This window comes from Molossus molossus, unplaced genomic scaffold, assembly GCF_014108415.1.
Source record: "Molossus molossus isolate mMolMol1 unplaced genomic scaffold, mMolMol1.p scaffold_m16_p_14, whole genome shotgun sequence".
NCBI lineage: Eukaryota > Metazoa > Chordata > Mammalia > Chiroptera > Molossidae > Molossus > Molossus molossus.
The window spans coordinates 12,649,570-12,772,211 of record NW_023425349.1 but is presented as its reverse complement, the minus strand read 5'-3'; the positions used below and the strand labels follow the sequence as shown (position 1 = coordinate 12,772,211).

Sequence of the window (122,642 nt, the reverse complement as noted above, 5' to 3'; positions counted from 1 at the left end):
GTCAAATCCCTGTTGACTGCCATGCTATCTTCACATGTTTAATTTGTGGAGGAGTTCTGAAAATTGGGTCCCAGTTGTATTCTGGTGATAACAACTTAGTGGGCTTATTGATAAAAAAATACTTGTTTAGGTGACATTCATATGTGCTGCTAAGTTCATTTTCAGTGTCGTGAATTACTCCTTTTTGATATTCCTCAGTGAGGGTTAAAACCTCATGGGGTGTGCCACCAAAAATTGCACTGTGATAATAGAAATCTCCCTTTCCAAAAGGAATGAAAGCTGCTGATTTAAATCTTCTCTCATAAGGGAAATTTTTAACATTTTCGAAATACCACCATGCATGAAGTTGAGCTACGGATTTGCCCAGGGTTTCCACTCCAAAGCTACTCTTGAAGATCTGGTTTATACTCATACTGAAGAGAAAGTCAACCTCATGCTCGATGTGTTGTATGATGTACATATTTAAGTTCTTCATGTGTAAGATGTTAAAGTCTTCCCACATCTTTCCTTTAAATACATACAAAAGTTTAAATGTTCGAAGGGGACCTAACTCTATGGGAGGTAGCTTGGAGAAGTCATCCATGAAGATGTAAAAGATAACTTTGTAGCCAATCATAAAGTGCTTATTAGCAGATTGGATGAACTGTTTCAGGTTCTGTCCTGTAAACCTGTGAAACATGGAAAAAACAAAAACAGGAAAAACTTAATTTTGCTAAAAATCATCAGGAGAACACGTCAGTTAAACATGCTGTTTAACAGATATGTCCTTGTTACTAAAGAACTACTAGTAGGTAAGTGTAGAGAAGTTGGGTCTAGATATTAACTCTATTGGTTAATAAAAGAGAATATAGTGATTTGGGGGCCTGAGAAGAACCATAAAGTTTGTTGTGAAGAAAAAGAGAGCTAAATGAATATTAATGAAAATATTCTCGAGTAGTGTTAAGGACTCAGCCACAACAAGAGAAAATAACCACAGTAGATAAATAACATATAGGTCAGCCAGAAATGTGTAGGGTTAATTATGAGTAGCTCTTTGAGTGTAGAAAGTGCTTGGGTGCTTATCTACACTTTTCCAAAATAAAAAAGGATAAATATTAGCAGCACCTACTTTCCAGTAGCCCATACAACCAAGCCTATGGTAATGTTCAGCCTTTTATAATATTTTTCCAGAACCTGTCTATTGTAAGTTTCTTCCCATATGACTGGAGCAAGCCAGTCTGTTGTTGTTATTACATCAGGACGTTTTCTGTTGAACAAACAAGAAACAAATTAAGTAGGTACCACTTTATTATGACATTAGAAGTTGTTTTCCAAGTGAATATGCTAATGATTATAAAGTACTTACTATGTGACAGGTATGGTTATTGAGTGCTTTACATTACCCATTTAATCCTTGCAATGTCCTGTAATGTAAGTGCTACTATTATCCCTATTTTTCATATGGGGAAACCTAGGCACAGATTAGTTGAGTAAATTGCTTAGTATCACACAGCTAATAAATGGCAGAGTCAGGATTCAAGATCAGTCAGTTGGGCTTTAGAATCTATGTGTTAGGTACCGTACTGCCCTTTGAGCCCAGGGATTTTTTCTTTGAGTTCTGACTGCAGCTTAAACTTATGTAGCCCATGGTTTGAATATGTCTCTGATTACTGGCTAAAGCAGACAGCACCACTGTCTCTTTATGCCTTCCCCCACCCTTCTGCTTTTTCTTCTCCTCCAGCCTCTTTTCCTAGAAGCTCTAGAGTACTCTCTTTTCACTTTTCCCCTAATGCTTTAGGTCCATTAATGAAACCTGTAAGAAAACAAAATTAGTCCAAAAAAGGGAGAATGGCATTAGATTTGCTTCTAATAATAACAATATGACAGCAGAAGTAGCAGCACTAGTAATAATAGTTTTGCTGGAGGCAGGGCATTAAACTATTAAAGCAAATTAAGGATTTCATTTTGGAAGGAAATGCATACAAAGTGAGAAGCCATTTCACTCTTGGTAATTGCAGGTTTTGTTTTTTTTTTATCCTCACCCGAGGACATTTTTCCATTTTTTGTTTAGGTAGAGTGGGAGGGAGAGAGAGGAACAGAGAGAGAGAGAGAGAGAGAAACATCGATGTGAAAGGGACACATCGAGTGGCTGCCACCCACACCACTGACCAGGGCCGGGGACAAACTGCAACCGACATACGTGTCCTTAGCGGGAACCGAACCCGGGTCTCTCTGGACCGCAGGACGACGCTCTAACCGCTGAGCCAAACCGGCCAGGGCGGTGATTGCAGGTTTTCATTACAAATCCAGACCCAGACAAGAGTAGGATTTGACAACCCTTAATAGTATTAAAAAATTTTTTTCTTTATTGATTTTAGAAGGGGAGGAAGGGAGAGGGAGAGAGAGAGATAAAAACATTGATAAGAGAGAACATTGATTGGCCGCCTTCTGCATGCACCCCCCCCTGGGGATCAGGCCCACAACCTGGGCATGTGTCCTGACTGGGAATCAAACTGATGACCTCTCCGTGCATGGGTTGACATTTAACCACTAAGCCACACCCACCGGGCCCCTTAAAAGTATTTTAATAATAATTATATACAGTAGTCCCCCCTTATCTGCAGGGTGTGCATTCCAAGACCCCCAGTGGATGCCTGAAACTGCAGATAATATTGAGCCCTATATATATCATGTTGTTGTTGTTTTTTAACTGATGGGTGGATAATGTGAACAGAGTAGATGTGCTGGAGAAAGGGAGAGTCACATCCTGATGGAGCAGGACAGCTCAAGATTTCATTGTGCTAGTCAGAATGGCATGCAATTGAAAACTTATTAATTGGTTATTTTTCATTTCATATTTTTTAATTTTCCATTTCATATTTTGGACCACAGTTGACCATTTATAACTAAAACTATGGAAAGGCTGCAGGTAAGGAGAGTACTGTAGTAACAAATTCTTCAAAAGTGCCTCCTATTACTACTGTTTTAGGGATTTCTTTAACTTATTTTTATTATTCTTTAACTTATTTCTTTAACATTTATTTTTAAACTTTTTTTTTAATCCTCACCCGAGTATATTTTTTTTCATTTTTTGTTCAGATAGAGCGGGAGGAAGAGAGAGAGAAACATCGACGTGAAAGGGACACATCGAGTGGCTGCCGCACGACCCAACCAGGGCCAGGGACAAGCTGCAACTGAAGTACATGCCCTTAGCGGGAACCGAACCTGGGTCTCTCTGGATCGCAGGCCAACCCTTTAACTGCTGAGCCAAACTGGCCAGGGCTTATACATTTATTTTTAAACTCTTCCTATACTTAGAATTTATAGTCATATACTTCTATTTGACTCACACAAGTCTTAAACTCTACCTTAAAACTTGCCAAGTATATCCTTGCAACAGTGATGATGCTTAGAAGTTATATACACTGCAGATACAAATCGATATCTATTTGAGAAGATGAAAGGGTTTTAAGATTGTTCCTCTTTCCTCATTAGATCAGATTAAGGATTTGCTTTTAGAGTGAAAGAAAAAGAGTCTCTGAAAGCAGAAGGCAATTAAAAACCTGTGTTTTTTCTGTTTGATAAACAGAAGAGGAAGACATAGAAGAGAATTAGAGTCGTTAGATTTAAATGATGGCCAGAAGACATCCTCTACAAAGGAGGCTCTCAGAAATCAGAAAACCTAACCTTTGGATGCCTTGCCTACCCTCCCGTGGCTGGCTTAGTGTCTGAGTACAAAGTGGCCCCAGCTACCTGGAGTCCAATGGAGATTACGAATGGGCTCAATGACATAGACATCCCCTTACTAAGGTTGAACTATTAGCCATTGCTGAGTGCCCAGCCTGCCGACATCAGGGGCCAACTTAAGCCTACAATATGATACCATTTCCCAGGGGGACCAGCCAGCCAAGTGATGACTGCTTGATTGTATTAGACTCCATAAGGAAAAGGGCAGCATCTTTTCCTCAGGGGAATGTTTTATGTTCTGGGTAGGGATTTGCATTTCCTGACTATAAATCTGCCAGCTCTGTTGACTTGCAGAATAGCTTCTTCATTGCTATTGTATTATACATAACATTGCCTCCACCCAAGGTATGCATTTCATAGTTAAAGTACTGTGGCCGTTGGCTCACTTCCATCAAGTTCTCTGGTCCGACTATGTGCATCACTGTGCAGAGCAGCTGGCATGGTAGAAACTGGAATGGCCAGGAAAAGTCTCAGTTTCACTGTTAGTTCAGAGAGAATTCCCTGAAACGTTGAGGGTACTGTTCTATAGTACACCATTAATGCTTTGAGTCAATGAACAATATGAGACACCATTTTCTTCTAAAGCTAAAATACACAGCCCATAAAGCAAGATGGATGTGGGGATATTCCTGCTCATGATCACACCTAATAACTCACTTACAGAATATTTACTTGCCATTGTTGTGACTTTGGGTTCAGTGGGGTTAGAGTTCCTAATTCCCAATGAAGGAATCCTTCCTCTGGGGAATAAGTAAGTCATGGTTCTTTGAACCTGATAGCAGGTCACTTGGAGTTCCTCATGCAGCTGAGCTAACTGGCAGAACAGGTCATTACTGCACTGGCTGGTGTGGCTGATCTTCATCACCAAGGGATATTAAGATGCAGTTACATAATATTGGCATGGAGGGCTGCATATAGAGAGAGCCCAAGGGATTCTCTTGGGTGCCCCTTGGTACTCCCATTTCCAGTAATAATTGTCAGTGGGAAATTGTGACACTTCAATAAGGGGGACCTTAAGGGACTCAACTCTTCAGGAATGGAGGATTGGATCATCCTGTCAAATAAGAACTATGACCATCAAAGGGGTTATCAGAGGATACGGAAACCATGGAGCAGTGATTATTAACTACTTCCTTTTATTACCAATCTCCTGAACAGCTGCAGGGTGGGATTGTAGCCATAATTTATTATGTTCATTATTTTCTCCCCTTTCCCTGCCACTTTATATGCAGAATACTGGAGATAGCTAATGTTATCATTTAGGTTCTAGTTGGGAATATGGCTGAATTGCCATCACCTTGATGATTCCCTGTAGCTGATAGCACTTTGTGTTTCTCTTATTTGGGGAACATGAACGTGAAGGTTGAGAAATGATGCTGAGTGACAAAAAGTGTGGACTGGGCTAGTTATTCTCCATTCACCTTTCCTCTATTCATCCTCAGCTCTTCTCTATCTGGCCACAAGCCTTGGGAGCAGACGGATCACCCAAGGGCCCCTACTGTGTGGCTTTCAGTGGGTTCTGCTAATGGCAGGCACCAACATAAGATCAGAGGGAAGGAAGAGAAGTTAAGTATTTTTCTCTTCTCTCTCCCAGCTTTGTTGAGATCTTGACAGTGACTGTGTCCATATGCAATTGCAACTTCTGTTGGGCACTAATTCATGGTTCCAGAAATCCCTGGTGTCCAGGAACACCATTCCTTCACTTGCCCCTTTAGGCCTAGGGTGGTTGGTCACAGCTTCCTGCTGTTACAAGCCCCTTAGTTTGTCCATATCTATTGTTGAGTCTCTTAAAGTTACTTCATCTCACCTGAGGTGTTTCTCTCATACTCATAAAATATCTGAGAAGCTTAGAAAACATTTCATGAGGCCTGAGAAGATGGTGTCCAGCAGGACAAAAAATGACCTTATCATGAAGTATATTGTTTACAATGGAAATTTCTAGAAAGAAGGTAGATAGTTAAAGTGCTAAAGTGTAATAATCCTATAGACTATCATAGGTGTGACATAGAATAAAGCACAATGCTAACAGAGGAAAATAATATATATGGCCTAAGATATTCACATTCTTAGTAAAGGGAGAATAGGTATTAAATGAACTTGAAATGATTTCAATGCTACAAGGTATTACTAAGATTTGATGAGATGTGATTCATGATAGTAACATGTGAGGGCATAATGTGTTCAAAAAATGTATCTGGAGAGAGAGGGTGGAGTCTCTTCCTGTAAGTCAAGGCTATATTGACCTCTTTCTAGGTCTAGCAAGTTGAGCATGAATCTAAAAGGAGTAGGAAGCAGAAATGATATGTTGGAAATTAATAACTATAAGTGAAAACAGATACCTTAGAAATTTTCTAGTATTATTCTATCATCTGTATTATGAATAATTTTTTACCAGATGGTTTTCTCATCTATTAAATTTTGGTTCTTCTTAAACCAAATAAAAATTTTTAAATTTTTATATAGTGAAATGTATCTATTTATTTATTTATTTCAAATCTTTATTGTTGGATGTAAAATGTATTACAGATGTTCCACATTTTTCCCCCATTGACCCTCTCCTCCCCACTCCCGCCCCCCTCCCACCTTTTCCCACACTATTGTCTGTGTCCATTGGTTATGCATATAAGTTCTTTGGTTTATTTCTTCCCACCCCCCCAACCCCTTTCCCTTTGAGGTTTGTCAGTCTAGCAATGAATTTGTGCTTCTTAATCCCTTCACCTTTTTCACCCATTCACTCAACCCCCCTCCCAACTGGCAACCAACAAAATGTTCTCTGTATCTATGAGAATGTTTCTGTTCTACCTGTTCATTTTGTTTGTAGATTCCATTATTGATAGATATGTATTCATTGCCATTTTGTTTGTTCATACATTTTATCTTTTTCTTCAAAAAGACCCTTCATCATTTCATATAATAACGGTTTGGTAGTGATGAACTCCTTTAACTTTGTCTTATCTGGGAAAGTTTTTTTATATGTCCATCGATTCTAAATGACAGCTTTGCAAGACAGAGTAATTTTGGTTGTAGGTTCTTGCTTTTCATCACTCTGAATATTTCTTGCCACTCCCTTCTGGCCTGCAGTTTCTTTTGAGAAATCAGCTGACAGCCTAATGGGAACTCCCTTGTAGGTAACTAGCTGCCTTTCTCTTGCTGCTTGTAAGATTCTCTCTTTGTCTTGAACCTTTTGCATTTTGATGATGATGTGTCTTGGTGTGGGCCTCTTGGGGTTCATCTTGTTTGGGACTCTGGACTTGTATGTCTGTTTCCTTCACCAAGTTAGGAAAGTTTTCTGCCATTATTGTTTCAAACAGGTTTTTGATTTCTTGTTCTTGCTCTTCTCCTTCTGGCACCCCCAAGATGCGAATGTTGGCACGCTTGAAGTTGTCCCAGAGTCTCCTTACACTATCCTCATTTTTTTGGATTCTTTTTTCTTTTTGCTGTTCTGATTGGGCATTTTTTGCCTTATAAGCAGTATTTTGAACTCAGTGTCTGTTAGGTTGCTTATCTCCATTTCGCTTAGTTCTTTTCTTGGGGTTTTGTTCTGTTCTTTCATTTGGGACCTGTTTCTTTGTCTCCTCATTTTCGCTGCCTCCCTGTGTTTGTTTCAGTGTATTACTTAATGAGAGGTATGGGGCTCGCTGAGACCAGATGCTGCTCGTTTGAAAGAATTAAGCCAAGACCGGCCAATCCTATGGTTAAGCAAGTGGCAACAGCTTGGGTGGGCTTGAAAGTTGGGTGGGGTGGGGCGGGGCCTCGGAGTCAGCAGGGCGGGGCTACCAGTGTGAGCCAGGTTGCTGGAGACCCAGATATGGCGACTGTCTGCTGCCCCAGGGAAGGGCTCACCAAAGGAACAAAGGCCTCTGACAGCACGTTTGTCCCCGAGAAAGCCCCCTCTCCAGCCCTCGCTCCAGTGCCAAACAGCTCAGTTCTTCCCTGTGTGTCTCTGGCGCCCCTCGAGCTGCCTCCCCTCCAAGCTCAGAGGGAGAGAGTCCGATAAGTCCGTGTGTGGGCCCTTTAGGGAGCTGCCTGGGGCTCCAGCCGCTTCAGCCTCCCTGAGCCTCAGTTCCCGCTGGTTTTTCCAGCCAGAAGTTATGGGGATTTCTCTTCCTGGCACTGGAACCCTGAGCGGGGCACCTGGTGTGGGACGGGGACCCCTCAGTCCTCAGGAAGGACCTTCCCAGCCCTGAGAGCCTCCTGATTTTTATCCGCCACACGTGGGTGTGGGCCCAGCCCTTCGCGCCGCCGCCCCTCCTACCAGTCTGGATGTGGCTGATGCTTTAATTCCGTAGTTGTAGGACTTCCATTCAGCTCGATTTCAGGTGGTTTTGAATGATGGTTGTTCTGTAGTTTAGTTGTAACTTTGATGTGGTTGTGGGAGGACGCGATACCGCGTTTACCTACCCGCCATCTTGACCAGAAGTTGAAATGTATCTTTTTAAATTGCTACTATGTTTCCAGCATTAATTAAGATTTCCTTCTTACCTAGATTTTACATGTTGTCTCTTATTGACTTTCTCTAATAAGATTTGTTATTGCTTTATTTTTTACATTTAATCTTTTAGGAATTTATTTTTATATATGGCATAGGATAGAGGCTCTTAGATCACTAGTAGTACCAGCATCATTTATGAAATAATGCATCCTTTTCTCAGATTTTTTTCAGCCATAAATATTTACTTAAATCAAAAATGTGAATTGAATTTTCCCCCAAATGAAGTAAATCAGTAATGCGTTTTATTTTGAACAATGAATTTTGTCATAAATTCTAGGAGCTGATACTGGGAAGGGAAGCTTCATATAAGAGCTCTTCCAAGTGTCTGGAGGACTAGGGTCAGGACTTTGCCTTTGGGAATTCTCTTTGTACCTAGTTTATAACTGTCCTTACTGATTTTTAAAATACCATCTTTATTATATATCAAATTTCATTTAGTATTCTGTGCTTTAATTCTGGATTTACTATTCTTCTGATCTATTCCATGCTGAGTTTTTTTTTTAATCCTTACCCAAGGATATGTTTCCATTTTTCTTCAGATAGAGTGGGAGGGAGGGAGAGCAAGAGAGACAAACATCGATGTGAGAGAGACACATTGACTGGCAGCCTCCTCTACGACCCCGACCAGGGCCCGGGACGAACCGCAACCGAGGTACGTGCCCTTGACCAGAATCGAATCCATGACTCATTGGTCTGTAGGCTGATGCTCTAACTGTTGTACCAAACCGGCCAGGGCTATTCCATGTTGATTTGATCACAATGGTGTTAGAATATGTTTTGATATTTTTTAAGGCAAAATTCTCTTATTTTTCACACTTTCCTTGGCTGTTCTGTGATATTTATTGATTTTTTACTTTAAGCTTACAAGTTTTTTCCACTTTATAAGAACAAAAAAATGAACTTCTTCCCTGATATCTCAATATTGAAGCGGTCGTTTTATTTTAAACTAACAGCCAACATGATATTTAATAATAAAGCACAGCCTTCCAATTAAAGTAAAGAATGTCTTCTACCACTATTACATTGTTACGAAAGAGCTATCATTTCCATGAGGCCAAGGGCTTCATCTATTTATTTATTCTATAAATATTGAGCCTCTACTATGTCTAGGTTCTTTTTTAGGCACATTCTAGTGGGGAGAGTTAGATAATAAATGAATAAACTACCAAATAAAGTGTGTCAGATGTTTATGAGTGCTATGGAGAAAAATAAAACTGGATAGGGAATGGGGGGTCATTTTATGTGAGGTGGTTGGAGAAGGCTTTACTGATAAAATAACATTTGAGTGGAGTCTTGAAGGAAGTGAGAGAATGAGTCATTTGGCTATTTGAAAGATGAATGATCCATGCAGAGAGAACAGAAGGTGCAAAGGCCCTGAGGTAAGAGCATGATTGGTGTATCTGAGGAACATTAAGGAGGCCAGTGTGTTTAGAGTGGAGTGAGACAGTAGTTAAAGATGAGGTCAGAGATAGATATTAGGCAGATATTTTATCTATAAATATTTTTACATTTTAAATTCTTTGAACTCTTTGGAGAGCATCTTATAAGAATAGAGGGTCTAAATGTTCATAATAGCAACAACCTAGAAATAGTTTAAGTGCCCATTAACAAGGCAGTGGGTGAACAAACTGTGGTATAATTCACAGTCCAATTATTATGTGGCCATCAGAGTGAATGACAGCGATATGCAATTTTTGGATGAATCTTAGCAACTTAATTTTTTTTTTTTTTGTGGTATGTGCCCCTAGTGGGAACTGAACCAGGGACTCTCTGGTCCACAGGCTGACGCTCAACCGCTGAGCCAAACTGGCTAGGGCAGCAACTTAATATTAAGGGAAAAAAATAAGTCCCTGAAGATTAAATACAACATGATATCCACTTTATAAAGTTATAAACATCTAGAATTTTAAAATAGACATTTCCAAGAATATATATGGAGGATATACATTTATATTTTAAAAAGAAAGCAAGATGATTGTTGTAGGGCATAGCGACAGAGTGAGCATATTGAAAAAGACACAAATCTAGATGTTGAAGTTACTGAAGGTTGATGTTTTAATTTCATTAAAAATAAATAAGCAAGAAAGCACACAAATAAATAATATAAATAGGATTTACATGAACTAATGATAAAATGAGTCATGAAGCAAGGATTATGATTAATCTAATTCTGTGCAACTAAGTTTCATTTTAAAAATATAAATATGAAAAAGGAATTCATAGATGATAAAATACAAATAAATAATAAAAATATAAAAAGATGCTGAAATTTAATTATAATTACAGAAATACATATCAAATTGAGATATATTTTTAAATATGTTTTTATTGATTTTTAGAGAGAGAGGAAGGGAATGACAGAATCATCGATGTCAGAGCAATACATCGATCAGCTGCCTCCTGCCCTCCCCCCACTCTGGGGATCCAGGCCAAAACCTGGGCATGTGCTCTGACCGGGAATCTAACCAGGACCTCTCAGTCCATGGGACGATGCTCAATCAGTCCATTGAGCCACACCAGCCGGGCTGAATTGAGATATTTTAACTAACAGTTATTACCAGTAACAAAATGCTTGATACTACTAGAATAAAATATAAATATATAAACAAATAAAATTTTACTAACTTTATCCATTGCTGATTGAAAAATAAATGGTATAATCACTAAAGGGCATTTTAGCAACCTGAATCAAAATTTTAGATGTTTATATCCTCTTAAATTAATGATGAAAATTTATCCCACAGATAAATTCACACAACAGTGTACAAAAATATATGAATAAGAATATTCATTGAAATATTGCTTACAATAGCCCCCAAATTGCAAACAATACAAAAACAATAGGGAGTTGGCTGAAATAATTACGTTCTACATCCATGACAGAGGGTACTAGATAGCCGTTATAAAGAATGTGCTTCTCCCTTGAGTGCTAACATCAAAATCAAAAGAAATCATTCATGGTATTTTTGGGCTTTTTATAAAGAGATGTTTTTCTTTCCCCTAATAAAACCAAGAATGTTAAACCAGATAATAGCTTTCTCATTATGACCCTTAATTGACTGACTCTTTATAAATAGACCCTAGTTTTGTACATAAAGGTCTTAAAAGTAAGAACTCTAAGTCCTGGAAGCTTCTCAGGATAGCTAAAATTTGATGATGAAAAAAAATTCCCCCATTCAAATTGAATTATACTATTATTATTGTATTGTGAGCAGAATTTTTTGTTCTTACTTAGGATTAAACCAGTCTGAGAGCCGAGGTTCTTTTGCTTCGTGATCCCTAGGTACAAAGAGAAAATCGAGTTAAGAGTAACCCACTCATGGCCTTGGCCAGTTTGGCTTAGAGGTTAGAGTGTCAGTCTGTGGACCAAAGAGTTCCGAGTTCGATTCTGGCCAAGGGCACATACCTCGTTCGGTTTGTCCCTGGCCCCAGTTGGGGTCATGTGGGTGGCAACCACTTGATGTGTTTCTCTCACATCGATGTTTCTCTCTCTCTCTCCCTCCCACTGTCTGAAGATAAATGTAAAAATATCCTCGTGTGAGGATTAAAAATAAATGAATACATACATACATGCATAAAAATAAAAGAAATATGACAGGCACTATTTGGTACTGGTTCAGTAACTATGAACATTTAGGTCAGCTTCTGCCTTTAGGAAGATGATAAAGTCACAGGAAAGACAAGATTAAATAGATATAATACAGAGTAATAAGGGCTAATAGGGAAAAACAGATCACCATGTGAACATATAAATGGGGCATCTAACCTAAATTTGGGCTTAAGAGAAACCACCTGGAAAAGAAATATGAAGAGGTAATGATCAAAGGCAAGAAGGCAAGGAGCAGTATGGTTCATAAAGGGGGTACATATTTTAAAAATTAATAGAGCAGGAAAAATAATGTCTATTCAGACAAAATGCAGATTTAATTAATTCATAGTAGCTTACTATGTAACAGATACTCGATGTGTTGAAATAAAGGGGTTGAAGTAGGGGCTCAGGTGTTCATCTTTGATTTTTATTTAAAGAGGACCCACCTAAGGTTTTATTGTACTTGTAAGTTAATTATTTAATTAACAAGGTTATGGGGGAAATTTCCCTTTTATAAACCAGGGATATTTTGTAAAATAAGAATAACTAAGCAACTTCTGCTTCCACAAAGATGGAGTAGTACTAGTTTTTCCTATTTCTATCACTAACTATAGCTAAAACCCTTGGATATTATGTATGAAGACTCTGAAAGGGAGAGAAGGCAAATCAGATAGGCACCTTGGGACTCAAATCCCAAGGCAGTTCATCCCCTGGGTTTTCTGCCAGATATATCCCAGATTGGGTGCTAGAGAAGTCAGCAGCCCAGAAATGCCAGTGGGCACAGACACAAGAAAAGCCTGCTCTTTACAGCTAAAGGACCAGGAAAAGGATGACCTAGCAAGGTAGAAAACTTTTAAATACTATTCACTGTCCTCCAGCTTAATACCACAGAAAAACTGTGGCCCATGTCAATCTCTCTAGCAAAGACCAAGTGGAGAGTTTAGATTTTCATCTTCTATAGACTGTAATGATACTCCCTCCCCTCCTCACTGGTGTGGAGTTAGAGGAGGTTAGTGGGGGTTAGAACTTCCACCATTGCTCAGCAACTGCGGTCAGGTGTCAGTGGAGACCATGTAGGGAGCCTGAACATCTGTCTCGTCTATTAGTAACACAGAGCCCCATCCCTCACCCAGGTTTCAATGGAGGCAGAGGAGAGAACTTGAAATTTCACCCCTCAACTGACAGTAATGAGCAAGTGCTACCCATGTCCCAGCTTGAGCAATGTAAAAGGATGCCTATGAAAATGCAAGATTTACATGAGATACAGAGTCTCATAATACCCCAAATGTCCAGGTTTCAATAAAAAAATCATTCATTATATCAAGAATCAAGAAGGTCTTATACCAAGAAACAAGAAGGTCTCTGAATGAAAAAGGACAATCTGCAGATGCCATGATAACACAGATCTTAGAATTATCTGACATGGATTTTAAATCAGCCATTGTAAAAATGCTTTAATGAGTAATTATAAACACTTGAAACAAATGAAAAAAAAAATAGAAAGTGACAGCAAAGATATAGAAAGTCTCATCAAAGATATAGAAGATGAAAGAATGAAATAGAAATTTTAGAACTTAAAAATACAATAGCTGAAATGAAACTCAATGCATAGCTGAACAGCATAATGGAGAAGATGGAGGAAAGAATCAGCAAACTTAAAGATAGAATAACAGAAATCACTCAGTCTGAACAACAGAAAAAAAAATGGGGGAAAATGAACAGAACATCAGGGAAATGTGGGACTATAACAAAAGATCATGTAATTGGAGTGTCAGAAAGAGAAAAAGAGGGTGGGACTGAAAAAGTGTTTTGAATAAATGGCTGAACAGTCCTGGCCAGATTAGCTCAGTGGCTAGAATGTCGGCTCTTTGGTCCTCGGGTTTGATTCTGGTCAAAGGCATGTACCTGGGTTGCAGGTTCAATCCCCGGCCCTGCTCAGGGTCGTAGGGAGGCAACAAATTAATGCGTCTCTCTCACATCAATGTTTCTCTCTCTCTTTTCCTCCCTCCCTTCCACTCTATCTAAAAATTAATGAAAAAATATCCTCCAGTGAGGATTAACAACAACAAATGGCTGAACATTCCCAAAAATTTGACTAAAGACATAAACATACAGACTCAAAAAACTGAGTGAAACCCAAACAGGATAAACCTAAAGAAATCTATGATAAAGTACATGATAGTCAAATTTCTGAGACCTAAAGAAAAAAATCTGAAAGCAGTCAGAGATATATAGTTCACCTATGGGGGAAAATAATCTGAATGAAAGTGGGTTTCTCATCAGAAATCATGGACCCAAAAGGAAGTAGAATAATATTTTCCAGGTGCTATAAGAAAAGAACTGTCAACCAAAATGTCCCTCAGCAGGTGAATAGTTAACAAACTTCGGTACATCTCTTTGTGGAATATTATACAGCAATAAAAAGGAAAACCTATTGATATATACAATTACGTGGCTGGATCTCAAGGGCATTATGCTGAGTGAAAAAAAAAGCTTATTTCAATAGATCGTATACTGTATGATTCCTTTTATAAACATTTTCAATGTGACAAAATTATAGAGATAAAAATAGATTAGTGATATTAAGGGTTAGGAAGGTGAGGGAAAAGAGGTTGGGTGTGAGTATAAATGATAGCTCAGAGGTCTTTGTGGTGAGGGAATAGTTTTGTATCTTGGTTGCTGTGGTGGGTACACAAACCTATTCATGTGATAAAATGCCATATCATACACAGTGTTCCAACATCAATTTCCTGTTTTGATATTGTACAACAATTAAACAATTACGTAAGATATAACACTAGGGAAAATTGGGTGAAAGGTACATGTGACTTCTTTGTACTATCTTTGCAACTTGTGAATCTATAATTATTTCAAAATCAAATATTTATAAAAACCTTTAAAAGTGCATCCCTTTTTTACATTTCAGAGGTGTTTTTAGCCAAAGATATTTCATTACAGAATTGCCCAAGTCTCATGGTTATTCAAAATCTAATCGTCCATGAGGGCTATTAATCTGAAAAAATATATATCATCCTGGACAGAGATATTTAAACTATAGCAAATGTCAAAAACTTGTCTGGTGTAAGCAGGTGAGTGTGTCAAGTGAGCAAAATTAGGGATGTACACATACACACTCATATACATGTGTAGAATAGTTCTGAACTGATACCCAAGAAATTTGTCAGTGCTTGCTTCTAGAGAATTTAGTCTAGTTTTCTGTTCTTTCTGATTGCCATTACCATTAGAACCCACCTGATTCCAGCCAGTTTGTAAAATATTCATGAAACACAGATTCTTACCAGCAGAGACTTATCTTCTGTAGGTGCTTCTTTATTCTTTATAAATGAAAAAAATTGGTTTAGTGTTAAATTTGAACAAATCCCTATTGCAATTAAAATGACAGAAAATCTAGAATTCAGATTTATTTATTTACTTACTCGATAGCCAGATAATTATTGAATACCTACTATGTGCCAGCCATAATGCTATAGTTCTGGAATATGTGGCATCCCAGTTTTGACATGGCATGCTCCTTTCTATTAAGGCACAATACACCAGAGGACAAATAACATGTAGAACATAATACCAAAGTAATAGGGTTAATTTTAAAAGACATTTGCCCCCACAATATAGCTAGTTTTCAAATAGCATTCAGTAACAATGCATTGCTTATTTAAAAAAAAGAAAAAAAGACCATAAGGAAGACGGTATGGCTGAGGTGAGAATTTGAATTTATTTATGTTAAGAGAATTTTAGCAGGTTAACACATTTGTTCCCCAGTACAGCTGTGTTTCTACAGCAGGTCACTTTGAGTCTTGTTCCTATTAGATGGAACTTTGATATAGTTTAAAATATATTCAAAATAGCCCCCAACACTGTCTATCCTGTTATCTTGCCTTACTTCTTTCTTCATAGCATTATTATATAAAATACAATGCTCCTGACATTATTTATTTCTTTGCTTATTGTCCATCTTCTCCACCTAGAATGTAAAGTTTCATAAGAGCAGTCACTTTGTTTGGGTTTTTACGGTTTTCCCAGCGCTAGAACAGGGCCTGGTACCAAGAAGATGCTCAGTAAATATTTGTCGAATGTTGAAAACTGAAAGAATTTGCATATTTATGATTTGATTTATTCCCCAAAGAGAAAATAATTATTGATTAATTTAGGGAGTGCTTATTAATACTTTTTAGACAAAATGCAGTATTTTAGATCAACTCTGCCAATCACTAAAGATAATGATTTATTAATTTTTTAAATTTACCGGAAATGATGCTTAATCAATGTCAGTGCTAAAACAAATGAAATAAACAACAGTAGTTTCCGTTTAGAATTCATTCTGTGCTAGAAAAAAAAGAGAAGAAAAAGAAGTTTGTTTTTGGAACGTAAAAAACAATTTCCTTGCCATCTTCTAATAACAAATTAATTTATGGAAATTAGGTCACCAACCCAAGTGTCTGATTCTAGGATACTCAGCCTTAGAAAGAAGGCAGACCTGAGTTAAGGAAACCCCTATATTGTTTGAAGTCTCTTAGGATATCAACTGATCCTTTTTTTAGATGAGGTTTGAAGTGTTGGTGACATTCCTTCTATGTTCCTTTATCCCACCATGACTGCATAAAGGAAATTCAATAACACTCTTATTTTATTTCACTTGTGCTTCTGTGAAAATAAAAGGAGATATTCATGAAGATATCCTTATGGACTGAGATGTATTCTTTCCCCAAAGTTGATGTTTATATGTTTGTTCCTAATATATTTATTCAAAGACTAATAATTTATTCAAAGACTATATAACTAGTAAACTAAAAATATATGAGCTGTCTTAAAGATATATCCTTTTAAGCAGTAATTAAAAGTCTGAATTAAAGGCATTAAGCTCTAAAATGGAATATTTGGCTCCAGCCAATGCACCAAACTATGTTGAAGGCATTAAGATTTCTATTTACAAGCATAAACTAGTATTTAGTAGACATCATCCAAGAACAGGTCCTGCTTTTGGATTATGCATTGGAGTAAAATGGAGGTCTCTGATATTCACTTTTTGAACACTTATAATTAATTAGCAAGATATTTTAGATCTATGCCTTCCAATATCATGGCCACTAGCAACAAGTGATCAGTGAAATGTTGCTAGCACAAATAGTGGAATTTCTCCCTGGCCAGTTTGGCTCAGCGGTTGGAGTGTCGACCTGTGGACCAGAGTGTCCCGGGTTTGCTAAGGGCACGTACCTTGGTTGCAGTTTGTCCCCAGCCCTGGTTGGGCTTCTGTGGGTGGCATCCACTCGATGTGTCTCTCTCACATTGATGTTTCTCTCTCTCTTCCTTCCTCTCTCCCTCCTGCTCTATCTGAAGATAAATGCAAAAATGTCCTCGGGTGAGGATTAAAAAAAAAATTATACAAATAGTGGAATTTGAAGACTCAGTATGAAAAAAATAATATATCTCATTAATATTGTTTATATTTACTACATGTTGAAATAAAATTTTAGATATAGTGGGTTAAATTAAATACATTATTAAAATGAATGTTATCTGTCCCAGACAAGAAAAAGTTAAAGGAGTTTATCACCACCAAACCAGTATTACAAGAACTGTCAAAAGGACTTCTTTAAGAAAAAGGGGGAGAAAAAAGATTAAAAATATGAATAATAAAATTGCTGTAATGCCCTAGCTGGTTTTGCTCAGTGGTTAGAGCGTGAGCTTGTGGTTCAGAGAGACCTGGGGTTCAGTTCCCGCTAAGGGCATGTACCTCGGTTGCAGTTTGTCCCTGGCCCTGGTTGTTTGTGCGGGTGGCAGCCACTCAGTGTGTCCCTTTTACATCAATGTTTCTCTCTCTCTCTCTTCCTCTCTCTTCCTCCCACTCTACCTGAACTAAAAGTGGAAAAATGTCCTTGGGTGAGGATTAAAAAAAAAAAAAAATTGCTCTAACTTCATATCTATCAATAATTGCTTTAAATGTAAATGGATTAAATGATCCAATCAAAATACACAGGGTGGCTGAATGGAGAAGAAAACAAGACCCATATATATATATTGCCTATGAAAGGTCAATTCAGATGGAAAGACACAGTCTGAAAGTAAAAGGTTGGAAAAAAATATTTCATATAAATGGAAATGAAAAAAAAAAAGCTATGTTAAAACAAAAAAGCTGTGTTGTTTCCATATCTTGGCTATTGTAAATAATTTTGAGGGTTGCCAAATGGGAGGGGGGTTGGGGGATGGGTGAAAAGGTGAAGGGATTAAGAAGTACAAATCAGTAGTTACAGAATAGTCATGGGGATATAAAGTACAGCATAGGGAATATAGTCAATAATGTTGTAATAACTGTGGTGTCAAATGGGCACTAGATTTATTGGGATGATCAATTCATAAGTTATATAAATATCTAATCACTGGGTTGTACTCCTGAAACTAAATAATATTGTATGACAAGTGTAATGAAAAAAAATTTACTAAAATAAAAAAAGAAAGAAAAAAAAAACAACTGGGGTGATAATACTTATGTCAGACAAAATAGACTTTAAAACAAAGACTATAACCAGAAACAAGGAAGGATATTTCACATACAATAGCCAAGATATGGACGGTCCAACCTAAGTGTCCAGTGATAGACAGTTGGATAAAGAAGATGTGGTACATATATAAAATGGAATATTACTCAGCCATTTGCAACAACACGGATGGACCTAGAGAGTATTATGCTAAGTGAAATAAGTCAGACAGAGAAAACAAATAATATATGATTGCACTTATAGGTGGAATCTAAAAAAGAAAACAAAATAAACAAAACAGAAACAAACTCATAGATACAGAGAGCAAACTGATGGTGGCCAGATGGGAGGGAGGTTGGAGGGCTGGGTGAAAAAAGGTGGACAGATTAAGAAATACAAAGTGGCAGTTACAAAATAATCATGGGGATATAAAGTACTATATTCCATAGGCAATAATGTTGTAATAAATATGTATGGGGCCAGGTGCTTTCTAAATTTATTGGGGAGATCACTTAGTAAGTTATATAAATGTCTGTCTAACCATTATACTGTACATGTAAAACTACTATAATGTTGAATGTGAACTGTAACCAAAAAATTTTAAAAGAATTAAAAAAAAAATAGTTTTAAGCTGGAATAAAATTAGGTAATTTGAAATTCAAAAAAAAATAAAATAAAAGTCACTTGTTTCTTTTTACATTTTTGCGATGTAGTTACTAGAATACTTAAAGTTACAAATGTGACTTGTATTATATTTCTTTGGACAGATAAGACCACATTGGGAAGCTTTAACTGGGCATAATTTTAGTGTCCATCAATGTAAAATTACCAACTTTTATTTATTTTATTATTTTTTAAATTCTCACCTGGGGATATTTTTCTATTTATCTTCAGGTGGAGTGGGAAGGAGAGAGAGAGAGAGAGAGAGAGAGAGAGAGAGAGAGAGAGAGAGAGAAAGGAATATAGAGAGAAATATCACTGTGAGAGGGACATATCGACTGGTTGCCTCCTGCATAGCTGGGGATGAACCGCAACTGATGTACGTGCCCTTGGCCAGAATTGAACCCTAGACTCATTGGTCTGCAGGCTGATGCTATACCACAGAGCCAAACCGGCCAGGGCAATTTTTTTATTTTTAAAAATATTTTCATTCATTCTATTTTACTTTATTGTTACAATTTAAACAAAGTTAGAAATTTGAGGTGTTTCTGGCTACTCAAGTAAAACACACTGCAAAGCCAAAGGGAATAAATGTAAATGGAAGAAATGCCTGATTTTTGAACTCCGCTGCCCTTATGAGCACGATCCTTTTCATCTCACATATTGATTCTGAATGCATTTAGCATCTGCTCCAAGAAGATCCCTGACAGTAGAGCAAGCCAGAACACCTTCATTTCAAAGTCTACTTAACAGCAGGCAGGCAACTTCAACACAGACTTGAGGTTTAGGTAGATCTCACATTATCTAGAATCCAGGCTTACATTTTGTAAACAGTTTCCAAATAGCAGAAGAAATTAAAATAGAGATAGATACCAGAACTAAAAATAACATGTGAGACAACAAAAAATATTTCCAGTCCTAACCAAACTGCAACCTTTTCAGTATAGCTTGAGGTATTTTTAAATATTTGTAGATTCTCATAATATTTGACTTTCAGACATGTTTTCAGAGTGTCTGCCCTCAGACTCATGGAAATATCAGACAGCTATTCAGTGGCAGAAAATGGTTCTTGTAGTAATAAGTGTTCTATTTCCCATTATTATGCTATTCTTAGGATGTGATTTTTATAAAAATTAGAAATTTCCAATTCATATAAAAGAAAAACTTGCTTAAACTTCTGAAAGCAAGTCCATCCTGGTGAAGGTATATAAGACATTAAATAACAGAGAAATGACCAACTTTTAAATTCAAGACCATTAGAAATACCCTGTGTGAGGTAAGACTCCATTTAACCAGATTATTTTCTGACAATGTTCTTAAAGGCCAGAAATCTATTTGTATCACCTGCCTTGTATCATACACTTTAAGGCCAAGGTTTGAGGATGATCTCTATGATTTTGCTAGGTCATCTAAACTTTTATACAGTCCCTTCATAAGAGCCTTACCTTTAGTTTTTGTGATGTAAAGAGGTCTTAGGATATTTTCTGAGCATTATATTTTTGGGTCTTTGTCACACACAAAAAAAGTATTATCTAATATTCTCCTTGTGTTTGAATCTTCTACTAATGGTGATGTCACCAGACTCTTGATGATGAAAGCATTAGAAAGTCATAATGATACATTTGGTAGCAAGTTCTTCTCATTGTTACCAGACGGTAGAACTTTGTCCCATTTGAAAAAGTAAAGGATTTTAAATGTTTTGCTTTTAGGGTTTTGTTGTTGTACTTCCTTTTCTCAGTGATTGATTTTTACCAACAGAAATATGTTTTGAAGGGTGTGCTGTGTGTGTATATGAATGACACAAAAGTGCAACATTTTTTTCTTCATCCTCTATTAGGCATTGTGCAGTTATCTAAGGTAAAGCTAATCCCTTCTTATGCTTTCTTAGAATTTTCTAAATTACTTAGTTTCTGATTATAGAAGTAACACATTTTCATGTTATTAAATTTGTCAAGTGCATAAAAGTACAAAGAAGAAAATTATACTCAAATGTAATCACACTGTCCTGAGATAATCACTTTTATTAAAAAAAAATTTTTTTTCTTTATTGATTTTTTGGAGAGAGAGAGAGGAAGGGAGAGAGAGAGAGGGAGAGAGAGAGAGAGAGAGAGAGAGAGAGAGACATTGATGAGAGAGAACATCAATTGGCCGCCTCCTGCATGTCCCCTACTGGGGATCGGGCCCACAACCTGGGCATGTGCCCTGACCTGGAATCGAACCAGTGACCTCTTGGTGCATGGGTCATGCTCAACCACTGAGCCACACCAGCCAGGCAAGAGATAATCACTCTTAATTAGAGATAGCATGCACCTTTATCTTGCCCTGCTTTAAAATTAAATTACCTTTTCATATTGAAAAAGACATATAGAGAGTAAAAAATTCTAACAAAAAAGGTTATATAATACACACTAAATCATCTTCTCCCTTCTGCACCTGACTTCCCATTTCCCATCTCCAGTGGCAGCCACTGTTGACAGTTTGTTGGATTTTATTATATTATATATATAGTATGAATATATCCCCCCTTTTTTGCACAAATGGCAGCATACTAAAAACACTTCAGGATTTTGAACTTCTCACTCATCAGTATATATTTCGAAGATCATTCCATTACAGCTCATACATCTAACACTCTTTTTCTAGTGAATTGTATTTTATTATATGAATGTATCATAATTTAACCAGTTTTCTAGTGTCAGACATTTTGGTTGTTTATTGTCTTTGCTATCATAAGAAATGCCACAGTGGAAATGCTTGAATGTGCTCTAGGAACACATGTTGAACTATACTGTAGGATGCATTCCTAGAAATGGAATTGCTGGATCAAGGTTATACCCATTTAAAACTTAAGTAAATGTTGCCAAATTGTTTTTCACAGTGGTGGTTCCAGTTTCACTCATACCATCAGTAGGTGAAATATCCATTTCCTCATACCCTTATCAATATAGTGCATTGTTAAAATTTGTGGTGTTTGACAATCTGAAAGGTGTGAACTGCATCTCAGTGTAGTTTTAATTTCCGTTTATTTTATTGTGGTTGATGTTGAGTATCCTTTTGCATGTTTAATAGCCATAGTAACGCCTTCTCTGTAAACTGTTCATAGCTTTTGTTTATTTTCTATTAGGTCTCTGTGTTTTTATATTTTTAAATAAACTTTTTATTTTGGCATAATGTTATTTTATTTTTTATTTATTTGCTTATTTTTCTTTCTTTTTTTTCTTTAAACATTTTTTTCTTTACTGATTTTAGAGAGAGAGGCAGGGAGAGGGAGAAAGAGATAGAAACATCAGTGAGAGAGAACATTGATTGGCTGCCTCTTGCATGCCCCCCACTAGGGATCAGGCCCACAACCTGGGCATGTGCCCTTACTGGGGAGTCGAACCAGCAACCTCTTGGTGCATGGTCGACGCTCAACCACTGAGCCACACTGGTCAGGCTTTTTGGCATAATTTTAGATTTAAAGATACAGTAATTAAGACTGTATGGTTTTAAGATAGACAAAAAGATCATCTGGACAGAATTGAGAGTCCAGAAGTAGACCTATACGTATATGGACAACTTTTTTTTTTGACATATAAGAAAAAGCAACTCACTGGAGAAAGAATAGTCTTTCTAAAAATTAGCTGTAGGATAATTGGCTATCCATATGCAAAAAGATAACTTTGAGTAGTACTTTATACCATATATAAAAATTAACTCAAAATGGATTGCTGACCCAAATGTAAAATCGAAAACAAAAACATAGGGGAAAGAAACACAGGAGAAGAAAACATAGGAGAAAAAACAGTTAAGACAATGAAAAGGAAACTGAAGATTGGGAAAAATACAGTAAAAAATGGGCAAAATATTTGAATAGACATTTTAACCAAAAAACCAAACACATACAGAGAAGGCAAATAAATATATGAAAAAAATTATTTTAGTCTTCATCTTCATTAGTCTTCAGGCAAATGCAAATTAAAACCACAATAATATATTACCACACACTTACTGGAATGGCTAAAATTAAGAAAACTGACCATACCAAGTGTTGATGAGGGTGGGAGAACTGGAGCTCTCATACTGACACTGGTGGGAATGTAAAATGAAACAGCTACTTTGAAAAAGTGGTTGGCAGTTTCTTAACAATTTAAGCACACACTTACCATACAGTTTGGCAATTCCACGTTTATATATTTACCCAAGAGAGTTGGAAGCGTATGTTTATAAAAAAGATCTGTTTATGATTGTTTGTAGTAGTTTTCTTGGCAGTGGCCAAAAGGTGGAAACAAACCCAAATGTTTCTCAACAGGTGAATGGATAAACAACTTGTGGGTTAGTACTCAGAAATCAAAAAGAACAGAGTATTGATACATGCATGAACCTCAAAATAATTATACTGTAAAAGAAGCCAGGCCACACACACACAAAAAAAAAAAGAGAGAGAGAGAGAGCACATACTGTATATTTTATTTATATAAAATTCTTAAATACGCACATTTTTATGTTTTGGCTGCCTGGAACCTGAACACCCTTTATTTAGCATGAATTCTAAATTGAAGAAGCACTAGTATCCTCTCTCCAGTATGAAAGCTGAAATAGGCAGAAATTTCCTGTCTCTACCCCTTATAGCTAAAGCATGGGCCAGCACTTGACCTAAGCTACCTGGCATGCTTATCAGATCTCTACCTGGGACTTGGAACCTTAAGGGAGGTTAGTTTGAGATTATTTGTAATATAGTCAAGGACTAATATTATGGCAGATATTTCCAGGAGTCTGGAGGTCAGCAGGGAGATAATGAGTGATGGGATCAGGGTTGATATTCAAACATTATACCTATGGTCATATTTTATCCATGCATTTCCTCCCTTAGTCCCTTTATATTTCTCTTTAACAGCTATTTGCTAAGTACTGCAAATAGTTTCCGACCCTTCTGTAGTAAACATTACTATTATTCACCACTTTCTGGATCTCCCTTCCTTCCCAGGCAGATAGCAGACTCCACTTGGTAGGCCTTTGGCACAGGCAGGGGCATGCGATAAGTCCAGGCTGAGGCACTGATAAGCCTCTGTGTGCTTCCCTAGTGTCTCTCTTCCCCTGACATTGTAACTAGCAATACCACAGATGATAGACCCTCCATCGTTCTGGGTCCCCAAGTGACAATATGGAGTAGATTGCCTGGCTCCAACCCTCACTGGATATGTAGGGTGAAGGAGAAGTTTTGGGTGTTAGACCACTAAAATTTGAGGGTTCAATTTTCCTATCTAACATGCCATTCCATACATTCATTCTCTGTTTAGATGAATCAGCATCAGTTTCAGTGCTCTGAACAAACTGGGTATTGGTACCAGTTAGAGGGGGTTATAGGCAACATACATTCGGGGAAATAGGGGGAACCTAGAATTAATTATCAGGCTTTGTTTGGGTTGAAGGCAATCGAAAACTCACATTAGTATTCAGAGATAGATTTCTGGCAACCGGTGAAATATAGTAGTAAACAGTTAATTAAATTATCCCAGGGCTCCCATGAATGAGGTGTTTATCAAAGGCAAAGGCTTTGGGGCAATAATAGTTCCTGCCATAAAAATATACGATGATGATGATGATCATGACAATGATGACAGAGACTGATATAACACTTCTACACCAGAGACAGTACTATACATATGTATTCACTTATTTAATGAAATGAGGAACATAAAGATATTAAGGACTAACTGGCACATGAAATGGCTGAATCTAATGGCACTAGAGAGCTTAAAGGAAAAGCACAGAGTTGAAGTCAAAATCTCCTTAGTTATTCCAGCTTCCATCAGAGAGCTTTATTCTTCATGGTTGCAGGAGATTTCATCTCCCACTGATGACCCTCGCTTTGGCCTTTGGTAATTCCACTTCCTTCTTGTGCTGCTCTCAGATGGTTGCAGCTTCTTGGTTTCCTCACTGGCCCATCTTGCTCCTTAGCAATTCCATTACCTATGTAACCAGTTCTTGAATTAAAATTCCTCATTTGAAACACCTAGATTTTTCTGACTGGACCCTGATTGATATAGTTTCTAGGACTAGGAGTGCTCTGATATTAATTAGGTTTATAAAACCTCCTTACAAGTAGAACCTCATTCTACTTATGGGCTACTAGAAATCGGTGGCGTGTAGTGGCATCACAGTTATTTAAATCACCTTATTACCTATTATTGCTTGGTAGGAAGTGTCAATTGAAGGGAAGACTTTAGGACACTACATAGCTGCTGTAGTCACCATCGTGGCTATAATGTGTACAAAGGCTGTGGAATGGGATTGCTGTTTTGACTGTTCTGGTGAGCTTATAGAAATAAAATAATGAGTCTAAAAATTTAAACTCTCAGCTTAAGGCATGGACACAGAACAAAGATGGTAGTTATGGTACCATTATGTGTGTGTGTGTGTGTGTATATGGTCATGAGACACATGGCTGAGGATAAGGCCCAAAATCTAATTGGGTAATATACATGATTAGAATGTAAGTTGAATATACAACTTCTAAAAGTCTTCTTGGGTTAAAATTAAAGAATTGGACAACACTTATATGTGGAATAAGAATATTTAGGTGAATTCAGACAAATCTGAAAACTTGTAATTCTAATCTTTCTGAGCTTCACTTATCAGTGGAAGCAACTTCTCAGCATCTCTCTGAGGAAACAAGTCTTTTTCTGCTTAAAGATGCTGTGATGATTCCACCCACAATAGTTGATTTATGAGGTGACACCTATTCTCATTGTTTAAAGACATGCCCCAGGGAGATGTTTCAAGGTCTGCTTCAGTAGGAGATAGCTACATTAGAAGAATTTTAAGCTCTTGCTAATTTATGTTAGTAGGGAAACACATGTGAGGATGGATTCTAATGATGTTAGATCAAGATGAATAGACTATTGGATTGAGCTGAAGTTATTGAAACTGGCACACTTACCTTAGACTCTGGATTTAATATGTTGTCTTAGTCAAACTGTAAGTGGTTTTAAGAGTTTTCTTGGTTGTTATACTAAAATTTGAATTCAGTAATCTACACTCAGTGATGTTAAGATGTCATAGCTTCCCTGCCATGAAGCAGAAGAAGAAATCCAAAGGTTTAGGGAGACAAGAATGTTGTAGTGAATTTATCATGTTCAAACCATTCCCCTTCCCTCTATGTTCAAGACAGGAAGGAAAGGGGGGCCTTGGAAGACACTTTCTTTCACTAAGTCATTGAGAAATCAATCAATGTCGGGAGATACCGACACTGACATAGACTCTCAGATTTCAGTGGCGATTACAGGGTTTACATGACTGGAAAAACTCTAGGCCTGGGGAGCAGAAACCCAACTTGGGTTATCATAACAAGTTATGGTGTCTCACCGTGTTTCCACACCTAAGCCAGTTTATGGATCTGACATTTCTTGATTGCAGGGGTGTCTATGTCACCTCAAGGAAGGTCCTGTGGTCATTAATTAGGATGACTATGTCCTTGGGGGAAAATGTAGGATGGACACTAGCTCTGAACCGACTAATTTCTAGGGGCTAGAAATTGCACTGTGGTCTACTGAACAAAGTGAGGGCTTAAGGAGATTAGGGGATAAATTAAATTCTGCCCTGAGTTCATCTCACAGTGGGCCCAGCATATAAAAGAGCCAGTCTGCAGCTTTTTGAATTCATGGTTGAAATATTTATATTTAGCAACTGGTAGGATATTTACATGAGTCTCTGACCCTTGGCATAAGGGCTAATGTGGTAAGAAGGGTCAAATGGAAAAGACTCTCCTAAAATAGTAAAATAAAAAGTAATAACCCCTCTCTGTAAAGATGGTAAAGCACAGTGCTACCATTAAGAACTTGAACATTTTAGGCTGTTGATTCCTATCACTTCATTGTTTAACTTGCTTGTTTGGCTAATATAAATGCCAGATGAATCTGGAAAATTCCTGTGAGTTATTGTAAAATTAATTAAGTGGAAATTCCAATTATAGCTACTTTTCCAGGTGTTGTATTTTTGCTGGAGCAAATAAAGTCCCTGGTATTTGATCTGCAGCTGACAGATGTTTTACCTTATATCAATTAGTATAGATTATCAAAAGCCATTTGCTCTCACCTGGCAGAGACATCAGTAAAGCTCAGAGCTATGTGAACTCTCCTGCATTCTCATAATAAAATCCACGGGGTCCTTCAACATCTGAACATTTTACAGGATATCACTATTAGCGTTATCCTGAACATTTTGAATAGAAAAGAGCAAGAATCTCAGATGTCATTCTAATACAAATGTATGCCAGGAGGTGGAAGAAAACCTCCATAAAAATTCAGGGGCCTGACACATCAGTGACATTTCTGAGGAGCATGTAGGGTTATCTGCTCTAGACAAGTTCCTATACCTTGTACCACTTGCCACCAAATCAGATGTATAAATCTCAGTGGGACTCTGGATATTGGAGACAACATATGTATTGTGTTTAAGTGAGCCACACTGGCATATTTATGAGAAACTGCTAACCCTGCCAATTTTGAGTGAGGTGCAGGGCAAGAGAAGGCTCTATATGAGGTACAGACTGCAGAACAAGTTTCTGTGCAGATTTAAGTGGCAAAAATAGCTACTAGATGGAGCATTTTGTGTAGCTCAGGTGGAGAATGAATGCTGGACATGGGATTCTAAATGTTATTAGAGTTTCAACTTCTCCTACCTACCAATAACAGTGTTACCTAATCCAACAAACTACAAGCTTGGATATATGCCACTGCAATCTATGATCAAATGGAAGTCATTTCTATGAGCTTGAACTTGGGAAGATTGGAATATTGGTGAAAAGAATGTCTGAGATCCTTTGTGGGCTTCTGAAATACGCACCGAGTGTAAGGATTATGTGTATCCCATGAAAATGCTTACCAAAGAGCGATCTCAATAGGAGTCTCTCAGTAATCAAGTAGACACAATCGTCTGTTCTGTGACGTTGGTCTGCCTCTTTCTGTCGCCCCCACAGTGCTTGCTCCATGGGCCCACGTACAAAGTGGCCTTAGTGGCAGGAGTGGAGGCTATTCACGAGCTCAGTAACATAGGCTTCCTCTCATCAGTGATGATCTGGCTTTCTCCACTGCTAAATGCCAACCACCCAACAGCAGAGGCCACCCTGAGTACCTCAGATCGCACCTTTCTTCTAAGGGACCATCTGGCAGCTGGTGGCACATTGGTTACCGTGGATCTTTTCCACCAGGGAAAGGGAAGAAATTTGTCCCCAAACAAATATATTCTGGGTATAGACTTACTGATTTTCCCCACAGTGACTCTGCCAGCACCGCCACTTGTGGATTTGTAGAATGCTTTATGCATCGCCTGTGACAAGGAGATCAATTTTATTGTCAAGTAAGTTCTTCTATAGGCTCATGTCCATGGAGTTCACTGGTCTTACCAAGTAACTCATGACCCAGAAGCAGCTAACTTTATGAAATGGCCTACTGAAGACTTACACTATCAGCTGTAAGACAACATTCTGTGAAGTTTAGGGTGTGGGGGTATTCTGTCCTAAAGGTGTAGGATATGCCTTGAAATAGTGGCCACTATATCATACTGTCTTCCTCAAAGCCAGAACACATGGGTCCTGGAACCTACGAGGTAGAGATTGAGGCCCTCTTTTACAATTACACCAAAAACCCACTGGAGTAATTTTTTATTTCATCCTGGCAACATTGGACTTAGTGAGTCTGGAGGTCCTAGCGCACAAGGAAGGAATGTTCCCACCAGGAAACACAGTGATGGTTCTGTTGAATTGGAATCTGAGACTTCCCCTGACTGCTTTGCATTCTCAGGCTGAATCAATAGCCAGAGAAGGGGTTTCTACACTAGAATACGGTACTGATCACAAATATCAGGATGAAAATAGGTTGCTACTACACAATAGTATAATGAGTACTGCCTTTAGAGCTCAGGGTGTTCTCTGGCAGCCTCTGAACAGTACCTTCTCCAGCAGTCCTTGTTAAGGGAAAACCTTGGTGATCCTATAAATAAAGGTCCACTAAAGACAGATCCCACAGGAAAAGGTTTATGTCACTCCACTAGGTAAAGAACCCTATTCATCTGAGCTCTTATCAGAGGATAAGCAACATGGAAATGGGTGGTGGAAGAAAAGTGATCAATACCAACTTGACTTTAGAACCAGCTACAGAAATAAGGACTACAGCAGGCATGCATATTTTTCTTATATTACAAATATAAACATAATCATCATACATATACATTGTTACACATAAGTGTATATCTTTATATGTAAACCAGTGATTTTTCTTCTTCCTTCCCCTACTTTTTTATTATTTTTAATGAGGAGTGTTAGTTCTGTTCTTTTCAATTTAGATCAGTGTTCACCAAACTGCAGAGCCACGAACGGTGCTGAGGCGGAGGGCTGCATATCATCTGGGGCTCCTGGACATGGTGAGGGAAACTGCTTTGTATTTCACTTTTGGGGGACTAAAGTGAGTCTTTTTGTTTGTTTGTTTTAAATCCTCACCTGAGGATATTTTTACATTTATCTTCAGACAGAGTGGGAAGGGGAGAGAGAGAGAGAAAGAGAAAAACATCTATGTGAGAGAGACACTTCGACTGGTTGCCACCCGCACAACCCCAACTGGGGCCGGGGACGAACCACAACCAAGGTACATGCCCTTGGCTCGAATCAAACCCAGACTCTTTGGTTGCAGGCTGACGGTCTAATCGCTGAGCCAAACAGGCCAGGGCTAAAGTGATTCTTTATTTGTACAAAAGTTAGTTGAATTCTGCAAGGGGGGAACGTGTTTTATGAGAGTTAGATATGAATAGAAGGGTGAGAATGGGAGCTTTTGGCAAAATGGGTGGACTGTGGCAACCATTTGTTTGTTGACTCCGGGTTTTTCCCATTTTCCACACATTCTGTTCAATGTGGCAGAGACCTACATTTCCCAGACTCCCTTGCAGCAGACAATGAAAAACACGGGCAGAAAAGATCAAAATAGAAGAAGAAAAGCCTCTCTCTCCCAACTTATCTCTCTCTCATCTCCTTTGAGTAGCATCTTTAGCAGTGACTAAACCTCTCTCTGTTGTCCCAGCCCATGCCAGGTGACTCATGCTAGGTGGTAGCTCTTTTAGGACATCTTACAATTTCTCCTCCAGCCCTAGGAGTGCTATCGCCTTCATTAAAAAAAAAGTACGGGCCTGGCCAGTGTGGCTCAGTGGCTGCGCATCGACCTGTGCACCAAGAGGTTGCTGGTTTGATTTCCGGTCAGGGTACATGCCCAGGTTGTGGGCCAAATCCTCAGTGGGGGGCATGCAGGAGGTGGCCAATCGATGTTCTCTCATCGATGTTTCTATCTCTCTCTACCTCTCCCTTCCTCTCTCTCTAATCAATAAAGAAAAAAATTAAAAAAAAAAAAGTATGGGTTGCCTCACTCTCCCTTGTATGCTCCTCAGCTCTTTTATCATCTCTCTGTCCAGCTCATCGTCTGAATTTCCACTGTTTGGAATACCTACAATAGTACTGTTTTCCTAAATGGATCTCAACTACTAATAAATGTGTGTGCCTGCATGTATGTGTGCATGTGTGTGATTAGTCAATATGTATAAAATATATAAGCACGCAGCACATGTGTGTGTATACTCATGTGGTAGGTATGTAAATGCATCTGAAAGGAATATTGAGGGCCAGGTTTTCACAGGGAGAGTAAAGGGAGGCTTTCAATTATCTCTCCATTTCATTTTTGTTTTTTATCCTCACCTGAGAACACTTTTGCATTTATCTTCAGATAGAGTGGGAGGGAGAGATGGGAGAAGAGAGAGAGAAACGTCGATGTGAGAGAGACATATAGAGTGGTTGCCACCCACACAGCCCCAGCTGGGGCCGGGGACAAATTGCAACTGAGGTATGTGCCCTTAGTGGGAACTGAACCTGAGACTCTCTGGTCCATGGGCTAACAACGCTCTAACAGCTGAGCCAAACCAACCAGCACTCCATATCATTTTTATTAGTTTTTTTTTTTTTTTTTATAACAAACTTGTAGTTTTAAAACACAGTTCTGCCCTGGCCAGTTTGGCTCAGCAGTTAGAGTGACAGACAGCCCGTGGACCAGAGTCCTGGGTTCGGTTCCCTCTAAGGGCACGTACCTCGGTTGGGGTCGTGTGGGTGGTGACCACTCAACGTGTCTCTCTCACATCCGTGTGTCATGTGTCTCTATCTCTCTTCTCCTGTCTCTTCCTCCCTCTCTATCTGAAGATAAATGCAAAAAAAAGTCCTTGGGTGAGGATTAAAAACAAAAACAAAAACAAACACAAACAAACAAAAACAAACAAAAAACACATAGTTCTGTCCTGGCCGATTTGGCTCAACAGTTAGAGCTTTGGCCTGTGGACTAATGAGTCATGGGTTCGATTCCGGTCAGAGGCACATGCCTCGGTTGTGGATCATCCCTGGCCCTGGTCAGGATTGTGTGGGAGGCAACCAGTCAATGTGTCTCTCTCACATCAATGTTTGTCTCTTTCTCTCCCTCCCTCCCACTCTGTCTGAAGATAAATAGAAAAATATTCTTGGGTGAGTATAAAAACAAAAACAACAACAAAAAACCCCCACGTAGTTTTTTTTTAAATGACTCAAAGTTTCCTAAGTAACTGCCTGCCCATCTGGTAGCAGCTTTAATGTCCTCAAAGTTTTACATAGAGTATATGGTACAATTATAGTGACTTTCCCTTATCCACACCTCTACACAATCCCTTTCCTTACACGATATGAGAAATGTGTATCTACCTGGGTCAATGAAAATATTTCAGGTTTCACTTTCTTGTGACAGATTCTATTTTGTTCAATGTGATCCAGCAAATAACACACCTTCAACATTCACAGAGGATATGAAATTGCTATACCATCATCTGATGTCAATACATTCTTTCTGCAACTGCTACATCCCATGTTATACAATTCAAAATGAAAGTATGAATTTGCTGTGTTGGTGGACTTGCCATTTTGTTGGTGATTTTTTTAGTATTAAATTTGTCAAGTGCTAATTATCTAAGATATAAGATAAATTGATGCTCTTAAATTCAGAACTGTTAAGAAAGGCCTTAAATATTCTGTGTTGCTCTAAGAATGTTATAATACTTAGGAGCCCAAAGGATTTTTTTAGCTCTAATTTCACCAGTATGTTTTGCATGAGCATCCCAGTTATATTCTGGAGATAAGAGTTTAGTGGGTTTATGGAGAAAGAAATACTTGTTTAAATGACTTTCTTCATGCCATACTGCTTCGATGTTATTTTTCTTATCAATCATGACTCCTTTGAAGCACTCCTTGGTAATGTTGAGAACGTGAATGGGAGTGCCACCAAATACAGCAGCATGGTAGTAAAAGTCTCCCTTACCAATAGGTATATATGCTTCTGATGACTGATTTCTCTCATAAGGTACCTCTATAGAATGTGCGTTATACCAATAACAATGCAACTGAGCTACTGACTCCCCCAGGGTCTCCAACCCATATTTCTGTGTGAAGACTTGATCCACATCCATGCAGAAGAGGAAGTCAACTTCATACTGAATGTGATCTACAATATGTTCACTAATGGTCTTCATGCGCATCATACTAACATCTTGCCATCTCTTCTCTCGCTTGATTTCAAAAACTTTGATTGTCCAGAGGGGACTCAGCTGTATCCAAGGCACCTTTGAGAAGTCATCTGTCAGGACATAAAGTATGACTTTCTGGCCAACCATAAAATACTTATTAGCAGATACTATAAAGTTGAACAAATAGAAATCAATATATCTGTGAAGTAAAAGAGAAACAATTATGTTCATTTTCTTATATTTTAGTGGAACACACTATTTACATTCCACTGACTGCAATTTATCCAAAAATGTTATCTACGCGGTATAAAAGAAAGTGAAATTTCCTCTCTCTCCCTGATGGGGTTCTGTGGATCACAGGAGAGAAGAGAAGTTCCTCGCAAGAGTGAATAGAACTTGGCGAGATCAGAAACAGCACAGCCCTCGGTGCACAGAGAGAGCCAGAGTTCTCAGGGCTCTAAGGGAATTTGCTCTGGACGTTGTAGGCGACAAAGGTCTTGGGTCACTGTGAGAGCAGTTACTGATGTCTGTGGCTCGCTTTAGGAGTAGTCTCACTTTATGTACAAATGGTCAGAGGTAGGAAGGTTAATACCCCACTGTCTGCATTGACTTTCTTATTTTGCTTTGTGGCTTTTAGTATTACTGGATTGGAAAATAAACTTTATTTCCGGTCTCTCAAGATTCAAGTCAAAGAATCTCAGTAACAAATAGCCTCAGGTAAATTTTAAAAAGGAAAGGTAATCATATGCGGCTCAGCTTCAAATAATGTTTATATAATCATTAAAATTAAGTTTTGGGAAATTCTGATCAAGATGGTGGCGTAGCAGTATCGAGTCCTCCCACAACCACATCAAAGTTACAACTAAACTACAGAACAACCATCAGTCAAAACCACCTGAAATCAAGCTGAATGGAAGTCCTACAACTACGGAATTAAAGAAGTAGCCACATGGAGACTGGTAGGAGGGGCGGAGGCGGACAGGCTGGCCCCACGCCCACGTGTGGCGGATAAAATCAGGAGGACACCTCAGCTGGGACGGTCCTCCCTGTCCCACAGCAGGCCCCCAGCTCAGGGTTCCAGTGCCAGGAAGAGAAGTCCCCAAAACTTCTGGCTGTAAAAGCCAGCAGGAACTGAGGCTGAGGGAAGCTGAGGCTTCTGGAGCCCCAGGAAGCTCCTCTTAAAGGGCCCCCGCAGGGACTTACTTGGACTTGCTCCCTCTGAACTCCAGCATTGGAGAGGCAGCTCAAAAGGCACCAGAGATACACAAGGAAGAACTGAGTTGTTTGGCATTGGGGCGAGGGCTGGAGAGGCAGCTTTCTCCTGGACAGACGTGCTGTTGGAGGCCTTTGTTCCTTTGATGAGCCCTTCCCCCACAAGGCTGGCAGATGGACACCATATCTGGGACTCCAGCAACCTGGCTCACACTATTTGTCCCACCCTGGAGATTCCCTGAGGCCCAGCCCCACCCAACTTTCGGGCCCACCCAAGCTGTTTCCAATGGCTTTACCATAGGAATGCCCTATCTTGGATCCTGCTTCAGATTTTCCTAAATTCTCTCAAACAAGCAGCTTCTGATCTCAGCCCCATACCTCTCCTTAAGTGGCCCCAGGCCTAGCACTAGAAGCAGCCAGCTGTGGTTCACAACTTGGCTTTGCCTGGGCACCTCCAAGTCCAGCACAAGAAGCAGCCATCTACAGATCACTTTGTAGCTTATGCCTGGTGGCCCCAGGTAGAACACAGGCAGTGGCTGACCTTGCCCCAGAGCCAGCACACCCAGTGGACAGCTTCAGAACACTGTGAAGCATTACCACCCAATCACCTCCACAAGTGACACACTCAAGAAATGGACTCAGTGGGTACCAGAGCCCTGCTGAAGTAAGTCTTGCTCTGTATGGTGGGCCCCTGCACAACTGATCATTCAAGGTAGTCAGAGGTTGGTGGTCAGTGGGCACAGTCAGTTCTTGCAGCTGATCAGCCTGAGTAAAACCCTCTCATTGATGTGCCAAGAGCAATCAAAGTCTCAATTACAACAGAAGGGTATAAAGTCCACACAAGGGGTGCACCTCGAGGGCCCAGCTGGGAGACCAGGAAGGCTGTGCCACTGGACCCTAGAGGACACCTACTATAATAGGCCATCCTAGTAAACCCATGAGACATAGCAACTCTACCTTATACATAGAAACAAACACAGGGAAGCAGCCAAAATGAGGAGACAAAGAAACATGTCCCAAATGAAAGAACAGAACAAAACTTCAGGAAAAGAGCGAACTGAAATAGAGATAAGCAATCTAACAAGATGCTGAGTTCAAAACACTGCTTATAAGGATGCTCGAACGTCAATGAACTTAGTGAGGGCCTCAAGAGCATAAAAAAGGATCAGTCAGAAATGAAGGAGACACTAACTGAAATAAAGAATAATTGACAGAGATTCAATATTAGAGTAGGTAAAACCAAGAAGCAAACCATCGATTTGGAATATAAACAAGCAAAAAACATCCAATCAGAACAACAAAAAGAAAAAAGAATCCAAAAAAATGAGGATAGTGTAAGGAGCCTCTGGGACAAATTCAAGCGTGCCAACATTCACATCATGGAGGTGTCAGAAGGAGAAGAGCGAGAACAAAAAATTGAAAACCTATTCGAAATAATAATGACAGAAAAATTCCCTAACTTGGTGAAGGAAACAGACATACAAGTCCAGGGAGCAGAGAGAGCCCCAAACAAGATGAACCCCAAGAGGCCCACACCAAGACACATCATCATCAAAATGCAAAAGGTTCAAGACAAAGAGAGAATCTTAAACGCAACAAGAAAAAAGCAGTTAGTTACTTACAAGGGAGCTCCCATAGACTGTCAGCTGATTTCTCAAAAGAAACTTTGCAGGCCAGAAGGGAGTGGCAAGAAATATTCAGAGTGATGAAAAGCAAGAACCTACAACCAAGATTACTCCATCCTGCAAAGCTATCATTTAGAATTGATGGACATATAGTTTCCCAGACAAGAAAAAGCTAAAGGAGTTCATCACCACCAAACTAGTATTACATGAAATGTTGAAGGGTCTTCTTGAAGAAAAAGAAGATAAAAAATTTGAACAGCCCTGGTCGGTTTGGCTCAGCGGTTAGAGCATCAGCCTGCGGTCCAGAGAGACCCGGGTTCAGTTCCCACTAAGAGCTCGTACCTCGGTTGCAGTTTGTCCCTGGCCCTGGTTGGTCATGCGGGTGGCAGCCACTCTATGTGTCCCTTTCACGTCGATGTTTCTCTCTCTCTCTCTCTTCCTCTCTCTCCCTCCCACTCTATCTGAACAAAAAATGGAAAAATGTCCTCAGGTGAGGATAAAAAAAAAAATTTTGAACAAACAAAATGGCAATAAATACATATCTATCAACAATTAAATCTACAAACAAAATGAACAGGCAGAACAGAGACATTCTCATAGATACAGAGAACATTTTGTTGGTTTCCAGATGGGAAGGGGGTTAGGAGGATGGGTGGAAAAGGTGAAGGGATTAAGAAGTACAACTTGGTTGTTAGACTGACAAACCTCAAAGAGAAGGGGGATGGGGGTGGGAAGAAATAAACCAAAGAACTTATATGCACATATGCATAACCAATGGACACAGACAACAGTGTGGGGAAAGGCAGGAGGGGGGCGAGAATGGGGAGGTGGGGGTCAAATAGGGGCAAAAGGAGGAACATCTGTAATACATTCAACATTAAAGATAAGTTATTTAAAAAACTAAGTTTTGGGCACTTATCCAAAGAAAACAAAGACACTAATTGGAAGAGATATATGCACCCATGTTCACTGTAGCATTATTTACAATAGCCAAGCCTAAGTGTCCATCAATAGATGAATGCATAAAGAAGATGTGGTATATATATGTATACGATGGACCATTATACAGTAATGAAAAGAATGACATATTGGAAGCTAGCAACTCAAATCCAAAGAAGTCTAATTTATTCACATTTCTTTTATGGTTAGTGCTTTTGTATCATGTTTCTGAAATCTTTGCCTCCTCAAGGTAGTGAAAATCTCCTACATTTTCTTTGAGTAGTTTTATCATTCATATTTAAGCCTCTTATCCATTGAATTAATTTTAAGTGTGGTATGACATAGGGTTGTTTTATTTCAGTCTCAGCCTATTGATTGTGATGGTATAGGCTAGGAATGCCTGGAGCCACTCACTGGGGCCCCTACTACTTGTGGTGAGACACCCACAGACATTTCCCTAGCAACAGTGTGGCTGGCCCAGCGCTTGTGGTTATTATGATTGCAAGATGCACCTAGGGTTTCACAAATTTACTCTTTACTCATGAATTTAAAACATAAGAGCAGGAATTAAAGTGTGGGAAGGAAAAAGCCAGGTTACTCAAGCAGTCTGTTACCACGATTCCCTAGTGCTTTCTAAAAGGGAAATCTCATGGATGGGGAAGCTGGCTCTTTATACCTAGGTGTTTAACTAGTAACCAAGTGACAGCTGGCAATGTGTTTGTTTAAGATGGGTTTCTGAAATGGATTTCTAGGCAACAAAACGCTTAATGTCAGGCATTTACAATAAAACAACAACAACAAGAAAAACTGATGGTCAGGCACTTACACTACAATGAAAAACTTTTTCAATTTTAAAAAACTTTCTGTTTTGGAGTGTTATTAGATTTACTAAAAAGTTGCAAATATATTACAGAAAGCTCCCATATACACGTACCTACTACCTTCCCCTAAAGTTAATGTTTTATAAAACCATGGTACATTTGTCACAAACCACAGATCTATTGGATTTCATCAGTTTTCCTCTAATGGCCTTTTTAGTTTCCAGGATCCAATCCAGGACACACATTGCATTTAGTACTTAGGCCTCCCAGGTCTCCTGTAATCTGTCAGTTTCTCTCCTAGTTCCTGACAATGGCCATTTTGAAGAGTCCTGATGAGGTATTTTGTAGACTGGCCCTCAACTTGGGTTTTTCCGATGATTTCTTAAAGTTAATTTTAAAACAGTCACACTTATCAGCCTTTTTCTTTATGATTAATATTTTCTGTGTCTTGTTTAAGAAATCTTTTTTTTTTTTTTTATCCTCACCGGAGGACATTTTTCCATTTTTTGTTCAGATAGAGTGAGGGAGGGGGGGGGGGCTGGAGAGAGAGAGAGAGAAAGAAACATCGATGTGAAGGGGACACATCAAGTGGCTGCCACCTGCACAACCCAACCAGGGCGGGGGACAAACTGCAACCGTGGTACATGCCCTTAGTGGGAACTGAACCCGGGTCTCTCTGCACCACAGGCCAACGCTCTAACTGCTGAGCCAAATTGGCCAGGGCAAGAAATCTTTTTCTATCCTGAGTTCATGAAGATAAAAGTATAGTTTTTTTTTTTTAACTTTTGGTCTTTAAGCTACGTGCAATTTGATGTTTGTATATGCTTGTATATGGCATGCTATAGACATGAGTTACAATTTCAATTTTACCATGGTAACATCAGCTTTCTGCAGCATCATGTAAAGAAGTCTTTCCCTACAGATCTTCCTTCCCTCTTTCCTTCCTTCCTTTCTTTCTCCCTTCCTCCTTCTCTCCCTCTCTCCTTCCCTCCCTCCCTTCCTCTTTCTGTCTGTATTTTTTCTTTATAAAGAACAAATTTCTATCAATATTTAATAACAAGTTACTATAAACTTTATCATTTTAATGGGTAATAGATACATTGTTCAACTTTACTTAATACTTTTTCTTTTTTTTTTTTTTTGGTATGATTTTGCTATCAGGGCAGCACTTGCTTCACAAAATGAATTGGGAAGTGTTTACTCCTCTTCTACTTTTTGGAAGAGATTGTATAGAATTGATGTTAATTCTTTTTTTTTTTTTTTGGTGCGTGCCCCTAGCGGGAACCGAACCCGGGACTCTCTGGTCCGCAGGCTGATGCTCCAACTGCTGAGCCAAACCGGCCAGGGCTGAGGTTAATTCTTTAAATATTTGGTAGAATTCTCCAATGAAACCATCTGGGCCTGGAGACATTGGGAGTTTTAAAAATTATAAATTCTAGCCTGGCTGGTGTGGTTCAGTGAGGTGAGCATTGTCCCATGGACTGAGAGGTCCTGGTTTGATTCCTAGTCAGGGCACATGCCCAGGTTGCAGGCTTGATCCCCTATGGGGGTGTGCAGGAGGCGGCTTATTCTCTCTCATATGGATGTTTTATCTCTCTCTCCCTTCCTCTTTCTCTAAAAAATCAATAAAGCATATTAAAATTATAAATTCTATTTCCTCAGTAGCTGTAGGGGGATTCAAATGGTCTATTTCATGTTGGGTGAGTTATGTTAGTTTGTAGTTTTCAGGGTCCATTTTATCTAAGTTATCAAATGTATGTATGTAGAGAGTTTTGTAGTATTCCCTGATGATCCTTTTGATATCTGAAGGTCGGGGGTAATATACTCTGTTTCTTTCCTGATATTTGTAATTTGTGGCATTTTTTTTTTTTTTTTGCCAAACTTCCTGGATGATTGTGAATTTTATTGTTTTTCAAAGAACCAGCTTTTTGTTTCATTTATTTGTTTTTCTCTATTGCTTTTCTGTTTTCAATGTCATGGATTTCTAATCTTTATTATTTCCTGGCTTCTATTTGCTTTGGCTTTATTTGGCTCTACTTTTTCTAGATTCTTGAGGTGTTGTTATTGATAATTTCTCATTTTCTACAATGAAAAGCCTGAACACAAAGGACATTTAGTGTTACCTACCTTCCCACAGCAAACACAGTCAGCCCCACAGTAATTTTATGATTTGCATAATACTTTTCCAACACGTTTTCTTTGTAAGTGCCATGCCACACAACTGGAGCTAGCCAGTTGTTAGTTACATTTGTGGGTGCTCTGTAAGAAAGACATAAGAATTATGAACAAAATAGCTTAAAGTTGCAGTGAATATCACGTACTTAGGCATAAATCTGTGTCTGCAGCAATCCTAACCCTTGATGGTTATGATAAACTGGGGAAACAGCTTGTCAGAAATGACCAGATCATTGCAAAAGTACACTTACAGATTAGTTATACTGTGATTCCAAGATCTTTGAGGACACAAGTTGAAACGTCGCCCAAAGTCTAAAGTAACAGGTTCTCTTATATTTGGACAAAATCTCTTGGTCCTATGTTTTTTGACATTGATTATTTTCAGAAACCGTATTTTGAAAACCAAAACTGCCCAGTTTTCATAATCTCACATTTTTTCAGTGCTAATGTTACTGTGTACTGCCAGAATCCACTTTGTCAGAACTCTGAAAGATAGCCAAAGGTTTAGAGCAACCAAGCAGAAGTTAAATCAAGAGAAAGATGACTCGCCCTGGCTGGTTTGGCTCAGAGGATAGTGTGTGGGCCCGTGGACCAAAGAGTCTTGGATCTGATTCTGGTCAAGGGCACGTACCTCGGTTTGGGTTCGGTCCTCAGCCCTGGTTGGGGTCTTGTGGGAGGCAACAAGTCAATGTGTCTCTCTCACGTTGATGATCCACCCCCATCTGAAGATAAATGGAAAAATATCCTTGGGTGAGAATTAAAAAGAAAAAAAAGATGACTCAATATGGTAGGAGTAGGAAAGCTTTGTGGTGTTAAAAAAAAAAATTTTTTTTTTAAACATAGCCTTGCACCAAATCCCTCTAGGAGAAGAGTGGATCTAATTCCCAAGGAATTGTGTTTGTCTGTTTTGAGAGTTTTCTGAAGGACTGACTGTTTCACTTAATTCAGAACTCTCTCAGAATGGAAAAATGGCTGAGTGGAGGGTGTTCCTTGAAAACATTTTACTTTATTTTATTTACTTATTTATTTATTTCTATCCTCACCCGAGGATATTTTTCCATTTATCTTCAGATAGAGTAGAAGGGAGGGAGAGAGGGAGGAAGAGAGAGAATGATCAGTGTGAGAGAGACACATCGACTGGTTGCCTCCCATCCGACCCTGCCCAGGGCTGGGATGAACCACAACTGGTACATGCCCTTGAGCAGAACTGAACCCACAACTCATTGGTCCGTGGGCTAATGCTCTAATTGCTGAGCCAAACTAGCCAGGGCCCTTGAAAACATTTATTTTTTAATTTATTTTTTATTTTTATTTTTTATCCTCACCTGAGGACACTTTTGCATTTATCTTTAGATAGAGCTGAAGAGAGAGGGGGAGGAAGAGAGAGAGAGAAACATCGGCGTGAGAGAGACACATCGACTGGTTGCCACCCACATGACCCCAACCGGAGCCAGGGACAAACTGTAACCAAGGTACGTGCCCTTAGCGGAACCAAACCCAGGACTCTCTGGTCTGCGGGCTGATGCTCTAACCACTGAGCAACACCAGCCAGGGCCCTTGAAAACATTTGAAAAAGGAACAAACCCCTGCCCTGGCTGGTGTGGCTCAGTTGGTTGAGGTCATCCGTGCACCGAAAGGTAATGGGTTCGATTCACAATCAGGGCATGTTTCTCTCTCCCCCTCTGGTCCTTGCTTTCAAATAATCAAGAAGAACTTTTTTTCTTAAGTGAAACCTCTGCTACCTGGGGCAAAAGAGTTTGGTTTGTAATTAAAACTAGGTATGCTTAAAGCTTAGGAGGGAAAGTTTGCAAAGGAGTTCTATGGAAAGTAAGGACTTTGACAAGATCCTGTGTATGACATGGAATTGAGAAATCCATGCATATGTTAAGGGCATGATGCATGCTCAGAAAAGATCTGTCGAAGACCCAGTCATTTCATCTCTTGCTGATATTCATGCTCAGTGCAAGCAGGAAGTGAAGACTAAGGTAGAGTTGTAAGTAGCTCTGCTGTGCTGAAGGAGGGTCCAAATAGAGAGCCAGTCTTCAAAGACTGTGAGCATTTTTTCTTCTTTCCTTAGCTTTCTTTTCTGTACTTTTCTCCTCCTTCTTCTTTTTCTCCTCCTCCTCCTTTTTCTTCTCTTTCTTCTTCTGTCCTCCAATATCCCTCCCGCCCCAGCTCTAGGCACTTATGGAAATATCTGTGAAACCATTATATGACCACAAGCTAAAGGAACAGAGACCTCTGAGACTGAACAAGACAAAGAAAAAAGTCTTTAAAATTTTTGTTTAGAAAAGTCACTACACAGACAAACACAACCCACAGCAAGCAAGAACAAACTCTGAGAAGCAAAAAAAATCTGGTTTCCAGAGTGAGCACATCATAATATTCAAAATGTTTAGTTTTCAACCAAAAATTATGAGGCATGCAAAGAAACAAGAATGTATGGCCCACTCAAAGGAAAAAATACCAAAAAACTGTCCCTGGGGAAGTCTCGACATTGGGCTTACTAGACAAAGACTCTAAATCAACTGTTTTAAATATGCTAAAAGAACCAAAGGAAACTATGAACAAAGAACTAAAGGAAACCAAAAGAATACTGTTTCAACAAATACAGAGTATCAATAAAGAGACAGAAATTATAGAAAGGAACCAAATAGAATTTCTGGAGCTGAGAAGTATAATAGCTGAAATGAAAAAAACCTCATTATAGGATTTCAACAGCAGATTTGATCAAGCAGAAGAAAGAATCAGACATACACAGGACACTTTAATTAACAACAGAATATGTAGTCTTCTCAAATACACACGCAACATTCTCCAGGATCATATGTTAGGCCATAAAACAAATATTAATGAACTTAAAAAGATTGGAAATATACAAACTCTCTTTCCCCTGACAATGGATTGGAATTAGAGCTCAATAGCAGAAGTAAATCTGAAAAATCCTCAAATTAAACAATACTCTTAAACAACCAATAGGTCAAAAAAGAAATATATCACAAAGGAAATTAGAAAATACATTGAGATGAATAAAAATAAAAATACAACCTACTAAAAGTTATGAGATGCAGTGAAAAGCAGTACTCAGAAGGAAATGTATAGCTGTAAACTCTTATATTAAAAAGAATGAAATATTTCATGTCAGTAACCTAACTTTCCACCTTAAGGAACTAGAAAGAAAAGGAACAAATCAAACCCAAAATAAGCAGAAGGAAGAAAAAAAAGACTGGAGCAGAGACAACTGACATAGAGAAAGGAAAATGATAGAATGAGTGAAACCAGAAGATGGTTCTTTGAGAGGATCAACAAAATTGACAAACCTTCAACTAGATGGGCTAAGACAAAACAAAGATGACTTAAATTATTTAAATCAGGAATAGAAGTGAGGACATTACTATAAACCTTACAGGTACAAAAAGGATTATAAGAAAATATAATAAACAACCAATATACTATACACCAACATATAAGATAACCTAGATGAAATGGACAAATTCCTAAAAATACACAAATTACAGAAACTGGTTCAAGAAGAAATAAAAAGTCTTAATAGATTATAACAAGTAAAGAGATTGAATTGGTAATCAAAAATCACCCAACAAAGAAAAGCCAGGACCAGATGGCTTCACTGACAAATTCAACCAATCATTTAAAGAATTAACAGCTGCCCTGGCCAGTTTGGTTTAGTTGGAGCATCAACCTGTGGTCCAGGGAGACCCAGATTCGGTTCCCGCTAGGGGCACGTACCTCCGTTGCGGTTTGTCCCCGGCCCTGGTTGGTCGTGCGGGTGGTGGCCACTAGATGTGTCCCTTTCATGTTTCTCTCTCTCTCTCTCTCTCTCTGTTCCTCTCTCCCCCTCCCACTCTACCTGAACAGAAAAAATGGAAAAATGTCCTCGGGTGAGGATGAAAAAAAAAAAAAAAAAAAGAATTAACAGCAATTATTCTGTAAGTTTTCTAAATAACTAGAAGAGGGAACACTTTCTAAGACAGTCTATGAGGCCAGCATTAGACATTCAAGAAAAGAAAACTATAGACCAATCTCCATTATGAATGTATATGCAAAAGTCCTCAACATAATGTTAGCAAACTGAATTGAGCAACATATTAAAATCCTGCCATGACCAAGTGGGATTTATTTCAGGAATGCAAGACTAGTTTAACATACAAATATTAATCGGTGTAAAATACCATATTAAGAAAATGAAAGAAAAAAAACACATGATTATCTTAACACAGAAAGGGCATTTGACAAAAACCCACACTTTTTCATGATAAAAATTCCCCCAGAATTAGGAATGAAAGGGAACTTCCTCAACGTGATAAAAGGCATCTATGTAAAATCCACAGCTGACATCATACTTATTGTTAGAGACTCGCCCTGGCCGGTTTGGCTCAGCGGTTAGAGCGTCGGCCTGTGGTCCGGAGGAGAGACTGAAAGCTTTCCCTCTAAAATCAGGAAAAAGAACAAGAATATCTGTTTTATCTACTTCCACTTAACATTGTACTGGAAGGTTAGCCAGAGAAATTAGGCAAGAAAGTGATAATAGGCATTCAAATTGGAAAGGAAGAAGTAAAACTATCTCTACTAGCAGAGAAAATTCTAAGAAATCTACCAAAAAAAAAAAAAAAATCTTTAAGAACTAATCAAATTTCATGATACAAGATCAACATGAAAAAATCATGTATGTTTCCATATATTAGAAGGAGGATAATGACAAGGTTGAGGGAAGAAGGAGCTTGCTGGTTCCTGTTACCTGTGGGCTTCTTGTCTGTGTCTTGTTCCTGCAAGTCCCACTCCAGCAATACGTCTTCACCACAGCAGTAGCAGTTCCCTTTCAAAGCAGCAGTTTAGTCCAGCTTTCAGTTTTTCTAACACTTGCAAAATCAGTCTCACCGTGCTTCGTTGCGGTCTGGTTCCCTGCCCCAAGAGGCTTCCCTAGAGCTCAGAGACACCAGACGCGAGGCTTTGGTGTTTAAGCACCTGGAGCTTCTCTACATTGTGAAGGTTTAATAATCCCAGCCTCTTCCTTTTGCTTCTTCAGCCCTAGGAGAAATAGTTACTTCCTCTTGTTGCTCCCTCCATAACACCTCAGAATTCTCTTTTCAGTCTTCCCAGTTTCCTAGTTAACAACTTTATACTAGGTAACAATTCTTTATGTCAGATTCTCTGTTTAAATAATTGGTGTGCTTTCTGTGTCCTGATTAGATCTGACAAATGTTATGATATTATGGGAAGATATTGTGAACCATGGTCCAATAATCTTACATGGATGTGTCCTTTTGAATTTTATTTAGGTGAAGTCCTTAAATCCTGTAGCAGCAGAGAGAAAGATGGATGGGTAGAATGAGAAGAAGGAGGCGGAGAGCCCGAAGGAAAGCTGTTGTACTAAACTGAAGCACATTTGGGCTTTGGTCTCTCATTGGTGAAACAAGGAGAATCGACCAAATGGTCTCAAATACACCCTTACACTTTTGACCTACTATCATTCTAGGTCCTTTAAATTTTTGTTTTCTACACACTTATTCATGGAGGATGTGGCTCCTAATGTCCCAGGGGGTCTTGGCCACTGCTTACTTTTAAAAATGGAATCAAAGATCCACCTGCTCGCCTACATTCGGAATGCCAGCCGTGGTATTGTTGCCATCTGTTAACTTCTATTGAGCAATCTGTGGATTAATCGCACATGGCAGATTTGGCCCTCTTACCTGGGAGAAAACCAGTCTGAGAGCTTTAATTCTGGTTGATTATTCCCAGACCTATCAAGAAAAATAATGCAAAGAAGTCACAGTGGATCTTATTAGAGTTTGAGATAACTGAGTGTCTATCAAATCATAGGCTGTATTACAGTAAGGTGTAGAATGCAAAATGAGCGTGAAGCAGTAAGAAAAAGAGTGATAAGCTTTGATGGTAGTGGCATGGAAAAATCATGATTGTCAACCTCAACTTAACTCTGTGTGCTGCGCAGAAATCTTTGTTTCTATAGTTCTCATTCTTCTTCTAATTCACAGAGAAAATAGCCATCAAATGAAAACTTCCTCAACTTTATGCCACTCGCATTCAAATGTACCTATAGTACTGAATATTTTCTCCTATCACAGTGGAAATATATTCCTACTTTCTGTCTAAATATCCTCTCTGCTCAGAAGCCTTGATTTGATGATTATTCTCAGAAGGGTTTCTCCTGGGCATTTTCCTGTGGCTTCAGATTTTTATGTATAACTAACTAGACTTCTCCCAGGAATGTAAGACTCGTATATCCAACTGTGTTCTGAAGTCTTCTACTTAAAGTTTACACAAACACCACAAAATGAAGATGTTACGGTCATCATCTCTTCCCCAAAGTAGGTCCTCTTCATATGTTGCCTTACCTTCCTGGATCCACTTGGAATGCAAGGCAGAAATATGAGTCATTCTGTGCTCAGAGCACTCCCTAAGTCCCAACATCAAATCCATTCTTAAATGCTGCTGGTTTTACCTCCAAAACACCTCTCAAATCCACCCTTATCTCCATTTCCTGCCACCACATGACTTCAAGTCACCATCATCTTTTGCCTGGGCTACTGCAGTAGCCTCCTAATTGTTCTCACTGTTCAATTTTTTAAAAGCCTTTTTAGTATGAAAATTTCAAAGGTACACAAATGTGAAGAAACTAATATAATGAACTTCCATATTCCCTTCCCCCACAATGAGCAATGTGTTACCCTCTTAGCCTATCCTTGCAATGCCCTTTTCAACGTGTTCTCCATATTCCCATTCTGCTTCCAGCGCCATGATCCAGTGTTGCCATATCACTATTCTGTTTAACAGAGTTCAATGGCTTCCCGTTGTCCAAGGATCATGTCCTCATCCTTATATAGCCATAATATTCTACATGATCTCACCCTTCACACTGTTTCAGTTATATCTCCTGCCTAGCTCTGCACAAATTCAACCCACTGATTCCCATATGGCCTTCAAGTCTCATTTTAAATATCCCTTCTTAAAGGAAATGTTTCCTTATATGCTAGATGAGGTTATATGCCTCTCATTAATAGCTAATATACCAACTGTAATAGAAAAATTAAAAATATTAAAGAAACTACTGAGCCATAAAAAGAAAGCTAATACCTATTGAATAAATTTATAAGTATTATCTAATTTAATCCATGCCTATGAGATAGGTACTTTTATTATTATCATCCCCATTTTACTAGATAACAAAACAAGGCACAAAGAGTTTTTATTTTCTTGTCCATAATCACAGAGTAGGTGGAAAGACAAGCAGTTGTGCCTGAGTCCTTACTTGTCCTACTAATGAAGTCTTTCTGCTTCTCTCTACTGAAACACTGGCTAGGATACCTTTGGAGAGCTGACCCTGGGCTAAGTCAATGAGGGGATTGGGCAGCTATGGAGCTGAATCATTGTCATGACATGATCTTTGTGCCTGTGTTCACAGATAAGAGTAACCACAACATCAGGGGTGTGTGAATGAGATGTGACTTCTACCCAGCATCCACTTCCATTGACAATGATACCTTTGAATGATAAGTATTAGTATGATGAAGCTATAGAATTCTGATTAGATAATAGAATAATCGTTAGATTGTATTGCATTTAATACAGTTTTCCAGAAAGCATTTTAATCCATTCCTTCTCTCTGCTATTTTCAGGTGGTTGAAAGTTGCTGCCCTTTGCTAGTTATGGCTATATATAGGGGAAATATACTCTGCCTGGTACATGAAAACCTTACTATATTATTTCATGCATAGCACACCCAAGTATGGAGTGATGGTCTTAGTGGGGGTAATGTACCATCAGAGAGACAAGGCCCCTGGACACAACAAGTATCAGAAAGGAAAGTTGCTTTCACTTCACTATGTGGGTTCCCATGACTGTAGAAGAAACTGAAGAACACATAATGATATTGGATCTTTCGTGATCTTTGGGGAAGTTTTCCTCTTTGCACACGTTCTAATGGCATGATTTTGTAGGTGGCATATGATTAATACAATCTGCTGAGAATCTTTTAGCCAAGACTTTGTTCCTGTGTGTTTGCACATAGCTTTAAAAGGCACAAGGTTCTTACAGGCTGAGTTCTGACTCCTGTAACTCATTCCCCTAACCAGTTCCCACTCCTCTATCAGAAACAGCACTCTGCCAGTCTGCTGTGTCTTTGACTCCTAGTATTCTGACCTTAAACTAATGTCTACAACATGTGTTTGAATAACTGCTTTGGTTTACCCTGTCTGCAGGAACCAAGGACTTGCAGGTTCTCCATTGCCCCCAACCAGTTTAGTCCTCAGAGAAGAGGTCATGGCGTATAAATACTTACCAACACTGATATATCCTCTGTAGTTTCTTTGTGCTTAGGATAAATAAAAAGCATTATATTATTTTTAAACTTACATGAAGGGTTTTCACATTTAAGAGGACTACAGTTATACTCAGTCAGTCCATTTATTTTATTACCTAATTGTACCTATTATTACCAAATATTTAATGAACATATAATGTTATGGACAGAATGTTTGTGTCCCCCTCAAATCCATATGTTAAAATCCTAACTCCCAATGTGATCTTATTAGGAGGTGGGGCTTTTGGGGGGGGTGATTAGGTCAGGAGGGTGGAGCCCTCCTGAATAGGGTTAGTGCCTTTTTAAAGGAAATCCCAGAGAGCTCCCTCCCCCCGTCCAGCATGTGAACACACAGCGAGAGGATGGCTGTCTGTGAAGCAGGGACAGGTCTTCGCCAGACACCAGATCTGCTGGCTCCTTTGTCTTGGACTTGCCAGCCTCCAGAACTGTGAGAAATACATTTCTGTTGTTCATAAGCCATCCAGGCCATGGTATTTTGTTATAGCAGTCTGAATGGACGGCCCAAGACACACACTATGTGCCAAGTACATTGTTGGTTGTACTATATAGTAATGGACATGATAAAAGTTACTGAGGTGATTTGACTGAAAATACTGCTCATATGCTATATCATTTCAAATGATTGATAAAAATTACTCATGCTATATCTTAAAAAATAACTAATTATTTGAGATAAAAATGAGAAAAACTTACTTAATATCATTAGAACAATGAAATTTGCTCATTGGAAATGAAGTTTTTCTGCTTGTCTCAAACATGTGGAGGGCAAATACCATGCATAGTTCCTGAAGTACCAATATTAAGAATGTTTCTTAAAGAAGATGCTACTTGTTTAAAAATGGTGGCATTGCGATAATATTTAAATACTAACACTACATTGCCATAATTACACAGTAACTGTATTATCAACTTTATATTGCTTCTCCTCACACATATTGGCCAACAAAAATTACATTTTGCTTTGATCTCATTAGAAACAAAGAACTTTTATGCTGAAGGCTATATTTATGCTGATATATTTGGGTATTTTTAGATTGATACAGTTGGATGCTAATTTATTCAGGGGATGAGCTAGAACCTTTCTGATATAACCAGATCCTTACCAAACACCAGATTAAAATATTCATTAATTTTTTTAAGTTACCTGAATTTATACTCTCTTTGCAAGGCCCATAGAGACAATAAAAGCAATAACAACATAAGTTTTTTTCTTTTGTGTTTCATCCTTTACTGGAAGAAAAAAGAAACAGATAGAAGTAGATTAAATAAAGCATAATATATACAGAGTATGCTGTGTTGAATCCTGCCTCTCTATGACTTCAACTAGATGACTTAATAGATTTTATCTAGGATTTCAGGCACTTGTGGTCATTGGATGTTGCTTTATATGAAAATAGAGTCAAGTCAGTGAAGAGACACCATTTATTTGAGCTCTCTGCCCACAGTCTTAGGATGTTTGCTAGTCTGGTCTTGATACAAGATATCTTATAAACTTCATTCATCTTTTCTAAAGTACAAAGGGCCTTTCCTACAGAAAAGTTATGCCACTTCCTCTCTTAACTCCTTCAGGGTGGGGTGTCAGAGAAAAGAGATAATTATGAAAATACCTATTTGGACTCTAAAGAGTTGTATAATTATGAAGGAACTTATTATTTGTAATTAAATAATTTTATGAAGTTGATCATTTCTAGATAGTTGATAGAACTGATAACTATAAAATATGTGCTCCTTCTCAGAAGTATTTGAGTACTCACTGGAGGCTAAACTATAATTTTTAGATCATTTGTGTATTGACCTTGAAATTTTAGCCATCAAGTTTATAAAACTCCTTTGTAATATTTAATCTATGGAATATAAAATTGTCTGTGTGCAGAAAAAATTGGATATGGCTGACTTGATTGAAATTAGGGATAAACTCTTACCTTTTGTTTCCCTAAGATCACATTGGAATTTTATACAGTTTCTTCCTTGAAGACTTAACATTTATGGTGCATTGATTTGGAAGGACATGTGGAGATCTTAAGAGGGCAGACAGTTTTCAAGCAGGAACTTTTGAGACCTTTCAAAAATCATAACTCAGATGATCTATTGTTGGTTCTATGGTGCTCTCCAGTTTTTGTGTTTATTATTTCAGTCTTCTGTGAATGATGATGTCATCAGATTCTCTTTTGATGATGAAAGAACTAGATAGTTGCAATCATAACAATTCACATGCCTGTATCTTCTCTTTGTCATGACCAGGGGATTGGAATTTGTCCCATTAAAAACAAAACAAAACAGGATCATTTAAGTCTTTTGTAGGTTTTTTAAAGCTTTATAATACATTTTTAAATGAAGTATAATTTACATAAAATAAAACATAGTTTAATTGTATACTTTATTGGGTTTGTTACACAAGCACAAGTATATGTAAAAACCACTTTAAGATATAGAACATCACCACCACCCCACTAACTTTTCTTGTGCCCCTTTGAGTCACTTAATGGTATCCAATAGGTTTCTTAGGCACTGTTCATTTTTTTTTTTTTTCCAATGTTTTTTTCTGTTCCTCAGACTTGATAATTTCTATTGTTGGTCTTCAAATTCACTGATTCTTTCTTCTGCCTGCTCAAAATTGTTTTTAAGCCCCTCTAGTGAATTTTTCATTGCAGTCATTGTCATTTTCAGCTCTAGAATGCTTTTGGTTTCTTTTTAGGTCTTCTCACTATTGATAGTTCCATTTTCTTTATACAGTATTTTCTTGACTTTTTTCTCAAATCATCCTATAGTTTTGAGCATCTTTGACTGTTGTTTTAAAGTCTTTGTCTAGTATATCTGCCATCAGGTCATTTCCAAGAACAGTTTCTGTTTATTTTTTTCTTTTAATCAGTCATACTTTACTGTTTTTTATTTGTATGCCTTGTGGGTTTTTTTGTTGTTGTTGAAACTCTGCATTTGAATCTAATACTGTGATAACTCTGGAAATAAGATTACCTTCCTTCCCCAGGTTAGCTGCTTTTTGTTTGTTTTCATTATTTTGTTTGTTTGTCTTTTTGGTTATTGTAAGCTGTCTCTGTGCCTAAGATGTAATCTAAGGTCTCTTCAGAGCTTTTCCCTGGTCATGCATAGTCACATTCTAATTTTCCCCATGTATGTAGTTGTTTTTTTAATGTGCTGTTCTTTAATATATGGCTCCAAAGGAGGGAAAAGATAAAAATGAAGGGAGAAAGAAAGTGCACTGGCCCTTTAAATTCCCTGGGAGTCACCTTAACTGGAGGGGAAGGGGATTGTGACAATGGGAGGAGGTGCAACAACAATGGCTGCCTGCCTCTTTGTCCGCACCTCAGTGATCAGAAGCAGCAATCAGCACAGATTCCTGATATTTGGAGGACAAGGTCCTTTATACCCAGCCTAGTGTGCACAAGCTGCATGCAAGCTGTCCAGGAACATATGCACAGCTGCCTGCCAGATGGCTGGAAGTGGGAAATGGGTAGCTGCTACTGTGGGAAGTTGAATTTTACTGAAATTAACCTTAATTTACCATCCAAGTTTCTTTTTCTTTTCTTCTTTTTTTTTTTTTTATCCTCACTTGAGGACATTTTTGCATTTATCTTCAGATAGAGCGGGAGGGAGAGAGGGAAGAAGAGAGAGAAACATCGATGTGAGAGAGACACATTGAGTGGCTGCCACCCACACAACCCCAATTGGGGTCAGAGACAAACTGCAACTGAGGTACATGCCCTTAGCGGGAACCGAACTTGGGACTCTCTGGTCTGTGGGCCGACACTCTAACTGCTGAGCCACACCAGCCAGGGCTACCATCCAAGTTTCAATAGACTCCAGAGTGTCAAAGTAGTTACATGAGACAGATTTTGCCAGTGCAATTATTGTCTAGGTGGGGAGACAGATTCCTGGTGCTTCCTACTCCACCATATTCGCAGAATCCTCTTTACTTGGGGAGGTCCCCCCCCCCCAAAAAAAACCCATCTTTTTAAATTTATTGATTTTGAGAGAGAGGAAGGGAGAGAGAGAAAGAGAGAGAAACAATGACCCACAGCCTCACCCATTCATGTATTCATTGGTTGATTATTGTATGTGCCCTGACCGGGGATCATATCCACAACATTGGTGTATTGGGATGATGCTCTAACTAACTGAGCTACCAGGCTAGGGCCTACCTAGGAAGGTTTTTAAAGTCCCAGGGCCCATCCCATACCAAATGAGTCAGAATCTCTGGGGCCAGAACCAGATATCAATATTAGCTCTCCAGGTAATTCCAGAATGCAGCCAAATTTGAGAACTAGCGCTTTATGCCTCCTACAACTAAGCAAGAGGCATAACTCCTATGGGCTACTTTGGATTTTAGAGGCAGTGTCCCACCCATGAGGGTATCCAGCTGTCTCCCATTTGACTGATAACTGTAAAAACAATGAGCTTCCAGTGGGACCCTGGACAAGAGAAAGCTCCCCAGCTGGTTTGGGTTGCAGGCAAGTTGCCCTGCCAGTGGATGTCTCATGCCCAGTTATATCTTACATAGTTCAAAGGGTCTGAAGTAGCCTGTGACAATGGATGAAGACCTTGGCTAGCCCTGACAGAAAACTCAAGTAGAGGCCCACTGAATTCCAGAGCAAGGACATGCCTATTGAGCAGATAACCATCATTTTCTTTTAAATAGGAGTTACTAAAATATTTTCTTCTCTTCCTTCCTTGTCTCTCACTATTGACTTTATAGTGTTTGGGTGTGAGCTGAATTTAATATTTATTTTACGGATTTCAGAATAGTCAGATGGGCTGTCTAAGGAACCAAAGGAGAAATAGTTACTATCTGGAGATAGTAGACTCTGAGAAGCCTGGTTCTGTGGCATTACTCACGAATTCTATGGTCTGCTATCAGGAGAGAGGGCTGTGCTAGAGTACTGCGTACTGTTTTTGGATTATGGTAGCAGGGCGTATTTTACATATGTGGGAAGAAACCATTGATAGACAGCTCTAAGTGGAATGTGGTAGACCGTTTTAGAGGCATCTACCCAGATCATGACAATAGGTTCTTGTCTGAGAAACTGCCCCATAGTATACTCCACCTTCCAGTAAACCTACCCCATGGCACAGCTGCTGGAAACATGAGTGGATGCTGTGCCATTTGGGTTTTCTTTGCCAGGAGTTTTGAAGAAAGAAGTCCTGAGTCTGGAGCTAGTGGAGCTGGGTTGTATTGGCAGACCTCCAAGGGAAGTTCATAATTTTCTGCTCTTGAAGCCCTGGAACTTCCCTGCCAGCTGCTCATGGGCTGGTTGTAGTGATGTGCACAACTAAAATTTCACACAACTAATGCCTAAAAAGCAAGATGAGAAGGAAAGGAAAAGGAGACCCAATTTTTAACGGTTGCTGATTCCCATGGTGTAAATGCTCCCGCCATGGCTGATACCAAGCTACCACAGTGAAGTCACTGAACAGGGAGCTGGGAAGTATTACGTACAACATGTCCCTATAGCAGGACATGAACCACTTCAGCACACCACTGCCTGATTGTCAACTGCCTTGTATTCAGTGGAACTCTCCAGTAGCCTCTCGATAATCTCTTTCAGGTTTAGACAGCTCAAGGGGATGTCTGTTCCTTGCAACCAAAATATCCTCGACTAAAATACCAAGCTAGCATAACCACCTTGTATTCTTAACAGTTACAATCACTTAAAGTGTGTTGCAACTTTGGCTGATTTTTCACCCTCATACTTTTTTTTTTTTCTTTACTGATTTGAGAGAGAGAGGAAGGGAGAGGGAGAGGGAGAGATAGAAACATCAATGAGAGAGAATATTGGTTGGCCACCTCCTGCATGTCCCCCACTGGGGATTTGGCCCACAACCTGGGCATGTGCCCTGACTGGGAATCTAACTGGTGACCTCTTGGTTTATGGGTCAATGCTCAACCACTGAACCACACCGGCCAGGCTCACCCCCATACTTTAAATATTTATAGCTATTTTCATTTATATGTAAAAGTTATATCTATTTCTACAAATGGGCAGTCTCCACTAGATCAAGAAAATAATAAATCTTTTAAATCACTGTAGTTGCTTAGAACAATGTTATCTTTGGAAATTCCTGCCCTCCAGTGTCTAGTACAGGAAACTGCTCTATTCTTTTGTCTTAGCTATGAATTTTACAGGACTGAGTTCCAAGCTTTTGATGTTCATCAAGGACTAGTCTCAGGGTACAGACAGGTGGGTATTATGCATATTAGCGCTCCCTTGTTTCTTTCTTAATGAAGTTCAAGGGAATTTTACACCAGGGTTCCTCAACCTCATGACATTTTGAGCCAGACTTTTCTCATTGAGGGGGCTTTCCTGTGCATTTTAGGATGTTTAGCAGCATCCCTGGCCTTTACCCACTAGATGTGAGTAGCCCCATCCCCAAGTTGTGACAACCAACAGTATCTTCAGGCATTGCCAAGTATCCCTGGGGTCACAGCAAGGCTGGGGAGAAGAGGTAGTGATGGTGGTGCAAAATCATCCTGGTTGAGAACCACTACTCTACACTGATGGAGCAAATGTGTCTCATGCGTCGCTAACCTTCAGCAGCCCTGAACCTTCAGCAGCCCTGAACCCAGTAGATTATGCTCCAAGTTAGATCCTGAAGCTCGGGATGCCCCTCCTGGGTCCTGTACTGTATATGATGTTTCACACGTGTACGCTACTGTGTCTGTTATTAACTCACGTAAGCTACATTTAATAAATACTTGTAACTATAAGTGTTGTCATAGCTGTGGTTCCCTCATTAATAAATCACATGGTGACTTTGGCTGGGAGAGGTCAAAGATGAGTCATTCCAAGAAGGAAGAGAAGTCAGATCCTTCTAGCCTTAGGAAGCTTCTCTTCCACTGCATGCAACCCCCAGATTAGAGGTGGAGTGGGAGGAGGCAGGGCTGTCCCTTCCACCTGCCCCTCTGCCCAACTGCACCCTCCAAGGCATTACCTCATGTGCCCAAAGAGCTTATCAGCCCTGCATGCACCATGTAACGAGAAGAATGATCTCACAGTCTTTTATTTTTGTTACGTGATCCATTTTAACTAATTTAATGCATTTGCGGCAGGTTTAGCACATAAAAAGGTGGAAAACAGTACAGGCAGGAAACATATTCTTATGGCAAAGATTCCCCTGTATAAAATTCCTCTACAAAGTTGCATTTTCCTCGATATGAAACATGGTCCTCCATGTATGTATGGTGTCAATACATTTATCCTTGTCAGGTTCTCTGGTTTCAGCTTCAGCTCAGCACTTCCCAGCTGGACGGCTTAACCTTCTTGAACCTCACCTGCTCATCTGTAAAAGAATACTTTTCTGCTATGAGGGCATCATGCCCTGTTGTATATCCGGTGTGCCATACTCCCTCAGCCTGATCACTTTTAATCTTACAAATACATGTGCCCAGACTGCTGGAAATCCTTCCTTTTTCCAGGCTTCCTTGATCAGATATGTTCCCCAGAGGTCAGGACTAATAAACCCAGACAGAGTTGAGGCATTGTTCCCTCCCTTTGCCCTGAAGCCCCACCTCAGGCTTCAGGGACAAGCTGTTTCCTACTGGGTTTTCCACTGACAGTTAATCATTTCCTGTCACTTTAGAAAGCTCTATGTGCGTTTGTTTTTCAAGTCTGCAAACCTCAACCATGTTCTTTCTATCTTTGTAATAGCAGACATATTTTTAGAAGTACATGAGGACTTTTTGAAGTCTAAGAATTTAAAATTCTACAATGGACAATTCTGAGCATCTTTGGGAGGAAATGCACAATCCATGACCAGACCAGAATATACTAAGAAAATAATTTATTTAATTGTAAATCAGGAATTTCTTTTTAAAAAATATTTAAGAATATTCATGAGATCTTGAGTTTGTCCATTTACCTGGGATTGAAATGTAAATAAATTTTTTTAAAAATCAAGATTTCCTCAAACACAAACATTAACCCTTTAATCTTTAAGTACAAATCATTTCTTTGGTTCAGGATTTATATCATTAACTTTGCCAACTCCAGAAAACTTGAGTTACAGAGAAGCAAGAGTCCTAAAGGATGTGTGATCTTTTTTTTTACAAAGTCCACTCCTTCAGGATTTTTGTTAGTTTTCTTGTTTTGCTGGGTACTGATATGTTTTTGGGTAGAAGTGAAGAGTAGGAGGCACAGTGCAATGGTAGAGAAGATGCAGGTTTCATTTCACCAGAGAAGACCACTGTGCTGATCATGAAGCCAGTGCAATGGTTCTCCAGATAAATCACTTCTAAATGGAAGCAAATTACTTTAACTGGGGCGTAAGCAAAACATAAATATGTAAATGTTGCCTCCTAACTTCCTTTACATTGAATTGCTTAACTTTAAATAATATGTAGGATTTCATAACTTCTCTTAGAGAAGGAAACTGAATGTAAAGCTGTTCAGTCATGAGGACTGGGTCTCCCATTGCTATACCCTCTGCTTCTGATATAAAATCAATTAACCATTTCATTAAATGCATCTAGTTGTTACACCTCAGGAGTGCAGATGGGGCAGGGGAAAATGAGGTTGTTTGATGAGAGGGCTCCTCTTCCAACCCACTCCTGATGTTAGTCCTCCAAGCAGGGCACAGTAGGCTGAGGGCCCCTGCGGTCTGTTAGAGCAGGTGGCAGCGGGGCTTGCTGAGGACTGACTGACGGGAAGCCCAGGTCTGGAAAGTGTAACTCCTTGCAAGCCTCTTCAATCCACTGTGGGCCTTTGTCTTCTCTGACATCATCCACTTCTGGCCAAGGATCTGAAGACACAAGTTGCAGAATCTGGCGCACGGAATGTGACTTGGGAAAAACAAGAATCACCTTCCACTCAAGTTCCCTGTGCTATGGGGATCAAGGAGGCTGGAGACTATGCATACCGTCTCCCTCCCATTCAGCCCCTGGATCCATGCTGTATTTAGTACCAACCCAGGTCCTGTGGCCTGTGACCACGGTCAGCCCCTTCTCTTTGCTATTTCACGGCAAATTCACTTTGAGGATTTGTTTTCACTTCTTCAGATTCTCTGTGACTGCAAACATTCACCATCGTGATATCCACCGGGAATCTCGACCAGTCTTGTGCACAGATGCCCAACACCGTCCTGAGAAAAGGACGGGCACTCCAAGGCCTGAAACAGTCGCTACTGAAACCACGAGGACCACCAAGCAGATGGCGTGCTCACGACGAGGTCTCCTGCCGCTCAGCACCGTGTGGCCTCAGGCGGCGCCCGTTCCTCCGGCACGGTATTTGGCCCGTGCAGTGTTTCTGGCTTTGTTTTTGTGTTTGGCCTGTGACTTTTTAAAAATTAATTTTAATTTTTTTTTTTTTAGTTCAGATAGTATCTCCCCCAAACCCAGAATAGAGAGGAAATCATTGGGAATTTATATCTGATTATACCAGAGGTTCATTCTCCCATAATACAAGGCTCAAAGTTATAAGGAGGAATAGAATGTAGTTGCTGGGTTGGTGTTTTGTTAGTATTTTTTTAAAGTTAAAATTAAGTGTTACTTTTCTGAGAAAGTAGCCAGAATACTCTCTCAAATTCAGAAACCTACTGGCACAATTGAGCGTCAGATATTATTTCTGACCAAATTATATTCTTTTGTCTGCCAGGACACCTTGACAGTCTTAATATCTGAAGGCAGGCCTATGTGATAATCCCAGCAGTATTCTGGGGATAAGATTTTAGTGGGTTTGTTGAGAAGGAAATACTTGTTTAGGTGGCTTTCATCATGCCACTCAGCTTCTATGTCATTTTTCTTGTCCTGGAGGATTCCCTTGAAGCACTCCTGGGTAATGTTTAGGACCTGGATGGGTGTTCCTCCAAAAATAGCTGCATGATAATAAAAATCCCCCAGGCCATACGGAATGAATGCTGCAGATTCCTTCCGCCTCTCGTAGGTAAAGTCAAGAGGATCTGCCTTGTACCACCAGGCCTGTAGCTGAGCCACTGACTGGCCGAGGGTCTCCACCCCAAAGGTGTCTTGGAAGACTTGGTCCACATCCATGCAGAAGAGGAAGTCGACCTCGTACTGGATGTGGGCCACAATGTGCTCCCCAATGGTCTTCATGCGCATCATGCTGATGTCCTGCCACCTCTTCTCAGGCTTGACCTCAAACACTTTGAAGGAACGCAGAGGACCCAGCTCTATCAAAGGCAGCCTGGAGACATCATCCATCATGATGTAAAATATGACTTTGTGGCCAACCATGAAGTGCCTATTAGCAGATGTTAAGAACTCCTCCAAGTAATGCTCAATGTATCTGAAACAAAGAAGAACGGGATAAATGTAACCTCTGGGACTCTGCAGGAGACCAAGTACTATTCTAATCTTTTTTTTTTTTTTTTTGTATTTTGAAGTTTAAGAGAGAAATGTTTTTCCTCATCCCAGACGTATGTTTTCACGTAAGTCTGTTACTGTAATGTCCCTGACTGTTCTCCACTGTTCAGTCACTCAGCCTTGGGGAGGTGGGGTGACGTACCTGGCTGTCAGTTTTGGAAAGGCCATGGGCCATGAACAGCCCTGCCCCTTCCTCTCCTCTCGCTCTTGGAAGCTGACCAGTTAGTATGTGTGCTTTGGCCCTTACAGGACATTTAGTGGTACAGGCCCCACTCCCATGTCCAGAGGCCTGAAGTCTCTAGTGCTATAGTTGTCTGGGAGCCTCTTTCTACTTCTGTGGTTCAATGTTGGGAGGCCTAGGGCCTGAAGGTATAAGCCACATTCTCTAACACCAGCTTCAACTGTAATGAAGATCATAGTCACTGTCATCTGCCTTATTGAGCTCTTTGTCTTGGTTCAGACTCTGGGCAAAGGGGGTGCATGTTCTTTTTTTCTCCCCAGCTTTATTGGAATATAAATGACATATAACACTGTGTAAGTTTAAGGTGAACAAAGTGTTGATTTGATACACTCATATATTGCAAAGTGATTACCACCTTAGTATTAGCCAACACCTCCATCACGTCACATAATTACCATTTTTTTGTGGTGAGAATATTTAACACCTACTTTCTTAGCAACTTTCAAGTATATATAATACTGTATTGTTAACTATAGTCACTGTGCTGTACATTAAATCCCCAGGACTTACTCCTCTTATAACTGGAAGTTTATACTCTTTAACTAATATCAGGAGGCATTAACTAACATTTTGAGCCTCCCTCAAAAACCCCAGTATATATACCCCAATATTGCTACTACCCTACAGATGTAACTGTGATGTGACCCTTGGGTCCTATGGGGATGCATTAAGTCTAACCATTGCCACTCTGGGACCCAGAGTGGGTTAACAGCTATGGACATCCTTCCATATTACATACCCACCCTGTGAGCCTACCACTGGTCATCCAAAACCCCAATCCACTGTCCAGACACCGCCACTGTAAGATCCATCCAAATACCAAAGCAAACAACCTCTGATCTGGCCTTATCTTAACTATCTTTTTTTTTTTTTTTTTTAAGAGTCTTTATTTTTTACAACATTTTTAGGTTCACAGAAAAATTAAGCCAAAAGCACAGAGAGTTCCCTTATAATCCCCTGATCCCCATTCCCTCCCACATTCTTCTCCACTCAAAACATCCAGCACCAGGATGGTACACATGGCATAACTGATGTATCTGCTTTGACATATCATTATTACCCCAGGTCCATTCTTGGGTTTGAACACATGTATCTATCATTATATATGATATTATAATACAGAATATTTTCATCACCCCCCAAATCCTGTGTTCCACCTATTCATCCATTCCCCCACCCCAACTCCTGGCCACTACTGACTTTTTTACTGTCACCAGTTTTGCCTTTTCCAGAATGTCATACAGTATGGAATCATACAGGATGCAGCCTTTTCAGATTGGTTTCTCACTTAATATATGCATTTAAGGTTCCTCTGTGTCTGTTCATGGCTTGGGAGCTCATTTCTGTTTAGAATATTGATAATACTGATAACATTCCCCTGCCGGGATGTACCAGTTTATTTATCCATTCACCTGCTGAAGGACATCTTGGCTGCTCCCAGCTGTTGGCAGTTATGAATAAAGCTGCCGTAAACCTTTGTGTGCAGGTTTTTATGTGGACATAAATTTTCAGCTCCTTTGGGTAAATACCGAGGGACACAGTTGTTGGGCTGCATGGTAAAGGTATGCTTAATTTTGTTAGGAATCTGCCAAACTGTCTTCCATCGTAGCTGTACCATTTTGCAGTCCCACAAGCAATGGATGAGAGTTCCTGTTAATTCCCAGCATTTGGTGGTGTGTTTTGGATTTTGGCCATTCCACTAGGTGTGTAGTGGTATTTTAGATATTGTCTATTCATTCAAAATACATCATGTTGTCTTTTGTAACCCAAGCTACACACTCTCTTGTGAAGCCATGGTGATCAGAGAAAAGAGGAAGGAGAAAGATGGCTTAATCCAACTCTTGCAAACCCTGGACGCACGCTCAGGGAACGTGGACTGAATTTAATGGGCTGATCACAGTACCCACCAGCCATTCATGATGTCTTGTGAGTAATAATAACTGGCATTTTTCACGTTGGTTGCTGCTTGGATCCTTTCTTTACTACCAAATTAAAGTGTGTTTTTAATGGTGGCCTCTGGAAAGCTAGGGGTTTACGGTATTGAGTCTTTAAATGGAGAACATATATCCGAGCAGTATAAAGAAGGACTTCGACATGGCTCTGTGGCTGCTAGCCAGGACATTCTTTGGTGTTTTGCACCTTTAAGAAAAATTTATAGTACCCTGAAGCTGGGAGATGATCCTGCGGGGAGGAAGTGAGTGATTGGGTGGTTTAACGCTGTTTAGAGATTGAAGCACTGAGGTTGCACTGTTATTTGAAAATAAACCAAACATCACAACTCCTGAAAGTTCAAGTCCACTCTTGTGGGGATTTACTGATGAACACAGTCCTCTCCTGCCTCAGAGTGAGAGCACAGGGCTTTCACCCGGATAGGCCTCTGACCCTTGAGTTCTGCAGGGTTGCAACTGTGAACAAAAAAAGGGGCTCTGCAGAATGTAAACAGGTGATCTGGTCATGAATTCCTAATTGGATAGATCATGGTGGGTAGCCACGCCCCGGGCATATAACTTCTTTAATAAAAAGTTTATTTTATTTACTTTTTGTGTGTGATTTTTAAAAATTTTTATTGATTTGTTTTTGTTAAAAGGTTTATTTTTGACGTAAGCAAGCCCTATCAATCGTTTCCGTGCACCTAGGTTAACACACCTTTGAAATAAGAGGACCACCCTCCAGAGAGCACATAATCTTGTTAGCCATCCTGTACCTTGCTTTCTCCACCATCATGTAATCTTCCTGATGCTCCCTCCTTAACTTCCAGTGCATTAAAGAAACTGCGAACTGTCCTTCTCCAGAGCACGTGAAGGTCTTGCTTCTTGGCAACTGTCATCAGTTTGGATCAAATAAAACCCTATAAAAATGTGCCCGGCCGGTGTGGCTCAGTGGTTGAGCGTCGACCCACGCACCAAGAGGTTGCCAGTTCGATTCCTGGTCAAGGCACATGCCCAGGTTGTGGGCCCGATCCCCAGTGGGGGGCAGGCAGGAGGCGGCCAATCGATGTTCTCTCTCATCGATGTTTCTCTCTCTCTCTCTCTTCCCCCCTTCCTATCTCTAAAAAAAAATCAATAAAGAAAAAAAAATTTTTTTTAAATGCTATAAAAATTCTTCATAGGTTTGGATGTTTCTTTTGTTGACACACTGTTGACTGAAGTCCCTGTGGGATCGTGGACAACGTTCTGTTCCTTTTGGAAACACAGTATCAAGCCAACCTTCACCGTGGCTGGCTTGTCCCCTCTCATGCCAAAGGGTTAGGTGAGCTGAGAGGCCTGGCTCCCGACTCATCGCAATACAGATTCTTCTAGTAAAGATGTCAGAACTCCAGAATTGCCCTTTTCTGTTAGCGATGCTACCTAGGTCCCTGGGATCAGCACAGTCAGTGACATTAGGACTTAATCGGTATGATGCTGGCAATGGCTCCAGAGCCGCGGTTGGAGGACTTAGGAGAACTCTCAGGTCTGCACAGAGCTCTCCTTTAAGCTCCATGGTGGGCAGAGCTCAAGCCTAATCAACCTGGCCTTCAACCCTCTTCGTACAAGGCAGAGGGGTCAACTTTCCACATGGCTTTCAGAAAAGATAAAAAGGCCACGGGGCGGGGGCAGGGCATTGGGGAGGGCAGGGGAAGGATGGGAAAGTTGAACTTCTGCTTTTGTTTTGGGGAAAAAAATTCTCCAAAAGAGTGAAATGGGTTATATTTTAAAACAGGTATTACAAGCTACCGATTTCAAGTAAGAATGATTGCATTTTGGGGAGAAACATTCTAAACAAAGAAATGGAATCTGAAAGAGGAACCTATCCAACCTCTGGAAGAGGAAGCTCTGGCCAGCCAAGTCGCGGGGCCTAAGTCTCCCAGGAGGGCTGGGGTCGGGGGAGCCGAGGAACCCATGGAAGAGTGGTCAGCCAGGCTCTGGTGAGGAAAACCACCACGCTCAGGTCACTCTGGACCCAGATCTTGCCGTCAGTCCTCTGTCCTTGGCCCTGGGTCTTGAGAGCAGAGGAGGAAGAAGGATGTGATAACCGCTGGCGTTTTTGGAATTTCCGGAGAAAGCCACGAAGACCAGGGCCCCGTGGGTGTAGGAGACATTTTGACCTGCCACCTGGGACTCTCACTTTGAGGTGGGAAGGAGTCCACTCGCCGGCTGTTGCTTCGTCCTCATTTTTCGGGGGCCTCAGCAGAAATGGGACTGAGACAGTCCCGTTATAACATTCTCCTCTCTGATCATTCAGACAAGTCACAACAGCCTCGGCAGGCCCAGGGGGATTCACCACAACCATTTTGACAGTCGGAACAAGAAGTAGTCAAGGTCACTTTTAATAATGACACCTACCTTCCAATAGCAAAAACCGTCAAACCCACGGTAATTTTCTGTTTGCCATAGTAATTTTCTAGGATGGCTCTGTTGAAAGTGCCTTCCCACACCACCGGCGCCTTCCATTCCGTCACTGTCACCACCTCTGGCCGTTTCCTAGTGACAAAACACAGAGCCCTGTGAGCGGGCATGGCTTGGCTAAGGTGAGGCAGAGACGGCAGAAGACCTGGGGTCAGCTAGGGTCTGTGGTCACTGTCCCCGAATCCTGATGGTGGCTCAATGCCAAACACTTGGCTGGGTCATTTCAGGGGCAGCGTCCTCCAGGTGTGGGACAGGAGGCCCAGGTGCTTCTGAGGGCTGCCCGGGGGGCCTCGATGGGGATTCTACTCGCGTATCTCATACCCTCTTCCCTTGTTCTCTTCTTCCTCCTAATTCCCTTTCCTGTCTCCCCTGCCCTTTCGTAAGCCGCCAGTGGCATCTCTGGGTACCATCTGGACCTAAGAAGGTCTGATCCTTGACACAAGGGGATGAGGGAGGGACACTGAGCTGAAAGAGAGAAAACAGTTTCAATGTGCCTTTTACCCGAAAAGGATTTGAGTAGGAACCTGATGATAGGCCAAACAGGGCCCCAGGCCGGGGATTCTGGTGTTATCACTTATTTACAAACAAGGAGACCGAGTGCCCCCAGAGAAGAAGGGGCTCAGCAGAGGCCCCCACAGCCGAGGCTGGAACACCCTGGCACAGACCCTCCCCTCTGGACTAGGAGCAGAGCGTGGGGGAAGCACGTCCTGTGCGCTCGGAACCCTGGACTTGGGGAAGCCAGCGCAAGCACAGGAAGCCACACTGCCGAGCAGAGGCAGAGAGGCGGAGGAAGTGCCGGCTGGGGCCCAGTGCGCGGGCGGACGCAGCCCTGGGTGGGTGGTGGGGACTCGGCTCTGACCCCCTTTTGCCAGGAAGTGGCAGCATTTCCCACTGGGAAGTGGAGACTGAAGCACAGTCATTTCGATGTAAACCCAAGTGTGCACAGGCCTGGCGCCTGCTAGACACTGCTTGTACTTCATTTCGGGGAGAAGGCCAGTGTTGGGGCAAAGTCCTGGTGGTCCCCACAGTCAGGTCCCTGCTGGCACACAACACGAAGACCAGGCCCATGAGCACTCTCCCTCCCATCACATGCGGGTGGAAGGCAGATTTTCACAGAACTGCCCTTACCCCATCAGCGCAGCCCAATTTCTCCTGAGGCTGGGCCAGGCTGGGCCAACCCCACCTCATCCCAGCCTGAGTGAGAGACGCGCAGACTGGTCCTCACACCTCCTGTCCCTGTCACCTTGCTCCGCATTCTAACTCTGGGGCCAACCCTGCTGTCCCACCCACCCCTGTGCCCTGCCTCCTTCTCCCCCGGCCCCCCTGCACAGCTGGAATCGCCTCCAGAGATGGGGGGACCTCTCAGGCTTCTCTCCTGAGCCTCCCCATCTTGTCTGGACTCTCAAACTGAGACTCAGCTCTGCCCTCACACCCGGATGTGCCGGCCACACGGCGGCCAGCTCCTGCGGTCGTGAAAGAAGCTATATTGGATTCTGCACCAACCGGTGCCAGGAACCTTCACGTGCCCTTTCTCTCCTGGCCCCTGCAACAGGCCTGCTGTTTTATGTTCACTGGATAGGTAAGAACATCGAGGCTCAGAAAGGCTTGGTAACCTGTCCAAGGCCACACAGCTGGCTGCTGATGACAGTAACTGACACACGGAGCACTTCTGTGGAGCCAGGCACCTGCAAGGGCTTCAGCCTTCCGAGGTGGATGCTATTTTGAGTCTCATTTGATCAATGAGGAAACTAGCAGAGAGGCTCAATAGCTAGTCACACAGCTAGTAAGGGGCAAAGCTGGGATTTGAACCCAGACAGGCTAGTTCTGGAGTCTGTGCTCTGAGCCACCACCCTTATCACTTTTTTTTTTTTTTAATCCTCACCCGAGGATATTTTTTTGCATTTACTTCAGATAGAGTGGGAGGGAGAGAGGAAGGAAGAGAGAGAGAGAAACATGGATGTGAGAGAGGCACATCGAGTGGTTGCCACCCACACAACCCCAACCGGGGCCGGGGACAAACCGCAACCGAGGTGCTGCCCTTAGCGGGAACCGAACCCGGGTCTCTCTGGTCTGCGGGCTGACGCTCTAACTGCTGAGCCAAACCAGCCAGGGCATCACTTCTTATATGGACATTTGCTTACTGAGCTGATGAAGCTGGGGTTAAAGCCCAGGTCTGTCATTTCCACTCAACTCAGCTACTGCAGGAGTTGTATCACTGCAGAATGAGAAGTGAGCTTTCCCCCCTTTGTTTCTAGAGCAGTGGTTCTCAACCTTCCTAATGCGCGACCCTTTAACACAGGTCCTCGTGTGGTGCGGGCGTCCCTGCATGTGGGCGGACCCGCCTGGAGACGGACAGAGGAGCCGCGTCTCGGATCCTAAGCCCATCGGAAGTATGTGTTTTCCGATGGTCTTAGCGACCCCTGTGACAGGGTCATTTGACCCCCAAAGGGGTCACGACCCACAGGTTGAGAACCGCTGTTTTAGAAGTTTATGTGATGCTTTTAGTCACATAAAACCCCCAGCTTTGTTGAATGACTGGATTTCAAAACACACACACGCATGCACATGCACACGCACACATGCACACATGCACAGGGCTTCGAGCTGCATAACTGACAGTTCTGAACTTAAACTCTCCCATGTATTGTCATCTCGCTCGTTGCAGTCCTCAGTTTCAGCCTGTCAAGGCCCTTTGGATGGTTCTGACCCAGGCTGCTAAGTCATGCTGCTTTGTAGGAGCGGGATATCTGGTGAGCAGGTAATGCTATTTCTTAGAAAGGAAAGGAAAGAGGAGGGGAGCGGGAATACCGAACACTTAGGGTGCACGGGGGCTAAGTACTTGACTTTCTTTGTCTCATTGAATCCTCACAAACACCTTATAATCATAGTGATGCTACTGTCACCCTCATTTGCAAATAATGTGGGAGTAGGACAGGAGAAAGGAACTTTTTGTCTTTAGCCATTTAGTTTATAGGAAGGGCCAGAGCAGGGCACTCAATTTCTTGACGTACACTTTGGAAGTCCCCTGCTCCTTGCCGGGCCCAGAGCTGAGCAGGGCGATCAGAGAAGTGAGGAAAGCACCCCCCCCCCCCCGCCTCCTCCTCCTCGCGAACCTCCCAGTGCCGACAGGTGGTCAGCCTGCTGCACACCCCTCCGCCGCGGGACCCTCAGTCTACAATTTCCGGAAAGACTGAGTCAGAAAAACAAAGTTAGGTTTGATTATTTGGCTGGGAAAATTCCTTTGAGCAGAAACAAAATATCACTATTAAAAAGTAATGTTTGGCCCCGGCCGGTTTGGCTCAGCGGTTAGAGCGTCAGCCCGCGGACCAGAGAGACCCGGGTTCGGTTCCCGCTAAGGGCACGTACCTCGGTTGCAGTTTGTCCCCAGCCCCGGTTGGGGTCTTATGGGTGGCGACTAGTCGATGTGTCTCTCTCACATTCATGTTTATCTATCTCTCCCTCTCGCTCTATCTGAAGATGAATGAATGCAAAAGTGTCCTTGGGTGAGGATAAAAAAAAAGTAATGTTTAGCCCGGCCAGTGTGGCTCAGTGGTTGAGTGTCGACCCATGCACCAAGAGGTCACCAGTTCATTTTCTGGTCAGGGCACCTGCTCAGGTTGTGGGCTCCATCCCCAGTGGGGGGCATGCAGGAGGCGGCCAATCGATGTTCTCTCTCATCGATGTTTCTGTCTCTCTCTCCCTCTTGCCCTTACTCTTTCAAGTCAATAAAGAAAAAAAAAAGAATGTTTAATTAAACATTAAAATGTTCTATTTTCCGGCTGTTAACTATTAAATTCCACTGGCAACTTCAACACGTCAGCAACCCTGAAGCCAGGCAGTGTGTGTGTGTGTGTGTGTGTGTGTGTGTGTGTGTGTGTCGGGGGGGGGAGGGGAGGGGACAGAGGATGAGATCAGCTTCCTGGATAAACCTCTGTATTAAGGTATCTTAGTCATCAAAACCTATAAACCTCCCCCCTCTCCAGCCAAAATAAGAAGTGACAGAGGGCAGGCCACACATGTGCAAGAGCTAGCCTTTGCCACGATCAACTGCCAGAGATGTTCAAGGTCAGAGACGGGGCTCTGAAGGGGAGCTGCCCCCAGTCCTTCCAAGCAGGGCACCTGTGCAGCGTTGGCTCGTGCGGTTCCACCAGGACAGGCCAAAGGCTTCCCACAAATAAACGGTCCTCCAGAGCCAAGACCCACGCCTGCTTAGGGTATTAGTAGCTTTTTCATTTTATGTACTTATTTATGGGAACACTGTGTTATCTGCCCAAGGGTTAGGTGGAGGAAGTGTTAAAATTCCATGAGTTGTGCAGGTCAACAAAGATGTGGCCTGCATACAACACACTGTTTACTGAGCTCTCTCTGAGCAGCCGCCGGAGAGTGGTCCGGCAGGGCCTGTGGCGACAGGGACAAGGGGAGTGGCCGTGAAGATGATGTGGGAAGCATTTTGGAGGAAGAATTAGCAGAACACGTTAATGAATTAGACTGAGGAGAAGGTTGAATCAGAGAGGTGTCCCAGACGGGCTTGAGATGGGAAATAAGAACAAGGGTGGCTGGGAGCACGTGAGACCAGCAGAGACATCCAGCAGGTGCATAGACCCATGTCAGGGCTCAGAAAACCTTGGGACCAAAGGTGTAAATGTGAGAGTCGTTCTTACACAGACGGCATCTGATGCCCTGGAAACGATGACAGCACATTGGAAGACGGTGTCTAAAGAAGAAAGATGAGGATACTGGACTTCACCTCCAGGAGCTCTGATCTCTGACGGCTGGGAAGAGGGAGAAGCCCCTGTCAAGGAGACTGAGAACGGAGAGGAGAACTAGGAGGAAAATTACAGGGCTCTAGTGTCAAAGAAGCTGAGAGAGCTTGATGTGGAAATGTGTACACAATATACTGTGATGTGTTTTAGGTAGTTTACAGAATAGGATACATTTATATATATACTTATGTGTTTCTTCAGTTGTTTGTCTAATCATTCATTCGCCCGAGAAATACACTCTGGTGTCCTGTGAAGGCTTCAATTTGGCGTCACTTCAAACCAATATTCTTTAGATGTCGGCTGGACATTCCTTTAGAGAGAAGCTAAGCCATGCATGGGGGAGAGTGCGGATAGTGACAGCTGGTGGCTGTCATCTGTCCCTGCTCTCTGCCCTCAGTAATTCAGCCTCGACCCACCACCAAGTCCCGCTCAGCAAAGCGCGAGTGTCACAGTCAGATGTGTCACCCTCCTTAGCAGGGAGCCTGGTGACCATCTCTGGCTCACTTAGCTTGCTCCTTGGGAGGTTTTAACCCCTCCACCCACCACACACACACCTAAGGGCAGTGGTTCTCAACCTTCCCCACCCGACAACCCTTCAATACAGGTCCTCATGTTGTGGTGACCCCCAACCATAATATTATTTTCGTTGCTACTTCCTAACTGTAATTTTGCTACTGTTATGTCTTAGGCGACCCCTATGAAAGGGTTGTTCGACCCCCAAAGGGGTCGCGACCCACAGGTTGAGAACCGCTGCAGTAACCCAACACAATAAAAGAACTTGCCAGAACAGAGTCAGTCTCTCCAGAGACCAAGACCCCTCGCACTGAATACAGATGCTATGGTCTCCCACCCTCCTGCCACCTCTCTAGCTGGTCCTCAGACTTCCCTTCCTCCACCAGCCCTTTAAATGCCGACGTCAGGCAGAACTCGGCTCTATCCCTCTGCCCGAGTAGCCTCCTCCAGGCTTACAGATCCCACTGCCACTGTATTCCGACGGCTCCTCATCCTCCGTCTCCACCATGTATCTTCTGCCAAGCTCGGGCACACTGCTTACAGATGGGACACACTGCTTGTGCCCCCCAATCTATGTTAAAACCTAATCTCCATTGTCGGGGTATTTGGTGGTAGGGCCTTTGGGAGTGACTAGGTCATGAGGGTGGAGCCCTAATGCATGGGGTTAGTGTTCTTATCAGAAAGACCCCAGAGAGCTCCCTCACCCCTTCCACAGTGAGAAGACGGCTGTGTGTACACTAGGAAGGGGGTCCTCACCAGACACCGAATTTGCTTGTGCCTCGGTCTTGGCCTTGCCAATCTCCAGAACTACGAGAAACAAATTTCTTGCTGTTTACAAGCCATCCAGCCTATGGTGTTTTGTTGTAGCAGCCCAGATTAAGACAGGCACCCTGCGAATCTCTGTCCAGATGTCCCCCAAGTACCTGAATCCACATACATCTCTAATTGAGCTCATCACCTCCCCCTACTCCTAGACCCGTGTCTCCTCCTTCAGGCCCTGTCCGGGTCAGTGGCCCCCACCCCCGCCCCGGCAGTCTCTCAGGCCTCGTGGTCATCCTGGAGAGCACCCGCCTCCTTCCTCCCCAAACCACATCCTCCTAAGTCAGATTCTTACACCTCCTTACCAACCTTGACAAACACTGGTTGCACGTCTAGTGCCACTGTAAGACTGTGGACGTCTTGTATGTACCCGTACTGACTGAATTCTTCTGTCTCCTGTGCCTCACACAATGTCTAGTATGGAAATTTTGACCATGATTCATCGTGAGAAATACATTTATGTCACACCCAAACACACACACACACAAACAAAAGTTCTGCTAAACGACACTTATCCTCACTTCACATGATACCCTCTGATTGTCTATTTAATGTCAATATTTTTAAAAAGCTGGTGTTGACCCATTAAGCTAGTATCTGAACACATTAATGGATAGTGACCAGTAGTTTGAAAATCACCAGCTAGCCAATCGCAGGTGTTTGCTAAACATTTGTCGTATGTTTGCTGAATGTGTGGCCCTGAGATTTGGTATCATTGTTGCCATTTTACAGATGAGTTAACTGAGTCTCAGAATTTTCTTGCTCTGACTTATCATCCTGTGGTTTCTAACAGGAGGTGGCCTCTAAGACCCTTTCCAGCTGAGAATTTTGTGATTCACCAGCTGCCACTGACCGACTACTATCAGAGTCACCAAGTTATCTATCGCTCCAGCATTTGAGTCAAAACACCCAGACTCTCAGTCTCTCATCTAACCTGCCGCTAAAGGTCTAACAGGGCCAAGGCTCTGTGTCCCGCTTAGGGACGCTCTCGGTGGCACCGCTGCCTACACAGCCCGCCCCTCCTGCCGAACCACCGATCCGCTGCACGTGGGCAACGCGCTCTCTTACTCGGGGGTAAACCAGTCCGACAGCAGGAGCTCTTCTTCGCTGTCCTCCTTGTCTCTGTCTACGTCTTCTTCCTCTTGGTAACTGTGGGTCCTGCGGACAGAGGGACAGCAAGCTGAGTGAGGCAAGGAGGTGCTCCGTGGTGTCCGGGCAGTGAAAACGCATTTGGCGGCGGGAACATCTGCGGGCGGGAACACCTGTGGCCGGGAACACCTGTGGCCCGGAACACCTGCGGCCGCGACTGGCTGGACCAGGTTCAGGGCACTGAACGGTCTTTCGTAGAGACACGCTTTGGGGGTAAAAGCGCAGTACTAGTCTTTGCAATTTAATGACCCCCCCAGGCCTCAGGTTACTTTGGGGGGTGGGGGTGGGGTCTTGATAAAACAGTTATCATAAGAACATTTTATCTTATTTATGTATTTATTTTTTATCCTCACTTGAGGACATTTTTGCATTTATCTTCAGATAGAGCAGGAAGGAGAGAGGGAGAAAGAGAGAGAGAGAAACATCGATGTGAGAGAGATACATCAAGTGGCTGCCACCCACATGACCCCAACCAGGGCCGGGGACAAACTGCAACCGAGGTACGTGCCCTTAGCGGGAACCAAACCCGGAACTCTCTGGTCCACGGGCCGACGCCCTAACCGCTGAGCCAAACCAGCCAGGGCAAAAACATTTTATCTTATGACAATCTTTCTTGCAATCTCCACTTCAGCCCAAGCCCCACTCATTTTTTGTTTAAATGAAAACAAAAAAACCTTTCACGTTTTGGTTCGAACCATGAAATAGATTCCTTGTGTGATTCCAGTGAGCCGGAGAAATGAGCGCACAGGAAGGCCATGAACATGGACCCATCTGGACTCTCACGTGTCCAGCGGGTGGGGACACAGACCTCAGGCTCACAGCCTTACCCATTGTTAAACCAGCTCGGAAACCACCAGCCCTTCTGACTGCCGCTGTCACCGAGTTCTGGGTTTCTAAGAAATGAAAGAGATGAAAAACATTTTTAGAAAATGAGGCAATCCCAAACTGGGGGTTTTCCAAACTCGTTTTATGACAGAAAATCATTAAACAAAATTTTTTTAAACTGCCGGTTGGTAAAACAGACAGATGTAAAGGTGTTCTGGCTGAATGAGAGGGGACAGACCTGGGTGCCAGGACCTCTGCCCCTGGGACTGCCCCCGTATCGGCTCCTCATCCAGGGAGCCCAGCGGGACAGGAGGGAAAGAGGATGACGGGGGGAGGGGGCCTCGACACATGACACCTGAGTCTTGGATCTGCCACTTGCTAATGGTATATGATTTATGATTAAGAAAGCATGGTTACAATAAGTAGGGAAACAAGACAAGAATAAAACAAACAAGAGGGAACAGAAAGAGAAACATTTACTTAGTCATTCAGGTAGATACATCCACATGACCTTGGTCATCTCAGCAACTGGTGACAATAAGGGATATACCTTTATTTTCATTTTAGCTAAAATGTTGGCTGAGTGGGTTGGGGAAAACGGCCGAGATCCCGTGGCATTTTGTAAGACGAAAACTCGGATTTAATGCCACGAGATCAACAGTATCAGAAATGAAGGCTGAGGAAAGTACAAGGGCCTTTTGCTCTGAGTTTCCTGGCAACCGAGCAGAAGACAGGGAACTGAAGACTCACGTAGCCCTTACTGGCAGTGACAATAATAATAATACATCCACCAGTTCATCAGAGTCCCAGACTTTCATCATGATCCTTTGTCTCAAAGAAGTGCCTTGCAAGACTCTTTTTTTTTTTTTTTTTTTTAAATCCTCACCCAAGGACATTTTTACATTTATCTTCAGATAGAGCAGGACGGAGAGAGGGAGGAAGAGAGAAACATTGATGTGAGAGAGACACATCGAGTGGTTGCCACCCACACGACTCCAATGGGGCCGGGGACAAACTGCAACCCAGGTACGTGCCCTTAGCGGGAACTGAACCCGGGACTCTCTGGTCCACGGGCCAACGCTCTAACTGCTGAGCCAAACCGGCCAGAGCTTGCAAGACTCTTTATACAACATATGCCAGGTAGCAGAAGGGACAATATCTACCCTGACTCTTATTAGGAAGGCAGGAATGTTCTCCAAATGACCCCACTTAAAGAGACCCTTCATGAGACATGAAGCCTGTCTGGGAGGCCGGAGGCATGCTGCCCAGATCCCTGGACCCATCTCTGCCTCCCCCTCTGCCCAGAGCTCCCCCACCAGCTGCCATGGTAACAGCGGGCGGTAGGAGGCGCAGGAGTGAGCATGGGAGACATCCCAGAGACACTGAGAGTTCAAAGCACTTACTTCGAGTGATATATCCACAAGAAAGAGCCTTCTGGGCTAAAAGCAAACAGGAAAGAAAAACAGATCACGTTACTTTTAATTCAGAAAAAAGCTATTTTGCAACCATTGTCATGGAAGGCCCGGGCTGAGTTGAGAGCCTGGTTTTGGCTACTCCTCGGTCTCCACCTCCCTTTGAGATATAACCAGTGATCTCAGGAGCCTGGGAAGACTGCAGTCACCTCAGTATTACCCAGAACAAGGAAGTCTCCGGAGACTCAGATCTTAGTGAAAAAAAAACAACAGCTTTTCATTGTGGCTTCAACAAGGGGGAGAGGCTCATAGATGGGTTCCCTCCTGTCACCTCCTCAGGAACACAACGGCCCAGCCATCCTTCTCCCAGGATTTACCTTCCTGCAGAGAATAAAATGACTACAGAGCCTAATGTGCGTCCAGCTCAGAGCTTCGGGGACACGCTGTTCCTCCCTTGTCCAGAACTTTGGGCGACTACCTCCCTCGCAGGGCCATTGTAAGAGCTGGAGGAAATGCACAGCACAGTTCCAGGGACACAAACACTCAATGACTAGCTGCTGTCCTCGTAATCGTCACCACCACCATCATTCTTTTTTTTAAATCCTCACCGGAGGACATTTTTGCACTCATCTTCAGATAGAGTGGGAGGTGGGAGGGAGAGAGGAAGAGAGTGAGTGAAACATTGATGTGAGAGAGACACATCAAGTAGTTGCCACCCACACAACCCCAACCAGGGCTGGGGCCAAACGGCAACCGAGGTACGTGCCCTTAGCAGGAACCGAACCCTGGACTCTCTGGTCCGCGGGCCGTCACCCTAACCGCTGAGCCAAACCGGCCAGGGCACCATCATCATTCTTTTACCATAACTTTTCGTTTCCTCCAGCTCTCCAGTTCTAAGCTTTGTTCTCCAGCCAGTCTCACACTGAACGCTGTCCTCGATGGCATTCTTTCCGATGCTCTGCTGACCAGTTCTATTTACTCACCGGCTGCTGTGTTTGGTGGAGTTATTTTAAAATCCCTTTTAGCATCTTAGCCCTGTCTAGGACGAATGCCCTCGGCTCACCCCAGATCCTCACACAGCCAGTTCACAGGGTGGCCAAGGCGCTGCTGCCTTTGAAGCCCCTCGCCAGGCACTCGAGTGGATTCCTCACACTGAGGAATGATGTGGCCACGGTCTGGGTGCCACGCGGCCCTGAGGGGCAGCCCCAGCTCCTGAGGAAGGGCAGTGCCCAGCACAGCAAAATGCCCCTCTTTATGGAAGGCCAGTGCCAACATGCACATTTGTGCCTTTGGCTCCCAGATGTTAATTCTGTGAACCACCCAAAATCTGGAAGCACAACTCTGGCTGCAATTCGAAACCCCAAGATTATCCAATCAAGCACTCTCAGCTTGAAGGTCATCCACACAAGCACCTCACCCCGGGCAGGACCCTCACAGGGCACTTGTTCTATCAGATTCTTCCGAATGCTGGAGCTCTCCCTTCTATCTGCCCAAATGCCCTGTCCTAGTCTGTCCTCTGAGCAGAGGGCGACGGTGACGGTGACGACGAGGGAGATGATGAACATGGCAGCTAGCATCGCTTGAGTGCTTGTTAAGTGCCAGACATTGCCCTAAATGGTTTATACACATCTTATTTAAGGCTCCCAACAATCCTAGGCGGCAGGTACTATTACCATCCCCACGTTTACAGACAGTTGCCCAAGGTCACAGAGGAAGTAAGTGGGGGCACAGGTGCAGCCCCAGGCAGCCCAGCTCCAGACTCAGCCCTGGAGTATTCAAGGGAGGCGTGGGGTCCCTTCACCCAACTCGCACCCTTTTTCTTTTTTGGACTAAGTACCCCCAGTTTCCTCAATTTGAAAGACCTAGTCTGTAGACCTCTCTAACCTGGTCACGCTCATCTTGTTTTTCTTACAAGGCATTGCTCAGGATGAAACAGAATGACGCTCCAGAAGCGGTCAGATCTCTGCAGCACCCCGGGGGGAACACGGCTCCCAAATTCCAGAGCCACTGTTCTATCGATGGACCTCAAGGAGCAGTTCCTTTTTTAGTAGCCAAGCTCATCAAATCTTAACATTTAAGGATCAGTAGACAGTCGAACGTTCGTCCGGGCCGCCACTGTGAACGGGGCGCTCCTGAAACCTTCACCATGAGGATAGCGGCGGCGCCCAGCTCTCCCGCCGCGGCTGCAGAGCCCACTCTTTGGACCAGTCGCACCGGTGCCTCTGAGGGCAACGGCACCGTGCGTTTCTGCAGCTGCTAGCGGAGCCTTCTTTCCGTCAGAAGCCTCTCCAGCTGGAACCTCCGAGGCATTGCAGTTTCCAAAAGCACAGAAGCAGCTCTTGGGTGAATGCACTCAGGAATGTTTAATTCACTGTGCTTTCCAGAGTTAAAAAAAAAAAAAAAGAGAGAAAGAAAAAAGAAAAGCTGCAGCCAGGCACAGATGAATCACCCGCGGCTCAAGCGTGTTTTGCAGCAAAAGTCAACAACTCGAGTTGCTCCTTTAAGCTCCGCAGCTATCTCAGGATTGCAAAAACCAGGGGTGGGTTTCTCACGCAATTTGTGCTTGGAATTCCTTAAGGTGATTTCTATATCTAGCCACACGAAAAATTTAAAATTACATTTTGGGCTTAATAAGACCTTATTGTTTCTGAAGCTAGCCTGCCCAGAACGGCAGAAGGACAAGAATCTTGGCATTCGGACAAGGCAGAAAAGAAGACAGTGAATTAGCCAGAAGGTCCTTGGAGCGCTAATGCTTTTAAAGACAGTTCAGGGCTCAAGGATACGGGAAGGGTGGAGTCTCTTCTTTATGGTTTCAGTTACGTCTGCCTTCAATTCAACCCGGTGACTTGGCCAATACTAACTAGGAGACGGGAGTCAGTCTCATCAACATCCTGTCATCGGGTTTCATAATTACCTGTTGATATATTCCCAAAACACAACGATTACAGTTGAGACGACCAACATTGACAGAATCACTTTTCCTTTGACATTCATTATTTTGTCCTGGGAAAATAAAAAAAGAGGAGAAAAATTAGCTCAATATATCCAGAGCAAGATATGGTTTTCCAGAAATGCGTCCACGTATATCGTCTCTACAATGAAATGTTCATGAATATTTAACGACCGCTAAGGAGTGCACTCTACCTTAAATTGCACAGGCCTGCAGATGAGGCCAGTTCGATGAACTGACAGGGCTCCTGTGTTGGGAAGGATGCTAAGGCCACTCTGGGATTCAGAGGGGAAAGTACCTGCATGGTCATGAGGTCCGCCGTGGATGGGGACGCGGGAGGGAGTAACTATAAGTGGTTTCCATGGCCGCCAGCTGCCCGCACTCAGAACCACCTGCAGGAACCACTCATTTCCTAGCTTTGCTTCCCTTGATACGCGGACTACAGGCCCGCTGCTCGGAGAAGGAAACCACACAGTCCTCGACAGTCTAGGCTCGCCCACTTCCCACCCCACCCGCTTGGCCTCCACACCCACAGCCTGCCAGCAGTTGGTGCCCAGCAGCACACCAAGGTGTCTTGACTGCGGTCGAGGGGGGAGGGGTGCCGGGCGGGGAGAGCAGGCTGGGAAGTACTTGAACTCGGGTGGTCGGGGAAGGCCTCGCGGGGAAGTAACGGAAGCTTCCCCAGGAATGAGGACAGGCTGGGAAGGGTGAAAAGCGTGCCGTGAGGAGGGATGAGGCTGTTTGGGAGCAGCATCTCTGACAGGCCGACAGGAGAAAAAGCTTCCTGTGTTTGAAAAAAAAAAGACAAAAGCAAACAACCTGAACAAGAAAACATAGAGCTCTCTGACTTGAGCAGCTGGAACAAGGCCGGGGCGGGCAGGGCAGAGTCTGGGAAGGTGTAGAAAGGGGTGGGGGGACCCACATCTAAAGCTGGGCCATCACCTGATCCGACTTCATTCAGAGACCCCCCCCTGGGGCCGGGAGTGCTGGGGGGGGGGGGTGAATGTGGAGACAAGGGCAGACATGAGGAAGTGAGGTGGCAGGTTACCCCAGTGGCTGAACAGAAGAGGTGGCCTGGGCTGAAAAGCTGGCAGAGGAGGTGGCGAGAAGTCGATTAATTCCTGTACTTCGGAGAGAGAACTAGGATTTGGCTGGTGATGCAGGCGTCAGGGCTGGGGGAGGGGAGAAGCAAGGTGTCTGCTGAAGCAGGTAGGCTGTGCCATCTCCTCAGGGGGCTGGAGGGGGCCGGAGGAGGCCCCGGTCTGGGGATGAGAGTCATGATTCCCTTTCGGACGTGCTGCTTCTGAGGAGTGTATGAACACCTAAATGGAGAGGACGGGTAGGCAAGAAGAAATTCAGGTCTGAAGTGCAACAGAGAGATGTGTGCAGGACACGCAACTGGAGATGTCATCCACACGGACAGTGTTTTAAGGTGAAGGAATTGAATTCCACGACCTAGGGAGAGGATGCAGAGAGAGAAAAAGTAAGGAAAAGGGCCCTGGGCTGAGGTGGCATTTGGAGGTAGGACAGAGGAGGAGATGAGACGGACAGGCCTGGAGGTAGGAGGAGAACCAGGAGGGTGGACGCCGGAAGCCCAGAGGAGCGTGGCCAGCTGTGCCCTCCATCAGTCGCTACCTTTGTGAAGCCACTCCCCAGCCCTGCCCTGACCACCAGCGGAGACCCTTCCTCTGCTCTGGCGCCCCCATCACCCCATTCACACTCTGCACAGGGCCTGGGCAGGTGGCCCACGTGGGAACATCCTCCCGTGGGTCTGTCTCCTCCACAGGTGGGTCTGAGCTTCCTGAGGGCAGGAGGGACATGCCCGTCAACCCCGAATGGCCAGTGCCCCGCACAGGTAGATGAGGCCCTCTATCAGGGTTTGGTGAGTGAATGAAATAAAATGAAAATGACATGAAATTTGTCCTTTCAGGGAATAAGATATCGTGCAATTCTTTTCAAAGAAGGTCTCAGAGAATTCCAGTCTTGGATCTCATGTGCTACGTCGCCTTTATGAGAAATTCAGTTAAAGAACAGAGAGAACAGGATCGGCCACGACACTCTAGTCCCCCTTGCTTAGAAAGAGCACTGTTTGGAAACAGAAAAGCCAGGGCTGGACCCAAGGTCCCAGCTCAACAGCTTTCAGATGGACCGAGGGTCGGTGGTATTCCACAGGTGCAGGAAGATGGGCCTGAGGGGCCCGGTGTCAACCTCAGTCTGAGTGTCTTCCCTTTGAGTACCTTATGGCTGGCTGGCACACACGGTCTAGGGCCATGGCAAAGTCACAAAATGCAACCGCTTGGAACTGAGCCTCTCTGCTGGAAAAGCCACCTAAGTGCACATCAGTAGCACCAGCATGGAGTGCTAGAAGGGTCCTGGGTCTGGGAGCAAACACTTCCGGATTGAGACTATGGCTACTGCTCCATGCTGCAGTCTTCACTCCCAGAGAAGTGTGGGTGGTGCTCACACACGTGGGCTCTGGAATGAGGCGGAGCCTGGGGTCCCGGCGGACACACACTAAGCCGGGTAACCCTGAACACGTGGCAGGCCCTCATCCACGTCTCCAAAAAGCACCGAAAACCATAAAACCTTTTTTTGTCATTCAATTGGCATCACGGCCCTAACTGACAGGAGACTATAATCCTTATCCCACTTATCGAGACTGTCTAAATGTTTATATGAATATTGATGCATTTTTTTTGTTTGGTGCTGCTACACTGAGTGTGTTACATAATACATGATATGTAATCCACATGGGAAAAATTCCTCATTCCAGGCCCGAGGGCTTCAGAAAAGGGATTATGGACCTGTAACGGATCCTATTAAATTGATTTCCTTGTCTCTAAAATGGGGATGAAAATGGCCATGATTGCAAAAGATAAGGTTCATAAAATATTTAGCATTGCGCCCGGAACCATATGAATGTGCAAAAAAAAGAGAAAAAAAAGGTTGGTTCTTATTACTGGTATCCATAAAACAGACTGTTGGGGGGACCCAGGGAGATAGCACAGTGCCCGGCATTTAGCAAGAGCTCCAAGCAGCTTTGATGCAGAGGAATAAGGGTTTCGGGATAAGAACATGCGAGGCAACAAAGTGCAGGGAGATGCAGATTCGGACTCCAAGGTGCATCACCTGTTCTACAACAGCCCCTTGAGGAGCTCCTGCTACAACCCCCTGCCGGTGCTGAGGCCACCACACTGCCCGATGTGCGTCCCGGGCTTGATCATCCCCACCTGCTGAGAATCCATGCGATTTGTCTCCCAGTGTAAGACACGTGAAACGGAGAAACACGCCAACTCTTGCGGTGGAGAGCACGGGGCTCACATCAGGCGAGCCGGATCAGACATATCTCCTGATCTCCTCTCCACGCACTGTGTTGATGATTTTCGTTTCAGAAACTGGCATCAGAAACAATTCCTGGAGACCCTTTCTTTCTGGACTTCACAGATCGCTTGCATCGGCCAGTCGTCACTCTGGTGGGAGACTTCCGATTGGCAGCTGCCAAGTGAGCCAGTGTCACATCCTTCAGGAGAAACGGGTGGAGACACGCTTCCTGCGATCTGGAATGCACGTCTCCGGAGAAGGAAGGGTTGGCAGGGCGGCCAACGAGTCTTTTAAAACACTTTTATGTTTCTCTCTGGACAAAAAAAAATGAGGCATTTGGCAGCCAGCGTGGTCTAAAAGTCTTTCTGTTATGTGTTTGTCTCTTCGAATTTTCAGAACTGTGTAATTCTGAAGATGGGTGGTTGACTCACTGAGCCGCCAACTAGGAAACCTGGGGTTGCTTCTAAATCCCCCATTTAAGGGGTAGAACACGGAATGAGGACTGCCAATCAACACCCTGCCTCACGGCGGAGCCTGTCACTGGGTCACCTGGCCCCCACCCCTCAGAGGACAGGTGTACTCAGCCACACCCAGTCCCACCACAGCGTCCCCACATCGCCCAGGCCCTCTTGCCCCGTGCTCCTGGGTTCTCTCTGAATCCACCCTCCCTCCCAGCAGGCTGCTCCTGGGCCACTCCCAGAGCTCAGCCCCGGCACAGCATCCCAGATGAAACCACAGCCCCCGCCCCTCCGGGAACACAAGCACATTGTACTTAGACCCTGTCTAAGGGCAGGGTCACCTAGTAAAGCCTGTTATTTCTCCACCTTCCCCACGTCACCCTCCTCCTCTTCCTTTTCCGCCTCTATTTCCCTGGAGTATCAGACTTTTCCACGTGGTTCATAAATTAATTCTTCCTTACCCACCCCCAGCCAGCCCCACACAGAACGACACACACACACACACACACACACACACACACACACACTCTGGTCTAGGCTGAGTGAAGGCGTTCCTCCCAAACAGAAATCCTCTCCGAAAGGAATTCGAGTGGACCGCGGACCTTGTTTTCTCCGTCTCATGTCGGGGAAGGTGAACGCCTCGGCTCAGAAGCCCTGGAAAAGCCATTATGTCTGGCAGCCGGAATCTGCAGGGGACAGCAGTGGCAGAGGAAGCCAAACCTTCCTGCAGCTGAGGAAGCCTCCCCTGGGCCGTGGTCCCTCCCCCGCACCGGTCCCCGTCCCCTGCTCCCAGGAGCCGCCCCTGCCAGCTCCAGCCTCAGTCACTCCTGGACGAGTGAGATGGGGTCAAGGACTCTGAGTGACAAGTGTGTAAATAGGTGAGGGGCAGGGAGGGCGCAGACCTGGGTATTAAAGACCTTGGACAAAGGTCCTGTCCTCTGTCCCCATGCCCTCCACTGCAGGGAGAAATGAGGCTGGGGGCTCTTACATCAGCCATCCAGGCAGTGGGTCCTGGGCAAATTCTCCGGCTCTGAGCCTGTACTGACATATACAAAACGCAGCACCAAGCACCCTCCTCTGGGGGACCTGAAAGTTCAAAAGGAGACCACGTGCCCGGCCAGGGTGGCTCCGTGGTTGAGTGTCGACCCATACACCAAGAGGTCGCAGGTTCGATTCCCGGTCAAGGCACATGCCCAGGTTGTGAGCCTGATCCCCAGTGGGGGGCATGCAGCAGGCAGCCAATCAATGTTCTCTCTCATCGATGTTTCTATCTCTTTCTCTCCCTCTCCCTTCCTCTCTCTAAAATCAATAAAGAAAAAGAAAAAGAAAAACAAAAGGAGACCGAGTATGAAGCACTATGCCAGCGGTCAGTATATGCTCCACGGGAGGGGGCCACAGTGATGGCCACCCCTGAATGTGTGGCTCTGAAGGCAGGGATGAGGCTTCATCTGAGAGAGGCATGTGGGTGCCCAGGGCAGCACCTCACAGAAGCTCAAGGACAAGCCCACCCCACGCCCACGGTGACTTTGTGATGGTCAGCCCCCCGCCCCACGACTCGGGGCCCAGCCACTCATCCTGTTTGCCCCACGGCCCGGAACTTGAGTTGGGAGGGAAGGAAGCTGAGGCTCACTGCCACGGTTTCTCTGGCCTTAGACTCTCCGTCCTGAAACGAGTCATTCAGACTTAACCTTCCATGACAGGCTAACCCAGGACGTGGGTGAGAGATCAGCCTAACGTTACATAGATGCTGTTCTGCTCCCTGCTCAGGGTCACGATGACCAGGACACTGCCACCTCCCACCCCACCCGGGACCAAGAGCTGGACTCTCTGGTGCTCTGGCCAGAGCCACCTGAGCAAGAAACTGCCACAAGATGTACAGATGGAGCACCGCCAATAACAAGTTGTGAAGCCGAAGGGAACTTCTCTAAGCTCTCAGTAATAAAAGCAGCCACCGATGATGAACCGCCGCTAGAGGCAGGACTGATTTGTCTTTCTTTTGTCTCCATTCAAACTGACACTACAAAAGTGTGTGCAGCCAGAATATGACAGGTACATTAGACACACAAGCGATGCTAATCATCTTTACATTATTTTCACATCATTTTATTATGATGCTGTTTTCTGGGTTTTGTCCTATTTGGAGGATCTGTCAAGTTTTTGTTATTTGTTGTGATGTCTGCTCATATTCTAAATACAGTTGACCCTTGAACAATGCAGGGATGAGGGGTGCTGACCCCCCTGCAGTTGAAAATCTGCATATAACTTTTGACTTCCCCAAAATGTAGCTACTCATAGCCTACAGTGGACAGAAGCCTTACCGATAACATAAACAGCAGTGAACACATATTTGTATGTTACTGCCTTCTTTCAATAAAATAAGCTAGAGAAAAGAAAATAAGCAAATCATAAGGAAAATATATTTACAGTATTTATTGGAAAAAAATCCATGTATAAGTGGACCTACGCAGTTCAAACCCATGCTGTTCAAGAGTTAACTGTATCCATTTCCATGCCTAACACTATATTTGCAACTTTGCATTTCTTTTCTAAAGAGGGCCCTGAAAATTGAGGAAGCTTCAGGCCCTAACAGCACTTGGATGCCCCCAACTGAACCAGCCAGGCCCTGGGCTAAACGCGTCACCAGCAGTCTCTCAAGTGAAGCTTCACACCAAACCTGTGAAGTCCCTCTGGAATCATCCTCATTTTAATGCCATGAAAGCAGCGGCTCAGAGAGGTTAAGTAACTTGCCCAGGGTCACACACCATGGGCCTCCGGTGCCCACCACTTCCACCGCTCTGTTCTCAGAACACAAGGGCTTACCCACGGACCGATCATTTGAATCTCTTAGGGACATCTCGGATTTTGCCTCTCAAAGCTGGCCACTCACAGGCCTCGCTGAGGGGCTGGCTTCCTCGCCGACCAGCTGGTGAGCTGGCTCTGGCCATTCTGGTACCTCCTGTGCCTGGTGCGGCTCTTCCTCGCTCGCCCCCCGTTCATCCCTCATCACGGTCAGTGCAGCAGCTTCTTCCCCGAGGAACCCTAGCTTCGGCGCAGGCTGAGACGGCAGGGCTCACCCAGAAGGGGATGCCCCTTTGAAAAGCAGACCCTCAGACCCCCAGGCCCAGCTCCTGGCAGGGGGCTGATGCTGGAGGCGAAGAGGGAGAGTGCTGTTTTACCCAAAAACTCTGCATTGGTGGGTGTAATCCCCGGCTGGGTAGTTCATTTGGTTAGCGTGTCGTCCTGATATGCCAAGGTTTTGGGTTCGATCCTTGCTCAGGGCACATACAGGAATCAACCAATAAATGTGTAAATATGTGGAAAAACAAATAGATATTTTTCTCACTCTCTAAACTCAATCCATCAATTTTTAAATCAATCAGTCAATCAATCAATCGGTGGGTGTTACAGGGAGATGCTCCCCACTGAAAGAAACATGGTCCAATTCCTGAGGGGGAAGAGCACGCGGAAGGCTGTTTCCAGCGGTGTTCTTCATTAGGAGGGTCAGGGTAACGCAGACGGAGGAAACCTACAGACACGTCTCAGACTAAACGCACGGCCAGGGTCGCTCCAGCCGTCACAGGACGACGAATGACCTGTCCTCCGGGTACCTCTGGTCGTGCCAGAAGTGGCCTTCAGGAGAGTGAGGCCTGGATCCAGCCAGCTCTGCCTTGCCGCCTGGCCCAGACCCTGCGCAAGGGTTTTCCAAGATAAATAAGGTAAGGTAAACAAAGGAGATACTGCCCGGAGAGGGCTCCGCATCCACCCACAACGTGGCCCCTGCGCTGTCACTCTGAATGCTGCAGAGAAAGCCCCCGTCGCGGCCACAGCCCCGAGAGGTCCAGCCAGGGGAAGCAAATGCAGCGGAATTTACAGTGACGTCCCTGAGCCAACATCCTGCCAGCTCCCACTTCCAGATCCCATGCGGGGGGGGGGACTTCGGCTTCTTCCAGAACTCCCGAGGGGGGCCAGCAAGAGGCTAGGGGAGCGTGACGTCCTCCCCCAGGTAGATCCGCACCGCAGCCCGCTCACAGTCCCCCCAGTGACCCCGACAAGGCAGAAGTAAATCATTTCAACATTTCACATACCTCATCGTCTGCTTCTCTCCCCCCAGAGTAAAAGGCAAAACAACAAAGTTCTGTTGAGCTCTGTTCTGCAGACGGAGGCAGGGCTGGGAGGAAGGGAAGGTGCTGTGGTCCAATTCCTGTCAAAAGAATAAACAGCTGTTTCAGGAGTCGGGGAGACAAACCCCAGAGCAGCCAGGGGCTTTGTTCCTTGCCTGCCCCGGGAAGTGGGCTGCTTATCAGGCCTGTTGGCTCAGACCTACACGCCAGGGCCGCGCCACTCTCTCCGGGCGCACGAACGGCCCGGCCTCCTCCATCAAGTGAAACCACGGGTCCAAACTCGGCCTGCTGTCCGAGGAGGGAAGGCCACAGCCCCACAGAGGGACGCACAGGCTGCCCGAGTCACCCACTCCTTGGCGAAAATAGGACCTGTCCCGAACCCAAACAACCCCAAGAGACTACTGCTAGGCACAGCCAGCAGAGAAGTAAAAATAGGTGATCTCACTACACGCAGAGGGGTGGGGGAAGTAGTGTCCTCGAGCCTGTCGCAGCAATGCCACCTAGATGTCCCCCAGAGCAAAGCCTGTCCCTGCATCCTAGGCTTTGGAAGTTCTGTTTGAGCACTATTTTTATAGAACGTTACGAGATCTCCCGCACTGCAAACCAAGCTGCAAGAGCTTTAAAAGGCCCAACCCGGCTCTTGGGCTGAATAACGTTTAACCCTTCCCACACCCACCTCCTGCTCCCAAACAGAATTTCTCAGCTGCAGGGGACCTTAGAGCAGTGCACTTGCAAACAGTGAATGAAAAACCTCGCCCTGGCTGGTTTGGCTCAGGGGTAAGAGTCTCGACCCGTGGACTAGAGAGGCCCAGATTCGGTTCTCGTTAAGGGCACATATCTCGGTTGCAGTTCGTCCCTGGCCCTGGTTGGGGTCATGTGGGTGGCAACCACTCGATGTGTCTCTCTCACATCGATGTTTCTCTCTCTTCCTCTCTCCCTCCCTCGCGCTCTATCGGAAGATAAATGCAAAAAATGTCCTCAGGTGAAGATAAAAAAGAAAACTCTCTCAGAAACACATGAAGGCACGGAATGCCTGGGGGGAGAAGAGAAGCAGGCTCGAAGCCCCCCTCCTTCCCTCCCAAGTGGCCCCAACACCTCTCCGGAGGGAGTACAGCCTGGAAGCCCCAGGCTGAGGAGAGGGACCAAAACCCACCAGAAAGGAGCCGAGGATGGCCCCGCCCCACCCACCCCAAGGGCAGCTAACCCAGCATCTTCCTTCGTTCTTCAGAGCAAGTTTCACAGCCCTCCCCTCTGGGGCACGGGCTGGCTGGCCATGAACTTTGGGGTCTGGGAATTCTCCCTAACAACCTGCTCAACAACCTGCTGGCATCTACCAGAGCTGAACAAATGCACACCTGCGAGCCAGTGATTTCATTCCAGGTCTACACCCCAAATAAAATGCACATGAGCCCACCCAGAGACACGGACTGGAACTTGGATAACACACCCAAAGCTGGAAACTGACCCCATGCCCTGGTCAGAAGACATCTGGCTTTCCAGCCCCGGCCCGCAGGCCCTGTCTCCTCTGCTTCTCACTCCCCGCCTTGGCTCCGGGTCCTCCCCTCCCCCCTCCGCCCCTGGACGCGCAGCACGTGGGCAGGTTGCTCCAGGACCCTGTTGCCTGACTGTGAGCGCCTGGGGCATCTCGGCCTCTCCGCCCACAGGCCTGCTGCTTCCCGAGGAAGGCGCTTGACAACTGCACTGCGGTCGGTCTGCTGCCGGTCCCGCCAGGGTCCTCGTGCCCCGTGCCCATTGACACCCAGCATGATGTCAACGCCGAGTTCAAGCAACTAAGCCGGGGTGACTTTAAGGGGAAATGTTTGGCGCTCTTCTGCTATCCTTCGGATTTCACCTTGGTGTGTCCTACAGAGGTTATTGCTGTTTTTTCCCTTCTTTATTGATTTTAGGGAGAAGAGAGAAAGAAAAACATCGATGAGAGAGAACGTCGCGCCTACTGCATGCCCCCCACTGGGGATCAGGCCCACAACCTGGGCATGTGCCCTGACCAGGAATCGAAACAATGACCTCTTGGGTCGATGCTCAACCACTGAGCCACACCGGCCAGGCCAGAGGTTATTGCTTTTCGTGACAAAGCCACCGAGCTTCCCGGTGAGAACTGCGAAGTCCTTGCAGTGTTGGTGGATCCCCACCGCAGCCGTCTTACCTGGATCAACACACCAGGAAGCATGGCGGTTTGGGCCACACGAACATCGACTACTGTCAGAATCACAGTGGGAACTCAACTTCTAGCATTTCACAGATGATTATGTATAGAAGGCCAAAAAATCAATTATGCTTGCATTCATAAATAGTACTCTAAATGTTTTGTGTTTGTAACATGGGCTAAGGCTTTTTAAACATGGCTAGTTACCAAAAACAACAGCAACAAAACAAACCCCAAAAGTACAGCTGTTGCGATCTTGTTGGGATTCTACGCCCAGCACTGAGAATGAACCAGCTACAGCTACGAACATCCACAAGATGAATCGCACACACACGGCACCGAGTGAAAGAAGCCCGATTCCAGTTATTTCAAGTTCAAAACTAGGCACAGCCTATACATGGTGCTAGAAGTCAGGAGAGGGGTGGTGGAGGCTGGGAGGGGGCTAAGACCTGTTGTCTTTAGAGCGGGATAGTGGTGACACGGGTATGTCCACCTTGTGAAAACTCATCACACACTGGCCTTTTCCATGTATACGTAGGTTAAGAACAAAAAGGAACAGGGACCTTCCTGCGAAAGCTGCCTTCTCTCAGGCCGGCTGTCTTCCCCTGACACTGGCTCAAGGGCCACAGGACCATGGACAGCCCTACCTTTTTCTTCACTTGGGTTCCCCGCCCCAACACCAAGCGCCACCAAGCGCCACCAAGCACCTCCCTGGTGGTTCAGGGAAGATCGGTTGCATTAAATGGCCCATGAATCTGGACCCAAGGTCAAAGGGATGGGAAAGATGACAGAGCCTGGAGGCAAAGGAGCTGGGCTAAGATAAACCGGTCCTTTTGACAGCAGCACCGGTCACAGGTCAGAGGGGCCTCCCACTTCACAGTTTATCTCAGTGAGCCTCAGATCACCCACAGGTGGTCAGGGAACGAAGGAGGCTCCGGGAGCCTCGGTGACGCGCTCACTGTCCCCAGCTGTGGGCCTGGTACTGCTCTTCCCCTCAGCGCTTCCTGGGGACATTCTGCAGGTCAGTGGACTCCAGCCAGGCTGTGTAACCACAGCTCAGCAAAGCCTGCACACTGGAAGGCAGAACATTAAACTCCTCGAGTATCCAACAGGACCTTCCTCCTTCCCTGACACTCTCTTGCTCAGACTCTCCAAAGAGCGCACTGGGCTATTCCTCGACTGAGCGGCAGAAAACCGTAGCAAACGGGCCTCGGGCTGTGCAGCTCTGCCGAACAAAGGAGGCCAGAGGCTGTACCAGTAAAGCTTAGCATGGTGCCTGGCAGAGCTGACTAATCTCGTCATTCTAATCCAATCATCCCATGGGTCACTAGACCCCTTCCAGTCCTAAAAGCCATGATTTGTCAGATAGCAGCCAGCATTTGATACCTGTCCATCTGCCACACCCTGAGTCAAATATCTGCAGGATCTGGGAGTTGTGGCCAAAGGCTGAAGCCTGGGTGTGGGGAGCCCTGGTTTTGTGTCCCAGGCCACCTCCTGCTGGGAGAAATGAAGGTCAAAAGCCCTATGCTGCTTACCTCTGTGAGGATATGAGGATTAACTGTTCTTGGCAAAGAACACTACAGACCAACAGGTTGTAGGCTGTCCCTGTTTGTGTATTCCTAAATATGTTTAGGGCAGTCACAAAGGAGGTGCTTGTTGATACTTGCATGTGACAGAGCAATTTGGTTGGTTTCCTCCTCTGTGTCGGGGAAAACCATCATCCCCACCTCTCAAGGTGGAGGAGGGGTTGGAGGGTGTGTTGGTTACAAGCATACACCCTGGGGCCAGGCTGGCTGGATTTGAGTCCCGGCCCTGCCGCCTCTTATGCTATGCAATCCTGGGCAGCTTAACTTTTCTGTGCCTGTTTCTACATCTGTAGCCAGGCACCGGATTGCAGTGGGTCAGGGAATGAACCTCAGGTGAGGAAGTGATGTAAGTGTAAGGGCCTTTTTCTTCCCAGCACGGGAAGGGTAGCCAGCCAGAGGCCCCGGAGAAAAACGCAGATGACATTGCCGACAGGGAATGCCTTGCTGAGACAGAGCTGAGGAGAGAAAGGCGGTGGACATCCAGAGGTGGGAGAGGACAGGTGCTGAAGAGCAGCCCTGCAGGGGGCGGTGGATGGCTCCCCCTACGGCAGGCAAAAGATGCCCCGCCTTGTGCAAAAGGGAAGGATACAGGACAGGGGTGTTGGTGATATGTTTGGGAGACAAAGTAGGTAGTTGACAAGTTCTAATCCAAAACAGCTGAAGCATGGAGACAAAGTGGGTGGGGTGTGTGGGTGGCAGAGGTTCTGCGGGGCTGGAAAACCGTTAACAGGAGCCTCGAATTCCCACTGTGCCAAGGAATCTGCATTTCATCCTGATGGTACTGGGCGTTGTTCGGTGACATGAGGCCAAGGGAGATACGTGGCTGTAGGCCAATGCCCATGTGAAGGCGGGGGCCAAAGCGGCTCTGAGGGACACAAAGGAAGGGGCATCGTGAGACCTTGGGTTACCTGAAATCAATTCTCTCTCAAACTCGGCTTAAATGTCACCTTGGTGAGAACTTCCTGGATTTAAAGTGAACTTTCCTTTTGTAGTTTACTTATTTACCTTTTAAATTTCCTTCTTGACCAGAAGGTCAATGCTAGGGGTGAGGAGCTTTGCATGTTTTGTACCACGTGAAAGTACCTATTATAGCCCCTGGCACTCATACACTTTTGTAGGCTAAACACACGCCCAGTACAGTGCTTGGCAACTAAGCGTGCAATAAATGTGCTACTTTTAAATGGATGGCAATGATATCAGTGATGACGGCGAAACAGGATAAAGGGAGTGAGACAGACACGCCAGTCCAGGGCCACTCAACTGCGCCCCTGGACGCCTCACCTGGGAGCTGTTAGAAACAGACACCACGCCCGCCCAGCCTCAGCCAATGGGCCCAGGACTCTGTCTGCGGGTCTCCAGGTGATCCGACTCTCACTCAACTTCGCCAAACTGCCCCGGGCTGGTTCCCGGGTTTCTGGTTGAGTGGGGGAGTGGCTGTTGACTGGAAGACGAGTGGAAGGGCCTGGGAGTGGGTGAGTGATGACTTCCTTTCTGGATGTGTTGAGTTTGAAGAACCTGCTGGGGCCAGCTCGGCAGAGGCGTCCTCGAGAGTCGACCTGGGTGAAGCCGGGTTTGGCAGCTGCCAGCGAAATACAAGAGCGGGCAGGTCTGATGTGTACTGACTGAGGGCAAAGCGGGGCACCTTAACAGACACCTCCCTGAAACCCGGTGTGGGGCGCAGCCCAGGAGCAGAACCAGGACAGAGGGGAAAGACTAGCCGTGCTGCCAGGGCCCAGCACCAGGCTTCCGGGCAGAGCCGGGGAAGCTGAGCATACGTCCAACTAGATGCTGAGCTGGCCTCCCGCCCCCGCAGCACCTTATCAGACCACCTCTGGCCTCATTTGCCCAGGAAGAGAGAGAGAGGCCTGGGTGTGTGTGGCAAGGGTGTAGCTGTCTGAGAACACCAACGACGGCCGGAAAAACAGATGTGGCACACACAGAGGTTCTGTCCCCGGCTCTGCCACCAGCTCCAGGCAGCTCCCTGCCGCCCCAGGTTGATTCCCACCCCGCTCCCCTCTGTTGGATGGAAAGGTTGGGCCAGCGTGTCTTACTCTGCATTGTATCCTACTTCTGGGGTTCGTGTCACCTTTCACACCCAGCCACGGACTCCAGGCGGAGGTCCCCTGCATAGGAGCCGAGCCCTAGGTGCTTTCTGAGCCACAGGCTGTGAGGAGGCTGTGGATACAGGTCAGGAGAGGAGATCATGGCCTCTGGGTGGAGCCCAAAAGGACCGCCTAATCCAAGGCTTCTCCGGCTACCGTCAGCACTGCTGAGAGTCACTTTCTAAAGAAGCCTTCTCCTTCCTCCGTCAGAACGAGAGGCCCTGGAGCCAGCCAGGGGCGTTTCACATGGGGAGAAGTGAAGGTTTTCAGGCTGTTCCCTTTCCTGTCCTCCCTTCCCAAGGCAGACGCAGGCTCTCCAGGGCCAGCTCCAGTCCTTGCACCCCTGGCTGGCCAATGGCATCTTCTAAGAGGAATTGGCAAATCCCTCTCACCGCAGGCGTCCCAGCCCCTCAGTTTTACAGCAGCGGAAATCTGCCAGCCCTCCCAGTGTCCCGCTGGCCCAGCCTCTGTCCCAAAGGTGGCCACCCCCTTTACAGCATCCATGCCAGACAGCCTCTGCTTGAAGCCTCCTGGTGATGAGGACCTCACCACCTCCCTGGGCACCCTGTTTTGTCTCTGAATGCTTCTGACTGTCAAACACCTCGTAAGCTCTGCTTCCCAGGACGTTATTAATAACAATAAAGGCTACTGTTTATTTACACATACCATCTCGTTCAACCCTTACTGCAATCGGTCAAAATCATCTCCATTTCCCAGACAGGGAGACCGAGGTTCAGAGGTTAAGTAACACAGACAAGAGCACAGAGCCAATAAGCTCTACCTGTCTGTGTGACCTTGACTTTCCCATTGAACCTAGCAGCTCCTCAGAGACAGAGCTCCCTGACTCGATCCCCTCCAACCGAACCCCATCTTTCCTAGCACCCTTCAGAAAAGCCATGCCCACCAGCATTTATTTATCAATAAACATTTGAGGGGCGTTTACTCAGTCCCTGGAACGGTGTTGGGACAGGAACAGGCACAGAAATGAACCAGACCCACTCCCAGCACTTTCCAAATCCACATCGGGTAAGAGAAACACACTTGCCCACAAATCCCAAATGCTGCCTGCCAACCTCAGCTGTGGCCACCGCGCTGCCAGGCTGGGCTGGGCAGAGCCAGGCTGCACGGGGGTCCACTAGCGGAGGCCACTGCCCTCTCTACCTCGGGCGCCACCTCCTGTTCTTCTGTCTCACGAGTCTCCTGCTTTTGCTATTTGTGCGGTGCCCTTTTGTAGCAACCCCACCTGGTGTAAAAATCAGGGTGACCATACAAACTGCTTTCCCTAGGACAGCTCTGGTTTACACCTGTTGCAGATCAGTTCACAGGTTACTGTCTCACTGATCCCTTTCACTCCCAACGGTGTGCTCATCTGGAGGATGAATCATAAGGCCATTTTGTGTAAAAATGGTTCAATAGTCCTGGTCAGTGTGGCTCAATGGTTTGAGTGTTGGCCTGTGGACAAAGGGTTACAGGTTTGATTCCCGGCCGAGGTTGGGGTGTGTGCAGGAGGCAACCAATCGACGTGTCTCTCTCACATCGATGTTTCTCTCTCTCTCCCCCATCCCCTTCCACTCTCTCTAAAAAAAAAAAAAAAAAAGTCAATGGAAAAAAATATCCTCAGGTGAGGATTAAAAAAAAAAAAAACCCACAAAACGGTTCAATAAAATAAAGATGGTTCAGTGAAGGCCTCTTCAGGATCCCTTCCAGATTCTAGGATTCAGGGCTTGGATTCTAGGATTTATTGCCTGGTCCCCTAGGGACCCCTCTGCAGCACCCAGTCTTTCCTGCGACTGCTCAGAGGGGTGCAAGCCCAGTCCCTCCTGATGCATTTCTGTCCCCCACCCCCATGCCTGTGACCGGAGTGTCTCTGCCTCCCCTGTGCAGGCCAGGAGGTCATCAAATTGACTGGAAAATCCTGAGGTTGTTTTGTCTTGGTTTTTGTTTTTTCCTCTACTAGATTTTCCTGGATCTCTTATAATAAGCTGGCTTGAACATACAAGGCCTTTCAAGAAATAATCTCTAATGATAAGGTTCCAGGAACTCTAGCATTAAGCTAGCTACAGAACAACTTTTTAAAAAAAATTATTCATTCTTTTTTTTTTTAAGAACAACTCTTAATTGAGTCCACCATGGAGATGGCTTCCCCCTCACCTTGAAATAGGACAGGCCCGGGTTCAAATCCTAGTCCCCCTACTTTCTTGCTGTGTGACCCTGGATAAATCATTTCATACTTCCCGAGCCTCCGTTTACTCATCTGTGAACTAGGGATGATTCCTTACTCCTTGAGTTGTTGAAAGGATGACCAATAACACCTGGGAAGCTCCTGGCACCTAGTAGCTACTTGGAAAAAGGCAACTTGTATCATCCTCACTGGTGCCTAAGAGCCGGGACTGTCTCCACCTCATCATGGGGCAGGGTCACACAGAGGTCAGAGCCTGCGTCTGAGAGAGACAGGCCTGGTGTTGATGAAATGCATGACCTTGGGCAATCGCTTGAGTCTTCTGGGCTCTGTAAAATGAGAATAACAATGCCTCACTTAGACCAACATAAATGAGATGGTCACACAAAGTGCTTGGCATCGGGCCTGGTACTGGAGCAAGTGGCCTATAAATTGTAGCTACTCAATTCCCATTAATGATTTTTCCAGAACTCTCCACCTCACAAGCTCTGGCACCACCTGCTCTGTGTCCCCAAAGAGTCCACTATGGTTCCCGTGCCCTAAAAACAACAGCTCGTTCTTTCTGCGGGGTGATTTCAGACCCTCCGGCCAGCCGGGGCCCTGCCTCAGCCTGTGAGGCAGGGTGGGTGCGGCTCTCACCAGGTGCACAGGAGTCTGGTGACTTACCCAAGGTGACTGAGCTGGGGACTGTAGCCACGAACTTCTCCAGCCTTCTCCTGCCTCACAGAAAGTCTAAGTCACTGATCCAAAGTTGAAGGGAGTGATGAATCCATTTGTTTACTCATCCATTCAAAAAATATTTGAGTGCCAATATTGGCACCTACTGGGTGCCAGGCACCATTCAGACTGCTAGGTCTACAAGGATCAGACAGTACGGCCTCTAGTGGGAAGCTGAGCCCTGAACACCACTTTCCTGCCCCCAAACACATGCTGCAATGGGGGTGAATGTCCTGTGACCCCTGAACCTTCAGGCACCCCCTAACTCTGAGCTCCAGGGACTTCTGGAGGACTCAGAGGGCAACCGCACATGCCACCCCGCCCCTGCGGCTGGAGGAGCACCCTCACTACCAGGCCACTCTCCTCTCAAGCATCTTCCGAGCCGCTTCATGTTACAGTTGAGAAAACCGAGCCACCGAGGAAGGGAAGTGACCTATCCAGGCCGCTCGGCAAAGACAGGAGCCCGGGGCTGGTGCCCAGGTGTATAACGTCTCTCGAGGACACGGCACCTCTTAACCACAGCACAGGAAGCTGATGAGCTCAGGGGAGGGGCTGGGGGTTGCAGTCAACGGCCTTTCCCCCCAAGATTCCTCATCTGGGCCCACCTGAAAAACCCCCAGAAACATCTGCCAGGAGTGGCCGCATGGCTTCCCCTCCCCACCCCCACTGCTCTGAGTGAGCTGGGGACGCCACGGTGGGCTTTCTGATGTGGGCACAGAACTAAGGTGACTGCTGTGTGCGGAATGAAGACATGTGAAGCGTTTAATTCAGAACACCCCTCGCTCAAACATAAACATCAAACAGCTCAGAAACGGAGTAAAAACACCAACTACACGCTCCCACTTAGGAAACATCACATGGGTCCGTTATGAAGAGTGTCATTTGGGGACCCTGATTGGACCCCGTAGCCTCTGTCTTCCCCGTGGGCCCAGCACCTGGAGTCTCAGCAGCGTGACCTGCTCTCTCCGGGGCTACTGCTCCTTCAGTGAGCCGCCGGCAGCGGTAGGTGCCTTATCGCTCCCCTGCCGGGCACCTGGCGCTGAGCAGTGGCTTTGAGCGGCTCCTCTCCGGGTGAGCAGTGGCTTTGAGCGGCTCCTCTCCGGGTGAGCAGTGGCTTTGAGCGGCTCCTCTCCGGGTGAGCAGTGGCTTTGAGCGGCTCCTCTCCGGGTGAGCAGTGGCTTTGAGCGGCTCCTCTCCGGGTGCGGCTTCTCGGCACTCGGGGTGGAAGGCCTTGCTCTGTCTGTGCGGCCCAGGCTGGGTACGCAGGGGCTTGCTGAGTGGAGGTCAGCAAGCCAGGCACAGAAGGGACACTCCCACTCCTTAATGTCCCACCACACATTTCCGGCTCTCCAGCCTCCCGGGTGGGGGTCATTTCCTGGTCCCCTTGCAGCGGGGTAGGCCGTGTGACTCATCTGACCTATACGAGTGAGCCCACGCATTTCATTGCCAGGGCAAGACCTTCCAGGGGTCTCTTTCTCTGTGCCATGGAGGCACTCAAGGCGACTGCTCCATCAGCCTGGCTCCTGGAATGGGGAGCACAGCCCCAGCTTCCCCAAGATGCTCATGTTCATTAAAGTAAGAAATACACTTTTGTGGGTTTGGCTTCTAAGGCTGAGGGGTTGTTTGTTACTGCAGCGTAACCTACTCCATCCTCACTGACGCACTGCCCATCCCACAGACTAGGACATTTGTCTACCTGCTTCCCTATAAAACCTTAGCCCTCTCATGACGGCCCTGCAGGACTAAAGGACAGTGAAGCAGACGCAAGAACGCTTCTCCAATGTCTTGCAGACACTTTTTCCCCGTAAGTCCCAAAGATGGGTGAACATTCAGCCACATTTGAAAGGAGTGAGGAAGAAATGCAGAGTTGTTCTCTACGGCCTCCCTTTCCTATGAAACAGGAGGCGAGGTCATGGTGACAGCCAGTGAGGCTAGTAGCCCGAGAGCCACCCACATTAGGAACAGATACCAGGAGCACTGAGAGAGGACACTGACCAGGGATGAGGGCACATGGTGCCAAGCAGCCCTGCAACCCTGCTGAGGTTGTGACAGATGGTCCCATTCAGTAGCCCAGGGGCCATGGCAAAGATGGCAACTGGCTGGATTCATTGGCACTTAAGGACTGAGGGTGAGGGGTGAGGGGGGTGGAGGCCAGAAAGTCAAGGAGGGAGGTGTGGCTAACGAGGGATATGCAATTACCTGGCTGATGGGAGGGAAGGAGGCGTAGCTCCCAGCATCCCTGTCAAATAGATTCTACCACTATCTCCATTTCACAGGGAAGAAAAACCAAGGCTCAAAGAGGTGGTATCTCTCGCCCATGCTCAGGCAGCTAAGGCCAGAGCTGGAATGAACCCAAGTCTGGCTGGCACAAAACTCAGCCGCTGCATGGCACACGTTCAGCAGCAATCATTTCGCTTTCTCTAGACCTTCTTCAGGCTGCGGTTCTGCACCTTTAACTCACCTTTATTCCTTGAACAATAATAAGAAGAAGAATAACAGCAGCAAATGCTACTAATTATTAAATGCTTACTACATGCCACGCCATGTTCTAAGCGCTTCACATTCGTTATTCAAGTCTCACTGAACTCTGTGAGGTACTTACTGGAATCACCCCCATTTTACAGGTGAAGAAGCAACTTTGTTTGAGCTGAAATTATAATGAATATATTCGTTAATACTGCTACGTAGTTCAATATGACTCATTTTTCCTCTATAATCCTATTTCCTCTAGAATTCTATTTTATTTTTCTGTGTTGAAACATTCTCAGAAGGGAGGCTTCTGAGGCTGCATCAGACACCAAAGGTGAGGAACTGCTGTGGAGACAGGTGCTAGGGTTCCAGAGGCAGGATTCTGTCCCCTATCTGTGCCCCAGAGCCGAGTTCCCGGCTGGTACTGGGTGAGGGACCCTGTCCTGTCTTCATGCAGGATGGGAGCGAAGAAGAGCTACTTGAACCCAACCACACATCATAAATACACAGGCGTCATGAACACGTTGATTTCAGCAGTGAGAGCCCATGTGTGACATTCATCACAATGCACAAGTCTCTTGTTTCCCCAATTAAAAAACAATTTGCAGCCCCCAGAGTGCTTAGTCGAAAAGCATCAGTTGTTGATATCAAGTTGGGATACCAGGAGGGTTTGCAGCCGCAGCCTCTGGCTATGATGCTGGCTGGCCCCGCCCCAGACCCTGCATCCTTGAGAGCTGACTGGCTGACCACCCCTACTAGCCGTGCTTTCTTAGCATCTGCACTCAGTCCAGGTAGTGCTCACACAGTATGCCCCACTGCATATGCTAAAGTGTTACAAAGTAGATTCCAGGCATCCAAACAGGTACACCAATCACAAACCAGGCCGAGCCCTCTGGATTTCAGACAACCTGGGCTATTGTGGGACTCAGGGACAAGGTAGTGTGGCCAGTGCTTCCTGCTCAGGCCAGACAGCTGTTCTCCTGGCCAGCTGGCCAGGGCCAAGGCTGAGCCTCAGGACACCCAGGTGCCAGTCTGGGCACTGCCCCATTGGGCTGTATGACCTTCAGTAAGTGGCTGACTCTCTGAGCCTTGGCTATTTACCCTCCAAATATGGGGATGTCCCTGATCCAAGTCCAGTCAAGACACAACCACAAAGCACCCACCGCGTGCCTGGCACCGTGAGGAATCAGAGGAGCTCCCGCTCTCGTGGGGGAGCCCGGCCTGGAAGCACTCAGCCGTTACATGCGTGACAGAGGGAGTAAGCGTGAGTGGAGACGGCAGGCCCGTGCTGTGCTCCGGCCACAGCGGAAGGAGTCAGCAGTCCTGCGTGGGGCTGTGCAGCCAGGCTTCGAAGAGGAAGAGGCTATTTTTGAACTGAGCCTCAAAGGGTGAGTAGGAGTTCCACGGGTGGGGTCAAAGGACAAACTCCTGTAAATGCGGGGAGCTGGAAAGGTGAGCACCCCACAGAGCCCAGAGTGGACTGCGGAGCTGGTCTCTCCCCACATCCCCGACTTTGGAGTCCAAAGGAAGAGTCCTGAGAACCTGTATATATACATATATATACATACATATACATATATATACACACACACACACACACATATTTTTTAATCCTCACCTGAGGATATTTTTCCATTTATCTTCAGATAGAGTGGGAGAGAGGGCGAGAAAGAGAAACACATCGATTAGTTGCCTCCCACTCGACCACAACCAGAGCCAGGGACTGAGCCACAACCAAGGTACGTGCCCTTGACCAGAATCGAACCTGCAACTCTTTGTTGTGAGGACCGACTCTCTAACTGCTGAGCCAAACTCTCTAACTGCTCACGACCGGGGTGAGAACCTGTATTTTTAACAAGGTCCCTAAATGCCTGCAACATGCAGGCAGTAACTGCTTTGTGTCGAGGTAAAAAACGAATGAGTGTACAAAAATGAACTTGACCTCGGGTAAGTCCCTTTCTCTCTCAAGATGTCTACCCATCTTTAAAGTGCTGCATCAGATGAGTGGTCTTCAAACTGTGTTCCAGAGAACCCCGGAACCTCCCTGGATCTCCCCGATTCTCTCTACAGTCCCTCTGAGGAGGGGAGCCAATCTGAGCCCCCATCCACCACCTTTCTCAGATCTTCTCTCCTTTTATCTGCTTGCTATTATCTACTGTGCTTTCATCTGATGTTTGTTTGTAGTTTCCCTGGCTACAAAGAACTTTTAAAACCACTGATTTGGATGACCCCCAAGAATCCCTAAGGAAAAAATTTTAAATTCCTTGAAGGTAGGCACCTATCTTTTTTAGGTATTTCTCAAACAAGTATGAGCAGGGTGAGGCTGCTTACCAGATGCAAGTTGTTCTATCATCATCATTTAAAATAATTTGCTGTGGTTCAGAAATCAATGAATGGAGGGGAAAACACGGCAAAGTGATGCAGTGGAATATTATGCAACCTTTAAAAATAGTGTTTTTGAAGAATAGTTAATAAAATGGAAAATTAAGCGAGAAAGTCGGACACAAAATTATATATAGACTATGAGCTCAACTATGGATGTTATATATCAACAATTCTGGACACGATGGTGGGTCCTTGAAAAATTAAACATAAAATTACCATATGATCCAGCAGTCCTACTTCTGGGTATACACCCAGAAGAATTAATACCCAAAAGAATTCCAAGGAGTCTTTGTACAGCAATGTCCAACCATCATTATTCACAATTGCCAAAATGGTGGAAAACAACTCAAATGCCCACCAATGAATGAATGGATAAACACAGTGTGGCGCACACATGCAATGAAATATTATTCAGCCTTAAAAAGGGAATTCTGAAACATGTTTTAACATGGATGAATCTTGAAGGCATCATGCCAAGTGTAAGACGCCATCACGCAAAAGGACAAATATCGTATAATTCTACTTAGATGAGTCACCTAGAGTAGTCAAATTCACAGACATGAGTGTTAAAATGGTAAATTTCATGTTATATGTATTTCACCACAATAAACCAGGAGAACGTGGTCATAGAGGTGAATTCTGTGTAGTGAGACTGCGGCGGAGTGATCACCCAATCCTTTCTACCTCTCTGATTTTTCCGAATGCTTTACAATGAGAATATATTCCTTTTAGAGTAAAACAAAAAGCTCTTTAGTTAAATAAATCTGGTGGTTCTCCGACACTTTCCAAAAATGCATTGCTGTCATCATGCAAATGTAAGCAATGCTTTCTGTGCTTAATTAATAAAAGGAGCCAAACTCAAGGATGCCAACCGAAGTATGGCCCCAACTGCTCAGTCAAAATAAATGACAGGCCGAGCGGTCCTCCTTTCTAAGATTAGTTGTCCTCGTCTATATTTAAATTGCAAATAAAAACGGAACCAAAATAAATCCTCTAATACACCTCCCAAGAAGCTGTCTGGCTTGGAAATTCTCAAACACAAACTGAGGAGAGACAGAAAATTACCAAAGAGTGGGGAACGGCCACTTTTTTTAGGCTATTACCTCGCTGCAGCTGGGAAAGTGGTCGGGGAATGTCTATCCCCGCGTTTCCGGAAAACGTTCTTGTGTAGAATGAATTCTGGAGACCCGAAGGGGCCCACCATTTGTAAATACTGCAAATCCATTTCCAACACATCCCCACCCAGGGAAACGTGGAACAAATATTTAAAGAAGACTGGTTTGCAGGGCAGCCAGTGTGTCGCCACCAGGGTGCCACATCGGTCCACCTTCCCTGGCCCCTGGCCCTCTGCTCAGGGCTGGCTCGAGGGCAGATAGACCTGAAGGTACCCTCCAGGATGAGGATGCTGTGGCGACGCCCAAATGTGGCCCTTCGCTGACTCTGTGACCTCAGGCAGTGTCCTTCGGTGTTTCAGTGTCCCCACCAAACCGATGGGGAGAAGGGTCTGATTCCACCCTACCAAAGGCAGGGTTGTCCTTGTGGGATGGCCACCCGAGCACACTGCTAAGATGTTGGATGCACAGTGGGTGCTCACAAACTTTGTTTCCTAGAAGTTCACGGTCCAAGAGTCACATGTGTCCTGGGGGGGCGCTGGAGGGCGTCGGCAGGTACCCAGCGTAGTTAATGCTGAGTGGTGCACTGCAGGATGAACTGCAGGATGACGGTGAAACAATAGGGTAGAGAGAGGATTCTTCAGACCTGGGTTAGGGAATGGCCTGGAGGAGGCCCGGGAGGGGAGCCCCACAGCCCCACCGCGCCGGCTCCCACACTGATCGGCAGGCACAGGGCCTTTTCACAGGAAGGAGGGCTCCACTTCACCGGCGAAGAAACAGAGTCTCAGAGGTTAACTGTCGCATTCAAGGTCACACAGTGAGGAAACAGCCCGTTTTACCTTGGCAGGGGCTGGGGAGAGGTCCCAGTAATACCAGCGCTGCCTTTGTTTAGTTGGTTGTTTACCTCCTGCCTCCTTCCTTTAAAACAATAGCTTTCCCATCTCATGCACAAAATGAGGCTTTTCCTGCCTCCAGTCCTTTGCACACGCTCTGTCCTCTTCCTGGGGCACCTTTTCCCAACCCCTCCCAGCCACTCACCCTCCCCTGGTCCTTGGGTTTCAGCCACACTGTCACTTCCTAAGGCAGTGTCCCCACGTTCTCCCGTCTCCGGGGCAGCACCCAGTGCTCGTCCTCTGGGGCACTGACCGCGGTCTGGACACACGTTGTGTGGTTATTTGGGTCACAGAATCCATGGTATGTGTCGTATGTTGATGCCATACACGTCGATTCGCAGCCCAGCTCTGCAGTCTCAAGCAAGGAGCTCCCTCCCCAGCCACCTCCACCTGGTTCTCAGGCTCTCGCGGCTGAAACCTAGGAGGCAGGCTGGGGCCCTGCTAGATTTCTGCCAGCTCACAGTCTGTGATTCTAGCATCCCCCACCGCCCCAAAATCAACAACGAAGAAAACAAACCAAAAGCATTGTGATTCCGGCAGGCTCTGTGAGCTGGGACAGGTCCTTACAGCCTCCCTGTCGACAACACAAAACACCGGGCTCCATCTCTAGGCTCTTTCCACCTGGAACCGCTGTGATTCCCACTGGGAGGGCTCCACCCTCCCTGTGCCCTTCCCCTTGAGCTCCGCCTCGGTCCAGCCACACACAGGAAGCGACATCAGTCTGCAGCATGGGCGGCTGAGGCGGGCACAGAATTTCTGAACTTTGCAGCTAAAGCCAGGACTCTATGCCTAAAACTTTTCTCAAACAGTGTGGGGGGAGGACACTGTTGGTGTCTGCTGGGCCTCCCAGGCCACTGCCACCCCGGTGTCCTCACAGATGGCCCCACAGCACAGGCTCAGCAGAGCAGCGGTCTCGGGGATGTTAACGCTGTGACTGTTACTCTGATGACTGACGGGAGAGGGTAAAACCCGGAGATAGAAGAGAAGGTGGGGGCAGGACTCCTGGGCCTGGGTTCCCAGGGGGCTAACGTTAGGGTTGTGCCAGCTCCTGGCTCTCTGAGTTTTCTGTGTGCAGGCAGTACAGTGCCATAATGAAGGGCACCAGGTTCCTTGCCTGTGTCTGAGTCCCAAACCTTTCTCTTACCATGTGACCTGGGAAGTTTCTTTCTTTAAATATGTTTTCATTGACTTTTAGAGAGAGAGAAAGGGAGAGGGAGAGAGAGACAGAAACGTGGATGGGAGAGAACCATCGATTGGCCGCCTCCTGTACGCCCCTCACTGGGGATCGGGCCCACAACACGGGCATGTGCCCTGACCCGGAATCGAACGGGCGACTTCTTGGTGCATGGGTCGATGCTCAACCACTGAGCCATACCAGCCAAGCCTGGGAAATGTCTTAATCTTTCTGTGCCTCAGTACCCTCAATTGTAACTCTAGGTTTCTGGATGATCAAAAGGCAGAGCCCCCGTATATCTCCAGAACACTGCCTGGAGTGAATGCCCGGGAAGCATGAGCTTTCTCGTTTTATATTTATAATTCCTCTCGGCTCTGCATCACATCCCTTTCCCGGTTTGCACACCTGCAGAAGGGAGCCCAGAGAGCCCTGCAGACCATGCACAGGCTCCATCACACAGAGAAAGCAGACCTGAACCTCACTTTGAGCCAAGCACGGCAGGAAACGGAAACTGTAGGGGGAGGCAGAAAACCTGTGCTGCTCCAAAGCACATGGGTTCAAGGCCAGCTGCTGCTCCAGGTTCCCCAGCCGTGAAGCCTCTGGCCACACCCAGGCTCAGTACCAGAGGGAGGGTCCCAGCCCATCCCCTGCTGGCTCTGGAGAGGATGACCTTTCGGAGAGAACAGTAAGACACAGAAGATGCCAGGCCCGGTTTTTCTCTCTGTGGCTATCTCTGCCCCGAACCTCTTGGATAAAGTGGCTGGACTCTGCCTGGCTGGTGTGGCTCAGTGGACTGAGCATCGCCCTATGGCCTGAGAGGTCCCACCTTGATTCCTGGTCAGGGCACACGCCCGAGTTTTGGGCTGGATCCCTGGTAAGGGGTGTGCAGGAGGCAGCCGATAGATGTTTCTCTTTCACATCGATGTTTCTATCTCTCTCCTTTCCTTTCTCTCTAAGAAATCAATTAAAAAAATATATATATATATATATATATATATATATATATATATAAAAAGAGGCTGGACTTAGTCATGTCAGACCCAACAGATGATTCTGGCTGACAGGACTGTTGGTCTCTCGCCTCTGGGACACCGAGGTGTGGGTGGCACAGTCTCGCTTGGGTCCTCGACAGCAGGGTCTGGCTGCCAGCCCAGCTAGCAAAGAGAAGGGACTCCAGTGCCTGCCTCCGCTGGGCCAGTGGCTGTGAAAGTGAAAGGAGCCCCGACAGCATCCCCAAGGGACATACCGGGGCAGGGTGTGCCTCTCAGCAGGTGCTGCAGACAGATACTGCTCGCTCCTCCCCGAGGAGGCACAGCAGTGGGCAGCAGTTCATTTTTACTGTATTTTACCAAAGTCCATGAGGATCAGAAATAAAGGGAGGGGGAAAGGACTGGTCTTCTACCTCAGTGTCTGAGGACACACTGTTCTGCCCTCTGGGGTCTCTCCATTTGGCTCCAGTGGGCTCTGTGTTCAAGGTGGAGCTGTGGGCCCTTGTCTTGCTGGAATGACCCCCCCCCCCCCAGCAGTCAGACCGCCCTGCAAATGCCTCGGGCAATATCTGCTGCCACTGAGCAGGCAGGGAGGGCCTGGCTTTCTCGTGGGACAGCCCAGAAGGCTGGGCAGGAACCAGGCGTGGACATTCAGGGAAGCCATCTGCGCTCAGTGTTGAAGTGTCTGCAGAGGAAAACCTATGGACCAGTGCACTACGCCGGCCCTCGAAGACGCTCAGGCGAGGGTCTGTTTGGCCGAGCTGTGTGGAAGGGTCTTGATCAGGTACAGAGGCTTTTTATAGCCGAGGGGAACATTGTGGGCGGGTCTCTGTGCAAAACCTTTTGCACAGAGGTTAGAGTGTCAACCTGCGGACCAAAGAGCTCCCGGTTTGATTCCAGCCAAGGGCCGTACCTCGGTTGCGGTTTGTCCCCGGCCTCGCGGCAACCAGTCGATGTGTCTCTCTCATATTGATGTTTCTCTCTCCCTCCAAAAAAAAACAAAAAAACTTTTTCTTTTACAGATGAAGAAAGGCTCAAAGCAAGCGCTCCCTAGAGCAGAGGCGAGATTGGACACTTGAAGGTTCCTTGCCCTACCTCGGTCAACCATTCATTCGTGGTTCCTGTGGGCCTACTGTGCGCAGGAGTGCTCCGTGGTGAACAGGCAGGGGACTACCTTGCTCTCGAAGAGCTTGCATTCTAACTGGCAAATAAATAAAATCAGAATTTAACAAAGCGCTAAGTAAGGAAATAATTGTAGGTGGTAGAAGGGATTATAAAGCAAATAAAAGACCCTGAGAAGGTAGAGTGACAGGGTGAGGTGGCGGTGCTGCTGTTTGGGGGTGGCCTATTTGTGCCAGTGTCTCTCTCGGGTCCCCAGGGACCTCCCAAGCCAGTAGCTTGCTGGAGTCGGCTCACGCTGGCTTGCAAGAGCCAATTGGTAAATTTTCAAGAATTTGGCAAGCAAGTTAAACACAGCCATTATTAAAAATTAACTTACATAAACTTACACAGCCATTATTAGAAATGCAGCTCCATAAACTTACGGCGAAATGAATCCTGTCACAAACCAAGGTAAAGCATCAAAACTCATCGCTTCCTATTGGTTTTTACGACACGGTCAACCCTTGAGGTCACTGAACCCTCTCGCCTCTAGACGGAGTGGAAAACAGTATGCTCCCAGTTCAAGTGGTGGCTCGAGACTGGTTATGGTGGAAATACGTATATTACGAAATGTGGCAACTACCACCTATCGGGGCTTTCACTTTCGAAGAGCTGACTGTGAGGCACAGCTGCGCCCTCCAGTGACAGGGTGGTCGGGGCCTGCCTCTCCCGGGGCCGTGGGGCCGTGGGGGCCGGTGCCCCCCGCCTAGCAGGCGTGGACTTTCCCCTTCCTTTTTAAGGCTTCCACTGTGAGGAAGCAAGTCTGAGATCTCTAAACAGATCCGTCTCTTCCTGCCAAAGAACTCTCTTCAACACTATTTATCAACATGGTGATTCATTCATGTATTTATTTTTGACAAATTAAGTCCTATTGTGAGTATCCGGAGGAGGTGAAAATTGAAAGAGACTCTAAAGAGAATTTCCTTATAAATCACTTCTGAATTCCTCAAAATTGCCGCTTGTTGGGCTTCCTTCCTTTGAGGACAAGACTGTTCTGCTGGCAGCCAAGTGAAGTTACTATTTCCACGACTACGAACCGTAACAGGGCACCACGTGATGGTACCACGCGTCAGGCACTGGACAGCTCTATCTGAAATCCACGCCAACCCATTTCACTCGTGAGAATACTGAGGTTCGCGGTTCAACAACTTAGTCGACTGAGACCAGGCTGCCCCTCCGAGGTCCCCAGAAGACTTTCCCTTCTGCACTGCAGCCTTGGGACTCTCCATACACCAGGAGCGTTCTGGGATACTCTGGGCTCCCCACCTCTGGTGGCTTTGGTGGACTTCGTGACTGCTGAGCTTAGTGCTGGGAGCCCCTCCCCCCACAGAGCAGAGCCCCTGGAATGCAGGAGAGGGACCTGGGCCCGGCCAGTGAGCAGCTCTGCACCCTGGACAAGTGGCACGGAGGTTTGAATGCTGATGAAATGTCCCAGGAGCTCCACAGCGGCAAGATCTAGAACCGGCTCCTTTTCAAGGCCCTAACTGTGCTGTCTGCGGCCCCACCTCTGGTGGTCCTGGCCAGTTTGGTTTTTCAGATATCCCAAGGAGACCGAGCGACACAAAATCCTTCCAATGCTCGCCTTCTCTGCCGCAGTGCTGGAGTCTCACTCTGTTGCTTGCAACCATGGTTTCTGACCGGGACAGCTTCTCCTGTGCTGCTCAATATACCAACCCCAAATGTTCACTAAGATTTTCATGCTAGGGAATGACTTCTTAAGCCCTCAGTTAAATTTTTTTTAAGAAAGTTATTATTATTATTATTATTATTCCTTTATTGATTTGAGAGAGAGAGAAAATGAGAAGGCGAGAGCGAGAGAAACATCAACTAGAGAGAACATCGATTGGCCGCCTCCTGTATGTCCCCCACTGGGGACTGGGCCCACAACGTGGGCATGTTTCCTGCCCGGGAATCGAACCAGCGACTTCTTGGTGCATGGGTCGACGCTCAACCACGAAGCCACACCAGCCGAACTAAATTTGCACATAGCAATATTAATTCTCCCTTCCTTTGCACAGCTCTGGTTAACATGTAAAAATAGAATGTGCTATACAAAAACACCGATCTACAGACAACCACAGATTTAGTCAACTCAGACCCAGTCCCTGCTCTCCGGGAGCATAACCCCCTTTAAAAAAATCCTGCGCCTGATTTTGAGAAGTGTCTTGGATTTTCCTACAGATGCCAGCAAGCTCCTCTCAGGGAAAGCTTGCCAGCCACTTGAGGACTTGTCGTTTCCCTGAGAACGGAAAGAGGAGGGCAGCTGTACCCCAAAGTCGCCCCTCTGGACAGCTGGCCCCTTCCCCGGACTTACTCCCTGCTCTGTGCTCCTCTGTACCCTCCAGCCAACAGGGTCATCTGGGTTCTAGAATAGCCAGGAGATGTCAGAAGGATACGTTTTCAGTCTCTTCTTTCTGCCAGAAAATTCCCTCTTCACTCTCTAACTCCTGCAGGGCTCAGTTGAAAGGTCACTTCCTCAGGGAGGCCCTCCCTGACCACCTCCCCCTGACACCCACTCTGCACTTGGCCTTCAGGACTTGTGCTGTGCAGTTGGTTGTTTAATGACAGTCTCCCAAGCCAAACCCGAGCCTCCGCGCGGGCAGGGGCTGTGTCAGTTCACTGCTACGTCTCAGGTATCTACCTAGCACGGCACACAGCAGGTGCTCAGTAAATCCTGTTAATAAGTGTCTCAAGGAAGGTCGAATAAACATCGGACTCAGACATGCGTCTGTGGAACAGGTGCATCTTCTAGAACCACTGTCCCTGGTGCCCAAACTGGCAAGCAGGGGCCAAAAATGTGGGATCCCTCCGGACACAACAGCTGCTGCTCCCTTGCAGGTTTTTAGTTTCAATGTTCATTTCCTACAGGACTGGACTTGTCTAATAGCAGGTGTTGCTCAGAGAGACATTTGCTAGATCACGGCCTCGTGCCATTTTGTTGGCAGGGAAACTGAGGCTCCAAGGGCTCCCACCACCGGCAGCATCCGCCCTGCGCTCTTTTCAGTGCCCCGCCCCTACGAGGGGCCAAGACCAGGGCACCCAGACCGGGAAGAAATTAAAAACGTTTATTAACTATATTCAACTGATCACGAGACAGTGGCCTCTCTCCGCAGCCTCTTCCAGCTGCTGCTCTGCGCTCTGGCTGGCTGCTGACAGAGCAGCGCCATGCAGGGGCCCCTCCGGGGCTGGGCACGGATCTGTGCCCCAGCAACTTCTCCCAAACCACCTTCCCTCCCCCGACACCTGCCCCGAGGCTCCAAGCCACACTGGAGCCAGGCAGGGGCTCTCCTGTCTCAGTTCTGCCATTTCATTCTTGAAAGACTTTGGCCAAAACATTAAAACGCGAAGCCTCAGTTTCCCCAGATGTCAAACGATTCCCAATTTGCAGACCTCACTTTTCAAACTGTCCACTAGTGTAGAGAAATCTAATAACACTTTTATCACTATGTTTCTTTCCTCTAGGGTCTTGCTGTCGACCCAGAGCCACCAACAGATGTCTCCCAGGGCCCATTCTCTCCACCACACTCATGACACCATTCAACACCCCTGACCACATCCACCCACAAACCCTCTCTTCTTCCGCCTTCCCAGACGTGCCCTCCCTGGGCCCACCTCTTCTGTGTCAAATCTCCCCCTCTCCCAGTTAGGACCTGGCTCAAATGGCAACTCCATGCTTTTTCCTGCCATTCACATCTGCCGATGTCACGTGCTTCAAAGAAGAACCACAGGAAGCCCACGCCCAACACCCAGCTCCCTTGTGAACGCCTGCAACGCGGTTTCCTGGGTGCTCAGAAATGTGAGCACTGAGCCCGCACCCTGCTGCCATTGGTACCTCTCCTTTCCAGCACGCTATCTGGCAACAGAAATAGCACAATGACCCCAGGAGCTTAAGTCTGGGCAAGTCCTGCCGCCGGGTCTGGATGGCACGTGGGCAAGTCTGTGGCCTCCACCCTGAGCTTAGACAAGCCAAACACATCAGCTCTTTGGCTGGAGATGTAGATGATATATTTTCACTTCCTTTTTTTTGGGTTTTTTTTTTAGAACTGAAGGACTTTTTACAAAATTATTTTTATTATTGTTTTGTGGGCTTTATTGAATTGATTGGTTAATAAAATTATATAGGTTTCAGCTGTACAATTCTATAATACATCATCTGTATAATGTAGTGTGTGTTCACCACCCCAAGTCAAGTCTTTTTTTTTAATCCTCACCTGAGGACATTTTTGCATTTATCTTCAGATGGAGCGGGAGGGAGAGAGGGAGAAAGAGAGAGAAACATCAATGTGAGAGAGACACATCTTGTGGTCACCACCTACACAACCCCAACCGAGGTGGGACAAACCGCAACCGAGGTATGTGCTCTTAGCAGGAACCGAACCCGGGACTCTCTGGTCTGCAGGCCAATGCTGTGATCACTGAGCAAAACCAGCCAGGGCCCAAGTCAAGTCCTCATCCATCATCATTTATCCCCCATACCCTCTTCTCTCCCCTCCCCATCCCTCCTCCCCTCCGGTAATTACCATGCTGTTGTCTGCGTCTGTGTCTGTGAGGGTTCTTTGTTTTGTTTTGCTTAGTCCTTCACCTTTTTCGCCCAGCCCTGCAACCCCAAACTGAAGGACTTCTAGAAACAATTCTGGATTGAGTATACTGAATGCTGACCCTTTGCTTTCAGTCCATGGACAAATCACATCACTCTCTGGCTTCCCAAACTAACCCGCCTGGACTCCCTCTCTCGGGAGCAAAAGGAAAGCTCCGGTCAGCAGCCCCTTCAGCCTGGGCTAGAGCTGAGGTGACTTGCCCACATCTGAGTCACTAGGGATGCCAACTCAGGCAGTACCCCTCAGGGCGGCTCAAGTAAAGAGGGCTGTGGTCCCGAGCAGGGTGCCCTCTGGCTCCAGCAGCTCAGCGACACCCAACAGAACATACCTGGGGCCGTGTCGGAGGATGCCAGGGAGCTGGCGGGAATGGGGAGTACCGACATCATGGGAGGCAGGGTGAAGGGCTGGCTTCACAGAGAGGGTGATGACGAAGCTGGGTCTTGAAGGATGGATTGGAATCTGCAGGTGGGCTTGGGAGGAGGTGGGGAGGGAATTCCAAGCAGAGGGAAGGGCAAAGGGGAAAAGCCCAGAGGCACCGAACCTGGAGAGGGTTTCAGGAATTACAGTAGCTCCCTGAGGCTGGAGCAGAAATTCAAAGGAGTGAGGTTAATAGGGTGATGAGAAGTAAAGAGAACAGCTCAATCAGGACCTTGAATGTCACCTAGCAGAATATGTGCTGGTGTGGCTCAGTGGTTGAGTGTCGACCCATGCACCAAGAGGCCACTGGTTCGATTCCCAGTCAGGGCACATGCCCAGGTTGTAGGCCTGATTGATGTTCTCTCTCATTGATGTATCTCTCTCTCTCCCTCTCCCTTCCTCCCTCTCCAAAATCAATAAAAAGAAAAAAAAAATTTTAAAAAACAACACCGAATCAGATTGATGTCTGGAAAGAAGACATCGGTGACAGGATGTACTAGAAGACAGAAGACCAGAGTGGAGAAAGGGGGGGCCATTGAGTGGGGGTCCAGGCTAGAGAGGGGTACACCTCAACTGAGCAGGAGCAGGGAGATGGAAGGGAAAGAACTGTCTGAAGAGTTGGTAAAGAGGTAAGATTAACTGAACTAGGTCAGAGATTTGATGACTTCGATGCAGGAGGGCAAGGTAGGGGTATGACTGCCAGACAGAGGGACCGTGTGTGCAAGGATAGAGAGACTTGAAAGGGCATTGCCGCACTGAGGACAGAGGAACAATTGTACCAAAGCCTAGGCTGTGTGATGGGGATTCGATTAGAGATAAGATAAGTGGGGACCTGCATGAGGGAGTTATTAACAAATCTATGTGCTCAACTGGATTACTGTTCCCAAGTATCCGTCCCTGACCACAGCCAGAGTGTAGACTTCTGCCCCATTGATTCTGGACTTGGTCAAGTGCCTGGCTTTGACCAGTGGAATGTGGGTAAATGTGATAGTGTGCCAGTTCCGAATGGAGGCTTTAAGAGGCATCATATCACCTCCTTCTTCCTCCAGCTCTCGCCACAAAAATACCGTGTACCAGACATAAGTAGCTCCTGCAGCCTAGGTCCTGGGATGAGAAGACAAATGGAGCAGATCTTTCGGCTGGCTGGCTCCTGGAGCAGAGCCACAGAAACCATGCAGCTGCAACTGCCCTACAGCTGTCATGCAATGTGAACAATGAATGAGCCTTTGTGGTCATAAGTTAAGACTTGGGGGATGTTTGTTATGCAACATAGCTGCACCAAGAGCTAACTGATACACACTATATATGTGAGATAAGGGAGTGGATGGCGAAGAACCTTACACATCATGATTGGCCGTGCATAGAGTCAACAGAGAATTTTCTAATTGATGAACTTTCTCATCTTCATTTATTCACATCTAGTCTCGGAGGTGGAGACATCCATCCTTCTTGCAGAGCCAGCCCTCCCCATTCCCTCCTGCTCCCCTAGCACCTTGCTCTATTGGCCATCCCTTCCCTCTCCTGCACTGACTCCTTCCCCTGAGCCATGTCTCACTTGTCCTTTCTATCCTGAAATTATTTCCTTCATCCTGTCTTCCTACAGCCAGAGCTCAATATTTTCTCCTGATCTTATCCAATGTCTGGAAAGAGTTTAATATACTCAGCATCTCCACTTTTCTATCTCTCACAGATCAGCAGTCTAGGCTGCCTGCCCCACATTCCACCGCAACTGATCTCAGTATATACTTCAGTAATCTCCAAATTGCCCAATGCATTTTCTAGTCCTTATCTTCCTAGCCTGCTCTGCTCAATCTAGCATGGAACTAAATTCATTATCTCCCTGCCCCAAACAGTCCTCTTTACATAGTCTCTCAGCTAGTGGTACCATTATTTATCCAGTGATCCATGGCAGAAAGCCAACACAAGATAATGAATTCTGTTCCAGAGTTGCCAAGTTTGTAGTGCCTTTGGGACATCCAAGTAGGGATATGCCCAAATGGCAGTTAAACATGTGGGTTCGGGGCCCCAAAACAGAGATCTGAACTGGAGATAAAGATGATTGTTAGAGAGGTAGCATTTAAAGCCATGAGTTTGGATGAACTTGCCTAATTTACAGAGTACAAATACCAGGTCTTTAAATCTCAGGTATTACACAGAGCTCTCCTGAGCCAGAAATTCCTATCCCTAAGGTCAGAGTTCCAACCATCATTTGATTCCTTCCCTCGTGGGTCATGGCTCCTAGCAACTTCCACACCGTCATCTTATTTCATAATCTGTTCCCTCCTCATGTTGTCTTCTCCCACAACTCTTAAAATTCCACCATAAAACAAAAGGTATAGATACCACTGCCCAGTCAAAATAAAAAAGACTGACAACACCAGTTCTTGTTAAGGACGTGGAATAATCACAAGTCTAATACATTGCTATGGAATGTAAAATGGTATACCCTGTGACCCAACAATTTTACTCTTAGAGAAAACAAATGTCCACAAAAGAATTCTATAAGAAATGACAGCTTGCTCTGGCAGGTTTGGCTCAGCAGTTAGAGTGACAGCCTAAAGACCAAAGGGTCTCGGGTTTGATTCCTGATCAAGGGCATGCACCTGGGTTGCAGGTTCTATCTCCAGCCCCGGTTGGGGTTGTGCGGCAGGCAACCAATCGATGTGTCTCTCACATTAATGCTTCTCTCTCTCTCTCTCTCTCTCTCTCTCTCCCTTCCTTCCACTCTAAAAAAAAAAATCAATGGAAAAATATTCCCGGGTGACGCCCTGGCCGGTTTGGCTCAGCGGTTAGAGCGTGGGCCTGCGGTCCGGAGAGACCCGGGTTTGGTTCCCACTAAGGGCACGTACTTCGGTTGCAGTTTGTCCCCGGCCCTGGTTGGTCGTGTGGGTGGCAGCCACTCGATGTGTCCCTTCACGTCGATGTTTCTCTCTCTCTCTCCCTTCCTCTCTCTCCCTCCCACTCTATCTGTACAAAAAATGGAAAAATATCCTCGGGTGAGGATAAAAAAAAAAAAAAAAAAATATTCCCGGGTGAGGATTTAAAAAAGAAGAAGAAAAGAAATAACAACCCAAACTGAGAATAACCCAATGTCCATTAACAGGAGAGTAAGTTAGCAAATGATGGCATATCCATATAATGGAATACTGCTCAGCAATAAAGTGTAACCAATTACTTATATATGCAACACCACAGATGAATTTGAAAAACACTGTATGTGAAATGAACCAGATGTGAAAGAGACATACAGTATGATTCCATTTATGTGAAGTCCAAGAACAGGCAAAATTAGTCAATGGTGAGAAAATCAGAAAGTGGTTACCTGGACAGGCAGGCAGAAGAAAAATTATTAAAAATGGGAACTTTCTAGGACGATTAATATTTTATATCTTATTTTGGGCAGTAGTTACACAGGTGTAAACAACTGTCAAAACTTGTTAAACAAAACACTTAAGATTTGTGCATTTCATTGTATATAAATTACACTTTAAAAATTAGAAAAATAAAATACTTTTTAAAGTGGGAGGAAAAGCAGGGACATCTGTAATACTTTCAACAATAAAGATAAATTTAAAAAAAAGAGTTTGAAGAAAGTTGTTTCATGATCTAAGATGGAGGAAAAAAGAAAATTCTCTATTACAAGTTTTGTTATATGTGAATTTAAATATCCCGGGGCAGCCCTGGCCGGTTTGGATCAGTGGTTGAAGTGTCGGCCTGTGGATGAGAGAGTCCTGGGTTCGGCTCCCGCTAGGAGCACATACCAAAAAAAAAAAAAATTATATTCCTAGGCAAGTCTATCGCAAACTAATTTTTATTATTAGAATGTGCACTATGTTTTCAAGTTAGCCTTACTTTCTTAATCTTTTCACTGAGAAAATGTAGGACTGGTTTATATTTAGATTACTGATTTTCTTCTAACTGGGCATATTTTGTTCTATGAAAATAAATGTAATTTTTTTAATTAGAAAATTTTTAAAACATTTTAAAAACTTTGTATTGATTGGTTGATTTTAGAGTGAGAGAAAAAAAACAAACCAACAGCCCTGGCTGGTTTGGCTCAGCAGTTGGAGCGTTGGCCTGCGGTCCAGAGAGACCCGGGTTCGGTTCCCGCTAAGGGCATGAGCCTCGGTTGCAGTTTGTCCTCGGCCCTGGTTGGGTCATGTGGGCGGCAACCACACAATGTGACCCTTTCACGTCGATGTCTCTCTCTCTCTCTCTTCCTCTCTCTCCCTCCCACTCTATCTGAACAAAAAATAGAAAAATGTCCTCGGGTGAGGACAAAAAAAAAAAAACCAAAAAAAAACCAACAAACATCAATTTGTTGTTCCACTTATTTATTCATTCATTGGTTGATTCTTTTATGTGTTCTGACTAGAGATCCAACCCAAAACCTTGGCATATGGGACATTTGCGCTAACCAACTGAGCAACCCAGCCAGGGCAAAATACTTTTAAAGTATCTGTAAAATAAACACCAAAATGAAAATAAAAAGAAAACATTCATTTCTAATACTATTATACTTATACCATGAATGCACCCAGATGAGTGCCCATCACCCCACTTAATGCTGTCCCCCTTCACCCACTCTCCCTGCACCCTTGCCCCCATCTTGATAACATCTCTCCATTAGTCATTTTCTTGCCATCAAGAGAGATGATATAATGGCAAGTGCACACGCCTTATAACCAGACAGAGCTGCCTCCAAACCCAGCAGCGATTTAAGAGCTGAATGCCCGCGAGTGAACCTTCACTTTGCCAGCTGTGAAATGGTTTCATGATATCTGCCCTACCCTGCGGGGCTGGGCTGAGACCCGGCAGAGTGCTGACTAGCTCCTGGGGAACTGAACTTTTTTTGACCTGTGGAACCAACTCACATGGGAAGGTGCCCCTGAGTCCTGGAAAGGTTCAGAGGATGAGACTCACTGGCTTCTTCTCCCAGAAGGGTCAGGAGGCCGCCAAGGGCGCCCTGGATTTGAGGCTAAGAGCTGGAGAAATGACTGCTTAGAGCTACAGCAGCCAGGGAAAGGTCCCCCTGGCCCACGTGTTAGCACAGAAGGTCCAGCTACTGGAGGATCTTGCCCAAACCACACCTCTCGACTCAGTTTCTCCTGGCTGGATCTGAAGAATTTGATATCAAAAACAGCCTCTGGGGTTTCCCAGTATATAGAAGAGATAAAGGCGGGACTGAACTGGTTCAGTCTGAAAGAAGGAAAGTCAGAACCCTGCCCCCTAGTCTCCCCTCCCCCACCACGTTGGTCCTTGAGCCAGGGTCCTAGGAACCCAATTTGAAATCTCCTGGACCGGGTACTCTCCAGGGACTATTTCCCTGTTTCCACCTTGTCTTATTCTAGCATTGAGCACCTGTTACTTGTAACAATAACTGGGATCTGCACCTGCCCCCCATCTGGTAGGGGCGGCAAGGTACACCCAGAGATAATTCCAAACAAGGGCTTAGTATAACCAAAGAAGCAAAGAAGTGCAAAAGAAGAACCACCTCCTGTCCCCCCCCCCCCCCCAACACACGAGCCCCTCCACTCCGGGCATTTCCGTACTCAGAGCAGCATTCCTTTTTCGGAGCTGTGGAAACAGGCTGTGTCTGGAAAGGCATCTCTCAGCTCGGAGGAGGCTAGGCGAGGGCTCCTCCCTGCATCTCCTGCCTTGAGACACACCCTTTTCCAGGTGAACGAAGAAGGCACAGAGGCCTGCTCGGGATCCCGGAGGGCTAAAGGCCAGCGAAGCCACAAACGCAGCCGCGGGGCTCTGGGTTCCCTCCTGCGGGGAACAGGGGCTTCCACACCCTCCGCCCGGCCCGCCTTCCTCCCCGCCGGAAGATTGGGGAGTCTCAAGTCGCTCTTCTTTCCTCGCGCCTGACATTTTTTTTCCACTTTACTGTTTCTTGGACGCCTTTCAAGAGTTTGTGCAATCTTTCTGTTGAGCTGTTTTTCTGCCATTTTAAGGACAACGTGGGGTAGTGTCCCTTTCGGGTGAGAATGGGGTTGTTGGAAGAGTTGAAGGGACCCTTTTACCTCCCGCCACGCCAATGCAGCAGGCCCTTTGCTGCCGAAGTTACAAAGTCTGAAACTTCCCGCTTGCCCGCGTCTGGGCTGGTGCTGGGCCCTGCGAGCTCGCACCTCTGCCCTGCGCCCGGAGTTCACGTGCCCCTCACTGCACCGCCCAGGCTCCCCTTCCCAGAGGCGTCCTCTTCCCATCCTGTCCTGGGCAGGAGCCATGCCTCCTCCCTGCCCAGAGACGGGGACAGACCCTCGCCGCTTCGAGACTTCCCCCGTGGTCCTACTCATGCCCCCGAGCCTCCCCTCTCGGCGCGGCCCCGGCGCGGAGTCCTCGGCCCGCAGCCCCTCGGGCCCCAGTCTGGACGGCTGGGGCAGAGGCAGCGACAGGGACCGGATGAGGACAGTGATGGGGTCCGGTTTGGAAGGCAGCGACGAGAACAAAAGCGGAGACACAGGGCAGAAACCAAGCAGAGCCGGAGCGGTGGCGCGTCTCCTCTCCCCACTCCGCCCGCGCCCCAGCCCGCAGCTCCCCGGCCTGGCCCCGCTCGCGGCCTCGGGGTTGGGGGAGCTCGGGCGGCGCCCCGCGGGACCCACCTGATCCGCAGAAGCTGGGCGCGCTTGGGGATGGACCACGCCTCGGCTCCTGGCCTCGGCGGCGCGCTCGGCTGTCGGAACGGCAGCCGCGCCGCCTCCGCCCGAGCCCGGCGGGGTGTGCAGCCTGCGCTCCCGCCGGCCGCCCGGCGCTCTCCTCGGGGGCCAGCAGGCAGAGCGCGGCGGGCACGGGCCGAAGGAGCGGGTAGCGCTCGGCGGCCAGGGGCGCACTCCGGGCTCGGCGCCGCCCGCGGCTATTTATGCAAAGCGGGTCCCGCCCCGGACACAGGCAGCACAGTGGCAGACAGCGCCAGGGCCCGAGTGCCGGTGCGTGCGTGTCTGGTGGCCGGGAGGCCGAGCGGGTGTTTGTTTCATTTCACTCAGGCAGAAAAAAGCCTGAAACCGGCACAAAAAAAAAAAGAACAAGAAAATCCCTGGTGACGGTGGCTGGGTCGCTGCCACCTCGGGCCTGCACGTGGTGGGGTTGGGGTGGGGTTGGGGGACGGGAGTCAGGGTGGAGTGGAGTCTGTTGTCAACTCTGCTCTGCAGAGTGGCCCGGGCGCCCTGGCGCACACTGGGCAAGCGGAGAGCCTGGGATGTTGGGGCCACCATTGTTTCCTGGGGAAGGAAGAGAGCAGATGTAGACAGCGACAGACCCGCAGGCACGAGCTGCTCTCTCCCCAGGCCCCCTAATCCGAGCTCCGGAAATGAGCAGCTTTTTATTGGGCACCTAGAGTAGGTCCTGCCTGTGCTTGTTCACAGACTTGTGATCTTTGAGGCCGTCGTTTCTCAAACGGGTCTCTCCACAGCCCCTGGGGTTCACCACTAGAACTATTTAGAAGGGAACCAAAAAAAAAAAAAAAAAAAAAACTATTTCAGAGTGTATGCTTCTGTGCCCAGTAGACAGGGAGTCACTTCTGGTGAGTAGAAGTAGGCACATCGGCTGCCCTCACTTAGCTTGTAAGGACAACAGCCATCTCAGTCCCAGCCTCGGGCTCAGGACCCTCTAGCTTACTGGTGGAAATTCAAAACTTCCTTTTGCCAGGAACATTTCCAACAAACATCAATTTCAGAGACTAGGAGCATAGTTTCTTAAAGATTTGAGTGCATTGGAAATGTAATTTGACACCGTGGAGAGTGACACTGTGCATGGGCCTGACGTATAAGGTAAGAAACGTCCAAACCTGTAAGAATTTTTATGAGTTTATTTGAGCCAAAGACAATTGCCTGCAAGCAAACTCTCAACAGAATGAGAAAATGCTCTGGAAAATGGCAGTTTTGCACCTTATTTTATACATATCAATCAAAGGAGGAGGCATAAGAGGTTACAAGAAATTCACTGGCGGTAGATTAGGGAGGCTGGAGAAAGCACAGCGGGAGGTCTCTTGGACTGGATAAAACAAATAGACACACACTCCTTTTACCCAGGTGGGTACAGTATAGTTCATAGTTAACAATTAACATGATAATAACAACGAGGGAATTTGTGGTCTGCTCTTTTTCTGGGTGGTTGTGCTTTGAGGGTTGGGGTGGGGGTTGGGAAGACAAGAAAATTTCTTTGTTATTTCAACGCTACTGTCATTGTAGATGCAAAAAAAAGAAAAAGAAAAAAGAAAAAGACAACAGACAGGCTCAGTTAAGGTAAAAAGTGACCTTTGTTAGAGAAAAATACAGGCCTAGGACATGACTACCCACCATGAACTGCTTTTAGTTAAAAGTTTTAGTTTCAGACCATCCTATGTGTTTATCTTAGGTCTCTGAGTGTGTAAGGCCACCATGCAGGCTTCCCCTGAGGTTGTCAGGTTTAGCATGTGGCCCCATTTTCATCCCCACTAATTTTTGTTTTTTCTCTATTGATTTTAGAGACAGAGAAAGGGAGAGGGACAGAGAGATAGAAACATCGATGAGAGAGAACATGGATTGGCTTCCTCCTGCACGCCCCCCACTGGGGATCGGGCCCACATACTGGGCATGTGCACTGACCGGGAATCGAACTAGCGATCTCTTGGTGCCTGGGTCAATGCTCAACCACTGAGACACACCAGCTGGGCCATCCACACTAATTTTAATTGATTCATGCTAATGAGAAAAGAAAAGACTTGATCAAATACTTGAAGGATGCTCAGAGCTGGAGGCAGGCCAGGTGCCATCTTGGGGCTTGGGAGAATGAAGTTTCCTGATAGGTCCAGTGGAGTCAAGTGGTGGGAGGATTGAATCATCAGGCCCACATTGCACCTCAGGAATGAAGAACTACATAACAAGAAGCACAATGGGTCCTTTGCTGGAGCATAAGTGGTGCCTTTATTGAATGGTGTCTTTGGTGAACACAATTGTAATAGTTCATTAGTAGTATCACAGTAAATATACACAGCGATATTATACTCAGTGCATTATTTCCATTTTTCATTATTGCATTTAAGAATGCATTTGAACCCTGGCCAGTTTGGCTCAGTGGTTAAAGCGTCGACCCGCAGACCAGAGAGTCCTGGGTTCGGTTCCTGCTAAGGGCACGTACCTCCGTTGCAGTTTGTCCCCGGCCTTGGTTGGGGTCATGTGGGTGGCAGCCACTCAATGTGTCTCTCTCACATTGATGTTTCTCTCTCTCTCTCTTCCTCAGTCTCTCCCTCCCGCTCTATCTGAACATAAATGCAAAAATGTCCTCGGGTGAGGATAAAAAAAAAATTCATTTGAGAATGAATTGTTTGAATTGCTTGGCACACCAAACTGAATTATAAATGAGTTGTTGGTTTTTTTTTTAAGAAAACAATGACTGCCCTGAATGGTTTGGTTGATCTCACAGATCAAAGTTTCCAGTTCAGTTCTGGTCAAGAGCATGTACCTTGGTTGCGGTTGCATCCCTGGCCCTGGTCAGGGTCATGCGGGAAGCAATCAGTCTATGTGTCTCTCTCACATTGATTTTTTTTTTCCTCTCTCTCTCTCTCTCCCCCTCTTCCTCCCTCCGACTCTATCTGAAAATCAATGGAAAATGTCCTCTGGTGAGGATTCAAAACAAAACAAAACAAAACAAAAAACAGTCTGGCCGGTGTGGCTCAGAGGTTGAGTGTCAACCCATGCAACAAGAGACTGACCGTTCGATTCCCGGTCAGGACACATGCCCAGGTTGTGAGTCCCATATTGGAGGGCATGCAGGGATAGCCAATCGATGTTCTCTCTCATTGATGTTTCTATCTCTCTCTCCCTCTCCCTTCCTCTCTCTCTAAAATCAGTAAAGGAAAAAAAATTAAAAACAAAAACAAAAAACAATGATTGCCTGGCTCAGTTGGTTGGAACATTGTCCCATGCACCAGCACCTAAAGGTTGCCAGTTCAATTCCTGCTTGGGGCCTCAAGTGAGAGGAAGGAAGGAAAGAAGGAAAGAAGGAAGGAAGGAAGGAAGGAAGGAAGGAAGGAAGGAAGGAAGGAAGGAAGGAAGGAAGGAAGGAAGGAAAGGAGGGAGGGAGGGAGGGAGGGAGGGAGGGAGGGAGGGAGGGAGAAAACTGACTGACAGTGGCTCAAGTGATGCCACTCATCATGATCAAAATCAAATAGTCCTGGCCAGTTTGGCTCAGAGATTAGAGCGTCGGCCTGCGGACCAGAGAGTCCCGGATTCGGTTCCCACTTAAGGGCACGTACCTTGGTTGCCATTTGTCCCCGGCCCCAGTTGGGGTTGTGTGGGTGGCAACCAGTTGATGTGTCTCTCTCACATCAATGTTTCTCTCTCTCTCTCTCTCGCCCCCTCTCTCCCTCCCGCTGTATCTGAAGATAAATGCAAAAATGTCCTCAGATGAGGATAAAAAAAAAAAATCAAATATGATGATGAAACATAAAACATGTAAAAACATCACTCTGCTCCCATTAAACCTGATGTCAGGGTCTTGATTTCAGCAACATGTGATCAGTCATATTAGTTTGATGTTAATTTGGACTCTACTGGTTTTGTGGTTATGTTTGTACTAGAAGATTTGTTTTGGTTTTATGGTTGGTTTATAGAATTATGAGTGTTTGAATTTCATGCTTTTTTCTTTTTAATGTTTTTATTGAATATTTAGAGAGGAAGGGAAAGATAGAAACATCATTGTGATTGGCTGCCTCTTGCACACCCCCTACTGGTGATGGAGCCTGCAACCCGGGCATGGGCCCTGATTGGGAATGGAACTGGGACCTCTCAGTCCATGGGACGATGCTCAGTCCACTGAGCCACACCGGCAGGGCAGGACTTCATGCTTAATTGTAGGCTTATACCTATTTCAGTAACAATAAAATAAAAATAATATAAGTTAACACTGGGTCTGGACATTTTTGTTTTGAGAGGGGCCATGTAGTTCTCAAAATCTAATCAGCAATTCTACTGACTGAGTACGCTAGAAAACACCTTAAATATTATATACATTGGGTTTGGTGTCCGTAATTAAGGGTTTAAGGCCTTAGATGAGTTATTCTTCTCTTCTGAGACTCATTGCCTATTAAAGCAAAATGAGGATGAGATGGCATTTGTGGGAGAAGTAAAATCAGAACGAGATAACTGATGGTGAAGACTTTGGAGCCCGCAGGAATGTGAGGCTGCATGTTCGTGGAGGGGATGGGCACGTCCATAAACACAGGGGGCTCTGACCCCGGCAGACTTTGTCCCAAGGGCTTCGCACCTGCCTGAGCTCAGCTCAGCCCTCAGCACCCTCATCACATCCCCACTTTCCAGGCAAGAAAGGCGAGACACGCCACATCAAGTAACTCTGTTTACTGTCTCTGTGGCTGTGGCCAGAGTGCTCCAGAACCAGAAGAGCTTCCTCCCTCTACCTCCTTCACTCTTCTAACAGATATTTATTGGAGATCCTGCTGTCTGTTAGCCCTGTTCTTCAAGCCGAGGACATGAAGGCAAACAAATGAGATAGCATCATAGCCCTGGATGAGTCGGCAGCCTGGACATTAAACCAAGAGCTGTTATCTGTGGAAGTGGAGTTCTTGTGAGGTCTCCAGGAAAATAATTTCCCGAGACTCACACAGGAGGGTGAGTAACATTTATTTGGGTGGAAATAAACCACTGGGTTTCCAGTGCCCCGTTTCCCTCTGTCCCGCCACGGAAAAAGTTCCACCTTGTCTTCAGCAGGGCCGGAGTAAAGTCCACTGCCTCTAGTTTCTGCTCCATATTAAAGTCCAGCCCAGTCTAGAATCCTGCGTGTGGAGACCTCAGGACCACGGGCCATATGGCTGCTGAGGCCACGTAGCTCTGGGGAGAGAACACCCAAATGCATGGGCGAGTGAGGGTCACAGGACGAGAGAGAGGGAAGTAGGGAGGGAGGGAGAGAGAGAGAACAGTTTGGGGATTTTACCAGGAGCTTTTTCAAACTAACCAATTAACTTTCTAAGATTTCATAGGCTTCTGGAGGGGTCCACCCCCTAGCCAATCTATTGTTCCCCAGGCTAGACTGACAGGCAAGCACCTCCCCTGTGCCACCCAGACTTCTACTTCTCCTATGCCTGGCTCACCCTTCTCCCCCAACAATAGTACTGGGAGGGGGAAGGGAGGGGTGTTAATGCTCTTGGAGGAACAACGTTGTGTGAAGCTGTAGTTCCTGGTGAAGCTTCCCAAGTGAACATGCTTAAAATATCTGACTTCCCTTTGCTGTCTTCCTCCATTAATATTAACTAGTTAATTATGATGAAAACAGAACCACCTATGGATTTCAGAACAATGCATCAGGGCTCTGAAGAAGAAATGCAGGGTGCAGAGGGTCCTGAGATAGGAAGGAGGGGTTCCCTGGGTGAAGAGTTGGGGGAGAGTGATCCATGCAGAGTTATGTGCAAAAGTCTTGGTGGAGGGAAAAGACTCTGTGTGTGTGTGTGTGTGTGTGTGTGTGTGCGCGCGCGCGCTAGAAAGCTTCAATATCATAAAAATAGCAACTCTCCTCAAATCAAACTAGAAAATTCAAAACAAAGCCCAACAGAGTTTTTGTGGAACATGATGAGCTGCCCCTAAAATTCATACAGAAGAGTAAATGGCCAAATTTAATCAAGATAGTTATGACAAAGCAGGGAGAGGAGACCGGGCCTTTGCCCACCAGCCACCAAGATGGACCACACGGCTCCAGCAATGAATCTGCAGTGGGGTGTTGGTGCCCGGGTAGAGCATCAGGCCACGGAACACAATACAAAGCCTGGACAGAGCCCCGCCCCTGTGTGGGAAGTCAGGGTCGGACAGAGGTGAGGCTGGGGATCAGAACAGACTGTTCAGCAAGTGTTGCTGAACCCCAAAGAAGTGTGCAGACAGAAACTTCTACAAGAATGTTCATAGGCTCACTATTTACAACGGTGGAAAATGGGACCGACCCAGATGTTCACAAACTGATGAATGGATAAGCTAAATGTGGTACATCCACCCAGTGGAATGTTGTTTGGCATAAAAAGGAATGAAATACTGACTCGTTGACACATGCTACAACGAACCTGGAAAACATTAGGCTAAGTGAAGGGTGCCAGACACCAGGGCCATATATCGTATGATTGCATTAATACGGAATGCCCACAATAGCAAATGCATAGGAACGGAAAGCAAGTAAGGAGCTGCTGGGCCGGGGGCGGGGAGCGGGAGGGCCCCACGGTGCCGGGTGACGAATAGCGCTCTGGAACGGACAGCTGTGACTACTATTTGCCGCTGAACTGTACCCTTCAGAATGGCTTAACCATGTCAAGTGTAACTTTATGTGGTATGAACTTTACCACACTATTTATAAAGGTGTTTCCTAGAAATTGACTACCCACACAAAATGTAAAATAAAACGAGTTTCCTAATACACGTATACACACCCCACATAATAGATGGGCAAATGGCCAAAAGACAAAGAAAATGTTTAAAAATTTCAGAGAAAAATATGATTACCTTGGAACAACTAAGGGTTTATTTAAACACGCACACACAGCACTGACCATAAAGAAAAATGTGGATTCATTTTAACTACATAAAAATGCAAAACATATAGAAAAGATGTTGCAACAAAGTAATAGACACACCAGAGATTGGGGGGGAAGATATTTGCAACCTAGATAACTAACAATGTATCCATATCTAGAATATACAGGAACTCTTGCAAACACACAGGAAAAGACACTATTCTTTCCATTTTCACATCTGGCTCAAGTCCTGGATGAAATGTTCCTGGGTCAGGGTCCCTGTATGTCCCCTTCATAACACTTTTCATAACTGTTTGGACATAAGTTTTTGTTTAGCAACATGCCTTAAAAGTCAGTCGCCACAGCTGTCTTGTCACATTACATCTGCAGCACATACCTGGCACACAGAGTCATGCGATGTCCATGTGTTGGCTGAATGGACAAATGGGTGTGTAGATGGACGAGGAACAAGTAATGAGTGTCCGTACACTCCCGCCTCCTCTAGCCGGTGGGCTAGCCTCCATCCTCTGCCCCTGGTCCTCTCTCTGACCACTGTCCCTTTCTTCTTTAGATTTGCTTTGTCAGAAACAATGCAGTGAGGTGACTTCTGGCAGGCAGGGTTTGGAAGGCAAATCTAGAAGGTCCTTGAGAGGAAGAGAAAAGTCAACAAGAGTGGGCTGCAGTGGTGGTGGGGGGCAGGTTCCCAGAGTTCACTGAGCCCTTCCATAGAAAGACCAGATTAGGGGAATATGAGTCCTGCCCTGGAGCTTCCTCTGAGGGGTGGCCAATCACATCCCTCAGTTTACAGGTGAGGAAATGAGATTCAGAGGGAGGAGTGACTTTCTTAAAACCACAAACTAGGGCCCTGGCCAGTTTTGCTCAGTGGTTAGAGTGTCAGCCCACAGACCAAAAGGTTATGGGTTTGATTCCCAGTCAAGGGCAATAAAAAAAATTTTTTTTTTTAAATCACAAACTAGGAATTTTCTGAGCTGGGTTTCATTCATTCTCAACCCTCCAATGGCTCTTTAGCCCTAAACAGGCGAGGAAACTCCCAGGTCCAGAGTGAGAAGGTGGTTTTTCGCTTGTTTATGAAAGGGGGTGGGGGCATGGGAAAGAAACACAGATGTGAGAGAGAGGCACCTTAATTGGTTACCTCCTGCACACACCCAACCAGGGCAGGATCAAACCTGAAACCCAGGTACGTGTGTTTGATCAGGAATCGAACCTGTGACCTTCTGATGCATGGGCAGATTCTAACCACTGAGAACACCAGCCAGGGCCAGGAAGGTGTTTTAAAGCTACAAGAAGTGGTCGAGTGAATCAGGAAAAGCAGAAGGTGGGTGTAAGAACTGAGTCTTGGTGGGGGGGGGATGAGCAGAGAGCATCTGGGGGAGGCAGCAGGCAGGGGGAGCTGCGTGTGCAAAGGCACAGAAGACCGGACAGACAAGGTCCATACAGGGGGTGCTGGCCATCAGCTCGGAGCTCCAGGGGCCCAGCTGGAGTGAGAACAGGGAGGCTTTGAAGGGGAAGACCAGGGATTGGCATTTTGTCCTTCCTACAGAAGGGTCCCTGGGAAGGGAGGGTATCATGATGGAGGCTGTGTTTAAAGGCATTATTTCTACACCTTTATCACAGTCACCACTGAAACATGAAGTCTGTGGATGAAAAGGAATTCGATGGAAAGTACCCTTGTTATCAGAGAAAAATTCCTTTCTCTGTTGCTAGTGGGAATGGTGTTCTTGGGGTACTGCTGGGATAAGCATTTCCAGAGGCCCTCACCAGAGGACGAGATGTGGTAGGAAGCTTATTTGCATGGAATTACATCTCTGGGTGTGCAAAGTCTAATTTTCCTTAAACCAGTCCTGGAAGACGTGCAGCTGGGGATTCAGCCGAGCTAGAAGCAGGGCCAGTGTCCAGAGTTTCCGTTCCATGGTGGAGTTGGGTCCAGCGCAGCATCAGGCTAGTTCCAGTCCGTCGGTTCCTTGTGTGTGGGGTCCACATGGCTGTGTGGGTGAATGCAGGAGCGCCAGGACTCAGTCACGCCAGCAGCAGGAGAGGGAACTTTTGTTTAGGAGTTTAAGTATTTCAGATTTCACACCCTTGCAGTGGTCATGCCTATCCTGGCCAACGACCTGTTCCCAGGTGTGACTGACAGGCAAGTGCCTGCCCTATGTCCGCCAGATTTTACTGGGCATGCCTATAATCTTCAGCCTTCCATTTGCTGCTTTCCAGTTAATAAGTGGGTTTATTTACAATGGTGTCACCCTCCCAGAGTGCCCT

General features: G+C 45.3%; 3 protein-coding genes across 6 annotated transcripts; all 3 read right to left on the bottom strand.

Moving 5' to 3' along the window:
* Nucleotide 1: 1 nt before the first annotated feature.
* LOC118630018 (N-acetyllactosaminide alpha-1,3-galactosyltransferase-like 1) lies at nucleotides 2–1,254 on the bottom strand (the record flags this gene model as incomplete). The annotated part of the gene is made up of 2 exons (XM_036261724.1): nucleotides 2–668; nucleotides 1,109–1,254. Coding segments are annotated over 2 exons (813 nt in total), but the record flags the coding sequence as incomplete, so codon positions are not given.
* Nucleotides 1,255–32,014: 30,760 nt separating this feature from the next.
* On the bottom strand, nucleotides 32,015–50,028 carry LOC118630217 (N-acetyllactosaminide alpha-1,3-galactosyltransferase-like). Its single transcript, XM_036262011.1, has 6 exons — nucleotides 49,566–50,028; nucleotides 48,788–48,873; nucleotides 47,602–47,634; nucleotides 44,996–45,046; nucleotides 39,240–39,371; nucleotides 32,015–32,714 (listed from the first exon to the last, which is right to left on the bottom strand). The coding sequence occupies exons 2-6, from the start codon at nucleotides 48,865–48,867 to the stop codon at nucleotides 32,015–32,017; spliced, it is 996 nt and encodes a 331-aa protein (XP_036117904.1). The 5' UTR covers nucleotides 48,868–48,873; nucleotides 49,566–50,028.
* A 5,664-nt stretch (nucleotides 50,029–55,692) lies between these two features.
* On the bottom strand, nucleotides 55,693–113,568 carry GGTA1 (glycoprotein alpha-galactosyltransferase 1 (inactive)). Of its 4 annotated transcripts, XM_036262008.1 has the most exons (9): nucleotides 113,482–113,568; nucleotides 82,895–83,010; nucleotides 78,261–78,664; nucleotides 74,995–75,083; nucleotides 72,072–72,107; nucleotides 70,671–70,736; nucleotides 69,763–69,852; nucleotides 62,537–62,695; nucleotides 55,693–57,896 (listed from the first exon to the last, which is right to left on the bottom strand). In XM_036262008.1, the coding sequence occupies exons 3-9, from the start codon at nucleotides 78,273–78,275 to the stop codon at nucleotides 57,203–57,205; spliced, it is 1,149 nt and encodes a 382-aa protein (XP_036117901.1). In that variant the 5' UTR covers nucleotides 78,276–78,664; nucleotides 82,895–83,010; nucleotides 113,482–113,568; the 3' UTR covers nucleotides 55,693–57,202. The 4 variants fall into 4 exon arrangements, with proteins under 4 accessions (XP_036117901.1, XP_036117903.1, XP_036117902.1 ...); XM_036262010.1 differs by lacking the exon at nucleotides 78,261–78,664 and having other exon boundaries at nucleotides 113,482–113,562; XM_036262009.1 differs by lacking the exons at nucleotides 78,261–78,664; nucleotides 82,895–83,010 and having other exon boundaries at nucleotides 113,482–113,527.
* Nucleotides 113,569–122,642: the final 9,074 nt, after the last annotated feature.

What these genes read in the sequence shown, in the direction of transcription:
- LOC118630217 (XM_036262011.1), bottom strand. Translation starts at nt 48,867, where the DNA reads ATGAAACACAAAAGAAAAAAACTTATGTTGTTATTGCTTTTATTGTCT. An exon ending in CAAAGAGAGTATAAATTCAG is followed by an intron (nt 47,635 to 48,787) that starts GTAACTTAAAAA and finishes ATTTATCCTAAG; the next exon opens with CACAAAGAAACTACAGAGGA. An exon ending in TCAGACTGGTTTTCTCCCAG is followed by an intron (nt 39,372 to 44,995) that starts GTAAGAGGGCCA and finishes TCTTTCTTACAG; the next exon opens with AGCACCCACAAATGTAACTA.
- GGTA1 (XM_036262008.1), bottom strand. An exon ending in TTGTGGATATATCACTCGAA is followed by an intron (nt 70,737 to 72,071) that starts GTAAGTGCTTTG and finishes TTCATTTCTTAG; the next exon opens with AAACCCAGAACTCGGTGACA. An exon ending in ACGGTTTTTGCTATTGGAAG is followed by an intron (nt 57,897 to 62,536) that starts GTAGGTGTCATT and finishes TCTTTGTTTCAG; the next exon opens with ATACATTGAGCATTACTTGG.